At 48.2% G+C, this 144,179-nt stretch overlaps 1 protein-coding gene, 1 long non-coding RNA gene and 1 other non-coding gene across 3 annotated transcripts; 2 read left to right on the forward strand and 1 right to left on the reverse strand.

Moving 5' to 3' along the window:
* Positions 1–10,917: 10,917 nt before the first annotated feature.
* On the reverse strand, positions 10,918–66,805 carry LOC140903741 (leucine-zipper-like transcriptional regulator 1). Its single transcript, XM_073325483.1, has 7 exons — positions 66,794–66,805; positions 66,095–66,278; positions 65,195–65,364; positions 50,330–50,486; positions 16,141–16,267; positions 12,460–12,609; positions 10,918–11,658 (listed from the first exon to the last, which is right to left on the reverse strand). Exons 1-7 carry the CDS (start codon positions 66,803–66,805, stop codon positions 11,550–11,552), a joined length of 909 nt encoding a protein of 302 aa, XP_073181584.1. The 3' UTR covers positions 10,918–11,549.
* Positions 66,806–92,004: 25,199 nt separating this feature from the next.
* On the forward strand, positions 92,005–92,077 carry TRNAF-GAA (transfer RNA phenylalanine (anticodon GAA)). The gene has a single exon. It is a non-coding gene; the product is annotated as a tRNA-Phe (tRNA).
* Positions 92,078–93,299: 1,222 nt separating this feature from the next.
* Positions 93,300–96,474, forward strand: LOC140903902 (uncharacterized). Its single transcript, XR_012156381.1, has 3 exons — positions 93,300–93,623; positions 95,093–95,236; positions 95,907–96,474. It is a non-coding gene; the product is annotated as an uncharacterized lncRNA (long non-coding RNA).
* Positions 96,475–144,179: the final 47,705 nt, after the last annotated feature.

Below are 144,179 nucleotides of genomic sequence, written 5' to 3' on the forward strand. Positions count from 1 at the left end.
CAACGATGTTTCCAGAGACCACTCATGTTGGTCTAGTTGCCTTGGCCTGAATGCATGAAAGGAATTAGGTGCATAAGTCCCTATTTTAGGCATCTAAGTCCTACTTTCAGCACCACTGTGATGCACAACCCCCTGCCAAACCCTGCAAGCGCCTGAACTCACTTGGCACTCAGCTATTTGCACTAAAAGTTCCCTAGATGCCTATCTTACTGCCTGTGGGCAGGCACACTGCTGCGTTACCAGGGGTGTCCAGATGCCTAGCTCTTGCCTAAGTCCCATGAGCCTCAGAAAGAACCAGATAATTTGGCAAAGCTGATATTGCAAGGTTTGCAGAGTTTGACCGGTACTGTGAAATCTGTCTTCTGGCAGCAACATCTTGTCCACAGGTTAGTCTCAGACTGTGCCAATAAAAGTGAGGCTCTTACAAGGGCACAGTTCAACATGCCCCACTTGATTTTGAGCCCCAAAGTCTTGATTAAATGACAGGTCAGGACCAAAGAGCAGAAGAGCTCCTGCCATGATCTGGCTTTGAGAGGTCAGTTGTATAGATATGGCAAAACATATATTCCTCTTTTCCTTAGCTGGGTTGTCACCACAGCCAGGCGCTCAGTAAACACTCTTAGTGCTGTTGACAGGCTGACGGAGAATGCTGTATTGTAAAAACTTTTCTCCTATGCAAAACTTCATGCATTTCCTATGTGATTGCTTTATGTCTGTGAAAGTAGGTGTCCTTCAAATCAAGAATCATGCATCAGGGCTTGTCTATATGAGCAATGATTTGCAGCAAGCTGGGGTGAAAACGTAGTGTGCGGCATGCTAGTGTGGGGTAAGTTTCCGTAGGGCTCCTGCTGACACACCCTAAAAGTTCCCTAATGCACTTTAATCTACTCCTGTTTCAAAGTGGGGTAGATCAAAGTGTACCAGGGAACTTTCAGTGCACAGCAGCAGGGTCCACATGAATACTTAGTGAGTGGCACACTAGTGCAGGATAGATTTTCACCCCAGCTTGCTGAGAACTCAATGTTCATGTAGATAAGCCTTCAGTCTCTTTGGAATAGGGAGGGGGAATGACGAACCAGCAGGGGTTATCAAACTTTCTTTCTGAGGCCCCCACAACATGCTAAAAAAACTCCACGGTCCACCTGTGCCACAATTGTTTTTCTGCAAATAAAAGCCAGGACCAGCATTAGGGTAGCAAGCAGGGCAATTATCCAGGGTCCCCCACCATAAGGGGCCCCGCAAAGCTTAGTTGCTCAGGCTTTGGCATCTGCTCCAAGCGGTGGGGCTTGGGCCCCTGGATGGTAGGGCTTGGGGCCTCAGGCTTCAGCCCCATACAGTGGGGCTTCATCTTTCTGCCTAGGGCCCCAGCAAGTCGAATGCTGGGCCTGCTTGACTGAATCCCTGAAACCAGCTCTTGGCCCCCCAGTGGGCCCCGGACCCCTGGTTGAGAACCACTGCCATAGTGATCATCCTCATTTTGAAGGTTCTGATGTGTCTCTTCAGTCTTCAGGCCATCTATCTTCCAAAGGATCTGTGAAGAGGAACTGAGAAGGGGGGCTTGGAAGCAGGATGGTGAAGAACTGTATGGAGTAACCTTGATGCGTAGTCTTCAGTATCCAGCAGTCTGATGTGATTTCATACTTGGCTTTGTGAAGTCTCTAAAGGACGTGGAGGTGGTAAATGAAGAGAAGAGCGTGCAAGAAACTGGAATGCGGCTCCCAACTGTGGTGTCACCACACCAATGTCATCAGATATCACCAGTGTGGTGCTCTGCTCTGTTCAATGTTGATAACAGTCAGCTGCATGTGTGCGTTCCCTCTTCGTGCTGCTTCAGCTCTGAGCAGGTAGCTGACACAGCAGACCCCGAGAGAATCCCCAATGACCACAGACTCTGATAAGGTACGAAGGCACCTGGCCAGGTTTATTGTCAAACGAAGCACAGTAATAGTTTCCCAGAGACTCTACAGGACATACTACAAATATGTACCCCCTGACAATGGACCTGCTTAGTCAGTGGTGGGACTCTCCATTGCCCCCTAGGCCAGACAAAGACAACCCTTCAGGGTTCAGAGTAACAGCCGTGTTAGTCTGTATTCGCAAAAAGAAAAGGAGTACTTGTGGCACCTCAGAGACTAACCAATTTATTTGAGCATAAGCTTTCGTGAGCTACAGCTCACGATACAAATAAGTTACACATTACTCTGACATATAGAGGTGCAACCCCACTATGTGTTAGGGTGCTGCCTCTCACCTTGTACATGTTGGTTCAAACAAAACAACTCTATCCATCATATTACCCTCCTGCCCCTGTCTTTAGGATGGGTCAGTATATTCCTTGTTATCTATGTGGAATGTGCTAGTACCGGAATGTTCTGGTACTGTCCTGGCACATGTTTATATTACTAGTGCTTTGTACCTTTTAGGTACATGTATATTTGCAACATTAGCCTTCTTCTTGCCAGCTCCTGTGAGCAGAGCCTGCCTCTGGATCACAGCTTAACTTGCTTTGTGTTAGCAAAGTCTTGACCATTACTTTAGTTCAGGCCTTAGGTCTCATACCGGTCTCTGGATTATGTTTCAGGGTCTCATCTTACCAAAAATCTCTAAGGTTTTGTTGATTTTTTCAGTAAAATGGCCTTAACTTTCAAATTCTGTATTCACACTTGTGATTCTGGGGCAAGGTCTGAGGAATGAGGGGGGATTTGATAGCTGCTTTCAACTACCTGAAAGGGGGTTCCAAAGAGGATGGCTCTAGACTGTTCTCAATGGTAGCAGATGACAGAACGAGGAGTAATGGTCTCAAGTTGCAGTGGGGGAGGTTTAGATTGGATATTAGGAAAAACTTTTTCACTATGAGGGTGGTGAAACACTGGAATGCGTTACCTAGGGAGGTGGTAGAATCTCCTTCCTTAGAGGTTTTTAAGGTCAGGCTTGACAAAGCCCTGGCTGGGATGATTTAACTGGGAATTGGTCCTGCTTCGAGCAGGGTGTTGGACTAGATGACCTTCTGGGGTCCCTTCCAACCCTGATATTCTATGATTCTATGATTTAATTCCTGAATATCTCTGCGGCCGTGGCTCTGTTGCAAGGGGCAGAGGTGTCATAGGCCGCATGGGGGGAATGACAGGCCATACTTCTGCTTCAGTGGCAAGATCCTTTGCTGCCTTAGCCTGATCTTTAGGAATCAACTACAGAACAATTGCATCCCAGAGGGTGTACTGTTAGTATCTTGTCACTGCCTAGTAACTGGCAATACACTTGGATCCCAACAAATATGATTTCCTACTGAGCGAGGAAATTCTGTGCCCAGGGAGCAGATTTAGTACCCTTTATCTTTTCTAATGCAGCAGAGACCACACAGTTCAAGCACCACCAAGTAGTGTCCTTAAGGCTTTGTGAAGGAATGCCATAGCAACATCTGTGAACTCCTGATATCATGGAAGACAGAGTGCTCTGTGGAACTGAAGAGGTGTATGAAGGCTGATGGTGATGGTTCACTCAAAGGGGGCCTGAGTGAAGCAAAAGGGAGATCCTGGGCATCACTGAACAGGAATTCCAGAGATGAATCAGGAGTAAGTTCCAAAGCCAAACCGTGCACCAGTGAAGCAAAAATCTTTTATGTGGACTAGTTGACCAGTCTTGGGAAAAGTTGCTGGACTACCAGGAACATGAACTGGGGAAGTCTGCAGCTGTTACAGGGCCAGTGACAACTTAGGAGCTGAGACCTTCTCCAAAATCAACCCTGGGGAATTTCTTCTTTCCTTCTTCACTTCCCCAGAACCAGACCTATGCTTTCCTTTCCTTGTTTCTTCTGTGCAGATGGTGTATATTCCTAGGATGGTGCAGCAGGTGCCATAGAAGGATCTTCAACAGCTGAGGATGTTCTCTCAATAAACGGGTCTCGAAACTAATACCATTTGGGGAGTCAAACTTATCCGCATCACAAGTGCCAATGCAGATGAAAACGCCTGATAATGCTTCACAGGGGAGGTCAGTGCTGCCTGAGGCACAGACCTGGCACTGGAACCCTTGTTAGAGGCCCAAGTTGAGGCCGGTGAAGAGGCTGGAGCCAGGTTCCAAGGCTTCACTCATTTAATAGTAGTGCATTTTTGTGCCAAGGAGGGTCATTGTGGGCCCAGATTTTATTGCCTCGTCAGCCTGATAGCAGGGCCTGTGCTGTCTGAGTGTCACTGGTTTGAAAGACAGATAGGCCTTTAGACTCAATTGCTGATCATGGCATACTCTGGGGATGAATGTGATGGAGTGTGAGCTTCACCTGAGCACACCAGACATTAAACATACATGTCTGATTTCAGATAGACTGTCAGATATTCTTACAGCCTTTCTAGGGCTCTACTCCAGCCATCTTTGCATGGACCAACACCAGATCAATCTCCTACACTATTCTCTCTTCCTTATAATTAAAGTGAATAAAAGAAAATTCAGATGGCAAAGATGGTCTATTAAATAATTAGACAAAGTCACACACAGCGAGGATCCTACTGCTTTGCACAGGAGAGGAGAAGGAAATGAAGACACTGGGGTCTGCACTGCTTTATATAGATTCAGATATTGAGCACTGACATCACTAGGAGGGCTTATGCAGCCCCACTGGATACAGCTGTAGTAGAGGTTCCATGAACTTGAAGCCAGAGGATGTCAGACCTGCAAGTAGGGATGCACAGAAGCCTCTGAAGAAGAACACAAGTATTACTTACTCTGTAAAAATTTTAATACACTTTCCCCAGTCACATCTGTATAACAGCTTGGCCTAGAAACATCAAATGTTTTAACTCATCCCCATACTTCAAATTTTGCACATTCTTGTTTACAAATTCTGTTTCAATTCCATGGCATTCTAATGCTTTTCCACCCAAAAACTATAGTATCCCTATAATCTTAACTGCAGTTTAGCCAATTATTTTTGTCTAAGAATGTGAGTAAATCACAGACCCTTCTGGCTGGTGTTGCTGGACCCTTTGAATTTCTTGAATATTTACTGTATTTAAGACTACCAATGACTAATTAAAATGAATCAGGGACAATTACCTGGAGCACATTTTCCACTGTAACATTCATTTCCAGGTTCTGCTTGCAGTATGCTTGAAGTCTGTTGTTGTAGAAACCATAATAATAAGGGGCAGAGAAGAGGTAGCTATAAAGCTAGTCAAGGAGAACAAATCTGTGTTCCAAGTTGGTAATAATTAGGGCTCCGTGTCTGCCATGGAGGTTGTGGAAGTCATGGATTCCATGACTTCTGCAGCAGCCAGTGTGGCTGATCCCAGGGCTGCCCAAGCAGCTGGCTCAGGGGCCAGCTGCTCATATAGAACAAGAAGTAATGGACTTAATCTGCAGCAAGGGAGATTTACATTAGATATTAGGTAACACTTTCTAACTATAAGGGTAGTTCACCTCTGGAATAGGCTTCTAAGGGAGGTTGTAGAATTCCCATCATTGGCAGTTTTTAGGAACATGTTGGATGAACACCTGTCAGGGATGGTCTAGGTTTCCTTGGTCCTGCCTCAGAGCAAGGGGGCTGGACTTGATGACTTCTCCAAGTCCCTTCCAGCCCTACATTTCTATGACTCTATGGTTGTCCATGCAAGCTCCCTCCAAAGATGTATATAAAGTACTTCCCCAAGAGTTGTATAGCAAGATGGTTAGTCAGTGGACCAGTCCAACATACTGAGGCATGCATACTCTCTGGTACCCATTGTGAATGACAGCAATGGCCCAAAAATATAGTGAGCAGGGATTAAGTCCTGCATAGTTGTGCTCACGCAGGGGATCTTGGCATTGCAACACTTAACTTCTAGGCACCTTGCCACACAGTGGAATTCACGTCCCGAGTTAGGTTGTCAGGCTCCCCATGCATTGTATGGGGAGAGTTAAGCACCTATGAACCGGATTCTCAGAAGCCAGCAGCTGAGCAGGGAACTGCCTGAGCTGGCCAGGAGTGAAATGCAGAGGGCTTAGGGCCCAGATTCACAAAGGGATTTACATACCAAATTGAGAGGCTGGAAGGATGCGCCTATCTATGCTCAGGATTCTTAGCCTTGAACCCTTTCCTGGATTTAGGTACCCAAACCAGGTGAGCTCTTTCTCACAAAGAATTGAAGAGACACTCCTCTACCCCATTTTAAAATTATAGGAATGAAGGGCTCTCAAGAGGCCATCAAGTCCAGCCCCCAATAGCCCACTGCACACACCTGGGGGTGTGGGAGACCTGTTTTCATAACCCTGCTCTAACACATGTTTCCTACACTCCTGGTGCTTGCTGTAAACACCAGGCTATCAGGTGATGACTTGCTTACCCTTTTGTGTGGGTTCAGCACTCTGAGTGCATCAACCAGATCAGGCCCTGCACAAGTGAGATGGGCAGGGAACACCTACTTTGAGAATTCCACTGTGGCTTGGGTGTAAGAAAAGGTTACTTACTAACTCTGATTCTTCAAGATGTGATGCAGACGTGTGTATTCCACTTAGGCGTGTGTGTACCCAGTGCAGCAGAGGAAGAGAATTTTCCCTAGCAGTACCTGCAGAAGGGCAGTGCTCATGCCTCATAGCCATAGCACCACTCCAGGCTTTTGAAGGCAGTGACACCCCAACCCCACTCAGTTCCTTTGCAACGAACATCCAGAGACCAGACTCTGATGGAAAGGAGGTGGAGGGTGGGTAGTGGAATTCATGTCTGTATCACATCTAGAAGAACCAGTTACAATAAGTAACTGGTTTCTTCTTCTTCAATTACATGCAACCGAGTATTCCACATAGGTGATGCACAAGGAGTATCCACAGGAGGTGGGGCTCAGAGTGTAACTAAGGATTGCTGGACCGCCCTTTCAAAGTTTGCATTAGCTCTGGAAGATGCAGTAATGGTATAATGACAAGACATCATCTGACAACTAATGTATGGAGATACTGCTCCTCCGGAGCTGATTGCAGCTCAGGAAAAAACATGGGTACATATACCACCTTCGAGAACCCTGTATAAGGAGGCTCTCAGAGCCTGCAACTCAGAGACTCCCCTTCCAGATGTTATTGAAACCAGGAAAGCAGTTTTCTGACAGAAAGTAGAAAGGGTTAAGATGCCAGAGACTCAAATGGAGGTCCCATTAAGTCCACTGGGAAAGTATTAAGGTCCCACAGAGGAACTGGTTTTGAGACACTGGAGGATGGAGATGAAGAAGGCCTTTAAAGAATCTTGCTGCCATGGTACTGGAAAAGACTGATCTTCCAAGAATGGGTGGATGAAACACTGAAATCACTACCCGGTGCGACCTCAAGAGCTAAAGGCACCACCAGGCAACCGAAGACACAGCAAGTACTCTAAGATGTCCTGGATAGAGACCAGCATCAGTTGAATTCTGCGGGGCCGATGAACACACCAAAAAAATGGTTCCATTTTCTCAAACAGGTGATTTTGGTACAGGGCTTTCTATTTAATAGAACCTGCAGAATGGCTGCCAAACACCACTTTTCATTCTCGTTCAACCACAAAACAACCACACAGTGAGATGCAGGGAGCTGAGTGTGGGATGCAAGGCAACACCATGATTCTGAGTGAGTAGGTCAGGATGAAGATAAAGGGATAAAGGAGGCTGAATTGACAAGCGCAAGGTTGGAGAATCAACACTGCCTCAGCCATGCTGGTACAAGGAGGATAAGCATGTCCTGATCCGCTTTCAGTTTGAGGATGATCTGTTGTATGACTGGGATTGGGAAAAAACATACAGAAGAGCTAATGTCAGCTGAGATGGAAGGTGTCAGTCAGGGAGCCTGGACAGAATTCCCCTCGAGAGCAGAACAGATGGCATTTCCTGTTGTCCCTTGTAGCAAACAGGTTGGTTGTTGGAATGCCCCAAGCTGCAAAGATGACCTGCAGGATGCTTGTCTTCAGGGAACACTCGTGATTCAGGCAAAAATTTTTTCTGAGATGGTCTGCGAGATGATTCGGGGCCTCGGAAAAGCGATCGGCTATTAGAGTGATAGCCTCCTTGATGCAGAACTGCCATAACCTAACCACCCTGGATTGTGCTCCCCTTCTCTGTTCACATAATGTATCACAGCAGTATCACTGGTAAATATGTAAATGATGGCTCCCCGATGCGGTTCAGAAAGGCGGGACAAGTATCGCAGATGGCCCGAAGCTCCAGTATGTTGATATGCAGAGACACTTCCTGCTCTGACCACAGACCCTGAATTTTCAAAAAGAAAAACTTGTGGCACCTTAGAGACTAACCAATTTATTTGAGCATAAGCTTTCATGAGCTACAGCTCACTTCATCGGATGCATTCAGTGGAAAATACAGCTGGGAGATTTATATACATAAAGAACATGAAACAATGGGTGTTACCATACACACTTTAATGAGAGTGATCACTTAAGGTGAGCTATTACCAGCAGGAGAGTGGCAGGGGTGGGGGGGAAGGAGAAACCTTTTGTAGTGATAATCAAGGAGAATTTCATGTTCTCTATGTATATAAATCTCCCCACTGTATTTTCCACTGAATGAATCCGATGAAGTGAGCTGTAGCTCACGAAAGCTTATGCTCAAATAAATTGGTTAGTCTCTAAGGTGCCACAAGTCCTCCTTTTCTTTTTGCAAATACAGACTAACATGGCTGCTACTCTGAAACCTGAATTTTCAGTGACTCCAGATGTGCTCCCCAGCCCACCAGGGAGATGTCAGAGACAACAGACCTGGTTGGTAGGGGCTGGACAAAGGGAATGCCCTGACATATACTTTCTGGAAGCATCCACCACTACAAGGAGTCCAGGACCAGTGGAGGTAGATGGACCGATCTGTCCAAGGATTGAAGAGTCAGATGGTAAACCATCCTGAGCCACATCTGAAGGGGTAAAGGCGCAATCTTGCTAACAGAACCCTCTGCATGCAAACAGATATGTGGCCCAAGAGCCTCACGCACATCCAAACTGCGATGGAAGGCTGAGACTGCCCAAAAGTGCATTGTGGACAGTATTGCTGCTGCTGCCCATAGCAGCACCTTTGCTCTGCCGGTGTGTACAAACCCAAGGAATGTAGGGTGGCCCTAGAACCCTTGAAGTACTGAGTCTTGTCCATCTTGTCTGAAAAAAGCACCTAGCCATTGAAAGGCAGATCATCTATAGCCTGCTGCAGGTCAGGAGCAATGCCCAAATTCTGCAGCCAAGATACCCTTCTCATGGTCTCTTGGAGGCCACAACTCTGACTGAAGAGTCCGTGATGTTCAGCATCGACTGCAATGATGTCTTGGCCATCAAGCAGCCTTTGGTAATGAATGCCCCAAATTTCTCTCTGGAGGTTTCAGACATCTGGTCTGCAAACTTAGACATGAACATCTAATTTACAAATTTGTATTTGGACAACAATGCCTGCTGGTTTGCAATCTGCATTTGCAAAAAGGAGGAAATATAAATCTTCCTACCCATAAAGTCCATCCTTTTAGAGTCCTCATCCTTAGCAGTGGACTTAAATCTGCCCTGCTGGCCTTTATTGTTCACCACAGTTACGACCAGGAATTTGGATCCAGGTGAAAATAAAAGCCCTCAGATCCCTGCACCAGGACAAAACAGAGTTTCTCCATGTGCTTTGTCATACATGATACTGAATCATAGACTATCAGGGTTGGAAGGGACCGCAGGAGGTCTTCTAGTCCAACCCCCTGTTAAAAGCAGGACCAAGCCCCAATTTTTGCCCCAGTTCCCTAAGTGGCCCCCTCAAGGATTGAACTCACAACCCTGGGTTTAGCAGGCCAATGCTCAAACCACTGAGCAATCCCTCCAAGCTGGCAATCTCCAAAGAACATTTGCAGACTCTAGGAGTGCATCATTAATAAGAGGAGCCACTCTCCCAGGAGCAGACAGCTGCAGGATATCCAGCAACATAATGGTGCTCTCCTGCAGGAACTCTGCCTGAAGGCCAGGGAAGCAGCCATGCACCACCAAAGGTCCTGATAGGACTTGAAATCCTCAGGTATTGAAGGCGAGGAAGAGCCCTGCCAAATTGTTCCCGATGGGGGGAGCAGTGTGGACCCCAAAATCAGTGGTGGCACCAAAGTAGCTGACGGTTCCAAAGTGGAGGGCAGTGAGAGCTGCCATGGTAACATCAGTGGTGTGAATGCAATGGTGCCAAGGAGTTTCCCAGTGCCAAAGAGATCCCTTGCACCAAGCCCATACCAGCCCTGCTTCCACAGACTGTGGAAGGGGAACATCGGAGTGTGGTCCCAATGGACCAAAAGGTTCAGTGGCCCATCCACACAATGAGGCTATAAACGACACAGCCCTGGCAAAAGCCTGGATCAATGGAGGGGTCAGGATGGAAAAGCAAAGGAGGTCTGTTGCTGCTTGATATGCCGCCGGCGTGGAAACAACTGATGCCAGCATCACTCTCGTCAGTACTGGATTCAAGAATCAGAGTCAATGGTAGAGGGTCTCTGACCTCTCTGCTCAGTATCAGGAAGCTGTTAGAGGCACCCACACCCTCATGTATGCTGGCATTAACACAATGCTGGTCCACACTCTTTCTGGAGGAGGCAGAAGAGTTTTCATGAGACCTGCAGTGGTCTGGATTGGTCTTATGTGACCTCTTCCTCGGCGCATTCGATGGGGAACTCCTCCTCCATCCCTTTGGAGAGGCGCTGGCTCCAGAGCATGACATGGCAGCACTCTCAGAACCTGAGGGTGACTTCCAATCTGAGGAGGTCCTCGGTGCTTAAGCAGGCCACATGGCCTGGTCAAGCAGGTGCTGCTTTAGGCGAAGGTCCCTAGCCAGCTGAGTTCCTTTCAAGAACGACCTAGAAATTGCACACCGCTCCTTGACGTAGACGTCACAGTAAGCAGTGTGTGGGGATTGTTGTTGGGGGTCGCTCTCCCCATATAACAATCTTTAAACCATGGTGAGGGCATCACCGGGGAAATACTTAACTAAATGTAATTAACACTACATTTAACTAACACTAAGGGTACTAATTATATACGACTAGAACAAACACTAGAAAAAGACAGTGAGAGATTGCATGGTTAAGAATCACACAAAGCTCTGACTCCAGCCACAGGCAGTAAGAAGGAAATGAAAGGGGTCAGGGTGGTGCCGCCTCATATAGCCAGAAGCTGTGGCAAGGAGGTGTGAGCGCTGCCCCTTTACAGACATTGCTAAGCAAAGTTCTCTGGCTCCAGAGCCCTAGGCATGCACCCACCAACACGGCTGCATCTACTCAAAGAAGCAGCTTAGGCTCTGAATGTCTTGTTAGCTGTGAGGGCAGTGTCAGGATTTAGTCAGCTTTGGGCATGCCCACCAGCAGAAATGCAGGTGCCTTTAGGGATTTAGGTGCCTACATAGTTTGGTGGCAGCTGAGTGGTGATTTTGTGAAAGTTAGTGATGTATAGGAGACACTCTTTTTGTGCATCTTACCCTAGCTCTCTAAGACACACCAGTCCTTTCACACAAACAACCCAAGACAGAGCTTGCCCCCATTACAGCCAACAGCCCAGTGGTTAGCACACACACCTGGACTGCAGGAGACCTAGATTTAAACCCTTCTCTGGATTAGCGACTTGAACCCCAGTCTCCCATATCCCAGGTGAATACCTTAAGTGGCAGGCTATTGGACATTTGGGGTGGGGACTTCTCAATCTGTCCTGTTGGAGCTGTTCCACTTTGTATAATTAAATATTCATTAGATCAGGAAAAGAGAGAAATTGCATAGATCAGTGGTCTGAAAACTCACATGGGAAAGCCAGGTTCAAATCCCTGGCTAGTTATAATTAAGGCTATGATTTTGTCATGATGGTCACAGAAAGCATGAATTTGAATAAAGTCCATCAAATGCCCTCCAAAACAACTGAAATGTGCTCAAACCAAGTGGTGTTACAAACTTGTACATGGGGTCACAGCACCACTCAGGTTTGGTCCATCTGCCCTACCATCTCCATCTAAAGCAGCATGGACTCTTCAAAACTGTTCAGCATTGTGACCCCATGTGCTAGGTCGCAAGGCCTAGAGCGGACAGCTGGGCTCAGTCCCACGGGACAGGAGTTGCCATTGTGGGGCGAGTGTGGGGTAGGGTCACTCTCCGTCTCCCACTAACCTCTTTCTGTGACATATTGTTGTTTTCCAGCACCTCTGCCATGAAATATATTTAAAAATTTCATGACAAAATCATAACACTAGTTATAGTTTAACTCAACTGAACTGTTTCATAGTCCAGTAGAAGGGCCTGATTCTCCACTCCCTCACAATGAAGGCATTTGCAGCAGTGCAGAGCAGGTGTAATATGCTTCTCTTCTGGTCTGGCATATTTTTTTTCACTCACTTTGCACAGGTGTAAATGATGACACCAGGTGCATGACATGGCAGAATCAGAGCCAACATATTAAAATATCCATAGCAAAAGAAATCCAAAGTGTCTGTTTCAATTGCATCTACAGACCTTAGGCTTCAGTAGATTTAAGGATACAGGGAATCTTCAGGAGGCATGTTCACTTCACCATAGTAAATGTATCTCAGCATAGACTCAAATGCTTGTTTACTGGGAACCATTTCACCTATAGAAATATTTACTTGTCCATCTTCTGGCATGAAGGAATGGAACATGGCTTCAAAGTAACTGGAAAAGGAAAGGTGACTGATGTAACACAAGGAGATTTTACATAACCACAAGAAAGGTTCTGCAGATGGTTTCAAGCAGTACTGTTCAAAGGGGGCTACAAAGCATTGATGCTTTCACATAAATTACTTCCTAGCTACTATGCGGAGGGGAAAACTGCCTCTAAATGCCTCCTCAAATATAGTATGCAGTGTTGTTGTAATCATGTTGGTCCAGGATATTAGAGAGACAAGGTGGGTGAGGTAATATCTTTTATTGGACCAGCTTCTGCTGGTGAAAGAGACAAGCTTTTGAGCTACACAGATCTCAGGTCTCTTCCCAAAGGGGATTTGCTAGTGTTTTCCTCTATATAGTTCATGAGTGGCTTAGAGAACATACACTCAGCTAAATTGTTTGAATCTCTGCATGCGGGTGGCTGAGTGATCACAGCACCTGGAGGTGTTTACTGCTTATCACTAGCAAAGCACTATGAGAGACAGCCCAGATTGGAGAGCTAAGGGGGAACAAGGGTCCCACGGTTCCAAGTTGTACCCCAGAGATCCAGTCACACTCAAACCTTGTCTCTCAAATGTAGTATTGTCATGTTTCAGATAAATCTGTGTGTGATGCAACAAAGCAACACAATCCCAACAATGCTATAGGATGTTATATAGGAAACAATGCCATATGGATTTTCTTTATGGCAATTAATTTTCAAAAATATAAAAATTAGGATATAATACACTGTAATAATTCATTTACTTACTTTGCATATGAAGTACTGGTAAACTTCAAACATTATGGGTCTCCTGGTTTCTTAGGGGCTAGACACTAATATAAATGGTTACCTGCCTACTGTACAAGGATATTGTGATGGTTTGTTAGATACTATTTGTAAAGTACTAAAGTATGTACATGCTAAAGATTATTAGGGCTGGCTGAAAATTTTCCTTCAAAACTTTTTTTAATGGAAAATTGGATTTTAACTAAACGAAAATTTTTGCAGAAAGTATTGCCAAAAATTAAACAAAAAATCAAGTTTTTTTTCAACAAAAAGTCAAAATTTTCTGTTGACCCCCTCCATTTTCTAATTATTATTGTATACTGAATGGAAGGAACCCATTTTCACTGGCTATAGGCATTAGTAAGTTTGCCTGTGATAGTATTAGATTGTGCTCATCTACTAACCTCATTGCACCATTAATAGATAGGTTTCAGAGTAGCGGCCGTGTTAGTCTGTATTCACAAAAAGAAAAGGAGTACTTGTGGCACCTTAGATACTAACAAATTTATCTGAGCATAAACTTTCGTGAGCTACAGCTCACTTCATCGGATGAGCTAGATTCTAGTCTGGTTTCCCGCCTTTTCTACCCTTCCTCTCCATATAACATAACTTGCATCTACTGATGTGGCAAAGTGCTTTTCTTCACCCCACCAGGTGTACCTCTAACTCTGGACTATTGATCCAGCTCCCCCTTCCTTTTTTGAATATGTAAGAGTCAGTTTTTTCAGGTGCCTGAATCTGAATGACATGGTCACAATTTCTGGATAACAGCTTCTGAGTGCAGGTTCTTGTCACCGGTTACTGTAGACTCCTAATGGCATTCAGTATTATATTCTCTTCAACTTGTATACCTGATTAAAGCCCTTCACAATTTCTCCCTAGCAAATTCTTCATGTCACAACCAATTAGACTCGGCCTGAGATTTCTGCCACTGGCACTCTAGCTGTCTGTCTAGCTTCCTCTCCTGCTCCATCTGTCCCAGGTCATCTGTAAACCATGCTGATCAGTGAGGATGAAGCTGTATAGGGTCACCCTATCAAACCCTGAACTGAGAAGAGTTAGATGCCTCAAAAAGGGATTCCCAAAAGCCAGCATGCTGAGCGGGGAGTTGCCTAAGCCAGTCAATAGGAAATGCTGAGGAGAGGGGTGGTAGGTGGTGGTGGTGGTAGGTAAAGGGAGGAAGGTGCCTAACTTCGGTCTGAGGGAGGTGCCTCCCTCTAGCTGGGGGGGTCACAGCCATGAGCCTTCTGGAGTCAGTCACCTAAGCCGGGTCAGCCCTTTCTCAACAAAAACTGAGAAGCAGGAGGTGATGGTACTTTCCCCTTCACCAATAGTCCTGTGGCTAAAGAACTCATCCACAATTTGGGAGACTCAGGTTCAAATCCCCACTCCCCTTGATGAGGAGCAGTGTTTTGAACCCAGGTCTCTCACATCCCACACAAGTGCCCTAACCACTGGGTTTGAAGATTGAAAGGTGATTTGATTACCATGTCCCTTGTATTTTCTTCACAGGTACTAAAGGGCTCTTTATCAAGGAAGTCAGAATAAGAATCTGTGGCTGGAAGTTAAAGCCAAATGCAAATTAGAAATAATACACACAGTGAAGGTGATTAGCCATTGGAACAAACTATCAAGACAGGCGGTGGCTTCTCCATCTTTTTAAATCAAGATTGGACATCTTTTCTGGAAGACATACTTTAATCATCCACAAGTTACTGGGCTCAGTACAGTGTAAGAGGGCAAGATTCTATGGCCTGTGATATACAGGTCAGACTAGATGATCTAATGGTCCCTTCCGGCCTTGGAATCTACGAACCATTTATCTCGCCAACAATCCCCCTCTCCTTTTCGATTACTCCCTTTACACAGTTTAACAGGCCTGCTGATTCTCCACTGGCTTCTTACTTTGATGTACAGATACAGGACTAGATCATACCTAGCTTTAACATAGCCATACACAGAGTAGATTCCCATCTCTCTCACTCAGCCAGGTTAAGGCTGCCTAGATTGCAGCTCTATGCACTGCAGAACCCAATGCCATGCACCCAATGCTCCCCCTGCAAGTGAGTGAAGAAGGTACAGGGAAGGGCAGAACCAATATCCACCTCTCCTCACTACATGTACCAGCCAAGAGAGCTGGGTGGCCGTGCCAGGGAAGAGACGTATGATACACCCTTAAACGAGTAAGTTATTTACAACTTCAACCAAGTGGGAACCCAGAGAGACCAATCTACCCCCTAATGTATTGATGTTTTTATATGTTTGTTCAATGGATTCTTAAATCTCTACCTCATAGCTTACATACCAAAGTTTAGGCTTCATTTCTATTAGCATCTCTTGAGCTGCATTTTCATTTTTAGAACATCCTTTTTGTTCTTCATGAACACTTGTTCCTTTCAAGTTCATGACAGTAGTTTTATGCGTGATTATTTGCTTCTTTTTGAAATTGTGGTAGGATACAGACCATCTGTTATTCAACTAAGGTTTTGATTTTCTAACATTTCCCTGCTGAGATGGCAAATTCATTCATATTTTAGTCACTGTTGCTTAATGGCTCTATTATGTTGAATTTCTAGGAGAAAAATCCTATGTGTTACTCAGTGAACAGAAGCCTATTCTCTTGTGTGCTTCAAAACAACCTGATCCAAGAAGCAGTCTGTGGTACTGAGAAATCATGTCCACACATGACATTTGTTATTGCTCTAGTAAATGATGACTATTTAAAAAGTTTCTAAGTTTCAGTAAATGGTTGATCAGAGTGCACACACCTGGAGCGGGCTGCCAGAATTGCCTTATGTGCTGGTCTTGGGTGGCCATCTAACAGGAGGATGATATCACAAAACTCGATCCCAGCTCCTTCTAGATAAGCCTTCATATCCTGAATCAAAGATGTTCCTGACAGAGGCAACATGGTGAAATGATTAAAAAGAAGACATTTCCAGGTAATCAGCTGCTATAAAGTTAATACACGGTTGTGCCACATCTACATACAGGTTTTCCCATGGGATTAAGGGAGTTGTTAGTAGGCAGGCACTTCATCACATTCTCAGCACTATGGGAGGCCTCTTTTCGTATGCCATGGATAAGGCCAGGCCACGATCCCTGGAAATTTGTTCTGTATGTAAGACTGATGCCCTCGGTGAGGTTTTACATCTGCATCCTTTTCCTCACCTCTGGTACATTTGCCTCAATCCACTCCTCACCCACCCCCTGTCCATTTTGTGCCAACATTGCTAACCTCACATACATTGCACCTCCACTTCTCTCGCTGTCTCTGGAACGCCATGACATATCTACAAAGATCTCAGCCACCTGTGACCTCTTCCTATCTTGCTCCCTCCAGCTCCTGGCTCTTCAAGAAACCTGGATCCCTCTACAGCTGCCATCTCTTATAGAGGCTTCTCCTTCTCTCACCCCTTCCTTCCCCGCCCCGCCCGCCCCCCCCCCCCCCGCCTGGATCAGACTGTGGTGGGGTACGGAGCTTCTCCTGTCCCCTTGCTGCTATTTCCAATACCTCCCTCCTCCCTTCCCCCTCCTCTCTTCTTCTGAACAATGCTGCATTGACTTCTCTCTTCTCCCCCTCAATATTGCTGTCACCTACCATCCATCCAGCTCCTCCCCATCAGCCTTCCTCTCTGATCTCAACTCCTCGCTCTCTCTCTCTCTCTCTCCCTCTTCTTACAATCTCCCACACTCAGCATCAGGGACTTCAACTTCCATGGGAACAACCCATCCAACCCCTTAGCTGCACACTTTCTTTTCCTCCCCTCTTCATTCAATCTGCAGCTCACGGTCAACTCTCCCATTCACCAAAAGGAACACTCATGGAATTTGGTCTCACCAAGCATTGCTTTCTCAGATCTCTCTTGCTGAGCTCCCTCCCTTTCAGGATCACCCATTGCTCCCCAACTCCCTCATGCCCTGTCACTTGGTCTTTCCGTGACTTCTAGTCCTTCAACATCAGTGACTTCTTATCTGCTCTCAGCATTCTCATCCTTTCTTTCACTGTTGTTGATTCGCTCCCTCCCTCCACCTTTGCCTCTTTTGCCTCTCTCTCTCAGTGCAAGATCTGCCCTACCAACCTCCAGCCCTAGCTCACCCCCAGCATGAGGAAGTTACTTACCTTATAGTAACTGGAGGGTCTTCGAGATGTGTGGTCCCTATCTGTATTCCATTAGGGATACGCATGTACTCCATGCTCCCAGAGTCAGAGAATTTTGAAAGCAGTGTCCGCTGACTCGCACATGCACCCTTACTTTCCTAGGGCCTCCACCGAAGGAGATAAAAGATGGAGCACACCAACCACCTCTCCTGTTCCTTCTCTACCATGAATCTAATCAATGTCCAAAGCAGAGGGGAAGGAGAGTGGTAGTATGTATGATAGGGACCACAAATCTCAAATAACCTGTAAGGTAAATAACTTCCTCTTCTTCTTCAAGTGCTGGTCCCTATGTGTACTCCATTGTGGGTGACTGACAGCTAGTACTCAAGAAAGAAGCGAGTGCAAGGATGTAGGTGGCAGAGTTGCATGAAGGACTGTTGCCTCATAGTATGTGTCAGCAGCAGAGTCTTCTACTAAAGCATAATGACTCAGGAACATATGGTTGGAAGTCCACGTAGCTGCTTTACAAATGTTAACCAAAGACACTACCCTCAAGCAATGCTATAGACACTGCTTGTGCTCATCCTGCGTGAGGGAAGGAAAGTGAGACAATTGATAGCAGAGTAAGATACAACCTGAGATCCACCCAGAGATCCTCAGAGAAGATAGCCTGACCGTGGACACTTTCCACCGTGGCTCAAACATTGGGAGGAAAGAATTGCATCAGAAATGTTGGTTGGCAAGTGATCTACATGTGTCCCTAAAAAGGATTTTGAATGTGATTCGTTGGTTAGATCGTCAGCTTCCTGGTATGAACCAGGTACTCATGATGTGTGCAATGAGAACACTGATCCACTACTCCCTGCCACCAAGTGGCTGCTAACAGGCACCAGAACTAGAAGTTGAATTCTGAGAGAACAGAGGACTGCAATCCTGGAATCTGCTAGGTGGAATTCGGGGGTTCTGAATGTCCCTGACTGTATTTAAAATCAAGCACAGAAAGAAGAAGTTGTCCATGTAACTGGGTTGCCCCTGCTCAGGACTGTTTCCCTTGCACTACCTGCTCCTACTACCTGACTCTGATCCCCTGGTAACCTGACCCTGCCTGCCTCCTTACACTTGACTTTCGATCTCTGGCATAACTCAGAATCTAATCTCCTGGTATCTGACCCAGCCTGGCTCCCGACTCCTGGTCTGGCCGCTAGGTCAGACTGCCCACGTCAGTTTGCATGGACCACTTAAGCCACAGGAGTGGGCTTGATGCCAGTAAAATAGACCTGGCCAAACTTCTGGAAGCACTGGACACTCCCAACTGGGCTGCCTGACTTCAGGCTGACAACTAAGCCTTGGAGGCCCAGGTCATTCAGCTGACCTCGGAGAAAAAACTGTCACCTACCTTTCATAACTGTTGTTCTTTGAGATGTGTTGCTCGTGTCGATTCCATTCTCGGTGTGCGCGCACCCACATGCACAGCTGTCAGAGATTTCTGCCTCAGCGTTATCCTTAGGGCTGGCTGTGGTGCCCCCTGGAGTGGCACTCCCATGCAGTGGTATATCAGGTGCTGCCTCCCTCCTGGCACCCTCTCAGTTCCTTCTTGCTGGCAACTCCAACAGAGGGGTGGGGGTGTGGGGGGGAAATGGAATGGACATGAGCAACCCATCTAGAAGAACAGTTAGGAAAAGTAGTTAACCGGTTTTTCTTCTTTGAGTGCTTGCTCATGTCAATTCCTTTTCAGGTGACTCACAAGCAGTATCAACAGAGGTGGGCTTGGAGTTCATAGCTTAGCGGCATGCAGTATTGTCCTACCGAAACCAGCCTTATCCCAGGCCTGCTGGGTCAGCACATAATGGGACGTAAAAGTGTAGACAGACGACCATTTGGCCACTCTATAGATGCCCTGGATAGGCACATGGGCCAGAAAGTTGCCGAAGAAGTCTGCGCCCTTGTAGAGTGGGTGGTGACGATCGCCGCAGGTGGCACCTTCGCTTGGTCATAGCAAAAGCGAATGCAGACCGTGATCCAAGAAGAAATTCTTTGAGTGGATACCTGGTGACCTTTCATCCTGTCAGCCACTGTGACGAACAATTGCATCGATTTACGGAACAACTTGGTCCTATCCACACAGAAGGCCAGAGCCCTCCTAATGTCCAGGGCACTTAGCCTGAGCTCCTCTTCTGACTTATGCGGCTTTGGAAAGAAGACCAGTAAGTAAATGTTCTGGCTCCAATGAAACGGAGACTACTTTAGGAAGAAAAGCTGGGTGTAGCCTTAGCTGGACCTTGTCCTTGTAGAAGACCATGTACAGTGGCTCCGAGGTGAGCACCTGAATCTCGGATACCCAGTGGGCCGACATCACTGCAACCAGGAACGTGACCTTCCAGGAGAGGAGGAGAGAGCAAGAAGCCAAGGGCTCAAAAGGAGGACCCGTTAGCTGAGACAGCACCAGATTCAAGTCTCACAGAGGGATGGGGTCTCTGACTTGTGGGTAGAGGCACTCCAGGCCTTTAAGGAATCAGGCCATGATTTCCTGAGCAAAAACAGACCTACCCTGTAACGGTGGGTGGAAAGCCGAGATGGCCGCTAGATGGACCTTTATCAATGAGAGGGACAATTCCTGGAGAACCATAGAATATCAGGGTTTGGAAGGGACCTCAGGAGGTCATCTAGTCCAACCCCCTGATCAAAGCAGGACCAATCCCCAACTAAATCATCCCAGCCAGGGCTCTGACAAGCCTGACCTTAAAAACCTCTAAGGAAGGAGATTCTACCACCTCCCTAGGTAACGCATTTCCAGTGTTTCACCACCCTCCTAGTGAAAAAGTTTTTCCTAATATCCAACCTAAACCTCCCCCACTGCAACGTGAGACCATTACTCCTTGTCCTGTCCTCTTCTACCACTGAGAATAGTCTAGAACCATCCTCTTTGGAACCACCTCTCAGGCAGTTGAAAGCAGCTATCAGATCCCCCCTCATTCTTCTCTTCTGCATACTAAACCATCCCAGTTCCCTCAGCCTCTCCTCATAAGTCTTGTGTTGCAGACCCCTAATCATTTTTCAGAGTAACAGCCGTGTTAGTCTGTATTTGCAAAAAGAAAAGGAGTACTTGTGGCACCTTAGAGACTAACCAATGCTCAAATAAATTGATTAGTCTCTAAGGTGCCACAAGTATTCCTTTTCTTTTTGCTAATCATTTTTGTTGCCCTTCGCTGGACTCTCTCCAATTTTTCCACATCCTTCTTGTAGCGCGGGGCCCAAAACTGGACACAGTACTCCAGATGAGGCCTCACCAATGTCGAATAGAGGGGAACGATCACGTCCCTCGATCTGCTGGCTATGCCCCTACTTATGCATCCCAAAATGCCACTGGCCTTCTTGGCAACAAAGGCACACTGTTGACTCATATCCAGCTTCTCGTCCACTGTCACCCCTAGGTCCTTTTCCACAGAACTGCTGCCTAGCCATTCGGTCCCTCGTCTGTAGCGGTGCATTGGGTTCTTCCGTCTTAAGTGCAGGACCCTGCACTTATCCTTGTTGAACCTCATCAGATTTCTTTTGGCCCAATCCTCCAATTTGTCTAGGTCCCTCTGTATCCTATCCCTGCCCTCCAGCATATCTACCACTCCTCCTAGTTTAGTATCATCCGCAAATTTGCTGAGAGTGCAATCCACACCATCCTCCAGATCATTTATGAAGATATTGAACAAAACCGGCCCCAGGACCGACCCTTGGGGCACTCCACTTGATACCGGCTGCCAACTAGACATGGAGCCATTGATCACTACGCGTTGAGCCCGACAATCTAGCCAACTTTCTACCCACCTTATAGTGCATTCCTCCAGCCCATACTTCTTTAACTTGCTGACAAGAATACTGTGGGAGACCGTGTCAAAAGCTTTGCTAAAGTCAAGAAACAATACATCCACTGCTTTCCCTTCATCCACAGAACCAGTTATCTCATCATAGAAGGCGATTAGATTAGTCAGGCATGACCTTCCCTTGGTGAATCCATGCTGACTGTTCCTGATCACTTTCCTCTCGTGTAAGAGCTTCAGGATTGATTCCTTGAGGACCTGCTCCATGATTTTTCCGGGGACTGAGGTGAGACTAACTGGCCTGTAGTTCCCAGGATCCTCCTCCTTCCCTTTTTTAAAGATTGGTACTACATTAGCCTTTTTCCAGTCACCCGGGACTTCCCCCGTTCGCCATGAGTTTTCAAAGATAATGGCCAATGGCTCTGCAATCACAGCCGCTAATTCCTTTAGCACTCTCGGATGCAATGCGTCCGGCCCCATGGACTTGTGCACGTCCAGCTTTTCTAAATAGTCCCTAACCACTTCTTTCTCCACAGAGGGCTGGCCACCTACTCCCCATGCTGTGATGCCCAGCACAGCAGTCTTGATCTTGTTCGTGAAGACAGAGGCAAAAAAAGCATTGAGTACATTAGCTTTTTCCACATCCTCTGTCACTAGGTTGCCTCCCTCATTCAGTAAGGGGCCCACACTTTCCTTGGCTTTCTTCTTGTTGCCAACATACCTGAAGAAACCCTTCTTGTTACTCTTAACATCTCTTAAGCTTAAGATGCAGGAGTTAGTCCAGCATAAGCTGCACTGAAGCCCACTTGGGACGAAAAGACAATTACCTTTTCTATAACTGGTGTTCTTCAAGATGTGTTGCTCACGTCTATTCCACAATAGATGTGTGTGCTCGCCACGTGCACTGGTGTCGGAAGTTCTTCCCCTAGCAGTATCCATAGTGGAGCACCCCTAGTGACCGCTGGAGTGGCACCTTCATGGTGCAGTATAAGGGGCGCTGCGTGCTCCCCCCACCCTCAGGTCCCTCTTGCCAGATAACTCCGGCAGAGGAGAAGGAGGGCGGGATGTGGAGTAGACATGAACAACACATCTCGAAGAACACCAGTTACGAAAAAGGTAACCGTCTTTTCTTCTTCAAGTGATTGCTCATGTGTATTTCACAATAGGTGATTCCAAGCTATATCTGTTGGAGGTCAGTAAGAGTTCACAAACTCTTGGGACGGAGCACAGCCCTGCTGAACCCGGCGTCTTCCCTGGTCTGGGAGACGACTGAATAATGCAAGGTGATCGTGTAACCAGAAGGCCATGTGGCAGCCCTGCAAATGTCCTGAATGGGGACATGGGCTAAAAAGGCAGCTGACGAGGCTTACACCTGAGTCGAGTGTGCCCTCCCGATTGATGGCGGAGGGATTCCTGCCAAGTCATAACAGGTACAGATGCATGAGGTGATCCAGTTGGAACGCCGCTGAGTGGAGATCGGCTGACCCCTCATGCGTGCAGCCGAGGCGATGCACAGCTGCGAAGACTTCCTGTACGGCTTACTCCGCTCCAGATAAAAAGCCAGAGCCCGTCTCCAACATGTGGAGACGGTGCATGTCGCTGGATGCATGGGGGTTGGGGAAGAGGACCGGCCGGAAAATGTCCTGATCCATGTGGTAGGCGGAGACCACCTGCAAGAGGAAAGGGGTGTGTGGCAGAGCTGGACCTTAAATTTATGGAACACTGTCTATGGGAGCTCGGACATCAGGGCCCTGAGTTCGGAGACCCGTCTAGCCGACGTGATCGCTACCAGGAAGGCTACCTTCCACAAGGTGTGTGACCAGGAGCATGTAGCGAGCGGCTCAAACAGGGGGCCCATCAGCCAGGCCAGCACCAAGTTCAGGTCCCACTGAGGGACAGGGGACCTAGCTTATGGGAAGAGATGATCCAACCCCTTAAGGCATCGGCAGGCCATGGTATGGGAGAATACTGTGTGCCTCTGCACCGGCGGGTGGAAGGCCGATATGGCCGCCAAGTACACCTTGACAGATGAGTGTGCCAGGCCGTGGTCTCTAAGGTGAAGGAGGTAGTCCAAAATGAGCTGGATCGGGGCAGCCATGGCGGAAACGCACCGCTCAGCCACCCATTGACCACTTTGCCAAGTAGGCTCAGCACGCGGAGGGTAGCCTGCTTTCCAAAAGGACATGCTGGACCCCTTTTGAGCATGTCCTTTCCTCCTGGCCTAACCACTGAGCAGCCATGCTGTGAAGTGGAGCGCCGCTAGGTTGGGGTGGAGGAGGTGGCCCTGGTCCTGGGAGAGCAGGTCTGGACGGGACGGAAGGCATCGGGACGGAAGGCAGGAGGGCATCGGAGATAGCGCCCCATCTCAGCCCGCCCCGGAGCAGAACTGGGAACAGAAATGGTTCTGTTGAGTTGTGAACACGTCCAATTGGGGAGTTCCCCAGTCTTGGAAGTCTGTGCACCACCTCTGGGTGAAGAGACCACTCATGCTGAGAAGTCCCTGCTCAAGCGATCCACCCGCGAGTTCCGGGTGCCTGGTAGGTGGTAGGCCTGTAGGCAAATATCGTGGGCTATACAGAATTCCCACAGCTTGAGGGCTTCCAGGCAGAAGGCGGAGGAACGGGCCACGCCTTGTCTGTCGATGTAAAACATTGAGGCCGTGTTGTCCATGAGAACCCTGATTACCCTGCCTGCCAGGTGCAAGTGGAAGGCCATGCATGCCAGCTGGATTACCCTGAGCTCCTTGACATTTATATGGAGGGCCAGGTCCTGTGCAGACAACAGACTTTGGGTCTGAACGTTTCCCACATGGGCTCCCCACCCCAGATCCGAGGCGTTGGATACAGTTCCAGAGATGGGGGCCTGCCTCTGAACGGGACCTCGTGGAGCAATTTCCCTGGTGAGGACCACCATCGTAGGGAGGCGATCACCAGTTTGGGCACAGTGAGGATCGTGTCCATCCTGTCTCTGGCCTGGGAGAAAACTGAGGCCAACCAGAGCTGGAGGGGCCTCATCCTGAGTCTGGCGTGACGAATCACATATGTGCACGCCGACATGTGACCCAAGAGTTGGAGACACGCTCTGGCTGTTGTCACTGGAAACCTTGTGACTGAGGCAAGGAGCCCTTTCAGGGTCTCGAACCTATCCAGTGGGAGGGAGGCTCTGGCCGACGTGGCGTCCAGGGGTAAACTCTATGCATTGTACTGAGACTAATGTGGACCTGGTGTTGTTTACTAACAGGCCCAGAGTGGCGCACATGGACAGGAGGAGTGCCAAGTGGTTCTGTACTTGCGACCGGGAGCTGCCCTGGACCAGCTAGTCATCCAGACAGGGGAAGATCTAGACCCCACGGCACCTGAGGTAGGCTGCTGCCACAGACATACACTTTGTAAATACACTGAGGGCACTGGACAGGCCAAATGGGAGCACTGTAAATTCGTAGTGTTCCTGCCCAACCATGAAATGGAAGACGCTCCTGTGCCCCTCCAAGATATGGATGTGGAAGTATGTGTTCTGCAGATCGAGGGTAGCATACCATTCCCCGGGATCCAGGCAGGGGATGATGGAGGCCAGGGAGACCATGCAGAACTTGAGCTTCACCATGTACTGGTTCAGGCCTCACAGGTCCAGGATGGGCCTGAGCCCCGCTTTGGCCTTCGGGATAAGGAAATAGTGGGAGTAGTACTCCTTGCGTTTGAACTTCGCTGGCACCACTTCCACTGCTCCTAGTCCAAGGAGCCACCCCACCTCCTGCTCGAGTAGATCCTCGTGAGAGGAGGTCCCCCAGGACGGACGGGGGCAGAGGATGGTTGGGTGGGGTACAGATAAACTGGAGGGTGTAGCCCCAAGAGATGGTGCTGAGGACCCATCGGTCCGAAGTCAGCCGCGACCACTCCGGGAGGAAAGCACACAACCAGTTGGAGAAGGGAAGCTTTATTGGGGGTGGATCCCTGATAAGAACTGGTAGGTCGCCCCCAGGCATCCTGTCAAAACTACCGTTTCTCTGCCTGTTTGCCTTTGGAGGACCCAGGCTGGGGGGCAGACCGAGACTGCCTCTGGTGCCATTTCTTGTAGTCCCGTGACTTTTTATAAGGGGGCTCATATTTAGAGTGCGTGGCCTTGGTGGGAGCCTGCTGCTGCTTAAACTTAGATGTAGCCAGAGCTGGAACATAGAGGCCCAGAGTCTTAAGCGTAGTGCGGGAGTCCTTCAGGCCACGCAGTTTTATGTCTGTCTGTTCCACAAACAGAGCCTTGCCATCAAACAGGAGGTCCCGCAGGGAGCTCTGCACCTCACTGGACAGCTCAGACAGCAGGAACCACCACACCCTTCTCATGGACACCACGGAGGCCATGGACCACACGGCCGTGTCCGCCGCATCTGCCGCTGCCTGCAGGGTTGCCTTGGCAGCTGCTGTACCCTCCTCCACCAGAGCTGTGAACTCCTTCCTGTCATGCTCCTGGAGGGAGTCCTCGAACTTGGGCAGAGAGCCCGGAAGATTGAACTTGGCCCAGGAGAGCCTGATGGTTTGCCACCCATAACTGGAAGCTCGAGGACGAATACATTTTTCTTCCAAAGGAATCCAGCCTCCTTGAGTCTTTATTCTTCGGAGAAGGAGCTGGTTGGCCTTGCGTTCTCTCTGGTTGACCGACTCAACCACCAGGGAGTTACAGGTAGGGTGGAGGTAAAGGTACTCATGACCACTGGCGGGCACAAAATACTTGTACTCCGCTCTCTTAGAGATGGGGGCCAGTGAGGCCAGGGTTTGCCACAAGGCATTTGAAATTTTCACCACCCCTTTGTGGAGTGGCAAGGCCACCCTGCCCGGTACCAAGGTGGACATGATCTTAAAGAGAGAGTCCAAGGGCTCTTCCACCTCCTCTGTCTGGAGGTTGAGGTTTGATGCCATCCTTTTCAAGTGTTCCTGGTGGGACTTTAGAGTTCTTTTGCGGTATGGAGGGCCCTAATCGCCTCATCATGGGTGGGCGAGGAGACAGGCACGGTACTTTGCGTGTTCATCGGCATCGGGGGATCCGTTCGCTCGTCGCTCTCCAGGCACAGTGCCGAAGATGTGCATCCCAACGACTCCTTCCTCGGAGGCCGGGAGAGGGAGGCCGACGACCGTCCAGAAGCTCCGGCCAACCGAGTGAGCCCCCACTGGGGGCTGCATCGGGGACTATGGTGCACACTGGTACCACTATGCCAGCCACAGGGCCCGGTGCACTGCACCACCTTCAGTACCAGCGGAGCAGGCAGTTCGGCTTGGCTGGCCTGACCCATCGATGGAGAACTATGAAGGGAGGGCGGGATGGCCAGGATCCCCTGGGGGACTAACTTGAAGGGGAAAGGAGTCCAGGAGAGCTGGCTGTATTTCAAGGAATCCCTGTTGAGGTTACAGGGACAAACCATCCCGATGAGTCGAAAGAATAGTAAATATGGCAGGCGACCAACTTGGCTTAATGGTGAAATCCTAGCGGATCTTAAACATAAAAAAGAAGCTTACAAGAAGTGGAAGGTTGGACATATGACCAGGGAAGAGTATAAAAATATTGCTCGGGCATGTAGGAATGTTATCAGGAGGGCCAAATCGCACCTGGAGCTGCAGCTAGCCAGAGATGTCAAGAGTAACAAGAAGGGTTTCTTCAGGTATGTTGGCAACAAGAAGAAAGCCAAGGAATGTGTGGGCCCCTTACTGAATGAGGGAGGCAACCTAGTGACAGAGGATGTGGAAAAAGCTAATGTACTCAATGCTTTTTTTGCCTCTGTTTTCACTAACAAGGTCAGCTCCCAGACTGCTGCGCTGGGCATCACAAAATGGGGAAGAGATGGCCAGCCCTCTGTGGAGATAGAGGCGGTTAGGGACTATTTAGAAAAGCTGGACGTGCACAAGTCCATGGGGCCGGACGAGTTGCATCCGAGAGTGCTGAAGGAATTGGCGGCTGTGATTGCAGAGCCACTGGCCATTATCTTTGAAAACTCGTGGCGAACCGGGGAAGTCCCGGATGACTGGAAAAAGGCTAATGTAGTGCCAATCTTTAAAAAAGGGAAGAAGGAAGATCCTGGGAACTACAGGCCAGTCAGCCTCACCTCAGTCCCTGGAAAAATCATGGAGCAGGTCCTCAAAGAATCAATCCTGAAGCACTTGCATGAGAGGAAAGTGATCAGGAACAGCCAGCATGGATTCACCAAGGGAAGGTCATGCCTGACTAATCTAATCGCCTTTTATGATGAGATTACTGGTTCTGTGGATGAAGGGAAAGCAGTGGATGTATTGTTTCTTGACTTTAGCAAAGCTTTTGACACGGTCTCTCATAGTATTCTTGTCAGCAAGTTAAGGAAGTATGGGCTGGATGAATGCACTATAAGGTGGGTAGAAAGCTGGCTAAATTGTCGGGCTCAACGGGTAGTGATCAATGGCTCCATGTCTAGTTGGCAGCCGGTATCAAGTGGAGTGCCCCAGGGGTCGGTCCTGGGGCCGGTTTTATTCAATATCTTCATAAATGATCTGGAGGATGGTGTGGATTGCACTCCCAGCAAATTTGCGGATGATACTAAACTGGGAGGAGTGGTAGATACGCTGGAGGGTAGGGATAGGATACAGAAGGACCTAGACCAATTGGAAGATTGGGCCAAAAGGAATCTGATGAGGTTCAATAAGGATAAGTGCAGGGTCCTGCACTTAGGACGGAAGAACCCAATGCACAGCTACAGACTAGGGACCGAATGGGTAGGCAGCAGTTCTGCAGAAAAGGACCTAGGGGTGACAGTGGACGAGAAGCTGGATATGAGTCAGCAGTGTGCCCTTGTTGCCAAGAAGGCCAATGGCATTTTGGGATGTATAAGTAGGGGCATAGCGAGCAGATCGAGGGACGTGATCGTTCCCCTCTATTCGACATTGGTGAGGCCTCATCTGGAGTACTGTGTCCAGTTTTGGGCCCCACACTTCAAGAAGGATGTGGATAAATTGGAGAGAGTCCAGCGAAGGGCAACAAAAATGATTAGGGGACTGGAACACATGACTTATGAGGAGAGGCTGAGGGAGCTGGGATTGTTTAGCCTGCAGAAGAGAAGAATGAGGGGGGATTTGATAGCTGCTTTCAACTACCTGAAAGGGGGTTCCAAAGAGGATGGCTCTAGACTGTTCTCAATGGTAGCAGATGACAGAACGAGGAGTAATGGTCTCAAGTTGCAGTGGGGGAGGTTTAGATTGGATATTAGGAAAAACTTTTTCACTAAGAGGGTGGTGAAACACTGGAATGCGTTACCTAGGGAGGTGGTAGAATCTCCTTCCTTAGAGGTTTTTAAGGTCAGGCTTGACAAAGCCCTGGCTGGGATGATTTAACTGGGAATTGGTCCTGCTTTGAGCAGGGGGTTGGACTAGATGACCTTCTGGGGTCCCTTCCAACCCTGATATTCTATGATTCTATGATTCTATGACATACGACCTGATGCTGTCCCTGGACCGGGAGGAGTGGCAACACTGGGAGTGATGCTGACCATGAGACCGTGACCCCGACATGGAAGAACAGTACTGCCGGTAGCAGCTGCTCTGCGATTGGCTCCGGCGGGCGAACCCGCGCCGGCGATCGATGCCCAGGGCTACAGGAGAGGTGCCGAGGAGGGGTCCTGAGGAGGGGTCCTGGAGTGAGACGACGAACGAGAACAGCATCAATGTTCGTGTCATGACTGGCTACGGCAGCCCTGCTGAGATGAGGACCTGTGTCGTCGTCTGCCTCAGTCCCATTGGTATCCGCTTCTCGAGACAGAGCGGTGCCTGGAGCCTCTGTCAGATGGAACCCAACCAGACCCCTGGTGGGGGTCAAAGGCGACCTGCGTGGACTAAGCACAGGATGGTTGCTGAGCAGTGAATGGCATCAGGAACGTTCCCTCGACCAAGACTGGTATTGAGCCGGGGGAGACTGTGGGGATCCCACAGGCGTTTTGCCTTTGGAGCACGGGGCCAACATTGGCGGTGCTTCTGGTACTGGCATGGACATAACATCCTGAGTTGCTTGCAGGGCCTCTGGTGTGGAGGGCATCCAGACATCCAGGGAAGCCTGCTCCAAAGGGGCCCGGGCTACTCCGCTCGACCTGAGTCAGAGGCCGAGAGGATCAAGGACTGCCCAGCATGGGTCTAGCCTCTCCCCCAGTTTTGCTCCAGTGCTGTGGCGAACAAGGCCTCTTCTTAGCCTCCTTGGCATGTCCCATGGATGGGAAGTGGTGCAGATTGGTAGATAGTGCAGGTGGGTCATCGCATACCGACGCCCCGGTACTCGGAGCCTAATGTCTCTTTCTCTCTTGGTCCGAGGTTTAAACGACTTGCAAATCTTGCAGTGATTGCTGAGATGAGTTTCACCCAAACAGTGTAAACAGTCTGAATGCAGATCACTCACTGGTATCGGTCGCCCACAAGCATTGCACGACTTAAAACCCGGGGCCCAGGTGCACTAACTAAACTAACTCCAGGTACCAACACTGAATGAACAAGAGTTCTGGGGACGAGCTGCAGCAAAGCTGGAGCAGAGCAGTTCTGAAGCACTTTCACTGGCAGCAAGAAGGAACTGGGGGTGAGGGAAGTGTGCAGTGCCCCTTATACTGCACCATGGAGGCGCCACTCCAGAGGTTGCTAGGGATGCTCACCTACGGGTATTGCTAGGGGGAAAACTTCCGACATCGGTGCACGTGGAGAGCATGCACACCTATTGTGGAATATACATGAGCAATCACTCGAAGATGATCACCTTTGTCCGCAATCCAACAGGTGAGAACCATCTCCATTTGGCCACGTAGATCGCTCTGGTGGAGGGCTTCCTGCTTCCCAACAGAACGCGTTGAACCTCCACCGAGCACGGCTGCTCCTGCGCATTTAACCACGCAGCAGCCAAGCTGTCAGATGTAGTACCGCCAGGTTGGGGTGCAGAAGACTGCCATGGTTCTGGGACAACAGGTCCGAACTGAGCGGTAGCTGGAATGGGGTTGCTACTGAGAGGTCCAGAAGGGTGCTGAACCAGTGTTGGCATGGACACACTGATGCCATGAAGATGATCCTCGCCCTGTCTTGTCTGATCTTCATGATGACCCTGGGCAGCAACAGTACCGGAGGGAAGGTGTACATCAGATCCCGTGACCATGGGAGCAGAAAGGCATCAGACAAGGCTCCTCTGTCCATGCCTCCAATCAATCAGGAGACGTGGCACTTTCTGTTCTGTTTGGAAGTGAACAAATCCACCTGGGGAGTTCCCCACCTGCGGAAGATGGAGCTGACCACCTCCGGATGAATTTGCGGCGAGACAAGAATGTCCTGCTGAGGCGATCTGCCAATGGGTTCTTGGATCCCAGAAGGTGAGCGGCTACGAGATGGATATTGTACTGTAGACAGAAGTCGCAGAGCCAGAGGGCTTCCCAGCAAAGGACCGATGACCTGGTTCTGTTCTGCCTGTTGATATAGAAAACTGTAGCCGTTTTGTTCGTCAGGACCCTGTACAACCCTGTCTTGTATATGAGGTAGAAAGGCCTGGCAAGCCAGTCAGACCGCCCTGAGTTCCCTGACATTGATATGAAGGGAACCATCTTGAGTGGACCAACAGCCTTGAGTGTTGAGATCACCGAAGTGTGCTCCCCAGCCCAGGTCTGAGGTGTCGGAGACAAGGATCACCGATGAGGATGGGGCCGCAAAAGGAACACCTTCCAACCATGACGAGGGATTCTGCCACCAGATGAGGGACGCCAGGACGCTGTCCGGAATCCTGACTACCCGGTTCATGCTGTACCAGCTGGGGACACAGACCGACGCCAGCCATGCCTGAACAGGTCTGAGGTGGAGTTGTGCATGCCAGACCATGTAAGTACATGCTGCATGTGGCACAGCAGCCTCAGGCACGTGTGGGTGCTAGTGAGTGGGTGGGCCTGCAGGCCCACAATAAGGTCTGAAATGGCCTGGAACCAAGTCTCAGGGAGGAAAGTCCTGGCCCGAGTGGAGTCGAGGACCGATTCGATTAACTCTATGCGTTGTATTTTGTCTCATTTATTATAAACCCCAGGTCGCGACAGGTGAAACAGACCAGGTCAAGATGCCTCTGCACCTGACCCGGAGACCAGCCCTTTATCACCCAGTCATCGAGGTACAGGTATATTTGGACTCCCCGACATCTCAGGTAAGCAGCCACTGGTGCTATACATTTTGTGAATACCCTCGGGGCCGACGAAACACCAAAGGGCATCGCCAAGAACCGGAAATTGCGCCCTCCCAACATGGAGTGGAAGAAGCACCGGTGTCCTGGGAAGATGGAAATATGGAAGTACGCGTCCTTTAAATTGAGGACGGCGTACCAGTCTCTTGGATTCAGGGAGGGGATGATGGATGACAGGGAGACCCTGTGGAACTTCAACTTCTGGAGCTACTTCTTGAGTCGACACAGGTGGGTCTGAGGCCTCCTTTTGCCTTCGGAATTAGGAAGCAGTGGGAGTAGAATCCTCTGCCTTCCATGTTCCGAGGAACTTTTTCCACTGCCCCCAGGTGAAGGTTTTTGATCTCCCGAATAAGGAGTTGCTTGTGAGAAGGGTCCCTGAAGAGCGACGGGGGAGTGGGAGAAGTGGTCAGCTGTAAACGGCAGGGTATAGCCCGAAGAAACCATATTTAGCACTCAGCAGTCCAAGGTGACACAGGACCAGGCCGACCGGAAAGGGCGGAGGCCGTTGAGGAAAGGGAGGGTTTGGATCCAGTACATTGGCTGGGGCACTGTCTTCGAGCGTACCCTCAAAATGACTGCTTCTAGCCTCCCTGACTTCTGGGAGAGTCAGGTTGAGCAGCCGGATGGGAAGAGGATGGGTAGCGTCTCTTACACGCTTTGTCCTTGTTCTTTCTCCTGGAGGAGCCAGACCTGGGAGCCCCCCACAACCTAGACTGCATCTGAGGAGGAGGCAGAGGGCAGAATGGCTTCTTGGACTGCTGAGAGGTGTGCAGACCCAGGGAATGGAGGGTGGCTCAGGTGTCCTTGAGCCCATGGAGCCTAGAGTCAGTCAGCTCAGAAAAGAGCCCCAAACCCTCAAATGGCAGGTCCTGTATCGTGGTCTGCATCTCCTGAGACAGCCCAGAAGCCTGCAACTAGGAGCTGCGTCGCATGGCTACCACCAACACGACCACCCTGGCAGCCAAGCCTGTCGCATCCCAGGCTATATGGAAGATTCCCCAGGCCACCGCCGTGCCTTTGCTCACCAACGCAGCGAACTCTTGGGCACGAACCTGTGGGAGGGCCCCCGTGAACTTACTAAGGGAGTCCCACAGGTTAAAGTTATAACATCCCAGCAGGGCCTGGTGGTTAGAGACCTTAAACTGTAAGCTGGCCATCGAATAAACTTTTCTCCCAAATAAGTTGAGTCTCTTGGTCTCTATTTTTTGAGGGGTCCGCTGGAGTGGCCCTGTCTGTCCCTTTCATTCACCGCAGACATGACCGGTGATGCCGCGGAGGGACGAGTATACAGATACTCAAAATCCTTGCAAGGACACAGTATTTCTTTTCCGCTTTTTAGGATGTTAGCGGAATAGATGAGGGCATTTGAATGGATGAATGGACTATAAGGTGGATAGAAAGTTGGCTAGATTGTTGGGCTCAACGGGTAGTGATCAATGGCTCCATGTCTAGCTGGCAGCCGGTATCAAGTGGAGTGCCCCAAGGGTCAGTCCTCGGGCCGGTTTTATTCAATATCTTCATAAATGATCTGGAGGATGGCGTGGATTGCACCCTCAGCAAGTATGCAGATGACACTAAACTGAGAGGAGAGGTAGATACGCTGGAGGGTAGGGATAGGATACAGAGAGACCTAGACAAATTAGAGGATTGGGCCAAAAGAAATCTGATGAGGTTCAACAAGGACAAGTGCAGAGTCCTGCACTTAGGACGGAAGAACCCCATGCACTGCTACAGACTAGGAAGCGAATGGCTCGGCAGCAGTTCTGCAGAAAAGGACCTAAGGGTTACAGTGGACGAGAAGCTGGATATGAGTCAACAGTGTGCCCTTGTTGCCAAGAAGGCCAACGGCATTTTGGGATGTATATGTAGGGGCACTGCCAGCAGCTTTGAGGGACGTGATCGTTCCCCTCTATTCGACATTGGTGAGGCTTCATCTGGAGTACTGTGTCCAGTTTTGGGCCCCACACTACAAGAAGGATGTGGAAAAATTGGAAAGGGTCCAGCGGAGGGAAACAAAAATGATCAGGGGACTGGAACACATGACTTATGAGGAGAGGCTGAGGGAACTGGGATTGTTTAGTCTGCAGAAGAGAAGAATGAGGGGGGATTTGATAGCTGCTTTCAACTACCTGAAAGGGGGTTCCGAAGAGGATGGATCTAGACTGTTCTCAGTGGTAGCTGATGACAGGACAAGGAGTAATGGTCTCAAGTTGCAGTGGGGGAGGTTTAGGTTGGATATTAGGAAAAACTTTTTCACTAGGAGGGTGGTGAAACCCTGGAATGAGTTACCTAGGGAGGTGGTGGAATCTCCTTCCTTACATATTTTTAAGGTCAGGCTTGAGAAAGCTCTGGCTGGGATGATTTAGTTGGGGATTGGTCCTGCTTTGAGCAGGGGGTTGGACTAGATGACTTCCTGAGGTCCCTTCCAACCCTGATAGACTATGATTCTATGATTTGACAAACTGATTTGGCTATTTTGAGCACCCCTGAGTGGACGGGCAATGTAATTTTTGCTGGTGTGGTGGCCAAGATGACACTTCAGCAACCTCTTCGATTTGCAAGCCCAAATTCTCCATCACTCATTTAAGGAGGGCCTGGTTCTCCTTAAAATCGTCTAGGGGACCGCTGGTGTGGGAGGGTCCGACCACCACCTCGTCCGGGGACGACGATGATGATTGACTGGCCTGAGGGATGGTGTCACCCCTTTCTTTGTTGGGGGAGAGCTCCCTCGGCACCAGAGTATGGGGTGCCGGTTCTGCTTGTGCCGCGGTGCCATGCTCTGATTGCAGCACTGGGTGCACCTCGGCCCTTTTGTCCAACGTGGCCAGGGAAGGCTAGACCAACATCACCAGCACCCCCCATGGATTCCAGGACTGCCAGAGGGGGGGGGGGGAGGGAGGGAGAGAGAGTGTCGGTGTCACAGTCCCTGCTGTGTTGGCACCACGGCTGGTGACGTCTCAGTCTCCTGTGTCGGAGGGGAGTCACCCTGCTTCGGTGACAAGCTGAGAAGTCACGGTCTGATCCAACCACTGCCCCTCTGGTGACCACGGCAGAGCTGTTGAGGCCTGAGTCTACCTACTGACCCTGGTAGGCAAACGACAGTGTGACAGGGAGTCGTGCCATCTGCCAGAGGAGCATTACCAGGGCGAGTGTGACCGATGTCGAGACCCCGAGTGATGGGGACTGACAACAAGGAGACCTTCTGGGAGAAGGTGTTTGGCATATAGACGACCTATGACTCTTGGTACCAGCAGTACGGGGAGCGGCGCCATTAGTCCGGAGTCCCCGGCCTAGTAGGAGGGGAATCTCAACAGAGATCTTGGCCATCTGGCTGGTGAGCTAGGGTACGGTGCCAGGTCCTGCGGTTGCAGTGAGGGGGACTTGCATCTGTGATTTGGTGACCTCCGGTGTTCCGCCAGTCTAGGCTGCAATACACTGGTGACCTTCCCCTTCGGTGCACAAGCAGAGCCACACTGGTCACCTGGCATGGCACCTGCAGAATTGGTCGGCCTTGTCCTTGGCTGCCAAGACCACTTCGGGCACTGAAGGCCCCATCACAGGCTGGGAACCCTTGGTGCTCCCTGGGGTCGGGGGCAGGTCCTTGGCAGGGCTGCTGCATCCAACCTCTGTGGTACTCCCGTGACTCCCCGTAGCAGGCGCATGGCCTGACAGCAGTCCTCTGCCTGATGCTCCCTCCAGGGGACAGAGGACTCCATTTCTTCAGCACCGGCGAGACGGAGCAGTGCTGGGCCGAGTCCGGGGCTGCGCTGCACACTGAGACCAAAGTACTGGGCATAGGTGCTGCAGTGGAGGGTTCCGATGCCGGACAGAGCAACCTCCATCAAGAATGCCCTCAAGCAGAGATCCCGTTCTTTCTGAGTCCATGGGCGAAAGTTCTTACAGATGCGGCACCTGTCCTTGCGATGGCCTTCTCCCAGACACTTAAGACAGCTATCGTGCAGATCGCTGATTGGTATCGGCATGCTACATGACGCACATGGCTTAAAGCCGCGGTAGTGGGGCAAAGTCCTAACAGGGGACTCTCTTGACTAACTAACACTATTAGCTAACTAACTATGAAACTATGTACAACCACAACTAGCAAGTCAATGGATAAACTGCTACCGTTCTTGTGAAGCAAGACAAGACACTTCAACCAACCATCACGGGCGGTAAGAAGGAATTGAGAGGGTGTAGGGCCGGTGGTGCCTGATATGTTGCCGCATGGGAGAGCCACTCCAGGGGGTGCCACAGTCAGCCCTATGGATACCGCTAAGGCAGTAAACTCCGATAACTGTGCACATGGGTGCACATGCACCAAAAATGGAATTGACATGAGCAAGCATTCAGAGAAGAACTAGGTATTGCAAGAGCAAGTCACACAATTGCATGCTGAAAACACTGCACTCCAGACATGGCTCACAGTGCCCTGTTCCCTGATATGTCTGCAGGAATGGTTTGATGGTAATCACCAGGGATTCCATAGTTTTATAAACCAGTGCTGCCTCCTGTTCATGATGCATCCTGAGTCCTACACTACTGATTGTATAAAGGTAAGCCTGGTTATCAGCCTGCTGTCCGGGGAAGCCTCTCCCCTCTTGGAGTGTGACATTTTGGTATTGTCAACTTGGGACATATTCCTGAAAGTCAGTTCAGTGCTGTTTGGAGATCTGCACCAAACTCCAAAAGTGGAGGCCGCCCTAAGAAATCTCCAACAACGGCAGAGCACTACAGGCTCATATGCAGTACAATTCTGTCACCTCATGGCTGATACAGATCGGAACGAGGTGGCGCAGCTATACCAGTTATGGTGGGAAATGTGAGACGAAATTAAAGATGAATTGTCCTGAGTGGAAACTTCCGCAAGTCTGCATGCCCTCATGGATCTTACCATCCATACAGACAATTGGTTACAGGAACAAATGGAGGGAAAAATGGGGGTCTTGCAACTATTTTATCATTTTCTCTTACTTCTTTATCAATGCTTCCTACCAAGCTGATGCAGGTGGACATGGGCTGTTGACGGCTCACCCCCGTAGACAAGAAATGACACTGCCAACACCATCTCTGCTTCTATTCTGGTGAGTCAGGTCACTCCATCTCTGCCTGTCATGTACGCCTCCAAGGTATCAGGAAAAAGAGCTCCCCCACACTTTGGTCTTGACTGGAACACACCCTGAACTCTGTCCCAGGGCTCCCCACTTGCAGGTGCTGGTCCAGTAGCTCATCCCCAGGATGACCCTGCAAACTCCTGTCTCACTAGTCCTCATCAGGTCAGCCTCACCTCAGTCCCCGGAAAAATCATGGAGCATTTCCTCAAGGAATCAATTCTAAAGCACTTAGACGAGAGGAAAGTGATCAGGAACAGTCAGCATGGATTCACCAAGGGGAAGTCATGCCTGACTAATCTAATTGCCTTCTATGATGAGATAACTGGTTCTGTGGATGAAGGGAAAGCAGTGGATGTGTTATTCCTTGACTTTAGCAAAGCTTTTGACACGGTCTCCCACGGTATTCTTGTCAGCAAGTTAAAGAAGTATGGGCTGGATGGATGCACTACAAGGTGGGTAGAAAGTTGGCTAGATTGTCGGGCTCAACGGGTAGTGATCAATGGCTCCATGTCTAGTTGGCAGCCGGTATCTAGCAGACTGCCCCAAGGGTCGGTCCTGGGGCCGGTTTTGTTCAATATCTTCATTAATGATCTGGGGGATTATGTGGATTGCACCCTCAGCAAGTTTGTGGATGACACTAAACTGGGAGGAGTGGTAGATATGCTGGAGGGTAGGGATAGGATACAGAGAGACCTAGACAAATTGGAGGATTGGACCAAAAGAAATCTGATGAGGTTCAATAAGGACAAGTGCAGAGTCCTGCACTTAGGACGGAAGAATCCAATGCACCGCTACAGACTAGGGACTGAATGGCTAGGCAACAGTTCTGCAGAGAAGGACCTAGGGGTGACAGTGGACGAGAAGCTGGATATGAGTCAACAGTGTGCCCTTGTTGCCAAGAAGGCCAATAGCATTTTGGGGTGTATAAATCAGGGCATTGCCAGCAGATCGAGGGACGTGATCGTTCCCCTCTATTCGACATTGGTGAGGCCTCATCTGGAGTACTGTGTCCAGTTTTGAGCCCCACACTACAAGAAGGATGTGGAGAGAGTCCAGTGAAGGGCAATAAAAATGATTAGGGGACTGGAACACATGACTTATGAGGAGAGGCTGAGGGAACTGGGATTGTTTAGTCTATGGAAGAGAAGAATGAGGGAAGATTTGATAGCTGCTTTTAACTACCTGAAAGGTGGATCTAAAGAGGATGGATCTAGACTATTCTCAGTGATAGCAGATAACAGGACAAGGAGTAATGGTCTCAAGTTGCAGTGGGGGAGGTTTAGATTGGATATTAGGAAAAACTTTTTCACTAGGAGGGTGGTGAAACCCTGGAATGAGTTACCTAGGGAGGTGGTGGAATCCCCTTCCGTAGAAGTTTTTAAGGTCAGGCTTGAGAAAGCCCTGGCTGTGATGATTTAGTTGAGATTGGTCCTGCTCTGGGCAGGGGGTTGGACTAGATGGCCTCCAGAGGTCCCTTCCAACTCTGTTATTCTATGATTCTATGATTAAGTCAGGTGCACCGACTGCTTTGCAAACACAGGTTTGGCTCAGGTTTTCAGATTCCCCTGCAAAGCAAGATCACTCCCAACCTCATAGAGACTACTGATGGTTCCCCTTAGTCTTCAGGTCCAGTAATAGAGGAAAAAACTCCCCTGGAGGCCATGATACAGGGGCACCAAGAAATGTTACAATTTAGCATGACCCTTTCTCCACACTTTCTCCTGATCCTCGGTATCTCCTGACTGGCTCTCCACAATCCACTAACGTAGTGGCAAGCACAGGAAGTCTATCTTCCACTGGATTTTGTCAGCAGCACTGTTGGGGACTAATAGATCCTGTTGCGGCACCTAAACTCAAGAGGCTCAGGTGGGGGTGGCTATCCAGGCATAACCCTCTGTTGAAACTACATTGGAATGCCCGTTGAAATACCAAGAATAGGATGAAGTTTTTGAAAAGAGGAGTGCAGAAACCCTGCCTCTACACCAAGACTCTGACTACCCAATAGAGTGCAACCAGGAGCAAAAATACCACTGTCTGGAAGGAGCTCACCACCCAGTCCAGGTATTCACTGATCATAAACATCTGGAGCACCTACATAGGGCAAAAGCCTTAAACCAACAGCAGCTTCGATGGGCCCTATTTTTCTCCCAATTTGATTTCATCATCACATATCATCCCAGGTCCAAAAATGGCAAGGTAGATGCACTGTTCTGAAGATATGGTACTAACCTGTGAGGCCCCAGCCAGGAATATCCCCTCATTTTCAAATCCCATAACTTTCTCAGTGCAGCTCTTCACCAAGATGTACTCACACTGATATGCTCTACCTCTGCCTGAGGAATTCCACCTGACAAACAAGCTATCATCAATAAGCAAACCACGTGACTCCTGGGAAGGGATCACATATATAAGGGACCATATCTATGTTCCCCCAGGACCCAAAAAAGTTGCAGTCCTGCAACTATGTCATGACTTTCCCCCAGCAGGACACTGGGGTACTTTAAGGTTCCAAAACCACTGGGCTACAACTCACAGACGGGCTCCCTAGAGTAATAGCTCCATCCAAAAACTGATGTCTATATGCTTGTGGGGTAAAACCCATCCTGACTAGGATAGCTTCCTTGACCTCCACATACAAGCCAGCCTGTTCATCAATCAGGACCTTATATGCAACTGCTTCCCCAGTCAAAAATGGGGCCATCCTGGCCTCCCAGGATGACTCTTCCCAATCAGCTGCACTAGCCACCCATTCAAATGTGCGAGGGAAGGCTTCTAGTCATCCTGCAGCCCCAATTTTTCCAATACATGGAACAGTCTGCCCATGGAACCCATCCCTGTGCTAGATTGACTCCTGGTACCCCATTTCTCTAGCTGTTGTAAGAACCATTTGTGCAGCTGTCACTGACCTCTGGCCAGTGTTGTTGTACAGGGAAATGTACATCCTGCTCTTTTTGCTGGGTTTCCAGGGAATGGAACAGAAGATTCTGAATTTGTTTCTGCTGCTCCTGCTATTGTAGTGGGCCTGCGAGACTTCAGGTGTACACCACCTTCCATTTTGGATGTGAGACAGGGCCCCCTCACGACACAGCCTAGTGATACAGAAGCTCCGCCTTGCTGCTCAATCAACCCTCCTTAATGGGAGGGAAAGGGGATCTTCGGAATCCCACCACTGGTATCAGTTGTTATGTGGTGCACTCACTGCCAGAGCATCCCATCACGCCAGGATTCAGCACTGCAGTGACTTCATCTTGAGTATTCCCCCTTTTGTTGGCCAATCGGTTTCTGAACTGGTCTTCTGGGTCACTCAGTCCTCCAACCAGGTTGCAGTTAAAGTTCAGTCCCCTTCCAGGGTAACAAAAGTCCAATTAAAATAAAATATCCAACCAACTGAATTTCTGCCCCTCTTGGGCCTGACAGGTCTCCCACTGCCTTTCCTCCCCAAAGACTCCAGCAGCTTCACATGGGACCTGGGACCGGCAAGCTGTATCTCAGGGTGTAATGGTCCCTTGCTCTCCCGCTCGGAGGGAGGCCACTCATTCCAGTCCTGTTTGGCCAGGATTCGAGTCCGCAGGACAGCCAAGAGCCCACAATAGGGCTGGGCAATCAATAGTCATAGTCAGGCTTTAGCCTGGGTTTGGACGGCTCAAACTGTCGGCCCCGAAACAGTCTATAACTGAGCTGGGGGCCTGGGCTTGAGGAGGCTCAGGCAGCCAACAACAAACAGACTATCAGGGCTGGCTTTAGCCTGGGTGGAGCTCAGGTAGCCAGCAAACAGTTTATAAGGGAGCTGGTAAGGGAGGCTCCTTCTTCAGGGCTAGAGCTTCCCTGAACAATGTAGGGAGTCAGCCACCCCAGGGTGGGGTGACAGGGGGATGCGGGCCCACCCTACTTCACTGCTTCCCAGCTCAGGGCCCTGGCAGGGGCAGCACTGGCTGCCCCTGCGTCAGTGGGGATCCAGCCACAACACGCTGACTGAGCCACACCTGACTCTGCAGCCAGCTGCTCTGTGGCTGCCCCTGGACCACTTCCTGCTTCCCCAGGGTTCGGTACCTGTGGCCTCCAGGCCTCTTCCGGCTCCTTGGGGTACACGGCAGGCACTCCGGGCCAGTCCTTGCCAGCATCTGGGGATCGGGACCAGCCAGGCGTAGGTTCCCCTCTGGGACGTGGCAGAACAGGCAGAGTATCCTCCTCTGCAGGCTCTGCCCCAACTGTGCTGCTGAGCCTGCCTTCCAGCCACGCTCTGGTACTTCCGGTGAGGGGGGCGGGACGATCTAGGCTCTGCCCTCCAAGGGGAGTGTAATGGTCCCTCACTCTCCCACTCGGAGGGAGGCCACTCGGCCTTGCTACACGGGGCTTCCCAAAGGAGCCAAAACTGGGTTTTTATCCCAGCTTCCTTCTGATTGTGTTCTCTTATGCCCTTTTTATTGTAAGGCCTAGTATTTGCCACACTAATACACGACCCCTTCAGTCCTTCCCCTTCAGGCTGGGATGCAGTTAATTATAGCACAGGTAGGGCTAACTGAACAGGTCTCCTAGCCCTTAAAAAGGCAGACTGTGAGAATTCATTGGTCTCAAACCACAGTCTGTGGGGCTCCAAGTGGGCAGGGCTTCCACACTGCCGCCAGACAGCCTTGTTGAGCACATCATACTTCCTGGGAGACAGTCACTGTAGGAAGTGCTGCCCACAATAGAAATTATTGGCAGCCCCTCCGTCAACATCTGATTGACTCAGACCAAGTGTTTAAACAAGGCAGGAGTACCAGAAAGTTATCTGAGAAACAAAGTAGATCCCTGACATGCTGTTGAGACAGACCCTGCCTTGTTCCTGGTCCCTTGCTTGGCTCCTGGTTCCTGCTCCCTTGCCTCATTCCCAGTTTCTGCCTCCTTGCCTTGCCCTCCAGTTCCTGGCTATTGATTCTGGCTTAACCCGTGGCTATTGACTAAGGCCTGACCCTCAGCTCTGGTTCCTAGCTGCTGACTCTGGCTTACCCCTTGGTTCTGGTTCTTGACTATTGATGCCAGTTTAACCTTCAGCTTCAGCTCAGTAGGCTATTGACCCTAGCTTGACCCTAGGCTCTGGTTCCCAGTTATGGAACTTGACATGATCCTTGGCTTGACCACTCAGGACCAACTGCCTATGGCTCTAACTACTGGAACTGAATGCCCATGCCCTGGTTCCTGACAGCTTGCACAGACACCTCCGACATTCTGTGGCCAACACTCCAGCAGGAGTTGGAGGGACTAGGCATTCCATTGTCCCATAGGGGCACCGGATCTGCAGGCACAGGTCGCCCACGTACAAGCAGAGATTTCAGCTCTGTAGGCCCAGGTGCTGCAACTTTTTGCAGAAAACCCTCCACAAGCAACCCATGCATAAGGAGATACATCACACATGGTGTGAGTGATAGCGCCGCTATACAAGCCAGGACCTGTGGTTTGATGGAGACCCCTGAAAATTCCTTAACCAGTGTCATCATTGTTTCTGCTCCACCCCCAGACCTACCCCCTCGGTCAGGCCAAGGTGGGATTGGTAATTAGTTTCTGACAGGTGAGGCACTGTTTTGGGCCTCCCCCCTGCTCCAGCAGAACAGTCCAGCACTGAGCCTTGTCTATGATTTTTTATTACCCTTGGTGCATGTGATCGCTGAAGCTGCCCTGCAGAACTTCACACAGGGACAAGGGCCAGCTGCCTTGTAGGCTGCACATTTCTGATGGCTTGTGGATGACATCAAGTGGAATGAAGTAGCCCAGATCTACCAGACTCAGTGAGGACTCAGTGAAGAGGTTCAGAATGTGTGGAAGCCACCACGGGCCTGGACACCTTCACTGATCTAGCCATCCACATTGACAATGGGCTACAGAAGCAGAGAGAGGAAAAGAGGGGTTCTACCCAGTTCTTGCCCACATCTTGCACTAGCACCCTCGAGCTCATCCCCTGAACACATGCAGGTCAACGTGGACTGCCAACGCTTGACCACCAAGGAGAAGGAGCAACCTTGGCACAAACAAGCTTGCACTACTACTGCGGTGAGTCAGAACACATACTTGCTTCATGCATCATGGACCCCAGCCAGGAAGGGATCAGGAAATGACCAAGCTTGGACTTCATAGTGGGTCTTGGCTTGGGCACAACCACAAAAATACACTCAGGACTGACCCCTGCCCCCAAGTCTTGACAGGCCCACCCAGACATTTCCTGCATCTTCAGGTTCCAAGTTAGCTGTGCCTCCGTGGCAAAACTTGACAGCTGCCATTGCTGTGGGCACTCACTGTTTCCAGGGCTACTGCCAATTTCACAAATTCCAAGACAGCCCAAGCTCTGCAAATCACCATCTGGCAGGAGTCCATACCAGACATTTTGGAAACCAGCAATGGGACACTCTTGTCATTGGGGCCGGTAACCCAGAAGACAAATTGGAGGATTGGGCCAAAAGAAATCTGATGAGGTTCAATAAGGATAAGTGCAGGGTTCTGCACTTAGGATGGAAGAATCCAATGCACCGCTACAGACTAGGGACCGAATGGCTAGGCAGCAGTTCTGCAGAAAAGGACCTAGGGGTGACAGTGGATGAGAAGCTGGATATGAGTCAGCAGTGTGCCCTTGTTGCCAAGAAGGCCAATGGCATTTTGGGATGTATAAGTAGGGGCATAGCGAGCAGATCGAGGGACGTGATCGTTCCCCTCTATTCGACATTGGTGAGGCCTCATCTGGAGTACTGTGTCCAGTTTTGGGCCCCACACTACAAGAAGGATGTGGATAAATTGGAGAGAGTCCAGCGAAGGGCAACAAAAATGATTAGGGGTCTAGAACACATGACTTATGAGGAGAGGCTGAGGGAGCTGGGATTGTTTAGCCTGCAGAAGAGAAGAATGAGGGGGGATTTGATAGCTGCTTTCAACTACCTGAAAGGGGGTTCCAAAGAGGATGGCTCTAGACTGTTCTCAATGGTAGCAGATGACAGAACGAGGAGTAATGGTCTCAAGTTGCAGTGGGGAAGGTTTAGATTGGATATTAGGAAAAACTTTTTCACTAAGAGGGTGGTGAAACACTGGAATGCGTTACCTAGGGTGGTGGTAGAATCTCCTTCCTTACAGGTTTTTAAGGTCAGGCTTGACAAAGCCCTGGCTGGGATGATTTAACTGGGAATTGGTCCTGCTTCGAGCAGGGGGTTGGACTAGATGACCTTCAGGGGTCCCTTCCAACCCTGAGATTCTATGATTCTAAGACAGTGCCCCTGGAAGCAATAATTCAGGAACCCCATGTAATCCTGCAGTTCAGTGTGATCTATCCCCGGCATTTCAGCATTGAGCATGTCAGCAGGCCTGCCTCCATAGTAACAGTTGCACGTCCAGGGGTCAGTCCCAGGCAATACTGAGTGCACCTCCACGTGTGCTGGGGCTCACAGCAACTGGCCAAACCAAACCACGCCTGGGTCCGACCCCCCACATTCCTGATAAATACTAGGATTATGCAGGTATCTTCAAAAAAAGAATGTGGACATGTTGCCTCTGCACTGAGACTATGACTTCCTTGTTGTCCTACAACCTGGGGTGAAGGTTCCCTATGGCCATATTTACACGATGTCCGAACCAGAACCAGTAGCTCTTTTTGCAAATATTCAAGAAAACCTGGCCCAAGGGTTTATTTGCTTCTCAACATTTCCCGCAGGGACCCTGGCCTTCTTCGCAAAGAAGAAAGACAGGACTCTGCACCTCTTTAGAGACTATGAGGCTTTGAACCAATGGATAATTTGGAACTGGTACCCTCCGTCCTTAATCTCTGACTTGCTGGATGATGTAAGATACTCATGGATATTCACCAAACAAGACCTCTGGTGGGCATACAATCTAATACACATCTAGACCAGGGATAAATGGAAGGCTGCTTTGCGAACTTGTTACAGATACTTTGAATACCTGGTAATATTCTTTGGACTGAACATTTGGTAATGTCCCTGTGATCTTGCAACACTTCATCAATGATGTATTTAGGGACATTCTGGATCAATAAATTGTTGTCCATTTAGATTATATTTGTCTTTTTGGAGAATCCAGGGCAGCACAAACACCACATCAGGACCGGCCAGGAGAGGTAGCAGCAGCATAGTCTATATACAAAACTGGAAAAGTGAACCTTCAACCAATCCTCTGCAGAGCTTTTGGGGTACATGCGCTCTGCATGAAGCCAAATAAGATGAAAGCTGTCTACAACTAGGAGTACTTGGGAAGTGCAGTGTTTCCTACATTTCACCAATTTCTATCACCACTTCATTCCAGGGTTCTCACAGTGAACAGTTGGCTTGACATCCCTCCTCTGCAAGACTGTCAAATTTGTTTGGTTATCTGAGGCTCACGAAGCCTTCAAACAGCTCAAAATCAGCTTCACCACTGCTCCTATTTAGGTGCATCCTGATTCAGTTAGAGAGTTCTTAGTGGAAGCCGATGCATCTAATGTGACCATATAGGTCACACTCTCTCAGATGCACGGGCCCCAGCACCTGCTGCACATAACACTCATGGAAGCTAAAACACACAGAAAAAAAGTACAAAATCCTCTATAAGGAATTGCTTGCGATTAAATCCACATTTGAAGAGTGGAGTCACTGCCTAAAGGCAATGGATTGCACCCTCAGCAAGTTCACGGATGACACTAAGATGGGGGGAGAGGTAGATACACTGGAGGGTAGGGATAGGTCCAGAGGGACCTAGAAAAATTGGAGTATTGGGTCAAAAGAAATCTGATGAGGTTCAACGAGGACAAGTGCAGAGTACTGCACTTAGGATGGAAGAATCCCATGCACTGCTACAGGCTGGGGACCGACTGGCTAAGCGGCAGTTCTACAGAAATGGACCTGGGGATTACAGTGGACAAGAAGCTGGATATGAGTCAACAGTGTGCCCTTGTTGCCAAGAAGGCTAACGGCATATTGGGCTGCAATAGTAGAAGCACTGCCAGCAGATCGAGCGAAGCTCTTTTTTTTGTTAACTATGTTAACTACCAGCAGCCTCCCCAAACCCGTCAGCTACCAACTTAGTTTAAGGATCCACCACATTCCAGAACTAACGGGGCATGTCAAGGACATTAAGAAGACTGCCGGAGACAGGAGGAACTGATCTTTTATGTAGGCCAGAAGATCTGGTTATCTGCTAAGCATTGCAACATGGGCAGGCCATCTCTCAAGCTAGACCACCAATTGCTTGGACCCTATATATTTATCAGAAAATCAACTGTTGCTTTCAAACTCCACAACCTCAAATTGTACCCAGTCTTCCATATTTCCCTCTTGAAAGCACCCACTGAAAATCTCTTCCCTGACTGAACACAGCCATCACCTTACTAGTTCCAGTTCAGGGCAACGAGGTGTCTGAGGATTGGGCTCCAGATTATTGTGGTACCTCGTAGACTGGGAAGGCTATGGCCCCAAAGAGTAGTACTGGGAGCCTGCCAGTAACATTCATGCCCCTGAACTTGTAAAAGACTTTCACTAATGTCACCCACAAAAACCTGGCATGACAATCTTTTGTCACCGTCTTTTGTAGGTGACAAATCTGAGAAATTCTCACAGATTGAAGTGTCACTAGAGGAGGTTTTGGAATTAATTGAGAAACTTAACAGTAACAAGTCACCGGGACCAGATGGCATTCACGCAAGAGTACTGAAAGAACTCAAATGTGAAATTGCAGAACTATTAACTATGGTCTGTAACCTGTCCTTTAAATCAGCTACTGTACCCAATGACTGGGAGATAGCTAATGTAACGCCAATATTTAAGAAGGGCTCTAGAGGTGATCCTGGTAATTACAGACCAGTAAGTCTAACATTAGTACCGGGCATATTAGTTGAAACAATAGTAAAGAATAAAATGGTCAGGCACATAGAAGATCATATTTTATTAATCTATTAGTGTTCTTTGAAGGGGTCAAACAACATGTGGACAAGGGGGATCCAGTGGACATAGTATACTTAGATTTCCAGAAAGCCTTTGACAAGGTCCCTCACCAAAGGCTCTTCCGTAAATTAAGTTGTCATGGGATAAGAGGGAAGATCCTTTCATGGATTGAGAACTGATTAAAAGACCAGGAACAAAGGGTACGAATAAATGGTAAATTTTCAGAATGGAGAGGGGTAACTAGTGATGTCAGTCCTAGGACCAATCCTATTCAACTTATTCATAAATGATCTGGAGAAGGGGGTAAACAGTGAGATGGCAAAGTTTGCAGATGCTCAAGATAGTTAAGACCAAAGCAGATTGTGAAGAACTTCAAAAAGATCTCACAAAACTAAATGGATTAGGCAACAAAATGGCAAATGAAATTTAATGGGGATAAATGTAAAGTAATGCACATTGGAAAAAATAATCCCAACTATACATACAATATGATGGGGGCTAATTTAGCTACAACTAATCAGGAGAAAGATCTTGGAATCATCGCGGATAGTTCTCTGAAGACGTCCACGCAGTGTGCAGCGACAGTCAAAAAAGCAAACGGGATGTTAGGAATCATTAACAAAGGGATTGAGAATAAGACAGAGAATATCTTATTGCCCTTATATAAATCCACGGTATGCCCACACCTTGAATACTGTGTACAGATGTGGTCTCCTCATGTCAAAAAAGATATACTGTCATTAGAAAAACTTCAGAGAAGGGCAACTAAAATGATTAGGGGTTTGAAATGGGTCCCACATGAGGAGAGATTAAAGAGGCTAGAACTTTTCAGCTTGGAAAAGAGGAGACTAAGGATGGGGATATGATAGAGGTTTATAAAATCATGAATGGGGTGGAGAAAGTGAATAAGGAAAAGTATTTACTTGTTCCCATAATATAAGAACTAGGGGCCAACAAATGAAATTAATGGGTAGCAGGTTTAATAAAACTAAAGGAAGTTCTTCTTCACTCAGCGCACAGTCAACCTGTGGAATTCCTTGTCTGAGGAGGTTATGAAGGCTAGGACTATAACAGGGTTTAAAAGAGAACTGGATAAATTCATGGAGGTTAAATCCATAAGTGGCTATTAGCAGGATGGGTAAGGAATGGTGTCCCTAGCCTCTGTTTGTCAGAGGGTGGACATGGATGGCAGGAGAGAGATCACTAGATCATTACCTGTTAGGTTCACTCCCTCTGGGACACCTGGGATTGGCCACTGTTGGTAGACAGGATACTGAACTGGATGGACCTTTGGTCTGAACCATTATGGCCTTTGTGTTCAGTGCCCCAGGGCACACCTGAAGAGGGGCAATGTAAGGATTCATGGGACTTGAAACCACATCTGCTGGAGGCCAAGCAGGTGGCCCTTCCACACTGCCAGAAGGCATCCCAGGAGACCAGTCACTGTGGGGAGTGCCACCCACGGTACTGACGACTGGCAGCCCCACCCTATATCTCTGATTGTCCCAGACCTACTATTTAAGCCTGAAGGGAGTTCCAGGAAGTTGTATGTGCACCAATCCAGATCCCTGAACTGCTGCTGAGACAGACCCCTAATCATTCTTGCTTTCTTGCCTCATTTATGGTTCCTAGCTATTGACTCCAGCTTAACCCTTGGCTACAGCTCCTGGCTATTGACTCCAGATTGATCCTAGGCTCCAGACCCCAGCTACCAACTCACCTGCTTCAGGCTCCACCACCTAAAGCTCTAACCACTGGACTTTACTGCCCATGCCCTGATTCTGGACACAGGCTATCCTGTTACATACAGGCTCTGCCACACATGCCATTGGTATAAGGGCCTCAACAGCAGGCTTATTATGCCCCATCACTCTTTTTAATCTGGTAGCAGTAATTAGTGTGCACTGACACTCCTATCCTGAAGCCTGCAGCAGGGCATAGGTCAAACCCATGAATCTTCTTAGCCCCAAAGTGGGGTTCAACCTACCACCCTGCCTCATCAGACCTGCAGCAGGAATTACCCATCCTCCTCTCCCCTCTGGAGTCTTTAACCACAAAGTTCACGCAGTGTTCCTTAAAAAATGAAAAACAGTCTCATCAGAGGAAACTTTATAAATTGCAGACTGACTTAGCTCACCCTCCCTTTCACAATGCTAAGCCCTGGCCTTTCTCTGACCACCCCACTTCTCACAGGTGTCAAGATGACAAACATTTTCCAAGGAATAGTTCTTCTGCAGAAAAGGACCTAGGGGTGACAGTGGACGAAAGCTGGATATGAGTCAACAGTGTGCCCTTGTTGCCAAGAAGGCCAATGGCATTTTGGGATGTATATGTAGGGGCATTGCCAGCACATCGAGGGATGTGATCGTTCCCCTCTATTCGACATTGGTGAGGCCTCATCTGGAGTACTGTGTCCAGTTTTGGGCCCCACACTACAAGAAGGATGTGGAAAAATTGGAAAACGTCCAGCGGAGGGCAACAAAAATGGTTAGGGGACTGGAACACATGACTTATGAGGAGAGGCTGAGGGGAGGCTGAGGGAACTGGGATTGTTTAGTCTGCAGAAGAGAAGAATGAGGGGGGATTTGATAGCTGCTTTCAACTACCTGAAAGGGGGTTCCAAAGAGGATGGCTCTAGACTGTTCTCAGTGGTAGCAGATAACAGAACAAGGAGTAATGGTCTCAAGTTGCAGTGGGGGAGGTTTAGGTTGGATATTAGGAAAAACTTTTTCACTAGAAAGGTGGTGAAACACTGGAATGCATTACCTAGGGAGGTGATGGAATCTCCTTCCTTAGAAGTCTTTAAGGTCAGGCTTGACAAAGCCCTGGCTGGGATGATTTAGTTGGGGATTGGTCCGGCTTTGAGCAGGGGGTTGGATTAGATGACCTCCTGAGGTCCCTTCCAACCCTAATATTGTATGATTCTATGAAATAAGCTGAATGGTATGGTCCACATCATGGAGCACATTTCTCTATACAGCTCTTCAGGGATACTTCAGCTAATGGAGTGCAGGGGCAAACAACATTTTAGCAGAGGGCTCCCAGCTGTGGAACATGTCACTAGGGATCAGGAGGTGTCTATCTAGGGACCTGAATGGCTTTCCATTGTAAGTATTTAAAAATAGAAGAAACTATAGCAAACTCTCTTTTCTTCCTTCTTTCCTTCCTTCCTTCCCAGCCCTTATGAGAAATAGCTGGAGCGTGCACATACATATGAGCATGGGTGAATTTAAACCTTACCGAGGGAAGGATAATGCAAAGAGATGAATTTGCATTTCTTTCCTAATTCAGTGGGTCCTGTGGTCATTCTTACCTATTGGGGGAATTAGTTCCACAACCTAGGTCTTGCTCCTGTGACAGTTCTGTCTTCTGCATTCAGGAGCCTCCCACTATTTATTACTTGATGGTTTCACTGTTCCCATGGAACACACCTTTTGCAGGAGGCTGTGGCTGTGGAAGGGGAGGTGATCTCTTAGGTACCTAGGGCCAATCCAGTGGAGGACTTTCATTACCTTGAGCTGACCTTAAATGGGCAGCCAGGTTGTATTGCGACTAGCTGGAGCTTTCTCAGGACTCATTATCAGATATAGTCAGTAGAAACAATTGAGCCCAAAGGTCACAAATGGGAATCACTGTGATCAGCTCTGTTTCTGATAGAATGTCAGCAATCCTGAAGCTTAGCCGGTGCAAATATTAGCATGTCCTTGTATGCACTTAGGAGGCAGTATGGGTGACGCTAGACTGAGCAATCAATGGCGAGTAATCTGCTATTCCTGAGTGTAGACAATGCCCAAGTCATGTTAGAGTCTCAAGAAAACAGTGTGATTATTAGTTCAGGAAGGAAAATACATTACCAATATCCAGAGGCTGATCGGAATGTGTTCGAAGAGGAGGTTGCTGTTTTCTTCGTACTATCTCCACTATCAGGGACGAGGAAAGATGCTCAAATTCCTTCATCATTATTACCTGATTAAAATGTGACTCTTTAACCACAAAGTTCAGGCAGTGTTCCTTAAAAAGCGAAAAACAGTCTCATCTGAGGAAATTCTGTAATTTTATACAGAACAGAAGAAAAACCATTACAAAGCATCCATTCCAAAATCCCCACTGAAGATTCCCAACAGTATTAACCATGAGAAGAGAACTCAATGGTTTTTCACCAGAATCCTGAGAAATCAGTATCACGTGATAGCATAATCTTGGTTATTCTTTCTGATATTAAATACAAAAAGCTTTGTCAATGCAACATTATTTATGCATAAAATTAAGCACTCAAAATGGAATGCCCAAGTTAAGGCTGAATGCACAACCTTGCCTCTACCCACATAAGTGTATGTGTTATGACACACTGTGCTTACACAATCACGTAATCTCTCAAATGATGCTATATTTGACATCACACATTTTTATTCCAAACCTTTAGTTCAGATGTGTAGCATCTTGTAACATATTCATCCGTGTATAAAGAATGATATCTTACGGTAACCATAGTTCTTAAAAAGAAAAGGAGGACTTGTGGCACCTTACAGACTAACCAATTGCCACAAGTAGTCCTTTTCTTTTTGTGAATACAGACTAACACGGCTGCTACTCTGAAACCTGTCATAGTTCTTAAAGAGGTGTTGTCCACCTAGATTTCACTTCCGGGGCACATGCACCCTGTATGTGTGAAATTTGATTCTTTCTGGCCAACAGTATCCATTGTCTGTGCCCTGGACATTCTCATGCCTCACACCTGAGGACATACAATACGTCTACAATGCAATGATAAACTCACAGAATTGAGTCTCAGAGCCTGGATCAACTGACTCAGGCTTATGGGGTTCCAGCTGCGAGACTAGAAGTGGCAGTGCAGACATTCAGGATCAGACTAGAGCCCAGGCCTCCCCTCTTACAGAGTCTCAGAGCAAAGGCTCTAGCCCAGGCCCAAACTTCTACCCTGCAATTTTATAGCCCCGCAGCCCGAGCCCCATGAGCCTAATTCAGGGGTCTTTTATTGCAGTGTAAATGTACCCATAAAGGACAGAGTAGGCCTAATGATCCTTCAGTTCCTTTGCCAATACACAATCCCAGAAGAGCAGGAAACAGTAGATACAGAAAGGAAGTGGATTGTGTAAGCCATGTGAATAACACACCTTGAAGGTGTGTTACAAGGTAAATAACTGTTCCTTCTTCTTCAAGTGACTGTCCACACAGATTCCACTTCTGATGACTATCAAGCAGTGACCTTACTATGGGTTCTTGGAGTCCTAATTAAATAATGAATGCAAGACAGCTCTACCAAAGTGGGAGTCTGATCTTGAAGTTTCAACTAAGGACGAGTCATGGTAAAAGTGTGGACTGATCCGCACGTCACTGACGTGCAAATTTTGAAATAGGGATGTTTCATATAGAAGCTGAAGAAACCGCCTGAGCTCTGGTGGAATGAGCTCTCATGAGCATGGGTGAATGTGACCCAAGGCACACATGTATTCACATCCTAAGCATTACTGCAATAACATTTGTACAAAACATGCCTTGAAAGCTAACACCACCCTGGTCAATAATATAATTGTGAACATAGGTGCTGACTCCTTGGGTGCTCCGGGCTGGAGGACCCATGGGGAAAAATTAGTGGGTGCTCCGCATCCACCAGCAGCCAACCTCCCCAATCCTCACCTCCTTCTCCTCCCCCCACCCAAGTGCACTGCGTCCCTGCTCCTTCCCCTCCCTCCCAGCACTTCCAGCCTGCCCGTCGCCTAACAGGTGTTTGGCGGTGCTAAGGACTTTCCGGGAGGGGGAAGAATGGGGATGTGGCACGCTCTGGGGAGGAGGCCGAGAAGAGGCAGGGCAGGGGTGGGTACTTGGTGGAAGGGGGTGGAATGGGGGTGGGGCAAGGGCGGTGCAGGGGTGGGAAGAAGCAGGGCCAGGGGGTCGAGCACCCACTGGGCAGAGGGGAAGTGGTTACATATGTTTGTGAAACATATGTAACATTATATATGAAATTATAAATGTTCTCTATAATGTTATTAGAGCATGTTTAAGACCAGATGGTCTAGCCCAGGTAAAGCCAATAAACCAATTTGTCTTAGACTAACAAATTTGTTTAGCCTTAGTTTACATATTAGCACTAAACAAAGCCATCAAGCTAAATCGAGTGGGGGTTATCCTGAGACTGAACTCAGGAGACAGAACTAACATAGTTCTTGCATCCCTGAGAGAGACAGGAGACTGAATCATGGAAGTCAACGAATAGCTATGCAGGTGGTGTTGGAGAGAAGGCTTTGGATTCTTTGACCATGAGATGGTGTTCCAAGAAGGAGGAGTGCTAGGCAGAGACGGGCTCCACCTAATGAAGAGAGGGAAGAGCATCTTCGCGAGCAGGCTGGCTAACCTAGTGAGGAGGGCTTTAAACTAGGTTCACCGGGGGAAGGAGACCAAAGCCCTGAGGTAAGTGTGGAAGTGGGATACCGGGAGGAAGCACGAGCAGGAGTGTGTGAGAGGGGAGGGCTCCTGCCTCACACTGAGAAAGAGGGGTGATCAGCGGGTTATCTCAAGTGCCTATATACAAATGCACAAAGCCTGGGAAACAAGCAGGGAGAACTGGAAGTCCTGGCAAAGTCAAGGAATTATGATGTGATTGGAATAACAGAGACTTGGTGGGATAAATCCCATGACTGGAGTACTGTCATGGACGGATATAAGCTGTTCAGGAAGGACAGGCAGGGCAGAAAAGGTGGGGGAGTTGCACTGTATGTAAGAGAGCAGTATGACTGCTCAGAGCTCTGGTATGAAACTGCAGAAAAACCTGAGAGTCTCTGGATTAAGTTTAGAAGTGTGAGCACCAAGGGTGATGTCGTGGTGGGAGTCTGCTATAGACCACCGGACCAGGGGGATGAGGTGGACGAGGCTTTCTTCAGGCAACACGCAGAAGCTACTAGATCGCACGCCCTGGTTCTCATGGGAGACTTCAATCACCCTGATGTCAGCTGGGAGAGCAATACAGTGGTGCACAGACAATCCAGGAAGTTTTTGGAAAGTGTAGGGGACAATTTCCTGGCGCAAGTGCTGGAGGAACCAACTAGGGGCAGAGCTCTTCTTGACCTGCTGCTCACAAACCGGGAAGAATTAGTAGGGGAAGCAAAAGTGGATGGGTACCTGGGAGGCAGTGACCATGAGATGGTCGAGTTCAGGATCCTGACACAAGGAAGAAAGGAAAGCAGCAGAATACGGACCCTGGACTTCAGAAAAGCAGACTTCTTCTGAAGTAACCAAGTTGGGCAAAGGCAAAGTGAGCCTTGTGGGCCGCTGGCTGGCTGTTGGGGTCAAAGCTCTGGACAAAAGCTGCACAGTCACAAGACACCCAGGGTTAAAAGGCAGATATTGATCAAACCCCTGTCTGGCCTGAGTGAACCCCAAAACATCCAAGTGAAATCTACCCTAGCTACTTCCTAACAGGATCTAATATAGTTAGTTATCTATTTGGACAACCTTTGGGTGGAAGTGGCTTGAACCTTAACCCTATCTGAAAAGGCTACACACAGTCTGTGGGATCTTGTGAAGGATGTGATCCCATCCAGGTAGTATGTTAGAGCCCTACTATGTCAAAGGGTGTGCCATTTGGCTTCCCCCTGGTGTGAGAGTAGCACTTGAGGGAGAAAACTGGGCAGGGAAGCAACTGATTTAAATAAAAATCAGAAACAATATTAGGCAGGAATTTGGAGTGAGGCCTATCTTTATGGAATGTCATGTCAGGTGGACCATCTATAAGGGCTTGCATGTCCCCTAACCTATGAGTTGATGTAAGCAGTGTGGAAGTATAACATTATATAAGTATAGCGTTGTATAAGGGGACATGCTGGATACATTGTATATGAGAGGGCATGCCAAAACATGTTACAAAGTATCTGAGGGAGCACATGTAGGGACAGTTAGCTTTTGAATGGAGAAGCAATTAAGACAGAGCCAGCAAGTCTAAGAATCAGGCATCAGAATGGAAGGTGTGAAGGGCAATTAGTTAAGTTAACTGGAAGCTGTTAAAGGAGATTGTTAAGGGTGGCAGGTAATTGAAGATACGTGACTGGTCTCAGGGATCTCGAAGGGTGGTGACTAAAATCTTTTTTCTTCTTTTGTCTGTAACTTCTCTGTAACTTGTTCTCCAAAAACAGTATAAATTAAGAGACACAAGCCCCACTCTAAATGTATTAGCAGAGCAGCTTTGCTAATAAAACAGAGTGGTCTGATAAATTGTGAGTCTGAGTCAAACTTTGACAGCAGTCTTCATAGACAGTTGATCAAAAAAGCAGGTTGCTTGTGGCTAAAAAGGAGGTCCCACTAAACAGTTAACACTGTGTTGAGGTCCCAGGAAGGAGGAGCCCCTTGGTCTGGGTGGAAAAACATGAATAAAACCCTTACGGAATCTAGCAACTGTAGGGTGGGAAGATACAGTATAACCCTGAATTGAGGATGGTATGCAGCTATTACTGCTAAATGTACTCTTATGGATCTGATGGATGGCCCCAAATGTGTTAGAGCTAGCAGACAGTCCTGAGTAGCAGAAAGAGGAATTGACAAGGGAAATGTTTTGGAGCCCAAATAGAAAACCTCTTCCATTTTGTTTCATTTCTCAGTATAGTAGAGGTTTTTCTGCTATGTACCAAACTGTCCTGGACTTCATTTGAACAGCTCCTTTCAAAGGCAGTTAATCAGCCAACAACCACACTGTCAGATGTAATGATGAAAGAGGTGAAAGATCTCACTTCTGTTTTGCAAAATCATGTCAGATAGAACAAGTGGTGTGTTGATAGGTTCATCAGCTCAGAGTATCAGAGCTGTCTGGGCCACGCTGGGTCTAGCATAATAACTGAGGCTGAACCTTGTCCGAGTTCCCTCAGGATTCCTGGTATTAAATGAATTGGCAGAAGGCATACATGAGCCCCTCTGCCTATGAGGCTACAGAAAGCCTGGACTCAAAACCCCTCTGGAGCAGAACACACGGCATTTCTTGTTCTGATCTGTGGCATATATGTCTATTTCTGGACACCATATTGCAAGGGACCATTAAAGGTGAATTGGCCTGTTAACAACCCTTCAGTCATGGGGGGGAAAGGCCGGGGGGAGGCAACTTGTCAGAGAAGTTGTTAGAGGGTTGTTGGTGAGATTGTTGTAATAAGCCATAAATCTAGAGTCCTATTTAGTCCATGATTTTTAGGGTCTAGCAAAGTTATAAATTTAAGCTCCCAGTAGTCTCTTTTGAAGATGTGAAGATTTCCTGAGAAGTCAGATAGAGTGATCATTTTCTGAAAAGTGTTCACCCACGTGGTGTTTTTTTCTTTTTTTATGATTTTTCTGTTAGCTCATTCGAGAGCATAGTGCCCGTCTGGTTTCACTCACATAGTTGTTACTGGGGCATTTAGTGCACCAGATAAGGTATGCCACATGTTGCAGGACTCTCAGATCTTGAAAGGTGTATTGGGGAGGGGGTGTCAATCATCGTAGCCATGGAGATATGTCTACAGGTTTTGCATCTGTTGTTCTGGCAGGGGTCTGGTAAAGATTTGAATTGATGTGTCCTGGTCTGTGGGGAGCTTGCTTCTAATGATGATTTTGGAGAAGCTGCGGGGTTGTTTGAAGGCCAGAAGAGGGGTTCAGAAAAGATTTCTTTCAGAATGTGGACCCCATAGAGTATGGGTTGTGAATATTTAATGCTATCTTATATGGGTTCCAGTGTGGGATGGTAAGTGACAACTACTGGTGTGCAGTCAGAGGGGGTTTTATTTCTGTATTGAAGCAGGTTCTCTCGGGGTATTTGTGTGGCCTGTTCCATGATGCAATCTACTTCTCTGGTGGAATGTCCTTGTTTGGTGAAGGCAGTTTTAAGTGTGTTAAGGTTTACATCCCACTGTAGCACTTAGTGAAGAGCTTCTCCCATCAGCGTAGGTACTCCACCTCCAGAGAGGCGATAGCTATGTTGACGGGAGAAGCCCGTACTGTTTACACCCAGATTAAGCAGGTTCCTTTTCCCTGGGTAAGGTAACAGGCAGTTCCAGAACAATCAGGAACTTGCTGGAACCAATTAAGGCAGGCAGGCTAATTAGGACACCTGGAGCCATCAACCGATACATGAGGGGACTACCGCCAGACCTTTGTGTCTGGGTAAGCCAGAATGAACCCTCCACCTATGACGAGGTTGTCGCACCAGTAGAGAGGCAAAGGACGGCAAGGGAACTGACCCAACCACTTAAGGTTAAAGCATCTTAAGGCACCCTGGGTTAAACAAGCAGCACCAAGCCCCAAAGCTTGGGCAACTGGGCCCCCAGGAGGGCCTAGTGGAAAAAGAGAGAGGCTGAAGACCCATCAGAAGCAGCAAACAGTTGGAGCACTGAGGGGAAAGAGGATAGTATCATTAGACTGCCCAAACCGAGAGACTGGGCAATGCCTAGGGCCCCATACAGATGTTACACCTGAGGGAGTGGGGACACATAGCTGCACAGTGTCCCAATGCCGAGGAGCCTATGCAGTGTAACCTGGGGAACTGGGCAGACACATGCTCCCTAATTCACCTGGTGGGGGTCGCACTAACCCTGCATATATACACCAGACCAGTAAAACTAAATGTGGCAGAAACCACGGCACTAGTTGATTTGGGGAGTGCTATCACGCTTATTTCAGGGAAGCTTGTGAAGTGTTGTCATCTGCTGCAGGTAAAGCGCACTGGGGTGACATGCGTCCATGGGACAGTTAGTTATTACCCCACCATCCCAGTAAAAATTGAAATCCAGGAGAACACTACTGAGGTAGCAGCAGGTGTAGTCCCTAAACTCCCATACCCGGTGCTCATAGGGAGGGACTTTCCAGGGTTTGGAGACTTACTCCCAGTAGGGGGACTGGAGAAAGGGGGAAACCCTGAAGTTAGTGAGACATCCACAGTAGACTGTCAACCCCCAATCTTCTCTGAAATATCCCCAGATTTGTTCTCCACTCCCAGGCAGGATAGAAAGAAGAAAAGGGAAAGAAGGGCAGCAAAGGCCTTGGGAACCCGAATACTGACCCAAAGCCAGAGGGTCGCTCTCTTAGGTAGGCGGACACGAGCAGCTGAAAAGGAGGCCACCCAGGAGGGAGACGCACCCACGTCTGACCCCCACCCTAATGCCTTTGACCCAGTAGAGGCGACAGAGACTGGCCCCCTAGATCTCGGGCAGATCAGCCCCAGGAGAGAAAGTTTTGGACGGGACCAGGCTGAAGACCCAAGGTATGACAACATTAGGAAGGAGGTGACCGAAATAGATGGGGTCCCCATGGAAGGGAAAACCCAGGGACCAGGACCCTACTTCATGATGAAGAAGGATCTCTTGTACCGGGTCGCACCAGTACAGGGGCAGAAGGTACAGCAGATCCTAGTACCTCAAAAACACCAGAATGCTGTATTACATCTTGCCCATAGTCATCTTTTTGGGGGGCATTTGGGGGCAGAGAAGACCCTGGCATGGGTCGTGCGACGCTTCTTCTGGCCCGGAGTACACGAAGAAGTGCGGAGGTACTGTGCATCCTGCCCAGAGTGTCAGCTGCACAGTCCCCATCCCCACTTGAGGGCACCTTTAGTACCCCTTCCCATCATAGAGGTCCCCTTCGAGCGAATAGCCATGGACCTAGTGGGACTCCTGGAGAAGACAGCCTGGGGCCACCTATACTTCTTGTTTTGGACTATGCTACTCGCTAATCAGAAGCCATCGCCCTGCGGAGCACGGCCTCTAAAATGATAGCCAAAGAGCTGGTGGGGATCTTTGCCCGAGTGGGGCTACTAAAGGAGATATTAACAGACCAAGGAACCCCATTCATGTCGAAGCTAATGAAGGACCTCTGTACCCTGCTCCATATACGTACCCTGAGAACTTCAGTCTATCATCCACAGACCAATGGGCTGGTAGAAAGGTTTAACCGAACCCTCAAGGCTATGATACAGAAGGTGGTAAGTCGGGACAGGAAGGTTTGGGACACCCTACTACCTTACCTTATGTTCGCCATATGGGAGGTATCTCAGGCCTCAACTGGTTTTCCCCCTTTGAGTTATTATACGGGTGCCACCCCTGTGGCATACTAGATATCGCCAAAGAGATCTGGGAAGAGGAACCCAATGTGGGGAGAAATATAATTGAACATGTATTGCAGATGCGAGACCAGATAGCCAGGGTCACCCCTTTTGTACAGGAACATTTGGAAAAGGCGCAGGATGCCCAGCGAACCCATTATAATCACCAGGCAAAAGTCCGACAGTTCCAACCAGGGGAATCGGGTGATGGTGTTGGTACCCACGGCAGAAAGCAAGCTTTTGGCCCGATGGCAGGGGCCCTATGAGGTGGTTGAACCCGTTGGGGAAGTAACCTACAAGATGCGGCAGCCAGGACACTGGAAACAAGAACAGATTTATCACATCAACCTCTTGAAACCTTGGCACCAGCAAGAGGCATGTGTAGTGGCCCAAGAGGCCCCGAACCAGGGAAATAACCTACATGTGCAGGTAGATATAGGCAGATATCACCTGATCTGACACCGAACCAGAAGAAGGAGCTAACTAAGATGGTATCAGGATGTGTTTTCAACCAAACCAGGCCAGACCCTGGAAGCATATCACCACATTATCACAGACCCTGGGGCAAAGATAACTTTAAGGCCCTACCGGGTCCCAGCGGCAAAAAGGGAGGAGATCAAGGCAGAGGTGAAAAGCATGTTGGAACCCACAGTCAGTGGTCAAGCCCGATTGTGTTGGTGCCCAAACCTGATGGCACCACTAGGTTTTGTAATGACTTTCGCCATCTGAACGAGATATCCAAATTTGATGTATAACCCATACCCCACATTGATGAGTTAGTTGACCGCCTGGGCAATGCCCAATTTTTGACCACCCTTGATTTAACAAAGGGATACTGGCAGATTCCCCTTGCCAAAGAAAAGATGGCACTCTCTACAGCAGAGGGTCTGTTTCAATATACTGTTCTTCCTTTTGGACAGCATGCGGCACGTGCCACCTTCCAGCGTCTTATGGACAAGCTCCTGCGGCCCCATACCAGTTATTCAGCTGCGTACCTGAATGATGTGATTATTCACACCCCCAACTGGGAGACCCTCTTGGAAAAGGTGGAAGTGGTACTGGACACACTAAGACTGGCCGGCCTTACAGCCAACCCAGGCAGGTGTGCTATAGGGCTTGCCAATGCTAAATACCTTGGCTACATTGTAGGAAGGGGCATGGCCAAGCCCCAAATAAACAAACCGGAGGCTAACCAAAATTGGTCCTGGCCAAATTGGAAAAAGCAAGTCCAGGCATTTCTGGTTGTGGTGGGGTACTACTGGCAATTTATTCCCCATTTCGCCACCAGAGCAAGTCCCCTGACAGAGCTGATAAAAGCTTGGGGTCCAGACATGGTGAAGTGGACAGATGCCGCAGAGAAAGCATTCATGGATCTACAGACAGCCCTCTGCAGTAACCCCGTGCTTACAGCCCCACACTTCAACAAAGAGTTCATTTTACAAACAGATGCATCTGAAGTAGGACTGGGAGCTGTCCTGTCACAGATGGTCAGAGACAAAGAACACCTGATCCTCTACCTCAGCAGGAAACTCCTCCCGAGAGAGCAGAAGCATGCAGTGGTTGAGACAAAGTGCCTTGCTGTGAAATGGGCCATGGAAACACTATGTTATTACCTGCTGGGACGACGGTTTACCCTTGTGACCAACCATGCATCCCGCCAGTGGATGCAATGAAATAAAAAGAAGAACGCAAGGGTGACCAGATGGTTCCTGTCCCCAACAACCTTTTCAATTCACCAGACAACACCGGGCTGGAAGCCACATGGCAATGCAAATGGCTTGTCACGGGTACACTGCCTGACATCCCAAGTTGCCCAACCCCGCGGTGTTGAACGGGGGGGGGGAATATGTGACAGGGTCAGGCCAGATGGCTACAGGAGAGTAACAGAAGGCAGACATATTACCCCCAGATTAAGCAGGTCCCTTTTCCCAGGGTAAGCTAACAGGGGCAGTTCCAGAACCATCAGGAACTTGCTGGAACCAATTACGGCAGACAGGCTAATTAGGACACCTGGAGCCAATTAAGAAGCTGCTAGAATCCCTTAAGACAGGCAGGCTAATCAGGGCACCTGGTTTAAAAAAAAACCTCACTTCAGGTCAGTGAGGGGCACGTAAGGAGCTGAGAGTGAGAGGGAGTGCTGCTGGAGGACTGAGGAGTACAAACACTATCTAGCATCAGGAAGAAGGTCCTATGGGGAGGATAAAGAAGATGTTGGGAGGAGGCCATGGGGAAGTAGCCCAGGGAGTTGTAGCTGTTACACCGGTGTTATACAAAATACTGTAGACAGCTGTGATCCACAGGGCTCTGGGATGGAACCCAGAGTTGAGGGCGGGCTCAGGTTCACCCCATTCCCCCAACTCCCTGTTGGATACAGGAGGAGTTGACCTGGACTGTGGGTTCCACTAGAGGGTATGGTCCCTGGCCTCTCCCCCGACCCACTAGGTGGATCAGCAGAGGCTGCAGGGATTGTTCTCCTTCCTTTTCCCCACGCTCGCCAGTGATGAGGTTAGCTGAGTGAACGGCAGGTTTGAGCCACTAGCAAAAGTGGCCAAACTGAGGGCTCCTGTGAATCTCTGAGGCGAGCAAAGCCACCAATAAGCGCAGGACCCACCAAGGCAGAGAAGGAACTTTGTCACAGGCAGGTATAAATTGATAGTGTAGTCCAAGCCTCCGTATCAAGGGTCTCCACAATTCAGGACAGGAGGTCCAGGAAGGCTTTAGAATCATCTATAGCAAGGGTTCTCACACTGGTGGTCGGGACCCCTCAGGGGGTCATGAGGTTATTACATAGGGGGTCGCGAGCTGTCAGCCTCCACCCCACCCCCGCTTTGCCTCTAGCATTTATAATGCTGTTAAATATATTAAAAAGTGTTTTTAATTTATAAATGGTGGGGGGGTTGCACTCAGAAGCTTGCTATGTGAAAGGAGTCACCAGTACACAAGTTTGAGAATCACTGATCTGTAGCCAGGGTGCGTGCTAGTGTCTCTGCCTTGTCTGGTGGTGAGAAGGATTCCTTGGGGGATGTCGGGGCTCACTGTTGTCTCTCTAACATCTCCTGTTCCTGTGGGCCCACCTCTCATTCCTCTGTGGATGGGCTAGTCAGCGAAGCCATCAGGAAGCATGATCTATATTCCTTTTTCTACATTGTAGAAGACGCTAAACTGCTCCTTCACATGTCAATACAGCCAAACAAGGTGGCATATTTATGGGTGTTGACCATGTTGGGGCTGGTTGGCCCATGGCACTCCAGAGCCGGTTGAGGTGGTGCTCTAAATGTGGGCTCCCCAATATCCTCCTTGAAGTCATTCTCCAATGGCACGGAAGAGAGATTTCTGTTCAATGTCAGCAAGAAGGGATACACTGGCAAGAGTGAGGAGGAATATATCTCCTCACTGAAGGAGGGTACTGAGGGACTGAATGGGGCCAACTGATGTACTTCCTTGGCTTCATCACTGGCATTGGTACTGGGATCGTGGCAGGTATCTTGTTTTGCCCAACCGTTTAAGGGTTTTTTCCTTGGAGAAGCATCCCATGTCTTCCATATGGGAGTTCCCTTCGGTCTTGGAGCTAGGTTTATGCTCAGACAGGCTACATCAGTGGGCGTCCAGTTTATAAGTGGATGCAATGCCAGGTTTACTCGCTGAGTTGGAGCAGCCAGTAAGGAAGACAAAGTTCTCAGCACCCGATTTACCAATGCCAAGTCTGTCAATGCCAAGATGCATAGTGCCAAGCTCTTAAGAGGCGGTTGACATCATTAGTGTCAACTCTGCCAGTGTCCTCTTTGCCTTCTTTCCACTGCCTGATCCTGGAGTTTGAAGAGTATTCAAGGGATCACTGGTCGACGCTAATTTAACCAGCCTCACTCTGGTCATAATCGTCACATCTGGGGCCAAAGTGATCTGTATGGACTGCTCAAGTACATGTAGCTTGAACCATGCATTCCTAGACTTGGAGGTCCTGGTGGAGAAGTTCTTGCACACAAAGGAATTATTCAAGATGTGACACTCTCCTAAGCAAGAGAGGCATTGGCTTGTCTGTCCATGATAGGGACAGGATTCCCTTGTTCATTGCAGGATGGGCAGGGTTTGAACTCTGTCACAAGACATGGGAGCTGGCAAGAAGCATTTTACCCTGTTGCACATGGGGTGGGGAGATGTCACCAATCAATATCCTTTAGAGAACAAATTTGATTGTAAGAATTCTTCACTAAGCATCTTGAAAGATCTGGCTTAAAGTGTCTGAAGCGAGTTGCAGGTCAGAGGTTTGCCAAATTCCTTTTCACTCCTAAGGCAGTAGGGGGAACTGAGGGGGGTTGTGGCTGCTCTGCCCTTTACACCACTGTGTGGGAGCTATTCAAAATATCTGATCTTCTGCACATGAGGCTTGTGCACACCTACCGTGGGACTACACTGACACATACTTGAAGAGCTAACAGAGAAAAAGAAATGAGCTTAAGAAACCAGACAAACTTTAGTAGAGATAAATTCCTGTGACAAATGTGTGAATTTTCTGTAATATTTCTGTGAACTATATGCATCTCCTCACTGCACAGGAGGCAGAAGGGTTAACATGCTTCTCCTGGAACAGAGCAGGAGGCATGAGAGGCTTGGGTCATGTGGCTGTCTGGGGTGGTAAGAATGTGCCATCAAGAGCTGGCTGGAATTAGCATAAAGCAATGAAGGGTCCAGAAAAAAAATGGGAACCTCAATGACCAAACATGAATCCTTGACAGTAGGATAGAGCTCAGAGGCAGCAGAGCAGGATGAAGCCCCGGCTCCACCAACATGGACTCTATCATAAGTCTGTCACTCTCATACTAACCCAAAGACTTTCTGTGCTCCAGGCGACTAATAAAGGTTACCTTGCTGGAGAAAGGCTGCCTGGTGTTGCTGCAGTTACTTAAGAGCACTGCACTCTGGAAGGGGAAATCTCTTGCAGGAGTCTGCCTCAGCTGGACTCCCTGAAGGGAGCCACAGGGAAAGAGAGGTGGAGTCATGGACACCATGGTCCTGCCCCTGGAAAACCCTGGGGATCCAAGGGGTCCAGCACAGTAAAGGGGACTCCCAGTAGACTGGTTAAAGGCTAAGACACAGATCAGACTCTGGGAATCCATGACAACCACCTAAGAACTGTAAAGGGATTTCAGGTAAAGAGATGTTTTTAGGGCAGTAGCTGTTCCAGCTGCTGCATTAGGGCATGTCTACACTACAAAATTAAATCGATGTATAGCCACCATAGTAATTAAAATGGTGGTTCATGTCCACCTTCTGTCGGCGGAGCGCATTCTCACCAGGAGTGCTTCCACTGACTTAACTGTGTGGGGCACTGGAGGGCACTGACACCTGGAGCTCCCCACATCCCCCACCCCAGGGCTGACAGCCAACAGACGATGTACGTAACTCAGTGTCCACACCGGCACTGCATCACCCTAACTACATCAACCTACACCTCTCGCAGAGGTGAAGTTATTAGGTCGCTGTAGTGGGTGACTTACATTGGTGGGAGCTACATTTTAGTGTAGACACTTACAGAGCTAGGTCAACGTATGCAGCCCTAGGTCAACCAAACTCTGTAATGTTAAAGACATAGGAAGCAGGAGGAAGGGAGTCTAGTTTAATGCTGATGCTGACCCCCAGGTGGAATTTTAAGTTGCTACCAATTTCAAAGTCAACGTCAAAGCCTTAAAACCCACAAAACAACAATAATATGTTTTGTCCATGAGTCAATGTCTACAGTGACTATACTGAGCTTTAATTCTTTAATTTTTATCAAAAAGAAAAGGAGGACTTGTGGCACCTTAGAGACTAACCAATTTATTAGAGCATGAGCTTTCGTGAGCTACAGCTCACTTCCTCAGATGCATATCGTGGAAACTGCAGCAGGCTTTATATATACACAGAGAATATGAAACAATACCTATTCCCACCCCACTGTCCTGCTGGTAATAGCTTATCTAAAGTGATTTCCAGCACAAATCCAGGTTTTCTCACCCTCCACCCCCCACACAAATTCACTCTCCTGCTGGTGATAGCCCATCCAAAGTGACAACTCTTTACACAATGTGCAAAATCCAACATTATGCAAGGTAGCCTGTTTCCTCTTGTTTTTTCCTACCCCCCCCCCCCAGATGTTCTGGTTTAACTTGGATTTTAACTTGAAGAGTGGTCAGTTTGGATGAGCTATTACCAGCAGGAGAGTGAGTTTGTGTGTGTATGGGGGTGGGGGGGATGTGAGAACCTGGATTTATGCAGGAAATAGCCCAGCTTGATTGTCATGCACATTGTGTAAAGAGTTGTCACTTTGGATGGGCTATCACCAGCAGGAGAGTGAATTTGTGTGGGGGGTGGAGGGTGAGAAAACCTGGATTTGTGCTGGAAATCACTTTAGATAAGCTATTACCAGCAGGACAGTGGGGTGGGAATAGGTATTGTTTCATATTCTCTGTGTATATATAAAGCCTGCTGCAGTTTCCACGATATGCATCTGAGGAAGTGAGCTGTAGCTCACGAAAGCTCATGCTCTAATAAATTGGTTAGTCTCTAAGGTGCCACAAGTCCTCCTTTTCTTTTTGCGAATACAGACTAACACGGCTGTTACTCTGAAACCTGTTAATTTTTATCAGTAACCTTGTTAGTGAAATTCAGTGTTTACCTTTAGTTGATCCAGTTGAAGCTTGTTAGCATTTTCACACACAATGAGCACATTCTGTAGATCTACAGATGCTTCAATATACTGGAGGCAGAGCTGTTCCAGTCGCGAGAGCTTGAAATTCAGGGCTAGTTTGTACACGTCCATGATAAGTAGTACATCCTGCACATGACCTGTACATCACAAAGGGAAACAGTGTCATTCCACAGCTCTAGAGAGCTTTCTAATATAAGGTTCTTCAAAGATGTCCAGTGGGGTCAGAAATTTTCCCAATTTCTGATGCCATCTTGAGTAATTCGGATAGCAGAACCAAGGGAGATTAGCATTATGATCATCTAGTCTGATCTCCTGTTTAACACAGGTCACAGAGCTTCCCCAGAATAGCTCCTAAAGGAGATTTTTAGAAAAACATCCAATCTTGACTTTAAAATGGTCAGTGATTAATGGTTAATTACTCTCACTGTTAAAAATGTATGCCTTATTCCTGTCTGAATTTGTCTAGCTTCAACTTCCAGCCATTGCACTGTGTTATACCTTTCTCTGGTAGACTGAAGAGCCCATTATTAAATATTTTTCCCTATGTAAGTCTTATAGACTAATCAAGGCACTTCTTAACCTTCTCTTTGTTAAGATAAGCAGAATGAGCTCCTTGAGTCTATGACTACAAATCATGTTTTCAAATCTTTTAATAATTCTTGTGGCTCTTCTCTGAACCCTCTGATTTTTGAGCATCCTTCTTGAGCTGTGGACAACAGAACTGGACTCAGAATTCCAGCAGCGGTTGCATCAGTGATAAGTATAAAGATTTGCTCACAAATTGCTAATATTCAATTTTCATTTTCTTTTTAAAAGACCCTATGGGCCAGGTTTGGCTTGCACACAGTCCTCCTCCTGCTGTCCTACCTTTGCGTGGGTATTTTATTTTATCCGTGTACAGGAACTGCATGAGCACCTCAAAGGGCTGAGCTTCAGCTTCTTGGATTGTCACTTCCAGCAGAGGTTGCAGGCAGCACAGCTTGACATTGCCACAAATCCCCTCGTTCTGGGACAGTGCTTGTCCCTCTTCTTCAATCTCTTGCTTTGATTTCTAATGGGATAGAAAAACAGTAAACAAAGAAGCAAAGGTCTGGGTGTGTCCAAGGGCTGGTTTGCCAGGAACAAACTGTTTATGGGTGTGCATTTGTGAGATTGTGATGTATGTAGCTACATGGCTTTGCACTGTACTTCCTGGCGATGTGCTGTGGAGTTGGGTCCCTTCATGCCCTGAACTGGCTTTGTGACATTTATCTTTGAATTTCCCTGCATTTCAAAATAAAGAGAGCCTCAACCACAGAGCTCAGTAATGAAGTGTCCCATCTTCCCCCTGAAGAGGTCCATCAGATGCTGGAAAATCTCCTCTGCGCTCTGTGCACAACTGCATGTACACTCGGCAAAGTGGCTGCAAGGCCCCCAGTAAACTTCTCTGGTGCAGCAGGCCCCCATGACAGACACCGCAACAGCAACACAGGTTTGGATCCTCTGGCACAGGAGGCATCTCGGGCAGATCAGAGGCAGGGGAAGGCCTGGTTGAGACAGTCCTGCACCCTGATGCTTCCCAGGTACCACAATGTCCATGAGGGCTAAGGCAGCAAGGGGTGCAAGTTAGTGCAGCCCTGGGATTGCTTTATCCTGTTTTCTTGGACGATCTGTCCCTTATCAATCTCAGCATAGCAGAGGTACAAAGCCTACCCTCTCAACCCGGTGCTGACCTGGGAACCCAAAGGACCCCAAATCCAGATATTCTCAGACTGATCATTTCACTTCCCTGCAAAAGCACTGGTCACACCAGAAGTGAGCTCCTGGCTGAAGCTCCTGGAATCTCCTTCACTGGAGGTATCCAAAAGGGCGCTGGATAGTCATCTGTCTTGGATGGTTTAGACAGAACAAATCCTGCATCTTGGCAAGGGGTTGGCCTAGATGACCCTTGTGTTCCTTTCTAACCCTATTGTTTTATGATCTATGAAGCTCCCTGTGACAGGGCATACCTACCTTGCACCAGCCCTGTCATAAATATAAAGAAAAGGGTAGCATAAGATCCCTCCTTGGTAGCTGTACTGAATCGCTTTATCTGTAAGGGGTTAAGTAGCTCAAATCACCTAGTTGGAACTGGACCAGAATGACGAATGAGGAAAGAAGATACTTTCAAATGGGGGGGGGTTGAAGAGAATTTGTTTGTGGCTCTCTTTGTTTGTTCCCTCTCTGGATGGAGGGAGAGATCAAGCAGGTTCAACATCTCCTGAAAACATACCTGGAATGATCCATCTAAAATTACAGAATTTGTAAGTAAGACAAGAAAATGCATTAGGTTATCTTTTGTTTTGGCTTGTGAATTTTCCTATGCTACAAAGGTAGTTTTATTCCTGTTTTTGTAACTATAAAGCTGAGGCCAGAGGGGAGTCCTCTGTGTTTTAAATCCTTTTTATTACCCGGTAAAGTTACCTTCCATCCTGATTTTGCAGGTGTGATTCTTTTACTTCTTTCTTTATTATAAAGTTCTTCTTTTAAGAACCTAATTGATTTTAGTGTTCTAAAGATAAAGGGTCTGGTCTGTGCTTACATTGCAAAGGTAATTAGTTGGTATATTATTCTCAAGCCTCCCCAGGAAAGGGGGTGAAGGGGCTTGGGGGGATAGGGATTCCAAGTGACCCCTGAATTTTTGTGTAAATCACTTGGTGGTGGCAGCAATACCGTCCAAGGACAAGGAAAGGAATTTGTGCCTTGGGGAAGTTTTTAACCCAAGCTGGTAGAATATAACTTAGGGGGTCTCTCATGTGGGTCCCCATATCTGTACCCCAGAGTTCAGAGTGTGTGTGGGAGAACCCTGACAAGCCCCGAGAGGGTTAACTCTGCTTTGCAGGCTGAGGAAGCAACATCCCTCCCACACTGATGGGCATGCCCAGCCTGGAGGCAGCATAGAATCATAGAATATCAGGGTTGGAAGGGATCTCAGGAGGTCAACTAGTCCAACCCCTTGCTTAAAGCAGGACCAATCCCCAACTAAAGCATGTAAAAGAAAGCAGCCCAGCTCAGTCTGGGCAGGCTGCTGTAGGGGAAGGACGCAGGCTGCGAGCTCTCTCCAGGAAGTTGCTACAGGCCCCAGTGGCGGGACCACAGCTTGCAGAGTTCCAGACAGACTCCAGGCTGCCCAACAAGCCCCAAGAAGGGACCGCACCACTGGGAGCCGGCCATTTGAGGACCGCAGAGACCCAGAGATACCGGGGAGCTTCGACAAGGGGGAAACTAGGTTTGCTGGGAGATGGAGACCGAAGCTCTGAGGTAAGTGGGATACCAAGAGGAAACACAAGGAGGAGGGTACAAGACGGGAAGCCTCCTGATTCATACTGAGAAAGCAGGGCAATCACCTAGTTTTCTTAGGTGCCTGTACACGAACGCAAGAAGCCTGGGAAACAAGCAGGAAGAATTGGAAGTCCTGGCACAGTCAAGGAACTATGATGTGATTGGAATTATAGAGACTTCATGGGATAACTCACATGACTGGAGCACTGTCATGGATGGGTATAAACTGTTCAGGAAGGACAGATGGGGGAGAAAAGGTGGAGGAGTTGCACTGTATGTAAGAGAACAGTATATGATTGCTCAGAGCTCCAGTATGAAACTGCAGAAAAGCCTGTTGAGAGTCTTTCGGTCAAGTTTAGAGGCGCTATACTTACCTACATGCCTCCAGCTTTCATCCAGACCACGCCACACAATCCATTGTCTACAGCCAAGCTCTACGATACAACCGCATTTGCTCCAACCCCTCAGACAGAGACAAACACCTACAAGATCTCTATCAAGTGTTTTTACAACTACAGTACCCACCTGCTGAAGTGAAGAAACAGATTGACAGAGCCAGAAGAGTACCCAGAAGTTACCTACTACAGGAAAGGCCCAACAAAGAAAATAACAGAATGCCACCAGCCATCACCTTCAGCCCCTAACTAAATCCTCTCCAACGCATCATCAAGGATCTACAACCTATCCTGAAGGAAGACCCATCATTCTCACAGATCTTGGGAGACAGGCCAGTCCTTGCCTACAGACAGCCCCTAACCTGAAGCAAATACTCACCAGCAACCACACACCACACAACAAAAACACTAGCCCAGAAACCTATCCTTGCTACAAAGCCCATTGCCAACTGTGTCCACATATCTATTCAGGGGACACCATCACAGGGCCTAATCACATCAGCCACACTATCAGAGGCTCATTCACCTGCACATCTACCAATGTGATATATGCCATCATGTGCCAGCAATGTCCCTCTGCCACGTACACTGGCCAAACTGGACAGTCTCTACGTAAAAGAATAAATGGACACAAATCAGACATCAGGAATTATAACATTCAAAAACCAGTTGGAGAACACTTCAATCGCTCTGGTCACTCTATTACAGACCTAAAAGTGGCAACACTTCAACAAAAAAAACCTTCAAAAACAGACTCCAACGAGAGACTGCTGAATTGGAATTAATTTGCAAACTGGATACAATTAACTTAGGCTTGAATAAAGACTGGGAATGGATGTGTCATTAAACAAAGTAAAACTATCTCCCCATGTTTATTTGCCTCCCCCCAAAGTTCCTCACACGTTCTTGTCAACTGCTGGAAATGGCCCACCTTGATTATCACTACAAAAGGTTTTCAGGTGGTGTCGGAGAGAAGGCTTTGGTTTCTTTGATCATGGGATGGTGTTCCATGAAGGAGGAGTGCTGGGCAGAGACGGGCTCCATCTTACGAAGAGAGGGAAGAGCATCTTTGCCAGCAGGCTGGCTAACCTAGTGAGGAGGGCTTTAAACTAGGTTCACCGGGGGAAGGAGACCAAAGCCCTGAGGTAAGTGGGAAAGCGGGATACCGGGAGGAAGCACAGGCAGGAATGTCTGTGAGGGGAGGGCTCCTGCCTCATACTGGCAATGAGAGGCGATCAACAGGTTATCTCAAGTGCTTATATACAAATGCACAAAGCCTTGGAAACAAGCAGGGAGAACTGGAGGTCCTGGTGATGTCAAGGAACTATGACGTGATCGGAATAACAGAGACTTGGTGGGATAACTCATATGACTGGAGTACTGTCATGGATGGTTATAAACTGTTCAGGAAGGACAGGCAGGGCAGAAAAGGTGGGGGAGTAGCACTGTATGTAAGGGAGCAGTATGACTGCTCAGAGCTCCGGTACGAAACTGCAGAAAAACCTGAGTGTCTCTGGATTAAGTTTAGAAGTGTGTGCAACAAGAGTGATGTAGTGGTGGGAGTCTGCTATAGACCACTGGACCAGGGGGATGAGGTGGATGAGGCTTTCTTCTGGCAGCTCACGGAAGCTACTAGATCGCATGCCCTGATTCTCATGGGTGACTTTAATTTTCCTGATATCTGCTGGGAGAGCAATACAGCGGTGCATAGACAATCCAGGAAGTTTTTGGAAAGCGTAGGGGACAATTTCCTGCAGCAAGTGCTAGAGGAGCCAACTAGGGGGGGTGCTTTTCTTGACCCGCTGCTCACAAACCGGGTAGAATTAGTGGGGGAAGCAAAAGTGGATGGGAATCTGGGAGGCAGTGACCATGAGTTGGTTGAGTTCAGGATCCTGACACAGGGAAGAAAGGTAAGCAGCAGGATACGGACCCTGGACTTCAGGAAAGCAGACTTCGACTCCCTCAGGGAACGGATGGCCAGGATCCCCTGGGGGACTAACTTGAAGGGGAAAGGAGTCCAGGAGAGCTGGCTGTATTTCAAGGAATTCCTGTTGAGGTTACAGGGACAAACCATCCCGATGAGTCAAAAGAATAGTAAATATGGCAGGCGACCAGCTTGGCTTAATGGTGAAATCCTAGCGGATCTTAAACATAAAAAAGAAGCTTACAAGAAGTGGAAGGTTGGACATATGACCAGAGAAGAGTATATAAATATTGCTCGGGCATGTAGGAATGTTATCAGGAGGGCCAAATCGCACCTGGAGCTGCAGCTAGCCAGAGATGTCAAGAGTAACAAGAAGGGTTTCTTCAGGTATGTTGGCAACAAGAAGAAAGCCAAGGAATGTGTGGGCCCCTTACTGAATGAGGGAGGCAACCTAGTGACAGAGGATGTGGAAAAAGCTAATGTACTCAATGCTTTTTTTGCCTCTGTTTTCACTAACAAGGTCAGCTCCCAGACTGCTGCGCTGGGCATCACAAAATGCGGAAGAGATGGCCAGCCCTCTGTGGAGATAGAGACGGTTAGGGACTATTTAGAAAAGCTGGACGTGCACAAGTCCATGGGGCCGGACGAGTTGCATCCGAGAGTGCTGAAGGAATTGGCGGCTGTGATTGCAGAGCCACTGGCCATTATCTTTGAAAACTCGTGGCGAACCAGGGAAGTCCCGGATGACTGGAAAAAGGCTAATGTAGTGCCAATCTTTAAAAAAGGGAAGAAGGAAGATCCTGGGAACTACAGGCCAGTCAGCCTCACCTCAGTCCCTGGAAAAATCATGGAGCAGGTCCTCAAAGAATCAATCCTGAAGCACTTGCATGAGAGGAAAGTGATCAGGAACAGCCAGCATGGATTCACCAAGGGAAGGTCATGCCTGACTAATCTAATCGCCTTTTATGATGAGATTACTGGTTCTGTGGATGAAGGGAAAGCAGTGGATGTATTGTTTCTTGACTTTAGCAAAGCTTTTGACACGGTCTCCCATAGTATTCTTGTCAGCAAGTTAAGGAAGTATGGGCTGGATGAATGCACTACAAGGTGGGTAGAAAGCTGGCTAGATTGTCGGGCTCAACGGGTAGTGATCAATGGCTCCATGTCTAGTTGGCAGCTGGTATCAAGTGGAGTGCCCCAAGGGTCGGTCCTGGGGCCGGTTTTATTCAATATCTTCATAAATGATCTGGAGGATGGTGTGGATTGCACTCTCAGCAAATTTGCGGATGATACTAAACTGGGAGGAGTGGTAGATACGCTGGAGGGTAGGGATAGGATACAGAAGGACCTAGACCAATTGGAAGATTGGGCCAAAAGGAATCTGATGAGGTTCAATAAGGATAAGTGCAGGGTCCTGCACTTAGGACGGAAGAACCCAATGCACAGCTACAGACTAGGGACCGAATGGCTAGGCAGCAGTTCTGCGGAAAAGGACCTAGGGGTGACAGTGGACGAGAAGCTGGATATGAGTCAGCAGTGTGCCCTTGTTGCCAAGAAGGCCAATGGCATTTTGGGATGTATAAGTAGGGGCATAGCGAGCAGATCGAGGGACGTGATTGTTCCCCTCTATTCGACATTGGTGAGGCCTCATCTGGAGTACTGTGTCCAGTTTTGGGCCCCACACTTCAAGAAGGATGTGGATAAATTGGAGAGAGTCCAGCGAAGGGCAACAAAAATGATTAGGGGACTGGAACACATGACTTATGAGGAGAGGCTGAGGGAGCTGGGATTGTTTAGCCTGCAGAAGAGAAGAATGAGGGGGGATTTGATAGCTGCTTTCAACTACCTGAAAGGGGGTTCCAAAGAGGATGGCTCTAGACTGTTCTCAATGGTAGCAGATGACAGAACGAGGAGTAATGGTCTCAAGTTGCAGTGGGGGAGGTTTAGATTGGATATTAGGAAAAACTTTTTCACTAAGAGGGTGGTGAAACACTGGAATGCGTTACCTAGGGAGGTGGTAGAATCTCCTTCCTTAGAGGTTTTTAAGGTCAGGCTTGACAAAGCCCTGGCTGGGATGGATTAACTGGGAATTGGTCCTGCTTCGAGCAGGGGGTTGGACTAGATGACCTTCTGGGGTCCCTTCCAACCCTGATATTCTATGATTCTATGATTATCACTACAAAAGGTTTTTTTTTGTCTCCTGATGGTAATAGCTCACCTTACCTGATCACTCTTGTTACAGTGTATATGGTAACACCCATTGTTTCATTGTTACAAGGCTTTCTTGGAACAACTAACAGAAGTTTCCAGATCACAGGTCCTGGTTCTCATGGGGGACTTCAATCACCTGGACATCTGCTGGGAGAGCAATGGAGCAGTGCACAGACAATCCAGGAAGTTTTTGGAGAGACTTGGGGGAAAACTTCCTGGTGCAAGTGCTGGAGGAACCAACTAGGGGCCATGCTCCTCTTGACCTGGTGCTCACAAACAGGGAAGAATTGGTAGGGGAAGTAGAAGTGGATGGCAACCTGGGCAGCAGTGATCATGAGGTGGTCAAGTTCAGGATCCTGACGAAAGGAAGAAAGGAGAGTAGCAGAATACGGACCCTGGACTTCAGAAAAGCAGACTTTGACTCCCTCAAGGAACTGATGGGAAGGATACCCTGGGGTGCTAATATGAAGGGGATAGGAATCCAGGAGAGCTGGCTGTATTTTAAAGAAGCCTTATTGAGGGCACAGAAACAAACCATCCTGATGTGCAGAAAGAATAGCAAACATGGCAGGTGACCAGCTTGGGTTAACAGAGAAATCTTTGGTGAGCTTAAACACAAAAAGGAATCTTAGAAGAAGTGGAAACTTAGACAGATGACTAGGGAGGAGTATAAAAATATTGCTCGAACCTACAGGGGTGCAATCAGGAAGGCCAAAGCACAATTGGAGTTGCACCTAGCAAGGGATGTGAGGGGTAACAAGAATGGTTTCTACAGGTATCATAGTAGCAGCCGTGTTAGTCTGTATTTGCAAAAAGAAAAAGAGTACTTGTGGCACCTTAGAGACTAATCAATTTATTTGAGCATAAGCTTTCGTGAGCTACATAAAAGCATCCAATGAAGTGAGCTGTAGCTCACGAAAGCTTATGCTCAAATAAATTGGTTAGTCTCTAAGGTGCCACAAGTACTCCTTTTCTTTCTACAGGTATGTTAGCAACAAGAAGGTGGCCAGGGAAAGTGTGCGATCCTTACTGAATGGGGAAGGCAACCTAATGACAGACGATGTGGAAAAAGATAATGTACTCAATGCTTTTTTTTGCCTCGGTCTTCACAGACAAGGTCAGCTCCCAGACTGCTGCACTGGGCAATACAGTATGGGGAGGAGGCGAGCAGCCCTCAGTGGTGAAAGAACAGGTTAAGGACTATTTAGAAAAGCTGGACATGCATAAGTCTATGGGGCCAGATGCAATGCACCCCAAGGTGCTGAGGGAGTTGGCTGATGTGATTGCAGAGCCATTGGCTGTTATCTTTGAAAACTCGTGGCAATCAGGGAGGTCTTGGATGATTGGAAAAAGGCAAATATAGTGCCCATATTTTAAAAAGGGAAGAAAGAGAACCCGAGGAACTACAGCCTCACTTCAGTCCCTGGCAAAATCTTGGAGCAGATACTCAAGGAATCCATTCTGAAGCACTTGGAGGAGAGGAAGGTGATCAGGAACAGTCAACATGGATTCACCAAGGGAAAGTCATGCCTGACCAACTTGATTGCCTTCTGTGAGGAGATAACTGACTCTATGGATATAGGGAAAGTGGTGGACATGATATACGACTTTAGCAAAGCTTTTCATACAGTCTCCCACAGTATTCTTGCCAGCAAGTTAAAAAAGTATGGATTGAATGAATGGACTATTAGGCTGATAGAAAGCTGGCTACATTGTCGGGCTCAACTGGTAGTGATCAACGGCTCCATGTCTAGTTGGCAGCTGGTATCAAACGGAGTACCCCAGGGATCAGTCCTGGGGCTGGTTGTGTTCAACATCTTCATTAATGATCTAGATGATGGGATGGATTGCATCCTAAGCAAGTTAGTGGATGACACTAAGTTGGGGGAGAGGTAGATACACTGGAGGGTAGGGTCCAGGGTGACCTAGACAAATTGGAGGATTGGGCCAAAAGAAATCTAATAAGGTTCAACAAGGACAAGTGCAGAGTCCTGTACTTAGGAAGGAAGAATCCCGTGCACTGCTCCAGGCTGGGGACCGACTGGCTAAGTGGCAGTTCTGCAGGAAAGGACCTGGGGATTACAGTGGACGAGAAGCTGGATATGAGTCAACAGTGTGCCCTTGTTGCCAAGAAGGCTAACGGCAATATGGGTTGCATTAGTAGGAGCACTGCCAGCAGACTGAGGGACGTGATTATTCCCCTCTATTCAGCACTGGTGAGGCCACATCTGGAGCACTGTGTCCAGTTTTGGGCCTCCCATTACAGAAAGGATGTGCAGAAATTGGGGAGAGTCCAGCAGAGGGCAACAAAAATTATTAGGGGGCTGGGGAACATGATTTATGAGGAGAGGCTGAGGAAACTTGGGTTATTTAGTCTGCAGAAGAGAAGAGTGAGGGGGGATTTGATAGTAGCCTTCTACTACCTGAAGGGAGGTTCCAAACAGGATGGAGCTCGGCTGTTCAGTGGTAGCAGATGATAGAACAAGGAGTAATGGTCTCAAGTTGCAGTACGGGAGGTGCAGGTTGGATATTAGGAAAAACTATTTCACTAGGAGGGTGGTGAAGCACTGAAATGGGTTACCTAGGGAGGTGGTAGAATCTCCATTTTGGAGGTTTTTAAGACCCAGCTTGACAAAGCCCTGGCTGGGATGATTTAGTTGGGGTTGGTCCTGCTTTGAACAGGGGGTTGGACTAGATGACATCCTGAGTTCTGTTCCAACCCTAATCTTCTATGATTCTATGAAAGGGTAAGAAGCAGCCCAGGGGACTTAAAACTTTTTGCTGGTGAGTGAACTGGGGAACCAGTCTGTGTTTCGGGAGGATCACTGCTTACTTGCTGGTGAGCACCCCTACCATTGCCAAGGCACTGGGCTGGGACTCGGAGGAGCAGCGAGGGCCTGAGTCTCCTTACCCAGGGCACCCCCTGTTCCCTGAGTGGTGTCCCACTCCCCCAGTGGGCCAACACGCCAGGCACTCTCACAGAGGTGGGCTATTTTACTGACTCTAGCCCTTAGGCAACACTGCCCCGAGCAGAAGGACCATTTGCTGACCCGGACCATTGGGCCACATTGTCCTGAGTGAAAGGGCCGTTTGCTGACCCTGGCAGTTGGGCCACACTGCCCTGAGTGAAAGGGCCATCTAGTGACTCTGGCCATTGGGCCACGCTGCCCTGAGCGGAAGGGCCGCTTTACTGACCTTGGCCATTAGGTCACGCTGCCCTGACTGGAAGGGCCGCTTTATTGGCTCTAGCCATTAGGCCATGTTGCCCTGTGTGGGAGTGCAACATTACTGACTCTGGCCACTAGGCTGTATTACCCTGTTTCGTAGTAAGGATCATTAGCACTGGACCTAACTGGCTCTAGCAGTTAGCCTCTTTCCTTGATTGTGTACACACGTGGCCAGACACCCTGTGACAGGGTGTACCTACCCCGCAACGCTCCCCCTCGTCAAAGAGCAAGATCTTGGAGAGGAGGTGGAGACTCTGGCTGAGCTCACAGGTCTGCTCCAATACATCTACAGGAACAGCTCTGTTTTTAGATCAGACATTCTCTACTTTGAAGCACATATATAGAGGGACCTGTAGGCATTGGCAGAGCAAAATTGTGAACTAAGCCTGCTCAGCCCTCAGTTGAAGACCCAACGGTGGCACCATCAGCAGTAACCACTGTACATGCTGAGGCCAGAGGGGGCCTGTGAGCCAAGTCTGGAAGCTGAAGCAAGACAAATTCAGAGTAGGAAAATATGATTTTTTTTTAACAAGGAGAGTAATTAACCATCAATTGGAGTCTCTGAATTAAGTCTGGTGTCTCTTTCCACAAGATCCACTCTAGCCCAACCAGAAATAAATGAAAGTAAGTGCTGAATTTTCTTAAGTCCAAGGCAGGGCATCCTCTTCCTTTCTTTTGGAATAAAAAAGTATTTCAAGCAGAACCACTTCCCTTGATATGGAGCAAGAACTTCTATTGCTCCAAGGGACAAACAAGAGAACTGCCTAGTTTAACAGCTCCTTGTGAGGTGATTTCTGAAGAGGGATGGGGAATAAGGGGTTGGGAGTAGACCAGTATATAAATAGACAGAATATTGCATTGTAACCGTGTCCAGTACCCATTGGTCTGAAGTGATGGAAGTCCCTTACTCGATTTCCAAAACAAAGGGATGGTGGCTCTAGACCCCTGGGAATGAGTTCACCTCTCTTGACTATCCCATAAAGTATTCTGACCCAGGAGCAGGCTGCTATGTATGAGCAGCTGAAGTAGCTGGCCTCTTCTTACGGAACTGCTGCCTCTTTCTTAGAGGCTCAGAGGATCTCTGGTGGAGAAAGGGTTGTGGTGGTATTGGTCTCTGTGATGAATAACCTGGTGGTATAACACACTTCATTTCAGAGGCTGCTGTAAAGCCTGCAAGGGAACAAGGTGTGCCACATCGGGCCTCATCGGTTTTAGTAATGAATAAGCAATAAAAAAGGCAAGTCCTCTACATTGGACTGAGCTTCCTGTAGGAAGCTAGATCCCTGAAACCATAGAACTATCCTCACAACCACCATCATGGCCATGGGACTTGAAGCAGCATCTGCTGCATCAGGCGAAGCTAGTAAATTGGTTCTGGCCATGAACTATCCCACAGTCACAAGAGGCTGTTTATTTACAAACTTCAAAAGCTTATGTAATTTAAGAAGTCATATCTGGCCAACACGGCCTGATAATTTCCTACTCAAAACAGAAAACTAGCAGAAGAATAAGACTTTCAGTCCAATAAATCTAAGTGCTTTGGTTCATGCTCTTTTGGTATGATTTTAAATGGTTGTTTGGACTTCTTTTTTGTGGCTCTCACCAACAGGAATCCCACGTGGGGTTGGGGAGGAAATAACAGAATTCATCCCCCCTGGAAGGACATGGTACTTTTTGTCCACTTTCTAGGACATAGGGACTGCTGTGATAGGAGTTTGCCATCAAATTCTTGCAGAATCCATAATAGCCTCATTCATTGGAAGGGCAAACCTACCAGAAGCAGAAAATTGGAGAATATCAGTAAGTCTCTGGGCGGGCTCCTTAACCTCTTCTACAGGGATTTGTAAAGAGTCTGACACCATTTTAATAAGTCCTGAAATGCTTTCAAATCATGTAGTTGTGGTGTACTAGGAGGAACCACACAGTCTCATCTAGAGGTGATGAAATTATGGTATGTCCCAACAAGTCTGCAGAGTGGGATCAAGTGTCCTTGCCTGAATCCTCAGGCTGAAGAGAAGGCTGTATAGGAGCTGCACAGGAGCAGCCTGAGTGGTTGAGACAGTAGAAGATGGTTCTTGTGAGGGTATCATCTTTTAGGAGAAGGTTCCTGTCTCTATGGACCACAAAGAACCCAGTATCACCATACATGCATGCTAGGATAAGAACTTGGTGGTCCATGCCGGGCCCAGAGTCTATCATGAGATGAGTCTCTAGATTCCCTGCACGACTCATCATAACCAGGATATTCCCTTGAGGAATACATGTGAGAGTGTCCCACACAATCATTAGAAGCTGTGGAGGAAGACAAGGAAAATGAACCTTGTCATTTAAAGGTGAAGAAGTACATAAAAACGGCCACACTGTGTCAGATACAATGGTCCATCTAGCCCAGTATCCTGTCTTCCAACAGCGGCCAGTGCCAGGTGCTTCAGAGGGAATGAACAGAACAGGCAATCACCAAGTGATCCACTCCCTGTCGCCTACTCCCAGCTTCTGGCAGTCAGAGGCTAGGGACACTCAGAGCATGGGGTTGCATCCCTGACCATCCTGGCTAATAGCCATTGATGGGCCTAGCCTCCATGAACTTATCTAATTCTTTTCTGAATCCAGTTATAATTTTGGCCTTCACAACATCCCCCGGCAACAAGGTTCCACAGGTCACTGTGCATTGTGTGAAAAAATACTTCCTTTTCTTTGTTTTAAACCTGCTGCCTATAAATTTCATTGGGTGATTCTCACATAACGCACATCCTTATTCACTGTCTCCGCACCATTTCCGATTGTATAGACCTTTATCCTATCCCCCTTAAACACCTCTTTTCCAAGCTGAAAAGTCCCTGTCTTTTTTTTCTCCTCATACAGAAGCTGTTCCATGTCCTAATCCACCCCCCCTTTGTACCTTTTCCATTTCTAAACAATCTTTTTTGAGATTGGGCAACCAGAACTGCATGCAGTATTCAAGGTGTGGGCTTCCTTACTATGGATTAATATAGTGGCATTAAGATATTTACTGTCTTATTCTCTATCCCTTTCCTAATGATTCCTAACGTTCTGTTTGCTTTTTTGACTGCTGCTGCACATGGAACAGATGGTTTCAGAAAACTATCCACAATGACTCCAAGATCTCTTTCTTGAATGATAACTAATTTATATCACATCATCTTGTATGCATAGTTGGCATTATGTTTTCCAATATGTATTTTTTATCAACATTGAATTTCATCTGCCATTTTGTTGCCCAGTCACCCAGTTCTGAGAGAGCCCTCTACAACTCCTCACAGTCTGCTTTGGACTTAACCATCTTGAGTAATTTTGTATCATCTGAAAATTTTGCCACCTCATTGCTTACCCCTTTTTCCAGATCATTTATTAATCTGTTGAACAGCACTGGTCCAAGTACAGATCACTGGGGGACACCATTATTTACCTCTCTCCATTCTGAAAACTGTCCATTTACTCCTTCTCTTTGTTTCCTGTCTTTAACCCATTACAGATCCATGAAAAGACCTTCCCTCTTATTCTTTGACTGCTGACTTTGGTTAAGAGCCTTTGATGAGGAACCTTGTCAAAGGCTTTCTGGAAGTCCAAGTACACTATGACCACTTGTCCATATCATAGAATATCAGGGTTGGAAGGGACCCCAGAAGGTCATCTAGTCCAACCCCCTGCTCGAAGCAGGACCAATTCCCAGTTAAATCATCCCAGCCAGGGCTTTGTCAAGCCTGACCTTAAAAACCTCTAAGGAAGGAGATTCTACCACCGCCCTAGGTAACGCATTCCAGTGTTTCACCACCCTCTTAGTGAAAAAGTTTTTCCTAATATCCAATCTAAACCTCCCCCACTGCAACTTGAGACCATTACTCCTCGTTCTGTCATCTGCTACCATTGAGAACAGTCTAGAGCCATCCTCTTTGGAACCCCCTTTCAGGTAGTTGAAAGCAGCTATCAAATCCCCCCTCATTCTTCTCTTCTGCAGGCTAAACAATCCCAGCTCCCTCAGCCTCTCCTCATAACTCATGTGTTCCAGACCCCTAATCATTTTTGTTGCCCTTCGCTGGACTCTCTCCAATTTATCCACATCCTTCTTGTAGTGTGGGGCCCAAAACTGGACACAGTACTCCAGATGAGGCCTCACCAATGTCGAATAGAGGGGAACGATCACGTCCCTCGATCTGCTCGCTATGCCCCTACTTATACATCCCAAAATGCCATTGGCCTTCTTGGCAACAAGGGCACACTGCTGACTCATATCCAGCTTCTCGTCCACTGTCACCCCTAGGTCCTTTTCTGCAGAACTGCTGCCTAGCCATTCGGTCCCTAGTCTGTAGCTGTGCATTGGGTTCTTCCGTCCTAAGTGCAGGACCCTGCACTTATCCTTATTGAAGCTCATCAGATTTCTTTTGGCCCAATCCTCCAATTTGTCTAGGTCCTTCTGTATCCTATCCCTCCCCTCCAGCGTATCTACCACTCCTCCCAGTTTAGTATCATCCGCAAATTTGCTGAGAGTGCAATCCACACCATCCTCCAGATCATTTATGAAGATATTGAATAAAACCGGCCCCAGGACCGACCCTTGGGGCACTCCACTTGATACCGGCTGCCAACTAGACATGGAGCCATTGATCACTACCCGTTGAGCCCGACAATCTAGCCAGCTTTCTACCCACCTTATAGTGCATTCATCCAGCCCATACTTCCTTAACTTGCTGACAAGAATACTGTGGGAGACCGTGTCAAAAGCTTTGCTAAAGTCAAGAAATAATACATCCACTGCTTTCCCTTCATCCACAGAACCAGTAATCTCATCATAAAAGGCGATTAGATTAGTCAGGCATGACCTTCCCTTGGTGAATCCATGCTGGCTGTTCCTGATCACTTTCCTCTCATGCAAGTGCTTCAGGATTGATCCTTTGAGGACCTGCTCCATGATTTTTCCAGGGACTGAGGTGAGGCTGACTGGCCTGTAGTTCCCAGGATCCTCCTTCTTCCCTTTTTTAAAGATTGGCACTACATTAGCCTTTTTCCAGTCATCCGGGACTTCCCCCGTTCGCCACGAGTTTTCAAAGATAATGGCCAATGGCTCTGCAATCACAGCCGCCAATTCCTTCAGCACTCTCGGATGCAACTCGTCCGGCCCCATGGACTTGTGCACGTCCAGCTTTTCTAAATAGTCCCTAACCCCCTCTATCTCCACAGAGGGCTGGCCATCTCTTCCCCATTTTGTGATGCCCAGCGCAGCAGTCTGGGAGCTGACCTTGTTAGTGAAAACAGAGGCAAAAAAAGCATTGAGTACATTAGCTTTTTCCACATCCTCTGTCACTAGGTTGCCTCCCTCATTCAGTAAGGGGCCCACACATTCCTTGGCTTTCTTCTTGTTGCCAACATACCTGAAGAAACCCTTCTTGTTACTCTTGACATCTCTGGCTAGCTGCAGCTCCAGGTGCGATTTGGCCCTCCTGATATCATTCCTACATGCCCGAGCAATATTTTTATACTCTTCCCTGGTCATATGTCCAACCTTCCACTTCTTGTAAGCTTCTTTTTTATGTTTAAGATCCGCTAGGATTTCACCATTAAGCCAAACTGGTCGCCTGCCATATTTACTATTCTTTTGACTCATCGGGATGGTTTGTCCCTGTAACCTCAACAGGAATTCCTTGAAATACAGCCAGCTCTCCTGGACTCCTTTCCCCTTCAAGTTAGTCCCCCAGGGGATCCTGGCCATCCGTTCCCTGAGGGAGTCGAAGTCTGCTTTCCTGAAGTCCAGGGTCCGTATCCTGCTGCTTACCTTTCTTCCCTGTGTCAGGATCCTGAACTCAACCAACTCATAGATTCATAGATATTTAGGTCAGAAGGGACCATTATGATCATCTAGTCTGACCTCCTGCACAACGCAGGCCACAGAATTTCACCCACCACTCCTAAAAAGGACCTCACACCTATATCTGTGCTATTGAAGTCCTCAAATTGTAGTTTGAAGACCTCAAGGAGCAGAGAATCCTCCAGCAAGTGACCCGTGCCCCATGCTACAGAGGAAGGCGAAAAACCTCCAGGGCCTTCCAATCTGCCCTGGAGGAAAATTCCTTCCCGACCCCAAATATGGCGATCAGCTAAACCCTGAGCATATGGGCAAGATTCATCAGCCAGATACTACAGAAAATTCTTTCCCGGGTAACTTGGATCTTACCCCATCTAAAAACCCATCACAGGCCATTGGGCCTATTTACCATGAATATTTAATTACCAAAACCATGTTATCCCATCATACCATCTCCTCCATAAACTTATTGAGTTTAATCTTAAAGCAAGATAGATCTTTTGCCCCCACTACTTCCCTCGGAAGGCTATTCCAAAACTTCACTCCTCTGATGGTTAGAAACCTTCGTCTAATTTCTAATCTAAATTTCCTAGAGGCCAGTTTATATCCATTTGTTCTTGTGTCCACATTGGTACTGAGTTTAAATAATTCCTCTCCCTCTCTGGTATTTATCCCTCTAATATATTTATAGAGAGCAATCATATCTCCCCTCAACCTTCTTTTAGTTAGGCTAAACAAGCCAAGCTCCCTGAGTCTCCTTTCATAAGACAAGTTTTCCATTCCTCGGATCATCCTAGTAGCCCTTCTCTGTACCTGTTCCAGTTTGAATTCATCCTCCTTAAACATGGGAGACCAGAACTGCACACAGTATTCCAGGTGAGGTCTCACCAGTGCCTTATATAACAGTACTAAAACCTCCTTATCCCTACTGGAAATACCTCTCCTGATGCATCCCAAGACGACATTAGCTTTTTCACAGCCATATCACATTGGCAGCTCATAGTCATCCTATGATCAACCAATACTCCAAGGTCCTTTTCCTCCTCCGTTACTTCTAGTTGATGCGTCCCTAGCTTATAACTAAAATTCTTGTTATTAATCCCTAAATGCATGACCTTACACTTCTCACTTTTAAATTTCATCCTATTCCTATTACTCCAGTTTACAAGGTCATCCAGATCCTCCTGTAGGGTATCCCTGTCCTTCTCTAAATTAGCAATACCTCCCAGCTTTGTATCATCTGCAAACTTTATTAGCACACTCCCACGTTTTGTGCCCAGGTCAGTAATAAAAAGATTAAATAAGATTGGTCCCAAAACTGATCCTTGAGGAACTCCACTGGTAACCTCCCTCCAACTTGACAGTTCACCTTTCAGTAGGACCCGTTGTAGTCTCCCCTTTAACCAATTCCCTATCCACCTTTCAATTTTCCTATTGATGCCCATCTTATCCAATTTAACTAATAATTCCCCATGTGGCACAGTATCAAACGCCTTACTAAAATCTAAGTAAATTAGATCCACTGCGTTTCCTTTATCTAAAAAATCTGTTACTCTCTCAAAGAAGGAGATCAGGTTGGTTTGGCACGATCTACCTTTTGTAAAACCATGTTGTATTTTGTCCCATTTACCATTGACTTCAATGTCCTTAACTACCTTCTCCTTCAAAATTTTTTCCAAGACCTTGCATACTACAGATGTCAAACTAACAGGCCTATAATTACTTGGATCACTTTTTTTCCCTTTCTTAAAAATAGGAACTATGTTAGCAATTCTCCAATCATACGGTACAACCCCTGAGTTTACAGATTCATTAAAAATTCTTGCTAATGGGCTTGCAATTTCTTGTGCCAATTCTTTTAATATTCTTGGATGAAGATTATCTGGGCCCCCCGATTTAGTCCCATTAAGCTGTTTGAGTTTCGCTTCTACCTCAGATATGGTGATGTCTACCTCCATATCCTCATTCCCATTTATCATGCTACCATTATCCCTAAGATCCTCTTTAGTCTTATTAAAGACTGAGGCAAAGTATTTGTTTAGATATTGGGCCATGCCTAGATTAACCTTGACCTCCACTCCATCCTCAGTTTTTAGCGGTCCCACTTCTTCTTTCTTTGTTTTCTTCCTATTTATATGACTATAGAACCTTTTACTATTGGTTTTAATTCCCTTTGCAAGGTCCAACTCTACTTGACTTTTAGCCTGTCTCACTTTATCCCTACATATTCTGACCTCAATAAGGTAGCTTTCCTTACTGATCCCTCCCTTCTTCCACTCCCTATATGCTTTCTGCTTTTTCTTAATTACCTCTCTAAAATGCTTGCTCATCCAGCTTGGTCTACAACTCCTGCCTATGATTTTTTTCCCCTTTCTTGGGATGCAGGCTTCCGATAGCTTCTGCAGCTTTAATTTAAAATAATCCCAGGCTTCCTCTACCTTTAAACCCATAAATTCTTCAGTCCAATCCACTTCCCTAACTAATTTCCTTAATTTTTGAAAGTCAGCCCTTTTGAAATCAAAAACCCTAGTTGCAGATTTATTTTTGTTAATCCTTCCATTCAATTTGAACTGAATTAGCTCATGATCACTTGAGCCAAGATTATCCCTTACAACCATTTCCTCTATGAGGTCCTCATTACTCACCAAGACCAAATCTAAAATGGCATCCCCTCTAGTTGGTTCAGCAACTACTTGTTGAAGGAATCCATCAGCTATCGCATCTAGGAAAATCTGAGCCCTATTATTATTACTAGCACTCGTCCTCCAGTCTATATCTGGGAAGTTAAAGTCTCCCATGATCACACAGTTTCCATTAGTATTTACTTTATTAAAAACATTAAAAAGGGCTCTATCCATATCCAAATTAGATCCCGGCAGTCTATAGCACACCCCAAGCACTATCCCAGGGGAGGCTCTAATAGTTTTCTTCCCCAATTTAATTGTTGCCCAGACAGACTCAGTCATATCCATTTCATCGCTTCTTATTTCTTTACATTCTATCTCATCATTGATATACAGTGCTACTCCACCACCTTTACCTTTATTTCGGTCTTTCCTAAACAGCACATACCCTTCAATACCTGTAGCCCAGTCATGACTACTATTCCACCAGGTCTCTGTTATACCTATAATATCTGGTTTCACTTCCTGCAGCAGTAACTCTAGTTCCTCCATTTTGTTACCTAGGCTCCTTGCATTAGTGTACAAACATCTTAATTTTTGCTGTTTGGCCTCACTCACATTCTGTACCCTATTAGGCATGGTTATTTTACTACCAGTATAACCTATTAGACTTGTATCTACACTGCCCTTCCTCCTACCTACAGCTGTATCCACTCTTACTTCATTTTCTTTCCACTCTATGCTAAATTCTGGCGTGGAGATTACCTGGACATCTCCCAACCATCTCCCCCAAATTCCTAGTTTAAAGCTCTCTTAATCAGTTGTGCCAGCCTCCATCCTAGAAGTCTATTTCCTTCCCTACTCAGATGAAGTCCATCCCGAGAGAACTGTCCTCTATCCATGAATGCCTCCCAATGGCCATACATCCCAAAGCCCTCCTTATAGCACCACTGCCTAAGCCATCTATTGATAGTCATAATCTTGTCACACCTTTGTTGCCCTTCTCTAGGAACAGGCAGAATCCCACTAAAGATCACCTGAGCCTCAATTTCCTTAAGCATCCTCCCCAGCCTAGCATAGTCTCCCTTAATACTTTCCAGCGAGAATCTAGCCGTATCATTTGTTCCCACATGAAGGATAATTAGGGGATTCTTTCCCGCTCCCTTTAGAATCCTTTTCAACCTCAGGTCTACATCCCGTATCTTAGCACCTGGAAGACAGCACACCCTCCTATTTTCTGGATCAGCTCTGGTTACAGGCCTATCTATTCTTCTCAGTAAAGAGTCCCCAATCACATAGACCTGCCTTTTCCTAGTGACGGTGCTATTCTCCAGTCTATCCCCTGTTCCCTCTGGCTGCAAGTTCTTCCCATTCCCATTCTCCCTTGTAATCCTTTTTAACCCATCCTGTATCCTCCTGGGGCTCATATTTGGTGTAATCTCCATTAACTCTTCCCCTTTTCCTATAGGACTAACCGCTCTTCTCTTCTTCCTTGCCCTGTCACCTTCAGTGACTACCTGCTGAGCCCCTTCTTCATTTTCCAACTCTGCAAACCTATTCTGAAGCTCTATTTCTCCTTCACTAGCCCGTCTTTTCCTCTGCCTAGTTCTTTCAGTCACATGCTTCCACTGACCACTTTCCTCACCCAGTCTCCCCTCAGAATTCCCTAGTCCTGCTTCCATCTGCAAGTCTGAACTTTTCCCTTCAGATACCTCATGTCTTTGCTCCATAATCTGCTCAAACCCCTTCCTAAACTCTACCAGACTTTCCACCTGCATCTCCAAACCTCTGATCTTTTCCTCCATCAGCTCTATCAGACAGCATTTCATGCAGACAAAACTCTTACCAGGTGCCCCCTCCAGGATCATGTACATACCACAGCTTCCACATCCAGTCATCTTCATTGTGTCATCTGCTACATGGGTCACTCCCACTGCCACCTCTGAATCTGTCATAGCCTTCCCACCTAAATCCTGTTAATCTGGGAAACACAAACCACACCAAACCACCACCCACAGCAAAACCAAACCCCACAGAAGCACCACAAGACAAACTCCCCTTTCAAACTCCCACTCAAACTCCCCTGTTTACAGCTCGGTTTGCTAGCTCCTGTGCCGCTGCCTGACTGGCTGCTACCTTTATAGGACCCCTAGTCAGGGAAGCCCCGCCCCCTAATCAGGGCTCAGCTTCTCTCCCAGCACAAAGCCCCTACAAGCCTCTACACATACAGATACCACCAATACAAAACCAAACACACACACAAATACCTTCTCCTCCAACAGAACTCCCACTCAAACTCCCCTGTTTACAGCTCTGTTTGCTAGCTCCTGTGCCGCTGCAGCTGTCTGTGCCGCTGCCTGACTGGCTGCTCCCTTTTCGGACCCCTAGTCAGTGAAGCCCCGCCCCCTAATCAGGGCTCAGCTTCTCTCCCAGCACAAAGCCCCTCCAAGCCTCTACACATACAGATACTACCAATACAAAACTGAACACACACAAATACCTTCTTCTCCAACAGAACTCCCACTCAAACTCCCCTGTTTACAGCTCTCTTTGCTAGCTCCTGTGCCGCTACCTATATAGGACCCCTAGTCAGTGAAGCCCCGCCCCCTAATCAGGGCTCAGCTTCTCTCCCACCACAAAGCCCCTACACATACAGATACCACCAATACAAAACCAAACACACACACAAATACCTTCTCCTCCAACAGAACTCCCACTCAAACTCCCCTGTTTACAGCTCTCTTTGCTCGCTCCTGTTGCTGGCACCCAGTGCCGAGAGGCTGAACAACAGCTGGAGTTGGTTTGTTACCCGGTGTGCTACACCCAATAATTACAACGGGGTGGAGAAGCAGAAAAGTTTATTTTAAGCTTTAAAAAGGTACAGGAAGATTTGAAAAATCTTGTGGTCTTCCATCCCCGTGAGTTACCTAGTGGCCATGCCCCAGTGTTCCCAACAACTCCCCCCTTTGAGAACACTCAACAGCCTTGGCTTTGAGTTTTTTTACTTGGGCTACTTCTTTTTTTATAATATAACTTTGCTTAAGCACTTTGTGATAGCCCTGAAGAGAATGACTTATTAACTTTTGCAAAAGGGCCCTGACACATGATACCGCACAGCATAATACCAGTAATACAAGCAATACAGGAAAGAGAAATTTCAATAGCAGGCTAAATAAACCACCAAGCCAAGACGACAAACCCCAGCCCGCTATTTGTGTTTTTTAAACAGTAGCTTTAGCCCGAGATTGTCACTAGATGAGGAGTCAGCAGGTTGGACGGTCCACGGTTCTGCTGACGAGGGGGCAGGTACTGCCTTCAGACGAGAGTGATGGATCCAGTTCTTGTGTTTTTTTATTTTTGCCGCTGTATGGGAAATCAGCAGGATGGTATAGGGTTCTTTTTACTTTTTTTGGAGAGGCTCGTTTTTTTAGGTGCGAACAAGCACAGAGTCACCGGGCTGTAAGGAGTGGACGGGAGAGTCCAAGGGCAGAAGCTGGGAATCCTTGGTATACCTGTGAAGAGACAAGAGAACAGCAGACAGGGAACACATATACTGTGACAAAAAAACATTACCCAACTTTCATTCCCCTGACAGAACCGGGGTGCCATTCATGGGCCATGCCCTTTCCAACATAATTTCAAAGGGACTGAGCCCTAATCTACCCTTTGGGAGAACGCGGATACGGAGTAGGACGAGGGGCAAAGCATCAGGCCATCGCAGTGAGGCTTCTTGGCACACTTTTGAGAGATGCCGTTTAAGGATCTGATTGGTACGCTCCACTACCCCACTGGCTTGCGGTCTCCAGGGCGTATGGAGTTTCCAGGGGATCTGTAAGGCATGTGAGATGCTTTGGATGATTTTTGACGTGAAGTGTGTCCCGTTGTCAGATTCCATTCACAGCGGGAGTCCAAAGCGAGGAATGAGCTCCTTAACAAACTTGGGGGGCCACTGTCCTGGCAGTGCAGTTACGGCATGGGAAGGCTTTTGGCCATCCGCTGAACTGATCCACTGTGACAAGGAGATATTTGAACACTTGGGTCCGGGGAAACTTAGTAAAGTCTATTTGCCACATTTGTTCGGGGCCCGGAGTGGGTTCTAGGGCAGCTGGTGGCACAGGATGTCCCGGTCGGGGGTTATTCTTTTGGCAGACTAAGCAGTCCGCTTGTACCTGGGCAGCCAGGGGTCGGAGTCCGGAAGTGATAAAGTATTTTCCCATTAGCTGGATAAGTGCTTCCCTGCCAGCATGAGTGGTTTGATGTAGGTTCTGCAGCACCGGCTGGATTAGGCCCTTTGGTAGGAGGACCTTCCCTTCTGGGGAATGGAGCCATCCCTCCTTTTCCCGGAGACCGAGTTTGTCAGTTAGCTGTCTTTTTTTCCCAGAGTACTGAGGGGTTGGAAGCTCCCCTCCTGATGGGATAAGGGCATGCATATGGGCGTTCTCAGTCTGAGGGGATGGCAGGGTGGCAGCATGCTTAGCCTCTCTATCTGCCCGGGCGTTACCTCTGGCCACATCTTGATTCTCCCTTTGATGGGCTTTACAGTGTACCACCGCCACTTCCGAGGGGAGTTGTACAGCTTCTAGGAGCCGGAGGATTTGGGGCCCGTACTTGACTGGGAGCCTTGGACTGTCAGCATTCCCCTTTGCTGCCATAGGCCAGCATGAGCATGCAGCACACCAAAAGCATACTTTCAATCAGTAAAAATGTTGACCCGCTTTCCTTTTGACAGTTTAAGTGCACGGGTCAGGGCTATTAGTTCGGCAAGCTGGGCAGAGGTCCCAGCAGGCAAACCTTCAGCTTCCACAGTGTCATGGAGGGTCACAACAGCATAACCCGCCCTTTTTTGCCCATCTATTACAGTACTGCTACCATCAGTGTACCACTCATAATTTGCATTTGGGAGAGGTACATCCTTTAAATCCGGACGGCTGGAGTACTGGACATTTATGATTTTTAAACAGTCATGTTTCTGTTCCTCTGTTTCTGGCAAGAGAGTGGCTGGGTTAAGGGAGGGGCAAGGCTGTAGGGTGACTTCAGAGTTCTCTAACAGCTTAGCCTGGTACCGAGCAATCCGAGCCTGGGTGAGCCAAAGCCCTCCCTTTGCATTCAATAAGCCTTGGACCATATGGGGAGTATAGATTTGCATAACCCCTTCCAATGTTAGCTTCTCGGTTTTTTTAAGCAATAGGGCAGTAGCTGCGACCGCCCGTAAACATGCCGGCCAACCCTTTGCAACCTGATCCAATTGCTTAGAAAAATAAGCCACAGGACGCTTCCATGCTCCTAACAGCTGTGTAAGCACTCTGTGCTTACACTGTGGAGGGGCTCAGCCAGCCCTACCGAGGCTGCCAACGCGGGACCCCGACTCCCCGCACCCTCTGAAGGCGGCATGTCCTGGGCCCGCAGCGTCACGCCAGACACGCGGACTCCGCGGTGCTCGGGGCAGACCCGGGTCCATGACACGCTGGGGCCGGGGGGCGGGTGCGAACCCTGGGGCACTCGGGCACTGGGTGTCCCAGGCCGGCCCCGCCCCAGCCCCGGGAGCGGGCAGGGAGGCAGCACAGCCAGAGGCACCGCGAGTCACCCCCTGGCGGGGCCGGGCTGCAGCGGCAGGGTCTGGGTGCAGCGCCCGGATATGACTGCCTTGGCTGGGGTTTGGGGGACCCCGGGCTCCTCCCGCCTCATTCCCCCGGCCTGCAGCGCCCCTAGAGCCCCACCAGGAGCACTGACCGGAAGTGAGGGGCGGACCCGGGCGCGCAAGGGACCGGCGGCAGGGAGCGGAAGTACGTTGCCCCGGTGCCCGCTCCTTTCGAGTCCCACGGGGAACTTCCAGTTCGGCAGCGACCTCTTCCGGGAATCGCTCTAACGGACCCCCAGCGGGTGAAGCGCACCCCGCCATTTCCCTGGCTGGGGATCGAGTGGAGCAGGGACCGGGCAGGGCCGGGGAGTGCGTGGGCAGGAGGGGCAGGGTTGGGGGTCCCCGCTGCACTGCACCGGCTGGAGCCCGCCCCCCGCAGCGCGCTGGGGCGGGGCGAGGAGACAACATCTCCCCGGGGGGGGCCTCCCCAGCTTCACGGCAGCTTCTGCTTCCGGCGTCGCCCTGCCGGCCCCTCGCTCGAAAGATGGGAAGGCGGGGCAGGGCCTGGCAGCGACTGGCGCGAGATGGAGGCAGGGGAGAAACCACATCTCCCATGATGCACTGGGGCCTGCAGCAGGTGGGGGAGACCCTACATCTCCCATGATGCCCTGGGGCCTGCAGCAGGTGGGGGAGACCCTACATCTCCCATGATGCACTGGCTCACTCCCTCTCCCCGCCCAGCTCAGGGGCAGCCTCACCCAGTTACTGAGCTTGTGGCCCCGGCAGGCCCCTGCCCTGCGCCTCCCCCCAGTCTCCATAGGGTTTGCAGGTGGGGTGCCTTTGGGGGTTGGGGTTAGGGGAAGATGGGAGGGGCTGGGGGCAACTCAGGTTGTGAGGGTGGCCACTCACGTGTTCCCAGAATGCCAGGGAGACAGGGCGGGGGAGGTAATGACTGTTATAGGAGCAACTTCTCTTGGGGAGAGAGACAAGCTTTTGAGCCAGGCAGGGTTCTTCTTCAGGGCTGGGAGAGGGTCTCAGAGCTGCCAAGCCAGAGGGGGTACTTGGGACCTTATCAGACTGGCTCAGTGAAGATGGGGTGTTGACAGACCAATACAGACGCTCTCCAGAGAATGGAGCAGCTTCCGCCCATGCAGCTAGGCAATGAGCATTTCCCACAGCCTGGAGCCAAGGGGGAGGCGGCAGCTGCTGTTCTAGCTCCTCAGGGACAGCCCTGTCACCCAACAGACACTTCTCACTCAGCCACAGCTAAGGGTGTTGGGTTCCTCTGGTGGGAGTGTGGAGCAGCCATTTGTTTTCCTGTTCGCACTCCTCTGCGGTATGAAAATCGGGGAGGGGAGGCAGAAGCCCCACTTCCCTCCCTAAATGATGTCCATTAGGGGAAGCCAGGACAACAGGGTGGGGTGGCAAGTGGTGGCCAGACTCTTGCCCCAGGGTCGAGTGTAGCTCAGGGTCCAGCTCAACTTTCTCCCTGTACCACTGGCCCCTCGTCCCCTTCCACCACTAGGTCAACCCGGGAACTAAGGCAGGAATAGAGTGAGGAAGCAAGCCAAGCTGAGCAAGGCAGGCAAAAGCGAGTCTTGCCATCATGGGCCTCTCACAACGATGTCCTTTTTGTGTGCCACAGCTGACAAAAACATCCCGGACAGAGAAGCAGCAGGCCAAAAGAGAGCCATGGAGCTCCCGAAGTAGCTCAGTTGGGAGAGCATTAGACTGAAGATCTAAAAGTCCCTGGTTCAATCCCAGGCTTTGGCAGGCCCTTTCCTCCTCCTTTGTGCAGGGGTGGCTTGTTTTCTGGGAGGGCATTGGCACCTTTACCTGAGGTGGGTCCCTGATTTTGAGCTTCCCAGCAGGACAACAGAGCAACAACTGGCCCACCTGACCTTTAACAGTAAGAGAAGGGAGCTGTCTTTCCCTGGCAACTTATTGGTGGACCCAATATGGCAGGAAGAGAGTGAAGTAGGGCAGCCGTCAGGAAGGGTGTGGGGCAGTGACAGGCAGGGATTGGGGTCGAAAGCTCCTCTGCACAGGTTGGGATGGGAAGGCGGGGTTAGAATTTCCCTCCAAAGCTATTTTAGGGTCTGATCCTACAAGCCTCCCACGTACCCAGTGCAGGATGGCTCCAGACTCCTCACCCAGTCCAGTGTTGGTGTATACAGCAGAGAATTGGAAGCAGCAAATCGGGGGGGTCGTATAAAGAGACTAGAAATACAACAATTTACTTCTGAAAGAGAAGAAAAGACGACATTACCAAGCTGCATAATGGGGCGACCTGACCCTCAGAGACTGCGAAGGGAAATCTCAGGGGCTCTGCTCACCTGGCCCCAGGCCTGTGTCCTCAGGACAGGTCTGTGGGAGAAGGGAAATCGCCAGAGAGAGGAGTGGGACCCAGTGTGGATTTTTGGGCTGTGGCAGGGAATTTAGGTCCTGAGACTGGAGCCATAAAGAGGGAGTGAGTGAAGGCTCCCCTCTGCTTTCAGGCTGAAGGAATCCTGGGTTGGTCAGTCTGTCCAGGGGGGGTCACATTGCTCACAGGCAAAGAGCGGAGGAGAACTGCCCCCAGAATGACACATGCAGATCCTGGAGAAAAAGAAAGAGAAAAGAGACCAGCAGCAGGTGAAGGTGGCTGAGTGGGGGATTCCCTTGCGTGTGTGATGGAGCACTTGGGAAGCTGTGTCCATTCAAACACACTGAGCTTTAATATGGAGGAAGGCCGGACTTCTGTGACTTGGTAAAGGATTTAGGTGTCATAATGGACATACAACTCAGCATGAAATCCCCGTGCGATGCTGTGGCCATCCTTGGATGCATAGACAAGGAGAATAGTGACTAGAAATAGGGCACCAGAGATATCTCTGTATACCACCATGGTCAGACCAACACCGGAATCTTGCATACAGTCGTGTTGGCCGCATTTTAAAAGGAAGAATGAAAAATTGGACAGGGGACAGAGAACCCCCCCCCAAAAAAAAAAGGAGCTGAAAAGTTGCCTTTCAGTGCGATACAAGAGCTGAATCTGTTCAGTTTCTCACAAAGACCAAGAGGTCACTTGATGACAGTGCGCAAATCCCCTCACAAAGAGAAACCTGGGTACGAAAGGGCTCTTTAACTGAGCAGCGAAAGGCAGAACAAGAACCAATGGCTGGAAGTTCATGCCAGAGAAACTGACATTAGAAATTTGGGACACATTTGAGATTGGGTGATTAAACATTGGAACAAGGTACCCAGGGCAATGATGGATTCTCCACTCCACGTGGAGGTGACAGGAGGGGGCAGGAGGTGCTGAAGCAAGTGCTCTCAGGTGATATAGAAAACAATTTCTCTCCGGTGCTTGGCCGGTGGGCCTTGCTTACATGCTCAGGGTCTCACTGATATCCATTTTGGGGGGTTAGGAAGGAATTTCCCCCAGGTCAGATTGGCAGGGATATTGGAGTTTTTGCCGTCCCCTGTGGCATGGGGCACAAGTGACTTGCCTGGATCAGCTGGGTGTCATGTGTCTGGGGGTCACACTGGATTATTTTGTTGTCTTGACTGGCCTGAAAATCTAGACCTGGATGTTCTGGCTCTAATGTTGCAATGTCTGACCTATGGTCACTCCAGCTCCCAAGTGCCTCTTCCGAGTCGAATCCCCAGCCAGTCTTCAGAGGACGGCAGCTGCTGCGCAAGGCAATCGGAGCTGGTGGGAGTGACTCTGGGGCAGTCACTAGCCACAGAAAACAGACCCTCTCCCAACACCCCGACTGCTGCCCCTCAGGTCTCTGGCCGTACAGGAGATGGGCCAGGCCCCCGTGGGAGGAATGAGGGGGATAGAAACCCCCAGGATGCAGAGTTGTGTGTTTCAGCCATGTTGGTGCATGGGTCTCACTCAGACCCATGCACTGTACCCACACGCAGAGCCAGTTCGGACTGTTGAACCCCAGACCCATGAGGGACGTGTTCAGCTCAGCATCAGTTGGGCTTTAACCCATGAGAAATAACCCTGGAGTTATAGTGGGGTCTCAGGGCCAGAGGACCCCAGACCCCTGAGCTGTCAGCGGAGAGCCAGGTGACCCGTCAGCACGAGGCCTTGTGCGTCAGCAGGAGGCCTTGTGCGTGGGGGGAAGACACATGGCTCAGGGAAAGGGGAAGATCACACACACAGCCGGAGCCCTCACCCGGTCCTGCACCCCTGCCCCAGCCCGGTGCCCGATCCTGCACCCTGAACCCCTCATTTCTGGCTTCACCCCAGAGCCTGCACCCCCCATTAGAGCCCTCACCCCTCCTGCATCCCACCCCCCTGCCCCAGCCCAGTGATAGTGAGTGTGGGTGGGGGAGAGCAAGCCACCAAGGGAGGGAGAATGGAGTGAACTGGGGGCAGGGCCTCTGAGAAGGGGCAGGGCAGGACCTGAGAGAAGGGGCGGGGCTAAGGGGTTCGGTATTGTGCAGAAAGTTAGTAACCTGACATCAGGCCTGGCATAGGTGCTGCCTTTTGGTTTTGCCAGTAGGTCCCCCATCCCAGCTCTGCCCTCTCCCCCAAGGCCCCAGCCCCACCTCCACCCCACCCTGCTCTGCCCCCTTCCCTGAGGGCATCCCACTCAATCCTTCCTGCCCCCTCCTGCCTTAAGGGCAGGGTGTGTGTGTGTTTGGAGGGGCTCAGCTCCCCCCAACTGGCAATTTTCAGCATATTCATGCACTTTTCATATTCAACCATTTGGGAGCCCTGTGGATGCGATGGGGTGTCTGGAATGGGGCGTGTGTGATCCCACGGTGCCCCTTCCCCTCTGCCTGCAGAGCTGAGGACAGATGGGTCTGAGGAGCAGAGCAGGAGCTCTGGGAAGGAGAAGAGCAATATGAAGATGGTGTCTAAGACGAGGCCAGGTGACTTCTGTGGAGGGAGACATGCTGGACAATGCCAAGGATTGGGGAGACAACCAGGTGTGAGCCCAGGGCGCAGAGAGCTGGGGAGGATGTCTGTGTCTGAAACACTTCCCTGTCCTCTCTCACAGATGGAGTCCAAGAAGGATAGGAAGGAGAGAATGAGCACCCCAGTACTCAAGAATAATAAGGTGCATCCTAGCTGGGCCCAGGGCTCTGCGGGGTTAAGACCAGTGGAAGGGACAAGAGTCTCCTGTGCAGAGTGACGATTTTGGGTGCAGGTGCACTGGGATGCTTCTAATTGTAGCTCCGAGAACATCATGGGAAGGGGGTTCAGAGTAGATCCCTGGGGTGTGGGAGATGCGAAAAAAAGAGCCCCGCCATCACGGTAGAGCGTGACCGTAACTTTTGTTTTTCCTTCTTGCATTGTGTTTGGCACCAAGGGAAAAGAAGTGTGTGTGTGTGTGTGTTTCTTGATGCCAGGCAAGACCTGTCCAGCTCACCCTCTCTCTCTTTTTACTGCCTCCTACCACAGGCCCTGGGCCGGAGAAGTGCACATTGATCCCCACAGGCTTGGTCTCGAGGCCTGCACCATCTGGCGGGAGGGAAAAGAATCATACCAGGTCCTGGAGGCTGGGTAGCTGGATTACCCAGCTGATAGTCTATGATTCTATGATTTTATGAATTACTAGTGCTAATCACAATTGTCACATTTACAAATTCTATTCAGATCCCACGATGTGAAGTGTCAAAAGGAGGAAACACATGGACGGCTACACATGCAACCTGTGGTAATAAAGCTAATGAAGACTATGAGAATCTCCCCATAGAAAGATGTACCACTAATACTCCAACAGGAATTTGGCAGTGTCGGTATATGGTTTATGGATTAGATGGGGGAATCCCAACCAGGTGGAGAATATCAAATTTATCAGGAAATATCGCATGGTACTCCCTGGGTGCTGCCATGATTAATGATAGTGGAAAACACAGTTACCCAGCTATGTGGTTTGTTACAGAGGGTCCAAAGAATATAACCCTCTGGTCTCCTGGAGCAAATGAACCCTCTTGGGAAAATAGGGCCCCACATTTAGGGTGTGATGTTACCATATGTAACCACAATGGTACTTCCATGGAAGATAATCCCTGAAGGTGTGATTGTTATGTACATATTACATTAGGCGTAAAATCCCCTTTGGGACGCTGGGTGTATGATGAGTTAACCATTTTACAGAATGTAACCCTACAGGTGATATGGATGCCAAGTTGGAAGAATCCAAATTTAAAGTGGCCACAGCCTGGAGCCAAGAATATTCCCTGACGAGCAAATGTATGGGAGCCATTGTGGGAGCAGGTGCAGCCAGCACTTTTTAACATGTCCTTTCACTCTATTACATGGGTGGTACGCCCCAAGGAATGGTGGGTGGACCAAATCCATCCTAATTGTAGTATGTACATAAAAGGATTGAAACAACAATTCAATGCATGGGTGAGGGGACACACCTGGAATCGTCGTCGGAAAAGGGGGTTGTGGGCAGCGGGGAACACTATGCTGGGTACATGGAATCTGGGGGACGAGTGGGTAACCAAACAATTAGTAAGCCAAAATGTGAAATTTCAACAACAAATTAATGAATTAATGGCACAGCAACTATCAGCAGTTGCCACAAGGTGGAGGACAGCAGTAGAGGTAAACTTGCAGTTAACTCATTGGGCAGGGGACCTGTTGACATGGGTAGAGGATGGCTTCAGAAGACTAACATGGGGAGAAGTGTGCGTAGGTATTCAAAATGCTCAGTTAATAATGTTAATGGATATTATGAGAGATGCTTGGTCAGAACAATGGCCTTCAGTATTAAATCGGGAGGCTAGCCCATATCTATCCACAATTGCAAAAACATACCCATCTACCTGGAAAATAACATCCCCGACCTATGGGGACAGTTCTTGTGTAATTGTTACTATGATACCATGGGAAGGAAATGCAAATAAGGTGGTTCCCTTGAACCCTATGGGAGTTAGTAGGGAAGGGGGAGCACGTTGGGAGCCACTAGGGAATAGGTGGGGGGGCTGGAATGGTGTAAATTGGACTGTCATCACATTAAGCAGTTGTATATCCAGAGGAGGAATATGGATGTGCCCCTCTTCTATGACTATGGAGGAGCAGGATCAATGGCCTATTGCAAAGGGGGGGCATTTAGGGGTAATGTATATGGGGTACGGTGTATTCTGTTGGGAATGTATGCAATCCTGCAATATAACACTAGGAGGCAAAATCCTTCCAGTGTATGACCAAATTATAAACTTCTATACACTGCCACCTGGACTATGGTGCACCAATGGATCAGTGGACTTCATCGTTGTAAACAATCGAACCGGCACCTACTACCCCATGCCGTACCAAGTAGTTGAATTGGTTTGGACAATACCAAATTTCACTGTGGATATTCAATGGACACACAATATGGACAAAAGTACACAAAGATTACAAGAGCAACTTGCTGCAAGCGCCAACAGTTGGACACACTTACAATACACACTACAGGATGGCGCTGACAAAATTTTAACCTTATCAAAGGAGGAGAAGCAGTGTTTTTGGTGGTGGCCAGGATGTTGGACCATACTGCAGTGGTCAGGACTCTCGGTGTTGCTGTGGATTATCATAGTAGCTAGTGTATTGTTAACTATATGTGTGTTACATTGCATATGGAAACGATCAAGGGGGGCACAACCCCCTAGAGAACAGCCACTAATTATAACCTATAAGTAATGTAGTAAGCCCCCCCCCCACCTATGTGTACTAGACAACCCGGACCCAACCTTCTCGGGCCCACTATACTGGGAAGTCTGGAACACTAATTGGAATAGGTGTAGTATGCCCGTACAAGAGAAGGTGCAGGGCATGGTACTACACAAGGGGCAGTGGGACAGATGGAGCATCGACACCTGCCACCTTGATGCCTGGCCCTATCAGGAAATGTGTCGCCATATGTCCTATGCTTTTCCAGGGATACCTGGGCAAGAGGATCCCAAAAGAAAAAGAAAAAAAGGGGTGGAGTGTTAGGATATAGATATTCAGGCCTGCCTGTAAAGGCCTGTACTTTAAGAATTTAGGTGTATTCTTATCACTTGGCTAGTTAGAGGTATAAAAGAAAGAATCAAAATCACTGTCTGCCAATGTAAGGTCCTTCTCTTACTGTGACAGTCTGGGGCCCTGTTCTTAGGCTAAGGCCTTTGGCTAAGCGACAGAGGCAGCCATAAGCTGGGAAGCGACCGGTCACATCCTCACATTCCAAAGTAGTCACATGGAAAGAAGGTGCTATTGGGCTGTTAGGAATACAATCCTGTCCTGATAGTGCCTATCAGCTCCAGAGAAAGGGAAGTGCCTAGAAAATGTAAAAGAAAACTTAGTTTGATAGCATCCTGTCTGGCAAGAACTCACTTATCAATACTGGGATGTGAAATCCTCACTTCTGTATTGTCTTGCCATTATAGTTCCCACTTTGCTATTGTTTGTCTGTATAATCTCTGTCTGGTTCTGTGATTGTTCCTGTCTGCTGTATAAATAATTTTGCTGGGTGTAAACTAATTAAGGTGGTGGGATATAATTGGTTACATAATCATGTTACAATATGTTAGGATTGGTTAGTTAAATTTTAGTAGAATGATTGGTTAAGGTATAGCTAAGAATATTACTATATAAATTAGGGGCAAACAGGAAGTAAGTTGGGATTCGGAAATAAGGAAAAGGAACTTGTGTTTAAGCTTGCTGGAAGTTCACCCCAATAAACATCGAATTGTTTGCACCTTCGGACTTCGGATATTGTTGCTCTCTGTTCATGTGAGAAGGACCAGGGAAGTGAGAGAGTGAAGGAATAAGCTCTCTAACAAGTTGGTTGAGTTCAGGATCCTGACACAGGGAAGAAAGGTAAGCAGCAGGATACGGACCCTGGACTTCAGGAAAACAGACTTTGACTCCCTCAGGGAACGGATGGGTAGGATCCCCTGGGGGAACTAACATGAAGGGGAAAGAAGTCCAGGACAGCTGGCTGTATTTCAAGGAATTCCTGTTGAGGTTACAGGGATAAACCATCCCGATGAGTCGAAAGAATAGTAAATATGGCAGGCGACCAGCTTGGCTTAACGGTGAAATCCTAGCGGATCTTAAACATAAAAAAGAAGCTTACAAGAAGTGGAAGGTTGGACATATGACCAGGGAAGAGTATAAAAATATTGCTCAGGCATGTAGGAATGAAACCAGGAGGGCCAAATCGCACGTGGAGCTGCAGCTAGCAAGAGATGTCAAGAGTAACAAGAAGGGTTTCTTCAGGTATGTTGGCAACAAGAAGAAAGCCAAGGAAAGTGTGGGCCCCTTACTGAATGAGGGAGGCAACCTAGTGACAGAGGATGTGGAAAAAGCTAATGTACTCAATGCTTTTTTTGCCTCTGTCTTCACTAACAAGGTCATTTCCCAGACCGCTGCGCTGGGCATCACAACATGGGGAGTAGATGGCCAGCCCTCTGTGGAGAAAGAGGTGGTTAGGGACTATTTAGAAAAGCTGGACGTGCACAAGTCCATGGGGCCGGACGAGTTGCATCCGAGAGTGCTAAAGGAATTGGCGGCTGTGATTGCAGAGCCATTGGCCATTATCTTTGAAAACTCGTGACGAACGGTGGAAGTCCCAGATGACTGGAAAAAGGCTAATGTAGTGCCAATCAAAAGGGAAGAAGGAGGATCCTGGGAACTACAGGCCAGTCAGCCTCACCTCAGTCCCCAGAAAAATCATGGAGCAGGTCCTCAAGGGAATCAATCCTGAAGCACTTAGAGGAGAGGAAAGTGATCAGGAACAGTCAGCATGGATTCACAAAGGGAAGGTCATGCCTGACTAATCTAATCGCCTTCTATGACGAGATTACTGGTTCTGTGGATGAAGGGAAAGCAGTGGATGTATTATTTCTTGACTTTAGCAAAGCTTTTGACACGGTCTCCCACAGTATTCTTGTCAGCAAGTTAAAGAAGTATGGGCTGGATGACTGCACTATAAGGTGGGTAGAAAGTTGGCTAGATTGTTGGGCTCAACGGGTAGTGATCAATGGCTCCATGTCTAGTTGGCAGCCGATATCCAGTGGAGTGCCTCAAGGGTCGGTCCTGGGCTGGTTTTGTTCAAAGTAAATGATAAATAAATGGTCTGGAGGATGGTGTGGATTGCACTCTCAGCAAATTTGCGGATGATACTAAACTAGGAGGAGTGGTAGATACGCTGGAGGGCAGGGATAGGATACAGAGGGACCTAGACAAATTGGAGGATTGGGCCAAAAGAAATCTGATGAGGATCAATAAGGATAATGCAGAATCCTGCACTTAGGACGGAAGAACCCAATGCATTTCATTTGCCTAAAGACTTGTTGGTTTCAGAGATACCTGAGTCGCCCCGGTTCAGCACCGACACATTCTTGGTACTGATCACATCTCAGTGCCCAGACATACATGCAGTACCAATGGAGTCTCCCACAGCATCCATGACAGCTCCACCTCTTCCCAGTGTCAAGGCGGAGGAGGAGGATGACAGATTCTCCTCAGTCTCCTTGGAAGGCTCTCTGTCCCACTACCAGGGAGCGAATCACCCAGAAACCTCTGCAGAACCAGCTTACCACCATGAGAGACATGACCCACACAGTTGGTATGGACACGCTTGGGTGCACCCATCAATGCCCTTTGCACCACCCCAGTGGCCATATTGGTCTATACCCCAATTCTTGAGGGCCCCTAGCGTTGCTCATCACGATAGGAGAAGACAATCTCCTACTGCTTCTCTGTCTAGGTCTCCCGATCCACAGGAGGAGAACAGGCAGTGAGATGAGACAAAGGGATTACTCCAGTGACTAACATCTCTTCATCATCTCCTGTTGAAGCTGTTATGCCTCCCCCACCAACTTTGGCAAATGACTTCAAACCATTTCAAGACTTCATCAAGAGAGAAGTGGATTTTCTACATATTCCACTGGAAGAAGTCAAGGTGTTGCAACACAAGCTGTTCGACATGCTACACTCTTCATCATCAGCCTGTATTGCACTCACTATTAACGAGGTATCGCTGGACCCAGCAAAGACTATGTGGCACAGTACATCCCACATGCAAGAGAGCGGATAAAAGTATTATGTTCCCTCTAAAGACTCGGATTTTTTATTTTCCCACCCATTCCCAAAATCCCTTGTAATCGATGCTGTAAATGAACGTGGCAGACAGCACCATGCTAAATCAACATCCTATGACAGAACTTAAAACAACTTGAAAATCATATTCTTAGGTGACCCTCCAATTTAAGGTTGCTAATTACCAAGCTCTTATGGCAAAATACAACCATATCAATTATTCTACATTAAACACCTTCATTGACCATCTCCCATTAGTTTCACATGATCACTACTGAGGGTCAGCTTCTTGCAAGGACATTGTTGCAGGCACCTCTCTAAACACCTGACACAGCTGCCTGCTTCATCTCAACAGCAGTGGGCATGCGGAGCTTCCTGGCTTCACCTTTCTGGCTTTCCAAGGAAAGTCCAGTCTACTGTGGAGGACCTTCCATTTGAACGATCCAAATTATCTGAAGAGAAAATGGATGAATCCCTCCACATACTAAAAGACTCTAGAGCCACTTTGCATTCACTGAGAATTTATGCACCTGCACAAAAAAGAAGATATAATAAATCACAGATGACACAGAGATCCTGGCCTGATCAATTTTCTCCTCCCCAAAGGCATTATGAACCCCAACAGAAAACACAATGAATATGAAAGTGAAGATCAACTCCCCCACAGTCATCAACATCACAGCCATCTACATCTATGCACAATTTTTGATATGTTGTTTGGGGACCCGAGGTACCATCCCCATTTTAATTTGCTGCAAAAACACAAATATCACCACTACTTTGGCAACTGCCTTACTCTTTTTCATCAGAATTGGGACCAAGTGGGTTTTGGAGATCATCTCCACAGGATTTTCGATCCATTTTACCTCCCTCACTCCTGCCTACCGCTCCCCCCGACCCTCCTCAGGAACCCTTCTCATGAGCAGCTTTTACATAAGGAAACAAGCTATCTTCTGAACCTAGGTGCTGTAGAACCAGTTCCTACTCAACACAGCGGAAAGGGCTTCAACTCCAAGTACTTCCAGATACTGAAAAAGAATGGTGATTGGACACACATTGTGGATCTAAGATCACTCAACAGATTTGTAAAGATACAACGCTTCAAGAAGGTGACTTTGGCAGCAATAATCCCATCTCTGGACCATGGGGACTGGTTCTCGACCCTTGACCTACAAGATGCTTACTTCCATATCGCGAGCCACAGAAGGTTTCTAGTATTCACTCTGAGACAAGACAACTTTCATTGTCTGCACCCAGAGTGTTCTCAAAGGTCCTTTCTATTGTTGTGGTGCTCCTTCGCAAACAAAGAGTGATAATATTCCTGTATCTAGATGATTGCCTGCTCAAGGCATGCTCCTTTGATGATGCTTTGACGCCCCCACAAAAGACTGTGGACCTATTCCTCCAACTGGCTCTAAAAGTAGACATCCAAAAGACCATATTAACTCCAATATAACATCTGGAATTTATAGGGGCCTACCTAGATGGAGCAGAGGCCAAAGCCTTCCTTCTCTTATGCAGGTTCAACACCTGAGACAACTTAATCTCAACAGGACAGGCCAACCCTCAAACCTTGGTCAGAAATAGTCTTCAGCTACCGGGACACATGGTGGCAGGCACCTTTGTAATAAATCACGTGAGACTCCACATGTACTGGTTTCAGTGGTGGTTCAGCACATACCAAGCACACACAGTATAAACAAACTTCTATTGATGCCCTCAACAGTCAAAAACTCCCTCAACTGGTAGAAAGACTCTCACAATGTCTGCTCAGGAGTTCCCTTCACTCAACCACCCCCAACGTTAATAATGACAACAGATGCATACCTACTGGGATGGGGAGCCCTCCTGGACACAAACATTAGTCAAGGCAAATGGTTCCCCTTCGAATCCACATTGCATATCTACTTACTGGAACCCAGAGCAGTCAGGAAAGCTTGTTCACATTTTCTCCCACTGATCGGGGGAAGCATCTAAACATTATGATACAGAACACTGCATGTATGTTTTACATAAATCACTAGGGAAGAGCAGGCTCACCTTCCCTTTGTACCAAGGCAGTGACACTCTGGACCTGGTGCATTCACCACCCCATAGAACGGCTTCCGTATGAGGAGAGATTAATCAGGCTGGGACTTTTCAGCTTGGAAAAGAGGTGACTAAGGAGGGATATGATAGAGGTCTTTGGGGCAGCTGCCTGTTAGGATAAAGATATTCAGGTCTGTCTGTAAAGGCCTATACTCTAAGAATTTAGGTGTATTCTTATCACTTGGCTAGTTATAGAGGTATAAAAGAAAGAATCAAAATCACTGTCTGCCGGTGTAAGGGCCTTCTCTTACTGTGACAGTCTGAGGCCCTGTTCTTAGGCTAAGGCCTTTGGCTAAGCAACAGGCAGCCATAAACTGGGAAGTGAATGGTCACATCCTCACATTCCAAACTAGTCACATTGAAATAAGGTGCTATTGGGCTGTTAGGAATACAATCCTGTCCTGATAGTTCCTATCACCTCCAGAGAAAGGGAAGTGCCTAGAAAATGTAAACGGAAACTTAGTTTGATAGCATCCTGTCTAGCAAGAACTCACTTATCAATAGCTGGGATGTGAAATCCTCATTTCTGTATTGTCTTCTCATTATAGTTCCCACTTTGCTATTGTCTGTCTGTATAATCTCTGTCTGGTTCTGTGATTGTTCCTGTCTGCTGTATAATTAATTTTGCTGGGTGTAAACTATTTAAGGTGGTGGGATATAATGGTTACATAATCATGTTACAATATGTTAGGATTGGTTAGTTAAATTTCAGGAAAATGATTGGTTAAGGTATAGCTAAGCAGAACTCAAGTTTTACTATATAATCTGTAGTCAATGAGGAAGTGAGTGGGTGTGGGTGGAGAGGGTGGATGGGGGAGGGAGATGGGAACAGGGAATGGGGGTAAGGAAATTGGACTCATGTTTGGCTAAGGGCAGGAATGGGAACAGGGACACAGGTGTAAGGCTCTGTGGTGTCAGAGCTGGGAAGGAGGATACTAAGGAAGGAAACTGGAATCATGCTTGCTGGAAGTTCACCCCAATAAACATTGAATTGTTTGCACCTTTGGACTTTGGGTATTGTTGCTCTCTGTTCATGTGAGAAGGACCAGGGAAGTAAGTGGGTGAAGGAATAAGCCCCCTAACACTGCCATTGGCCACTATCGGAGGACAGGATAGTGGGCTTGATGGACCTTTGGTCTGACCCAGTCTGGCCGTTCTTATGTTCTTATTTGTGGCAAGGTTTACTCATGCCCTGAGACATCATCTTGTTGTCGTCTTATGATGGAAAGGGGTGATGGCAGCGAGATGCACTTCCAGGGAGCATAGCAATAACCCTGACATTTTCAGTTCTAGGATGCAATCTACCACAAGTGGTAGTGGAGAGGATATAGGGGTAACATGTTTCCAGTCACACCAGAGCTGGAATCTCTTCCACTATTGAATAGACATGGTCTTTACTTACTCAGAGCAGGTAATTTCTAAGCGTTGGAAGCATTGAGTTGGAGAACCTGTCGATTGGGGTGATGGACCTTGCCAGTACCCTGAGAGGGGAGATGAGGAACAGGCTGCTGAGTGATTGGCATGCAAATCACCAGTTGAGTACGACATGGGAATCACGTTCGTCATGGCCACAAGGGGTCTGTAAGTGTAACCCTGGCCCTTTCTTTTCTTTCATCAGGCAAGACCTTTGATATTAGAGGAATTGGAGGCAAGGCATAGAGGAGACCTGTGTTCCAATGTAGGAAAAGATCATCTCCGAGAGAGTGATGACCCAGGACAGCTCCGGAGCAGAACTGGGAGCACTTCTTGTCTCTGGCTGTGGGGAATAAGTCTATCTTTGGAACTCCCCAAAGTAGAAATATGCTGTGGAGAATGGAAAGGTCTATTTCTCATTTGTAATCCTGGGAAAAGTTCCTGCTGAGAGTGTCTGCAGGAGTGTTCTATGTGCCCAAGAGGTGAGCTGCTGAGATGTTGGTGTGAACATAAGAGCATAAGAACAGCCATACTGGGTCAGACCAAAGGTCCATCTAGCCCAGTATCCTGCCTTCTGACAGTGGCCAATGGCAGGTGCCCCAAAGGGAATGAACAGACAGGTTATCCTCAAGTGATCCATGCCTATCACCCAATCCCAGCTTCTGGCAAACAGAGGCTTGGGACACCATTCCTGCCCATCCTGGCTAATAGCTATTGATGGACCTAGCCACCATGAATCTATCTAGCTCCCTTTTGAACCCCGTTATAGTCTTGGCCTTCACAACACCCTCTGGTAAGGAGTGCCAGAGGTTGACAGTGCATTGCATGAAAAAATACTTTCTTGTGTTTGTTTTAAACCCGCTACCTATTCATTTCATTTGGTGGCCCCTTGTTCTTCTATTATGAGAAGGAGTAAATAACACTTCTTTATTTACTTTCTCTATACCACTCATGATTTCATAGCCCTCTATCATATCCCCCCTTAGTCGCCTCTTTTCCAAGCTGAAAAGTCCCAGTCTTATTAATCTCTCCTCATACGGAAGTCGTTCTATACCCCTAATCATTTTTGTTGCCCTTTTCTGAACCTTTTCCAATTCCAATGTGTCTTTTTTGAGGTGGGGCGACCACGTCTGCACACAGTATTCAAGGTGCGGGTGAACCATGGATTTATATATAGGCGATATGATATTTTCTGTCATATTATCGATCCCTTTCTTGATGATTCCCAACATTCTGTTTGCTTTTTTGACTGCCGCTGCACACTGAGTGGATGATTTCAGAAAACTATCCACAATGACTCCAAGATCTCTTTCTTGAGTGGCAACAGCTAATTTAGACCCCATCATTGTATATGTATAGTTAGGATTATGTTTTCCAATGTGCATTACTTTTCATTTATCAACATTAAATTTAATCTGCCATTTTGTTGCCCAGTCATCCAGTTTTGTGAGATCCTTTTGTAGCTCTTTGCAGTCTTCACAATCAGATGTTCTACACTGTCATGAGACCTCAACCATGTCCTTCGGTTTCTTACAAGACTTCCCTTCGAACCCATGGCTTCCTGCTCTCTTCTATACCTCTCTATGGAAACTACAATCCTAGTGGCCATTATGTCTGCACGGAGAGTGGGAGAGATAGGGGCTCTATTGGTATACCCCCTGTTTACAGTTGTTTTAGAAGACAAGGTTACAATATGACTGTACCCCACATTCCTACTGAAAATATCTTCACACTTCCACATAAACCGGTTTATCCATCTTCCCACTTTCTTTCCAAAACCACACCAGGATAAAAGAGAGGTGACACTACACACTCTCAATGTCAGGAGAGTCCTTTTATTTGGTGAGGATTAAGCCTTTTAGGAAATCTCGCAGACTACTTCTCTCCATTGCAGACAGATCTAAGGGAGCCTCAATCACTAAACAAAGACTCTCGAGATGGATATCAGACTGCATTACCCATTGCTCTCACAATTATGGCATTCCACCTTCCTGTACGGTTCAAACTCACTCCAGGAGATCTCTCTCCACTTACACAGCCTTACATAAGAATGTTCTGATCACAGACATGTGCAGAGCAGAAACGTGGACATCTGCTCACACATTTGCTGAACAACATGCAGTCACCCACATCTCAGCAGAGGCCCCTTAGAAGTGTGTGAGGGGCCCACAGGCACCTGAACTGTGGCTGCACCCCACATGCCATGCCCCGCCTGAGGCCCTGCCCCTTTCTCCCTGTGCTCACGCCACCCATTGCCCCCAAGGCCCTGACCTCACACTACCTCTTCTCCCCAAGCCCCTGACCTTGCACCAACCCTTCCCCCAAAACCCCAACATCACTCTCGCTTCCCCCGAAAACCCCGCCTGCTGCTCACTCCTCTCCCCCCACCGTTACTTGCCTTTACAGCTGGCAAAAAGTGGGGGGAGGGCCTGACCCCTTGATCCCCCCAATTCCGGCACCCCTGCATCCTCTGCTATATTTTATTCCAGTGTCTGATGCTCAGAACTAGACTCGACTCTGAAACCCCACCCCTCAGTTAAGGGTACTGCTGCAGAGTCGCCGAGACACCGCTGAAAGAAGGAGAAAGGGTTACTCACCTGGTGCCGTAACTGTGGCTTCCTGAGATGTGTCCCTGTGGGTGCTCCACTACTTGCCCTCCTTCCCCTCTGCTTTGGAGCTCTGACCTATGAGCTCTGTGGTAGAGAAGGAACTGGGGGCACTTTGTCTGAACAGCGCTATATTGACCTAATGCAGAGCACGAGATGGGGAGAGCGTATGTGGGGGCCAAACAGAAACTGCTACCTAAAATCTCCGATGTGAGCCGCAGGGCTGTGAATACACAGAGCATGGAGTAACACACACCTCGAAGAACTGCAGTTACTGTGCAAGGCGAGGAACCCTTTCTTATCCCATTTTACACTCAGGGAACTGAGGCCCAGAGAGCTCAGGGCCCCAATTCAGCTAGATACAGGCTTAACTTTACGTATGTGAATAATCCCATTACTATAAGTCAGTCTCTCACTGTCAGGCATTTTTTTCCAGCCCTCAAATAATTTTTGTGGCTCTTTTCTGCATCCTTTCTAGTTTTTCAACGTCTTTTTTCAAATGAGGTCAGCCAGTTGTTCCGACAGCCCCACAGCCAGCTGCACTGACTGCCAGCCACTGTTGGAGTGGCCCAGGGCAGCTGGCCCCGGGGACCACCGGACCAGCAGCCAGTGGGGCTGGCCCCAGAGAGCGCCTGAGCAGTGGTCCCTCGGGCGGCTGAAGCAGCTGCTGCTCAGTGTCCCCTGGCAGCTGGTGCCACTGGCCCTGCTCCCCCTCCAGCAGCAGCCCCGCTAAGATTTACTTAGGGGACTTATGGTATAAATCATGAACTGGTCACAGGTGGTGAATTTTTTTGTTTATTGCCCATGACCTGTCCACAACTTTCTCTAAAAATACCCGTAACTAAACTGTTACCTTAAGCCTGGTACAGCAGTGACTGAGTGAGGGTCTAAGGTCTGTGATGTACAGGAGGAACCCTTCTGGCCCTGAACTCTGTGAATCTATGATTTTCTGTAAAATGGCAGCTCTTTGCTAGTATGAGAGGGGACCATTGCCCCCCGGAATCTCACCTCTTTCACTCTTCTTTCTTTAGAAAACCTGCAATCTGAAGTGGAGAAAGAGAGAGGTAAGTTCCTAGGACAAGTTCCCTGAAATAATAGTAGGAATAACCCAGTTAATGCAACAAGATGAAACCTCACCTCTTTCTTCCTTTTCTCTTCCAGAGTTTCTGCACGCTGAGCTGGAGAACGAGAGAGGTAAATGTCTGGGCTCTCTGGAGGCTTGAACAATTTTCTCGCACTGTACATAGTCAGACGCACTTTGGCTTTTGTCTCTGCACTCTCTGTTAGGAGAGGCTCTGGGAATCAAACAGACGGGGCGCTCTGACTAATCATAGAGTGGGGTAACTGCTCCATAGATAAGGTTGCTGCTCAGTTTCCATAATAAGCCTGATTTTAGCCCCTTCCTTTAAAATCTGCACACAGGGGAATGTCCATATCCAAAACTGGTGGGTCTGCCTGGGCCCATGTACCTTTTTGCTACTGAATTTAAAGGAATGGAGGGGTGGGGGGATTCTGATGCCCTGGAAACAGGGGCTCAGCGCAGTCCCAAAGTCTCCTAGCACTCTCTGACACTTTGAGGCACAAACTCAGTGAGAAGGAGCCAGCTCATGTTGCTGGGCCCATGAGCTGAGATCCAGTGTTCAGGGCCAAGGGTTAGCTCATTAAACCCTCACTTCCATGTTATCAGGGCCTAGCCCCTCACCAAGCTGCCTGGCACATGGGGAGTGTGGACACTACACCACACGTGAGCCCAGCTAGGGCAGGGCCATAGGAGCCCAGCGAGGGTCAGATGCCAAGAAGGGGAGTGTAATCGACAGTGCCCAAAGCCACTAAGAGCTCTATGAGGATGGAGCTCAGGCCAGGAGACCTCGGCGGAAAGAGGGCAGCAGAGAGTACAGTGGAGAGGGCAAAGTGGTCCTTTAAAGGCACATTCCCTAACCCAGGAGCTGTTGTAGAACTGACTGCATACCCATGTCTCTCTGTTTGCAGAGAAATCCCTGGCTGAACTTGGTAAGTGCCATGTGTCCCCTTTCCCCCACCCCATATGACATTGTGTCCTATGCTGGCAGTCCGTGCTCCGGGGAGTGCTCACCTCTTGGTGTGTTTGATTTCAGGCTGGAGTAAAGTCAGCAAAAATGCAGGTAAGTGAAGCTGGTATTTTAATGTCAGGCCCCCTGCACCACTCTGCTGCCCAGCAAATGCGCACATGCCAGAAGTCACAGGGAAAGAGCAGTATGGTCAACGAAAATGCCAGATTCGTCCCCAGTTTACTTGCATAAAACAAATGCTCACACTTAAGTATGGAGTCCCGAGCTCTCCAGTGTAACTGCAATAACTCAGAGTGCTCCTAAGGCCGGGAACTTACCTGCTGTCAATTCAGGGGGGTAGGTGCTCGCAGCAGTTGGTAATTATGGTTCAGAGTTGGGTTTTTACTGGACACATATGGTGAATTCTCATGTGTTGCATTGTTATTAACTTCATGAACTAGAAGGGTTCTAGAAAACTGTAAATTACCTTAACTGGCTGCGGGTAATTGCCTTAATGCTTTTTGGACTCTGGTGAAATCTCTGTTTTTACGGAGTTGTCAATCAGTAGCCCTTTGGCCAATTCAGTTCAAATATGGTAGAAAAATTCTACATCAGACCTGGACCAAATCTACCAAATTTGAGTCTGATATGACTTGGTGGGTATTAGAATAGAGGGCTCCCAACTCAGGTGTAGATTGGAAACTCAGTTGCTGTCTTAGCTGTGGAGACGTGGTAGCGGCCCCACAGCACTGATTTTGTGGTAGGTGAATACTGAGTTCTTTTGATGGTTGAAATGATCTCCGTGTGTGTAACACCTGAACTCGTTCCTTACTGGGGCCTCTGTAGAGGTTACAGACAGGCCCAATGGGAGCTAGAGGCATCTCCATCTCTTCCAGGGGAACTATTTGCCCCTATTGCCTGGGAGGAGAGCTGCAGTGAAACGCAGAGAAGCAGATCCCTGGGAGTTAGAGGCGGGAAATCAGAGAGTCTCCTAGCCAAGACAGAGCTGGTGGGAGGATGGGAAACAGCCTCGATGGGCATAGGCACCAACTTCTGCTGGTGCCCGTGGGTGCTCAACCCCTCCTCTACCCCCAGCCCTGCCCTGACTCCACCCCTGCCCCGCCCCCATTCCAACCCCTTCCCCAAAGTCCCCACCCCAACTCCGTCCCCTCCCTGCCCCTATTGGACTCCTTCCCCAAATCCCCTCCCAGGCTCCGCCTCTTCCCCTGAGTGCGCCACGTTCCCGCTCCTCCCCCCTCCCTCCCAGAGCTTGTTATGCTGCTAAACAGCTGTTTTGTGGCTTCAAGCTCTGGGAGCTAGGAGAAGCAGGGACACAGCATGCTCAGGGGAGGAGGCAGAGGTTAGGTGAGGTGAGGTGGAGGCGCAGAGCTTGGCTGCCGGTGGGTGCTGAGCACCCACTAATTTTTCCCCGTGCGTGCTCCAGTCCTGCAGCACCCACGGAGTCAGCACCTATGCTGATGCTCTACCCCATCTCTGCAGCGATGGTGAGTCTGGATCCGGACACGGCTCATCCCAGCCTCAAGGTCTCTGAGAATCGGCGATCTGTGGAATAGAGGGGCTTGCAGCAGGACGTGCCTGACAACCCTGAGAGATTTGACAGTGAAACCTGCGTGCTGGGTTTGGAAGGGTTTGCCTCGGGGAAACACTACTGGGAGGTAGAAGTCGGAGGTGGTAGGGCCTGGGCTGTGGGGGTGGCCAAAGAATCTGTCAGGAGGAAGGGCTGGATCAGCTTTTCTCCTGAGGAGAGGATCTGGGCCGTGGATCAGTGTGGGAGCCATTACTGGGCTTGCACCTCCCCAGAGACCCTCCTGTCCCCGACTGGGAGCCCTGGGAAGATCGGAGTGTATCTGGACTATGAGCGGGGCCTGGTGTCATTTTATCATCCTGGTATGGAGGCCCCAATCTACACTTTCACCACCTCTTTCACTGGGCAGCTCCACCCTTTCTTCTGGGTCTACTCCCCAATCACGCTGTTTCCCTGAGATATGGCACTGTGGGGATAGCACCTCTCACTGGTCAAAGACGTTTTTTGTTCTGTTGTTTTCCGAAATGGACTAATTTTTCATTTTTAAATATTTTCCATTATTTTTTTATTCCTCTCAAAACTTGGAATTTTCCAGAATGAATATTTTCAGTTTTGAAAATCCTACCGTTTGACTAAGCTGAGGGCTCAAAATTGGCAAAGCAGAAGAAATCCTGATATTATGGTGATGAGTGTGGTGGAAGAAGCTACATAGAATAGAACAGAACCCAATAAACAATACATCATAGGACCCCTCCATCCAAATAAAAGGTTTAAGTTGAAAATTTTGTAATAATGCAAGAAAAAAAAAAACCCTCAAGAAAATCCAAATGTATGTATGAGCAGTATGACTGCTCAGAGCTCCGGTACGAAACTGTAGAAAAACCTGAGTGTCTCTGGATTAAGTTTAGAAGTGTGTGCAACAAGAGTGATGTAGTGGTGGGAGTCTGCTATAGACCACCGGACCAGGGGGATGAGGTAGATGAGGCTTTCTTCCAGCAACTCACGGAAGCTACTAGATCGCATGCCCTGATTCTCATGGGTGACTTTAATTTTCCTGATATCTGCTGGGAGAGCAATACAGCGGTGCATAGACAATCCAGGAAGTTTTTGGAAAGCGTAGGGGACAATTTCCTGGCGCAAGTGCTAGAGGAGCCAACTAGGGGGGGCGCTTTTCTTGACCTGCTGCTCACAAACCGGGTAGAATTAGTGGGGGAAGCAAAAGTGGATGGGAATCTGGGAGGCAGTGACCATGAGTTGGTTGAGTTCAGGATCCTGACAGAGGGAAGAAAGGTAAGCAGCAGGATACGGACCCTGGACTTCAGGAAAGCAGACTTCGACTCCCTCAGGGAATGGATGGCCAGGATCCCCTGGGGGACTAACATGAACGGGAAAGGAGTCCAGGAGAGGTGGCTGTATTTCAAGGAATCCCTGTTGAGGTTACAGGGACAAACCATCCCGATGAGTCGAAAGAATAGTAAATATGGCAGGCGACCAGCTTGGCTTAATAGTGAAATCCTAGCAGATCTTAAACATAAAAAAGAAGCTTACAAGTAGTGTAAGGTTGGACATATGACCAGGGAAGAGTATAAAAATATTGCTCGGGCATGTAGGAATGAAATCAGGAGGGCCAAATCTCACCTGGAGCTGCAGCTAGCGAGAGATGTCAAGAGTAACAAGAAGAGTTTCTTCAGGTATGTTGGCAACAAGAAGAAAGCCAAGGAAAGTGTGGGCCCCTTACTGAATGAGGGAGGCAACCTAGTGACAGAGGATGTAGAAAAAGCTAATGTACTCAATGCTTTTTTTGCCTCTGTCTTCACTAACAAGGTCAGCTCCCAGACTGCTGCGCTGGGCATCACAACATGGGGAAGAGATGGCCAGCCCTCTGTGGAGATAGAGGTGGTTAGGGACTATTTAGAAAAGCTGGATGTGCACAAGTCCATGGGGCTGAACGAGTTGCATCCGAGAGTGCTGAAGGAATTGGCGGCTGTGATTGCAGAGCCATTGGCCATTATCTTTGAAAACTCGTGGCGAACCGGGGAAGTCCCGGATGACTGGAAAAAGGCTAATGTAGTGCCAATCTTTAACAAAGGGAAGAAGGAGGATCCTGGGAACTACAGGCCAGTCAGCCTCACCTCAGTCCCTGGAAAAATCATGGAGCAGGTCCTCAAAGAATCAATCCTGAAGCACTTGCATGAGAGGAAGGTGATCAGGAACAGCCAGCATGGATTCACCAAGGGACGGTCATGCCTGACTAATCTAATCGCCTTTTATGATGAGATTACTGGTTCTGTGGATGAAGGGAAAGCAGTGGATGTATTGTTTCTTGACTTTAGCAAAGCTTTTGACACGGTCTCCCACAGTATTCTTGTCAGCAAGTTAAGGAAGTATGGGCTGGATGAATGCACTATAAGGTGGGTAGAAAGCTGGCTAGATTGTCGGGCTCAACGGGTAGTGATCAATGGCTCCATGTCTAGTTGGCAGCCGGTATCAAGTGGAGTGCCCCAAGGGTTGGTCCTGGGGCCGGTTTTGTTCAATATCTTCATAAATGATCTGGAGGATGGTGTGGATTGCACTCTCAGCAAATTTGCGGATGATACTAAACTGGGAGGAGTGATAGATACGCTGGAGGGGAGGGATAGGATACAGAAGACCTAGACAAATTGGAGGATTGGGCCAAAAGAAATCTGATGAGGTTCAATAAGGATAAGTGCGGGGTCCTGCACTTAGGACGGAAGAACCCAATGCACCGCTACAGACTAGGGACCGAATGGCTAGGCAGCAGTTCTGCGGAAAAGGACCTAGGGGTGACAGTGGACGAGAAGCTGGATATGAGTCAGCAGTGTGCCCTTGTTGCCAAGGAGGCCAATGGCATTTTGGGATGTATAAGTAGGGGCATAGCGAGCAGATCGAGGGACGTGATCGTTCCCCTTTATTCAACATTGGTAAGGCCTCATCTGGAGTACTGTGTCCAGTTTTGGGCCCCACACTACAAGAAGGATGTGGATAAATTGGAGAGAGTCCAGTGAAGGGCAACAAAAATGATTAGGGGTCTAGAACACATGACTTATGAGGAGAGGCTGAGGGAGCTGGGATTGTTTAGCCTGCAGAAGAGAAGAATGAGGGGGGATTTGATAGCTGCTTTCAACTACCTGAAAGAGGGTTCCAAAGAGGATGGCTCTACACTGTTCTCAATGGTAGCAGATGACAGAACGAGGAGTAATGGTCTCAAGTTGCAGTGGGGGAGGTTTAGATTGGATATTAGGAAAAACTTTTTCACTAAGAGGGTGGTGAAACACTGGAATGCGTTACCTAGGGAGGTGGTAGAATCTCCTTCCTTAGAGGTTTTTAAGGTCAGGCTTGACAAAGCCCTGGCTGGGATGATTTAACTGGGAATTGGTCCTGCTTCGAGCAGGGGGTTGGGTCCCTTCCAACCCTGATATTCTATGATTCTATGATTCTATGATTCTATGAATGTTTTCAACAAAAACATCTCTTTTTGTAAACCAGCCAAATTTCCTCAAGATATTTTTTGAACGAAAACTTTTGTTCAGTTCTAATTAACACCTGTAATTGCACATAATCAATTAATGTTTCCTGATTCGTAGTACTGTAATTTATCAACTGACCATCATTGATGAGAGGAAGGGGTAAGAACATCTCTTAAACCCTGTCCCAAAACATCACATTATCTGAACTGGATAAAACGCTCCAAGAAAGCACATTCCTAACCAATAACCATGTTCTGTGACATTACTGGTGAAAGAAATGGAGTCAGAGGAATGGAGGGAGCTCCGGTTCTCTGGATGAGTGTTGATCATGGGGTTCACAGCATCCAGGAAGGCTTAAGCTAAACCCAAAATGACAGGTATGTCCTACACCAGTTACATGTAGAGTTTTAGGCCAGAAGGGACCATGAGATCATCCAGTCAGACCTCCTCTATATCACAGGCCACGAACACACCCAGCACGCTCACATCAAGCCCAACATCGAAGATTAAACCAAACTATTGCAGCCCACAGGTGACTAGACTCTTACATGCCAAAGCCATGGAGCCCCACCCAGCCTGAGCGAAACAAAGCATGGGGGCAAAAACTAGATCAGTCTCATAATACTTCCCCTGCGTCATAATACTGCCCTTGAAGGGGCACTAGCCTTCGCCACCCCCACCCACCTCGGTTCCAGTGTCTCTGGTGTCTAAACAGGATTTCCTTAAATCAAAACAGCCGGCTTCTCCCACCTCCTGCTGCAGGATTAAAGGAAAGCAGTGCTTTCTTATGTTAGCCACAGGATCTGATCATCTCCTCTATTAATTGGATGATTTAAGGAGCTGATGACCCAAACCAACATCATTGTTAACCCACCGACTTATGGAGTCAGTCTTGGTTGTGACCTGGATATGATCATTGTTTTCAGAGGTTCACAGATTCCAACGCCAGAAGGGACTTTTGTGATCAGCTTGTCTGGACTCCTGTGTAACACAGGCCAGGGATCTGCCCCACAATAATTCCTGCTCGAACTAGAGCAGATATATTTTTTTAAATCATCCACTCTTGATTTAAAAATGGTCAGTGATGGAAAATCCACCACAACCCTGGGTAAATGGTGCCAGTAGTTAATTACCCTCACTATTAAACATGTTTGAGAGGGATAGCCATGTTAGTCTGTTTCAGCAAAAACAATGAGGAATCCTGTGGCGCCTTGAAGACTAATAAATTTATTTGGGCATAAGCTTTCATGGGCTGGAACCCACTTCATCAGATGCATGAAGTGGAAACTTCAAGTGGGCAGATATAGATACACATGCAAACACAGGTACAAGGCCTGTCATGTACACCGGGAGATGGTAGGTTCCAGGGCTGCTACCAGCAGGTCAGGCTCCATTGAGATTATTGAGATGCAGGCTCAACTCCCTCAGGCCGTCTTCCCCATTATTTCCACCTGTGCCCAGCATGCTTTCAAGAAGGTCCCGGATTCAGGCAAGCCTACCAAAAGCTTTGTCAGTATCCGTCAGGGTGCCTCAGAGTCCTTTTTGGATTTTACCAACAGATTGCATGAGGCTATCCTCCGACAGGTGGATAACACTGAGGCAGCTCATGAGCTCCTGTTAAAATTGGCAGTTGAAAATGCAAACGAGGATTGCCGCTGTGCTCTCCAGGCAGCGCAAGCCTCTGGTATTTTAGAGCTCTCAGACATGCTGCGGGCATGCCAGAACGTCGGCACACAAGCCCACAAAGCTGGAGTTCTGGCTGCCGCCCTGAGAAAAACCGGGAAGAAGGGGAAGCGTTGTTACCGCTGTGGTAAGGAGGGTCATTTTCAGCGGAAGTGCCGCTCATCTAAGGCACCAGCCCGACCCTCAAAGAAGTGCCCCAAGTGTGGGAAAGGTTATCACTGGGCTAATCAGTGTCGTAGCGGGTCGAGAAACCGCACGATGGGTCCCCCCCGAACCCAGGGCCAAACGGGGGTGTTTCCCACTCAGACAAACGCTCCTCTGCCTTAAAATCCGTAGACTCTATGAGGGCGGCGACTGCTGGAAGTGCAGGGCTTGATTTGATCATGCAGGAGGACACTGACTTTCGGCTGCCAGGGGAGGTCTGTGCCATACCTACACAGGTGACGGGACCTCTCCCTGCCGGCTTTGTGGGTCTTGTTCTCCCTCGCTCACATGCTGGGAAACAGGGCTTTTTTGTCATTCCAGGGGTCATTGATGCTGATTACACTGGCATTATTAAGGTTCAGGTGTGGACTCATCTTCCACAGTCGCTCCTGCGTGGATGGTCAATTGCACAATTGATTTTAGTCCCCTATCAGGTGCCAGCTGCCGAGGATCGAACTCGGGGCGGAGGCAGCTTTGGATCGACGTTGTCTCACTCGCCGTCTCACAGGGCGTCTTCTCCACTTGTTGCTCTGACAATGTCAGTCCGCCCCTCAAAACCTCAGTTAACACTTCTCTTAAATGATGTTCCTTTTACAGGGCTGGTGGACACTGGAGCTGACGTTACGGTGATTCGTGATCTGGAGTGGCCGGTTAGTTGGCCTACGGTTCCTTCTAAAGAATTGTGGGGGATCGGGGGTAGTAAACCCGGGCGCCAAAGTTTGTCTTGGGTCACAGTCTCTAAACCGGGAGGCCGTACCCTTGCTACTATCCGCCCTTTTGTACTCCCTGTCCACCTCAATATTTGGGGCCGTGATTTACTTACAAAGTTAGACACCACCCTCGATCTTAACATCTGATGGCCCAAAACCCTCCCTCACCCACCGTGCCCTCCGCATTACCCTTGGTATGGCAATCCTTAGAGCCCGTATGGATTGACCAGTGGCCCCTCCCTCTAGAAAAGCTAAAAGCACTTCATTCGCTTGTGCAGCAGCATTTCCAAGCACAGCGATTGGAGAGCTCCACTAGTCCCTGGAACACCCCGGTGTTCGTTATTAAGAAAAAATCGGGTGCTTGGCGGCTGTTACATGATTTAAGGGAAATAAATAAATGCATCCAACCTATGGGCCCCTTGCAGTTTGGCTTACCAAATCCAAATTTAATTCCTCAAACCAATCAACTTTGTGTGTTAGATTTAAAAGATTGTTTTTTCACCATCCCCCTTTGCCCACAAGATCATGAAAAATTTGCATTTACGGTGCCACAATATAATAATCAGCAACCCTCTCAAAGGTATCAGTGGAAGGTCTTGCCCCAGGGAATGCAAAATAGTCCAACCTTGTGTCAGCTTTTTGTGGATCGGGCACTTGCCCCTTTCTGTGCCCGGTACCCTACGCTAAAAGTCTACCATTACATGGATGACATTTTGCTTAGTGGTCCCCGGGTCATGGCACAACAGCTTGAATCTTTGTCTCAGATTCTCGGCCAAAATGGCCTGTTAGTGGCAGCAGAAAAAATCCAACACTCTTATCCCTACCACTACCTCGGATATAAGGTTTTACAAACCTATGCTGCTCCGGTTCGTCCGGAATTAATTCTATCTCAACCCCTAACCCTTGTTAAATTACAACAGATTTTGGGTCATTTAAATTGGATTCGGCCCTACTTTCGTCTCCCCACTTCAATGCTGCAGCCGTTGTTTGAGCTCCTGCGTGGAGCCCGGGCACCGGGTGCAGTTATTGCCATCACTGAGGAGCATATTGCCTGCATTCAACAAATCAATGCAGCATTGAGTCAGGAGTTTGTGGACAGACTCCCAGAGGTCCGTCCCTTACGGTTCGTTCTTCTTGCCACCCCTCATACGCCAACTGCGGCTCTGTTTGTACCCCATACAGACACAGCTGTTTCTATTATAGAGTGGCTATACCTTTCATCCACCCCTCCTCGAAATATTTATCCGTATTTAGATGCCCTATCTGATCTTGTTCGTAAAGCCCGCCACCGTGCAGTGCAACTCACTGGCACTGATTTAGTTGCCATTGTGCTCCCCTTGTCCCGTACTGAATTTGACTCTTTGTGCCACACCTCCTTGGCCTGGCAGGTTGCTCTTTGTGATTATGTGGGAGAGATTTCTTACAATCCTCCAAAAGATCCTCGATTGGTCATTACCCAAAAGGTGCTCCTAATTGTTCATCGTCTTAGCCGCTCTCAACCCATTGTTTCCGCTGTCACTCTTTTTACTGATGGCTCTCCCCACCGAGGTGTAGTCACTTATCAGTTGGGTGACCCCCCTCGTTGGCATTCTCGTTTTACACTGCCTCAGCATTCTGCACAGCGTTCAGAATTGGCTGCTGTTATTTTGGCCTTTCAACATTTGCTGATTGTCCCTTTAATTTAATTGTGGATAGCCATTATGTTTATCAGGTAATTGATCATTTACCCCTTACCCTCATTACCCCTCAGGTTGATGCGGACCTCCTTCGCCTGTTTTTGTCTTTGCAGCATCTTATTGCCACTCGTCATTTCCCTTACTTTGTTGCTCATATTCGCAGTCATACCCCTCTGCCTGGGCCACTCACTGAAGGCAATGCACGCACCGATCACGCGTTGCGTGGTCAGGTAAATTCCCTTTTTTCTGACCCCATTGAAAGCCATGCCTTTTTTCATCAGTCTGCCTCTGTTTTGGCCTGGCAGTTTCACATTTCTGCTGATCATGCACGTTCCATTGTTCGTTCCTGCCCCCACTGTGCTGCTGCTGCTCCTACCTTTTCTTATGCCGTTAACCCCAGAGGTACCGCAGCAAATCAGCTGTGGCAAATGGATGTTACTCATGTGCCACAATTCCGCCCCTATTCGTTTTTACATGTTTCCGTTGATACTTATTCGGGCTTCCTTTGGGCAACCCCACAACGTGGGGAAGCCACTAACAAAGTTATTCACCATTTGCTGGCCTGCTTTTCTGTTATGGGTCGCCCCTGCTGAATTAAAACAGATAATGCCCCAGCCTACTGCTCTGCAGCCCTCTCCACCTTTTGTGCCCACTGGGACGTCCGTCTTAAACACGGAATCCCTTATAATTCCACGGGCCAAGTCATTGTTGAACGTGCCAATCACACACTCAAAACCTTGCTTGATAAACAATTAAAACAAGGGGAGCTGCGTCTCCGAACCTTAGGAGACATTCAACAACAAATGCATATCCTCTTGTTTACTTTAAATAATTTAACATTGAATGCAGATCAGCAGACCCCTGCGGATTGGCATTTTCACAAATCTGAGGTACTGGAAAGACCGCGTGTCTTTTACTGTCAGCTGCCTGATCCACAGTGGCTGGGCCCAGTACCTCTAATCACTTGGGGTCGGGGATATGCTGCTGTGTCTCTCCCTGCAGGACCGTTGTGGGTTCCAGCTCGGTGTGTGTGACCGGCACTTAAACAACATGGCATGGCACCAGGGGCTGTCGAATCCCATACCAGAGTTTCAGCTGACTTTGGAGGAGACCGCGTTGCCCCCTGAGTCGACAACGACGGGACGGAAACGGAGGAGACGTAGTGTCCCAAACCGGCCCGTGACATGGGGAGCAGTAAAAGCATTGGTCGCCGTGGCTCAACAAAGACTGGCAGCAGATCAACAGCCAGAGACTCCTAAGACTTTGTTTGTGGCGATTCTCGCCCAAATCACTGCTAATTCTGTGATGATTGTGTGCCTTTTGTGCCTGCTATTTCCTGTAGGGGTTGGCTCGGAAGCGCTTCCTCTGGTATGAGCCCGAATGACATATAACATATGGGAAAGATTGGCTTCAATAGCAAATGTTACCCACTTTTGTCTATCTAATTCTGTAGCAGCCGGAGATTTGTTAGGCACATGCCTTATTCCAGTATGTCATCACCCTGAGGAGATGGAAAATAAGACACTGTTTTCTCCTTATGAGAATCTTTCTTCCCAGTACTCTAGCATGGCTAATTGGGGCCCGGCCAACTATACTCTGCCTCGCACGGCTATATCCCTCCACACACTGTACCCGGCCGGGGCTGACAATGTCACCTGTGCGCGTGTAGTTAACTGCACTAGTACAAACGTGCCTTTGGGCTGTCGAAAAATTTCTCAACCCCTTTTAAATTGTTCCCATGCTGTTAATGTTTCATACAATTATGGCCATATCATCCTACCATCAGGATGGTTTTTTACTTGCGGTTCACGCACCTTTAATTATATCCCTGCAAATTTAAGTGATGGCACCCTTTGCTGTCTTAGGAGAATGACACTTATATTGCCTTTTGCTGGTCAAAAACGTAGTAGAAGAAGTGTACACCTTTCAGATGATTGTATTGCAGATGTTGAGCTTTTTAGTCGTGCTGAGTATACTGCCTTAGCGGCCTCTATTGTTGGGGTCCCCACGCTTGCCATGTATTCAGCCAGAACTTTAAATAACCTGGCATGCTTTGCAGCAAAGGCAATTAATACAACATCCCAGGCTATTGCCTTACTTAACACAGAACAACACGAATTACGGGATGCAATCTTGGATAACAGAGCAGCCATTGATTTTCTGCTCCTGAAACACCATCTAGGCTGCTCCACGTTTCAGCACATGTGTTGCTTTAATTTAACTGATAATAGTCGCTCCATAGAAACTAGACTGGCTGAATTGGCCAATCTTACAACACACATACGCCAAGATCTGGGGTTTGAGGGTTTTTGGAATTGGCTTACAGGTTGGCTGCCCTCTCTAGAATGGCTGCGACAGCTTTTCGGTTATGCTGTGTTTGTAATTATTGGGCTTATTTTTTGCTGCTGCTGTGTACAATGTATTCCTTCCTTGTTAAGATTTTGTGAAATTTCGCCCTGGAAAGCGCCCCAAGTTATGTCCTTGTCTGTCTGGGAGTTAAACAGCATGACAAAACAAATTGACGGCTACCATGAGATGGCCGAATATCATTAAATAAAAAACGGGGGGATGAAGGGTTCATGTTTAGCTATTCCACCTGGAAGCAGGCAGGGCACACCCTGACTGTTTTGAAGAAGCAATGCACACATTGCTCTATCCAAGGACAAGGGCTAGATATGAACCATGAGAACTTGATTGTTGGGACAGTGACTGTGGGAAGCTTTCGTAGCCTGGGCTCAAGGCCTGAGAACCAGCATTCTAGTAGATAAAAGACGGTAAATAAGTATATTAATCAACGTCATACTTTCCTTTGTGTAACTTTTTGCGGTAGCAGTGTGTAATGCTCAGGGGGGAGAAATATAATAAAAGGAGAAGGAGGAAGGCGGGGGGCAGAACAGCCCATCTCAGCTGACCAGCCTGCTTCCTTGCACAAAAGCTGTGTTCTGTCTCATCATTGAATTGCCACATCCCATTACACCTTGAGCATCCCAACCAAAATCTCCTTTTCTAACGGCACCCCACAGAGTCACTCTACTCAAGAGACTCTGGCCCCTCCCCACCTTCATCCCCCCAAGCCCCGTCCCCAGCGAGGACACCCACGGCCGGTGAGGACGACAGCGAGTGCGGACGAGGAACTGGAAGCACTGACCTGGCAGCCAGGTCTGCAGAGGGCAGAGAGCGGAGGCCTTGTTCCGCACCCTTGGAAAGAGGCCCAAGCGGCTCAGGCCCCCTCCTGCCGTGTTCCCCTCCGGCGAGAGCTCCGGCACCATTCCTCGCCAGAGCCGCTGCGAAAGCCGAGCCGCAGCCCTCGCTCCACAGCGCTCGACATGTTGTGGGTCGTCTTGTGTTGCGTGTGACATGTTGTGGGTTATTTTGTGTTGAGTGAGTGTGTGTTTGTGAGATGTTGTGGGTCGTGTGTGTGATGTTTTGTGTGTGATGCTTTCCGTGTCGCGGTGTGTGTGTGTCTTTGTCGTGTGTTATTTTTGTGTGTAGTGTTCCGTGCCCTTCTGTGTCATCGTATCGAAAAGCATTTTGGTGAATCATTCGAGGAGAGCTTTAGCACTTGTACTTGTCGATAATTTAAGTCTCCTTAGGAGTAATTTTCTTGAACCAATCGCTACGAACTCTCCAGGAGAGACGCTGGATTGCTGGAGTCTTTACCACTAGGGACTTGTAAAGAATGATTTTCTACCTTGAGTCCTTTGCACGAACCGATCTGTTCCAACGCACCAAGGGAGAATGCCTTTGCTTTTCTGCTGGAGGATTCCGTGGGAAATTTATCAGAGGACGGCTGAGGAATGAATTGTCTCATTCCTAGTCAGTTTCACGGACCGATTTTAGTCCAAATCTCCAGGAGCTAATTATGAATATAGTACGGAGGATGATTCCATGTGTAATTAATTGCTAACATTCATCAGAAAGAACTGCCTCCTTTTTAGTCATTTCTACCAAATCGTCAACTGATATCTACCTAATCACAAGGAGCCAATCTGAAAGGCTTTTGGAGCATGAGTCCATTTGTCATTGATTATTAGCATTGATCAGTTATAACTTTCTCTTTTTTAGCAATTTTCACGATAAATCTCTGCCAAATGCCGAAGAGAGAATAGACTTGCTTTTTGGTGGATGGTTCCATGAGAAAGACATCAGGATACCAGATTACGAAAGACGGTCTCATTTTCAGTAATTTTCGCAACCTGCTCTGTACCGTCTGACGAGAAGTGAATCCTCGGGGCTTTCAGGAAGATTCCCTCTCAAATTTATCTGTCGCACAGGTCAAAGGTGAATTTCTCTAGTTTAGTATATTTCGAGAAACGATTTCTTCCAAATCACCAGCAGGGAATCGAAAAGCGTTTTGGTGAATCATTCGAGGAGAAATGGATCACTAGTACTTGTCAATAATGTATGTCTCATTATGAGTAATTTTCTTGAACAGATCTCTACCAAATGATCAGGTGAGATTACGTATGGCTTTTCGAGGAAGAGTGCGTGAGACATCAACGGCTACATCTGATTAGTAATGAATGTCTCATTTTTAGCACTTTACACTACCCATCTGTATGTGTGACGTGTTCTGTGTGTGTGTGCGTCGGTGTCGTGCTGTGTGTGTTCTCTTGGGTGGCCACAACACAGGGAAATGCACAAAGCATTCCCCTCCTGGAGGAAGAGTGACACGACGTGGCCACTCAGGAGTAACACACAAACAATCCCCCGCTTCCCCCACCCCGGAGCAACAGTGATGTGTGTGGCCAATTCAGGCCATGCACAAAGCATTTCCCTCCTGGACCAACAGTGACACTGGGTGGCCACTTGGAGTAATGCAGAAAGCATTTCCCTCACGGAGCAATGGTGAAACTGCGTGGCCAATTCAGGTAGTGCTCAAATCATTTCCCTCCCGGAGCAATAGTGACACCGGGCAGCCCCTTGGAGTAAGACACAAATCATTTCCTCACGGAGCACCAGTTGCACAAACTGAGTTTAAGAATAATAATAATAATTAATAATAAAACTAAACAAAAAATAGATAGGTAGATTTTCAGTGATTAGAAGGGATAGCAAACAGAAGAAGGCAGATTGCTAAGCAACTACAAATACGCACGCATACTGAGCCTAAGATCTACAACAGACTGGATTCAAGAAGTAATTGCCCATCCTACATGTCTTTCGGCAACTTGAAGAGTTTCTGTAGCTTAGACTTCCCGTTGTTTCTCTTCACAGACCACACTCCTCTTTTAGGCTGGACTTCCCCCTTCTCATTTCCTTCGTCTCTTCAAGTACTTTCAGCAGCCTTTCTACTGCCCTGCATGATTTTCGTCCACTCCGACTTTTCCATGGCTCCCGAGACCTCCCTTGTGGGAATGCACACCTACCCGCGTCCTGGGAAGGGACACGGCACGAGGACAGAAGAGCAGAGAAGAGAACGAGAGAGTTGGCCAACACAGGAGAGAAAACAGAGAAACATGAGAGCAAGGCGAGCAACTCACCACCTGGAGTCATCCTCTTGGATCCAAGCTTCAGTTGTGGAGAAGACACCGTTCCTGACCAGAGAAACGAGCAGCCTCTGAAAATCGGACCTTTTCTCCCTCGTAACCACAGCTGATCAGGAACCTTTGCTTACAAACCGAACCAGAATGGACGGGGCTTCCCGACCCGGACTCAGGTGGGGCATGAGCAGAGTCCTCACCAAACCAGACACTTTTCTCTTCGAGACTGGCGAGAGCTCGGCTCCCAGATGGAGTTCTCTTGCCTGGCATCACCAACGGTCACAGGCTTGCTGCTCTCACTCACATTCCGTTGCATGAGGGCAGTAGACTCTGAGGCTGGACTTCTTTTTCCTTGCTACTAAACCCAGCCCAAGGGGAAAAAAACAAGTAAGTTACCATCTCAGTCGGCAACGTCACGGTGGCTCCTCTGTTTGCCTCTTCCACACGGCGGGGAGCCGCCCTCCACTCTCCTCCCATTCCACCTTGAGCATCCCAACCAAAATCTCCTTTTCTAACGGCACCCCACAGAGTCACTCTGCTCAAGAGACTCTGGCCCCTCTCCACCTTCATCCCCCCGAGCCCCGTCCCCAGCGAGGACGCCCACAGCCGCTGAGGAGGACGACAGCGAGTGCGGACGAGGAACTCGAAGCACTGACCTGGCAGCCAGGTCTGCAGAGGGCAGAGAGCGGAGGCCTTGTTCCGCACCCTTGGAAAGAGGCCCAAGCGGATCAGGCCCCCTCCTGCCGTGTTCCCCTCCGGCGAGAGCTCCGGCACCATTCCTCGCCAGAGCCGCTGCGAAAGCCGAGCCGCAGCCCTCGCTCCACAGCGCTCGACATGTTGTGGGTCGTTTTGTGTTGCGTGTGACAAGTTGTGGGTCGTCTTGTGTTGCGTGAATGTGTGTTTGTGAGATGTTGTAGGTCGTGTGTGTGATGTTTTGTGTGTGATGCTTTCCGTGTCGCGGGGTGTGTGTGTCTTTGTCGTGTGTTATTTTTGGGTGTCGTGTTCTGTGCCCTTCTGTGTCATCGTATCGAAAAGCATTTTGGTGAATCATTCGAGGAGAGCTTTAGCACTAGTACTTGTCGATAATTTAAGTCTCCTTAGGAGTAATTTTTTTGAACCAATCGCTACGAACTCTCCAGGAGAGACGCTGGATTGCTGGAGTCTTTACCACTAGGGACTTGTAAAGAATGATTTTCTACCTTGAGTCCTTTGCACGAACCGATCTGTTCCAACGCACCAAGGGAGAATGCCTTTGCTTTTCTGCTGGATGATTCCGTGGGAAATTTATCGGAAGACGGCTGAGGAATGAATTGTCTCATTCCTAGTCATTTTCACGAACCGATTTTAGTCCAAATCTCCAGGAGCTAATTATGAATATAGTACGGAGGATGATTCCATGTGTAATTAATTGCTAACATTCATCAGAAAGAACTGCCTCCTTTTTAGTCATTTCTACCAAATCGTCAACTGATATCTACTTAATCACAAGGAGCCAATCTGAAAGGTTTTTGGAGCATGAGTCCATTTGTCAGTGATTATTAGCATTGAAAAGTTATAACTTTCTCTTTTTTAGCAATTTTCACAGTAAATCTCTGCCAAATGCCGAAGAGAGAATAGACTTGCTTTTTGGTGGATGGTTCCATGAGAAAGACATCAGGATACCTGATTACGAAAGACGGTCTCATTTTCAGTAATTTTCGCAACCTGCTCTGTACCGTCTGACGAGAAGTGAATCCTCGGGGCTTTCAGGAAGATTCCCTCTCAAATGTATCTGTCGCACAGGTCAAAGATGAATTTCTCTAGTTTAGTATATTTCGAGAAACGATTTCTTCCAAATCACCAGCAGGGAATCGAAAAGCGTTTTGGTGAATCATTCGAGGAGAAATGGATCCCAAGTACTTGTCAATCATGTATGTCTCATTATGAGTAATTTTCTTGAACAGATCTCTACCAAATGATCAGGCGAGATTACGTATGGCTTTTCGAGGAAGAGTGCATGAGACATCAACGGCTACATCTGATTAGTAATGAATGTCTCATTTTTAGCACTTTACACTACCCATCTGTATGTGTGACGTGTTCTGTGTGTGTGTGCGTCGGTGTCGTGCTGTGTGTGTTGCCTTGTGTGGCCACAACACAGGGTAATAAACAAAGCATTCCCCTCCTGGAGGAAGAGTTACACGACGTGGCCACTCAGGAGTAACACACAAACAATCCCCCGCCTCCTCCCCCACCCCCCCACTCCGGAGCAACAGTGATGTGTGTGGCCAATTCAGGCCATGCACAAAGCATTTCCCTCCCGGAGCAACAGTGACACCGGGCAGCCCCTTGGAGTAAGACACAAATCATTTCCTCACGGAGCACCAGTTGCACAAACTGAGTTTAAGAATAATAATAATAATTAATTATAAAACTAAACAAAAAATAGATAGGTAGATTTTCAGTGATTAGAAGGGATAGCAAACAGAAGAAGGCAGATTGCTAAGCAACTACAAATACGCACGCATACTGAGCCTAAGATCTACAAGAGACTGGATTCAAGAAGTAATTGCCCATCCTACATGTCTTTCGGCAACTTGAAGAGTTTCTGTAGCTTAGACTTCCCGTTGTTTCTCTTCACAGACTCCACTCCTGTTTTACGCTGGACTTCCCCCTTCTCATTTCCTTTGTCTCTTCAGGTACTTTCAGCAGCCTTTCTACTGCCCTGCATGATTTTCGTCCGCTCCGACTTTTCCATGGCTCCCGAGACCTCCCTTGTGGGAATGCACACCTACCCGCGTCCTGGGAAGGGACACGGCACGAGGAGAGAAGAGGAGAGAAGAGAACGAGAGAGTTGGCGAACACAGGAGAGAAAACAGAGAAACATGAGAGCAAGGCGAGCAACTCACCACCTGGAGTCATCCTCTTGGATCCAAGCTTCAGTTGTGGAGAAGACACCGTTCCTGACCAGAGAAACGAGCAGCCTCTGAAAATGGGACCTTTTCTCCCTCGTAGCCACAGCTGATCAGGAACCTTTGCTTACAAACCGAACCCTAATGGACGTGGCTTCCCGACCCGGACTCAGGTGGGGCGTGAGCAGAGTCCTCACCAAACCAGACACTTCTCTCTCCGAGACTGGCGAGAGCTCGGCTCCCAGATGGAGTTCTCTTGCCTGGCATCCCCAACGGTCACAGGCTCGCTGCTCTCACTCACATTCCGTCGCATGAGGGCAGTAGACTCTGAGGCTTGACTTCTTTTTCCTTGTTACTAAACCCAGCCCAAGGGGAAAAAAACAAGTAAGTTACCATCTCAGTCGGCAACGTCTCGGAGGCTCCTCTGTTTGCCTCTTCCACACGGCGGGGATCCGCCCTCCACTCTCCTCCCTTTACACCTGGAGCATCCCAACCAAAATCTCTTTTTCTTACGGAACCCCACAGAGTCACTCTGCTCAAGAGACTCTGGCCCCTCTCCACCTACATCCCCCCGAGAGCCGTCCCCAGCGAGGACGCCCACGGCCGCTGAGGAGGACGACAGCGACTGCGGACGAGGAACTGGAAGCACTGACCTGGCAGACAGGTCTGCAGAGGGCAGAGAGCGGAGGCCTGGTTCCGCCCCCTTGGAAAGAGGCCCAAGCGGCTCAGGCCCCCTCCTGCCGTGTTCCCCTCCGGCGAGAGCTCCGGCACCATTCCTCGCCAGAGCCGATGCGAAAGCTGAGCCGGAGCCCTGGCTCCACAGCGCTCGACATGTTGTGGGTCGTCTTGTGTTGCGTGTGACATGTTGTGGGTTATTTTGTGTTGAGTGAGTGTGTGTTTGTGAGATGTTGTGGGTCGTGTGTGTAATGTTTTGCGTGTGATGCTTTCCATGTCGCGGTGTGTGTGTGTCTTTGTCGTGTGTTATTTTTGTGTGTCGTGTTCTGTGCCCTTCTGTGTCATCGTATCGAAAAGCATTTTGGTGAATCATTCGAGGAGAGCTTTAGCACTAGTACTTGTCGATAATTTAAGTCTCCTTAGGAGTAATTTTCTTGAACCAATCACTACGAACTCTCCAGGAGAGACGCTGGATTGCTGGAGTCTTTACCACTAGGTACTTGTAAAGAATGATTTTCTACCTTAAGTCCTTTGCACGAACCGATCTGTTCCAACGCACCAAGGGAGAATGCCTTTGCTTTTCTGCTGGAGGATTCCGTGGGAAATTTATCAGAGGACGGCTGAGGAATGAATTGTCTCATTCCTAGTCATTTTCACGAACCGATTTTAGTCCAAATCTCCAGGAGCTAATTATGAATATAGTCCGGAGGATGATTCCATGTGTAATTAATTGCTAACATTGATCAGGAAGAACTGCCTCCTTTTTAGTCATTTCTACCAAATCGTCAACTGATATCTACCTAATCACAAGGAGCCAATGTGAAAGGCTTTTGGAGGAGGAGTCCATTTGTCATTCATTGATTATTAGCATTGAAAAGTTATAACTTTCTCTTTTTTAGCAATTTTCACGATAAATCTCTGCCAAATGCCGAAGAGGGAATAGACTTGCTTTTGGTGAATGGTTCCATGAGAAAGACATCAGGATACCTGATTACGAAACACGTTCTCATTTTCAGTAATTTTCGCAACCTGCTCTGTACCGTCTGATGAGAAGTGAATCCTCGGGGCTTTCAGGAAGATTCCCTCTCAAATGTATCTGTCGCACAGGTCAAAGATGAATTTCTCTAGTTTAGTATATTTCGAGAAACGATTTCTTCTAAATCACCAGCAGGGAATCGAAAAGCGTTTTGGTGAATCATTCGAGGAGAAATGGATCCCTAGTACTTGTCAATCATGTATGTCTCATTATGAGTAATTTTCTTGAACAGATCTCTACCAAATGATCAGGCGAGATTACGTATGGCTTTTCGAGGAAGAGTGCGTGAGACATCAACGGCTACATCTGATTAGTAATGAATGTCTCATTTTTAGCAATTTACACTACCCATCTGTATGTGTGACGTGTTCTGTGTGTGTGCGCGCGTCGGTGTCGTGCTGTGTGTGTTGTCTTGGGTGGCCACAACACAGGGTAATGCACAAAGCATTCCCCTCCTGGAGGAAGAGTGACACGACGTGGCCACTCAGGAGTAACACACAAACAATCCCAAGCCTCCCCCCGCCACCCCGGAGCAAGAGTGATGTGTGTGGCCAATTCAGGCCATGCACAAAGCATTTCCCTCCCGGAGCAACAGTGACACCGGGCAGCCCCTTGGAGTAAGACACAAATCATTTCCTCACGGAGCACCAGTTGCACAAACTGAGTTTAAGAATAATAATAATAATTAATAATAAAACTAAACAAAAAATAGATAGGTAGATTTTCAGTGATTAGAAGGGATAGCAAACAGAAGAAGGCAGATTGCTATGCAACTACAAATCCGCAGGCATCATGAGCCTTCAGGAGACTGCATTCAAGAAGTAATTTCCCATCGTACATATCTTTCGGCAACTTGAAGAGTTTCTGTAGCTTAGACTTCCCGTTGTTTCTCTTCACAGACTCCACTCCTGTGTTTAGGCTGGACTTCCCCCTTCTCATTTTCTTTGTCTCTTCAGGTACTTTCAGCAGCCTTTCTACTGCCCTGCATGATTTTCGTCCGCTCCGACTTTTCCATGGCTCCCGAGACCTCACTTGTGGGAATGCACACCTACCCGCGTCCTAGGAAGGGACACGGCACGAGGAGAGAAGAGGAGAGAAGAGAACGAGAGAGTTGGCGAACACAGGAGAGAAAACAGAGAAACATGAGAGCAAGGCGAGCAACTCACCACCTGGAGTCATCCTCTTGGATCCAAGCTTCAGTTGTGGAGAAGACACCGTTCCTGACCAGAGAAACGAGCAGCCTCTGAAAATGGGACCTTTTCTCCCTCGTAACCACAGCTGATCAGGAACCTTTGCTTACAAACCGAACCAGAATGGACGGGGCTTCCCGACCCGGACTCAGGTGGGGCGTGAGCAGAGTCCTCACCAAACCAGACACTTCTCTCACCGAGACTGGCGAGAGCTCGGCTCCCAGATGGAGTTCTCTTGCCTGGCATCCCCAACGGTCACAGGCTCGCTGCTCTGACTCACATTCCGTCGCATGAGGGCAGTAGACCCTGAGGCTTGACTTCTTTTTCCTTGTTACTAAACCCAGCCCAAGGGGAAAAAAAACAAGTAAGTTACCATCTCAGTCGGCAACGTCTTGGAGGCTCCTCAGTTTGCCTCTTCCACGCGGCGGGGTGCCGCCCTCCACTCTCCTCCCATTCCACCTTGAGCATCCCAACCAAAATCTCCTTTTCTAACAGCACCCCACAGAGTCACTCTGCTCAAGAGACTCTGGCCCCTCTCCACCTTCATCCCCCCGAGCCCCGTCCCCAGCGAGGACGCCCACGGCCGCTGAGGAGGACGACAGCGAGTGCGGACGAGGAACTGGAAGCACTGACCTGGCAGACAGGTCTGCAGAGGGCAGAGAGCGGAGGCCTTGTTCCACCCCCTTGGAAAGAGGCCCAAGCGGATCAGGCCCCCTCCTGCCGTGTTCCCCTCTGGCGAGAGCTCCGGCACCATTCCTCGCCAGAGCCGCTGCGAAAGCCGAGCCGCAGCCCTCGCTCCACAGCGCTCGACATGTTGTGGGTCGTCTTGTGTTGCGTGTGACAAGTTATGGGTCATTTTGTGTTGAGTGAGTGTGTGTTTGTGAGATGTTGTGGGTCGTGTGTGTGATGTTTTGTGTGTGATGCTTTCCGTGTCGCGGGGTGTGTGTGTCTTTGTCGTGTGTTATTTTTGTGTGTCGTGTTCTGTGCCCTTCTGTGTCATCGTATCGAAAAGCATTTTGGTGAATCATTCGAGGAGAGCTTAAGCACTAGTACTTGTCGATAATTTAAGTCTCCTTAGGGGTAACTTTCTTGAACCAATCGCTACGAACTCTCCAGGAGAGACGCTGGATTGCTGGAGTCTTTACCACTAGGGACTTGTAAAGAATGATTTCTACTAATCATTGTAAAGAATGATTTTCTACTTTGAGTCCTTTGCACGAACCGATCTGTTCCAACGCACCAAGGGAGAATGCCTTTGCTTTTCTGCTGGAGGATTCCGTGGGAAATTTATCAGAGGACGGCTGGGGAATGAATTGTCTCATTCCTAGTCATTTTCACGAACCGATTTTAGTCCAAATTTCCAGGAGCTAATTATGGATATAGTACGGAGGATGATTCCATGTGTAATTAATTGCTAACATTGATCAGAAAGAACTGCCTCCTTTTTAGTCATTTCTACCAAATCGTCAACTGATATCTACCTAATCACAAGGAGCCAATGTGAAAGGTTTTTGGAGCATGAGTCCATTTGTCAGTGATTATTAGCATTGAAAAGTTATAACTTTCTCTTTTTTAGCAATTTTCACGGTAAATCTCTGCCAAATGCCGAAGAGAGAATAGACTTGCTTTTTGGTGGATGGTTCCATGAGAAAGACATCAGGATACCTGATTACGAAAGACGGTCTCATTTTCAGTAATTTTCGCAACCTGCTCTGTACCGTCTGACGAGAAGTGAATCCTCGGGGCTTTCAGGAAGATTCCCTCTCAAATGTATCTGTCGCACAGGTCAAAGATGAATTTCTCTAGTTTAGTATATTTCGAGAAACGATTTCTTCCAAATCACCAGCAGGGAATCGAAAAGCGTTTTGGTGAATCATTCGAGGAGAAATGGATCCCAAGTACTTGTCAATCATGTATGTCTCATTATGAGTAATTTTCTTGAACAGATCTCTACCAAATGATCAGGCGAGATTACGTATGGCTTTTCGAGGAAGAGTGCATGAGACATCAACGGCTACATCTGATTAGTAATGAATGTCTCATTTTTAGCACTTTACACTACCCATCTGTATGTGTGACGTGTTCTGTGTGTGTGTGCGTCGGTGTCCTGCTGTGTGTGTTGTCTTGGGTGGCCACAACACAGGGTAATGCACAAAGCATTCCCCTCCTGGAGGAAGAGTGACACGACGTGGCCACTCAGGAGTAACACACAAACAATCCCCCGCCTCCTCCCCCATCCCCCCACTCCGGAGCAACAGTGATGTGTGTGGCCAATTCAGGCCATGCACAAAGCATTTCCCTCGTGGAGGAAGAGTGACACGACGTGGCCACTTCGTGTAATGCAGAAAGCATTTCCCTCACGGAGCAAAGGTGACACTGCGTGGCCAATTCAGGTAGTGCTCAAATCATTTCCCTCCCGGAGCAACAGTGACACCGGGCAGCCCCTTGGAGTAAGACACAAATCATTTCCTCACGGAGCACCAGTTGCACAAACTGAGTTTAAGAATAATAATAATAATTAATTATAAAACTAAACAAAAAATAGATAGGTAGATTTTCAGTGATTAGAAGGGATAGCAAACAGAAGAAGGCAGATTGCTATGCAACTACAAATCCGCACGCATACTGAGCCTTCAAGAGACTGGATTCAAGAAGTAATTTCCCATCCTACATGTCTTTCGGCAACTTGAAGAGTTTCTGTAGCTTAGACTTCCCGTTGTTTCTCTTCACAGACTCCACTCCTGTGTTTAGGCTGGACTTCCCCCTTCTCATTTTCTTTGTCTTTTCAGGTACTTTCTGCAGCCTTTCTACTGCCCTGCATGATTTTCGTCCACTCCGACTTTTCCATGGCTCCCGAGACCTCCCTTGTGGGAATGCACACCTACCCGCGTCCTGGGAAGGGACACGGCACGAGGAGAGAAGAGGAGAGAAGAGAACGAGAGAGTTGGCGAACACAGGAGAGAAAACAGAGAAACATGAGAGCAAGGCGAGCAACTCACCACCTGGAGTCATCCTCTTGGATCCAAGCTTCAGTTGTGGAGAAGACACCGTTCCTGACCAGAGAAACGAGCAGCCTCTGAAAATGGGACCTTTTCTCCCTCGTAACCACAGCTGATCAGGAACCTTTGCTTACAAACCGAACCAGAATGGACGGGGCTTCCCGACCCGGACTCAGGTGGGGCGTGAGCAGAGTCCTCACCAAACCAGACACTTCTCTCTCCGAGACTGGTGAGAGCTCGGCTCCCAGATGGAGTTCTCTTGCCTGGCATCCCCAACGGTCACAGGCTCGCTGCTCTGACTCACATTCCGTCGCATGAGGGCAGTAGACTCTGAGGCTGGACTTCTTTTTCCTTGCTACTAAACCCAGCCCAAGGGGAAAAAAAACAAGTAAGTTACCATCTCAGTCGGCAACGTGTCAGAGGCTCCTCTGTTTGCCTCTCCCACAGGGCGGGGATCCGCCCTCCACTCTCCTCCCATTCCACCTTGAGCATCCCAACCAAAATCTCCTTTTCTTACGGAACCCCACAGAGTCACTCTGCTCAAGAGACTCTGGCCCCTCTCCACCTACATCCCCCCGAGCGCCGTCCCCATCGAGGACGCTCACGGCCGCTGAGGAGGACGACAGCGACTGCGGACAAGGAACTGGAAGCACTGACCTGGCAGCCAGGTCTGCAGAGGGCAGAGAGCGGAGGCCTGGTTCCGCCCCCTTGGAAAGAGGCCCAAGCGGCTCAGGCCCCCTCCTGCCGTGTTCCCCTCCGGCGGGAGCTCCGGCACCATTCCTCGCCAGAGCCGCTGCGAAAGCCGAGCCGCAGCCCTCGCTCCACAGCGCCCGACATGTTGTGGGTCGTCTTGTGTTGCGTGTGACATGTTGTGGGTTATTTTGTGTTGAGTGAGTGTGTGTTTGTGAGATGTTGTGGGTCGTGTGTGTAATGTTTTGTGTGTGATGCTTTCCGTGTCGCGGTGTGTGTGTGTCTTTGTCGTGTGTGATTTTTGTGTGTCGTATTCTGTGCCCTTCTGTGTCATCATATCGAAAAGCATTTTGGTGAATCATTCGAGGAGAGCTTAAGCACTAGTACTTGTCGATAATTTAAGTCTCCTTAGGGGTAATTTTCTTGAACCAATCCCTACGAACTCTCCAGGAGAGACGCTGGATTGCTGGAGTCTTTACCACTAGGGACTTGTAAAGAATGATTTTCTACTTTGAGTCCTTTGCACGAACCGATCTGTTCCAACGCACCAAGGGAGAATGCCTTTGCTTTTCTGCTGGAAGATTCCGTGGGAAATTTATAAGAGGACGGCTGAGGAATGAATTGTCTCATTCCTAGTCATTTTCACGAACCGATTTTAGTCCAAATTTCCAGGAGCTAATTATGAATATAGTCCGGAGGATGATTCCATGTGTAATTAATTGCTAACATTGATCAGAAAGAACTGCCTCCTTTTTAGTCATTTCTACCAAATCGTCAACTGATATCTACCTAATCACAAGGAGCCAATGTGAAAGGCTTTTGGAGGAGGAGTCCATTTGTCATTCATTGATTCATAATGTATGTCTCATTATGAGTAATTTTCTTGAACAGATCTCTACCAAATGATCAGGCGAGATTACGTATAGCTTTTCGAGGAAGAGTGCATGAGACATCAACGGCTACATCTGATTAGTAATGAATGTCTCATTTTTAGCACTTTACACTACCCATCTGTATGTGTGACGTGTTCTGAGTGTGTGCGTGCGTCGGTGTCGTGCTGTGTGTGTTGTCTTGGGTGGCCACAACACAGGGAAATACACAAAGCATTCCCCTCCTGGAGGAAGAGTGTTACGACGTGGCCACTCAGGAGTAACACACAAACAATCCGAAGCCTCCCACCCCCCACCCCCACCCCGGAGCAAGAGTGATGTGTGTGGCCAATTCAGGCCATGCACAAAGCATTTCCCTCATGGAGGAAGAGTGACATGACGTGGCCACTTGGTGTAATGCAGAAAGCATTTCCCTCACGGAGCAAAGGTGACACTGCGTGGCCAATTCAGGTAGTGCTCAAGTCATTTCCCTCCCGGAGCAACAGTGACACCGGGCAGCCCCTTGGAGTAAGACACAAATCATTTCCTCACGGAGCACCAGTTGCACAAACTGAGTTTAAGAATAATAATAATAATTAATAATAAAACTAAACAAAAAATAGATAGGTAGATTTTCAGTGATTAGAAGGGATAGCAAACAGAAGAAGGCAGATTGCTATGCAACTACAAATCCGCACGCATACTGAGCCTTCAAGAGACTGGATTCAAGAAGTAATTTCCCATCCTACATGTCTTTCGGCAACTTGAAGAGTTTCTGTAGCTTAGGCTTCCCGTTGTTTCTCTTCACAGACTCCACTCCTGTGTTTAGGCTGGACTTCCCCCTTCTCATTTTCTTTGTCTCTTCAGGTACTTTCAGCAGCCTTTCTACTGCCCTGCATGATTTTCGTCCGCTCCGACTTTTCCATGGCTCCCGAGACCTCCCTTGTGGGAATGCACACCTACCCGCGTCCTGGGAAGGGACACGGCACGAGGAGAGAAGAGGAGAGAAGAGAACGAGAGAGTTGGCGAACACAGGAGAGAAAACAGAGAAACATGAGAGCAAGGCGAGCAACTCACCACCTGGAGTCATCCTCTTGGATCCAAGCTTCAGTTGTGGAGAAGACACCGTTCCTGACCAGAGAAACGAGCAGCCTCTGAAAATGGGACCTTTTCTCCCTCGTAACCACAGCTGATCAGGAACCTTTGCTTACAAACCGAACCAGAATGGACGGGGCTTCCCGACCCGGACTCAGGTGGGGCGTGAGCAGAGTCCTCACCAAACCAGACACTTCTCTCACCGAGACTGGCGAGAGCTCGGCTCCCAGATGGAGTTCTCTTGCCTGGCATCCCCAACGGTCACAGGCTCGCTGCTCTGACTCACATTCCGTCGCATGAGGGCAGTAGACCCTAAGGCTTGACTTCTTTTTCCTTGCTACTAAACCCAGCCCAAGGGGAAAAAAAACAAGTAAGTTACCATCTCAGTCGGCAACGTCTCGGAGGCTCTTCTGTTTGCCTCTTCCACGCAGTGGGGAGCCGCCCTCCACTCTCCTCCCATTCCACCTTGAGCATCCCAACCAAAATCTCCTTTTCTAACGGCACCCCACAGAGTCACTCTGCTCAAGAGACTCTGGCCCCACTCCACCTTCATCCCCCCGAGCCCCGTCCCCAGCGAGGACGCCCACGGCCGCTGAGGAGGACGACAGCGAGTGCGGGCGAGGAACTGGAAGCACTGACCTGGCAGCCAGGTCTGCAGAGGGCAGAGAGCGGAGGCCTTGTTCCGCCCCCTTGGAAAGGATTTAGGTGGGAAGGCTATGACAGATTCAGAGGTGGCAGTGGGAGTGACCCATGTAGCAGATGACACAATGAAGATGACTGGATGTGGAAGCTGTGGTATGTACATGATCCTGGAGGGGGCACCTGGTAAGAGTTTTGTCTGCATGAAATGCCGTCTGATAGAGCTGATGGAGGAAAAGATCAGAGGTTTGGAGATGCAGGTGGAAAGTCTGGTAGAGTTTAGGAAGGGGTTTGAGCAGATTATGGAGCAAAGACATGAGGTATCTGAAGGGAAAAGCTCAGACTTGCAGATGGAAGCAGGACTAGGGAATTCTGAGGGGAGACTGGGTGAGGAAAGTGGTCAGTGGAAGCATGTGACTAAAAGAACTAGGCAGAGGAAAAGACGGGCTAGTGAAGGAGAAATAGAGCTTCAGAATAGGTTTGCAGAGTTGGAAAATGAAGAAGGGGCTCAGCAGGTAGTCACTGAAGGTGACAGGGCAAGGAAGAAGAGAAGAGCGGTTAGTCCTATAGGAAAAGGGGAAGAGTTAATGGAGATTACACCAAATATGAGCCCCAGGAGGATACAGGATGGGTTAAAAAGGATTACAAGGGAGAATGGGAATGGAAAGAACTTGCAGCCAGAGGGAACAGGGGATAGACTGGAGAATAGCACCGTCACTAGGAAAAGGCAGGTCTATGTGATTGGGGACTCTTTACTGAGAAGAATAGATAGGCCTGTAACCAGAGCTGATCCAGAAAATAGGAGGGTGTGCTGTCTTCCAGGTGCTAAGATACGGGATGTAGACCTGAGGTTGAAAAGGATTCTAAAGGGAGCGGGAAAGAATCCCCTAATTATCCTTCATGTGGGAACAAATGATACGGCTAGATTCTCGCTGGAAAGTATTAAGGGAGACTATGCTAGGCTGGGGAGGACGCTTAAGGAAATTGAGGCTCAGGTGATCTTTAGTGGGATTCTGCCTGTTCCTAGAGAAGGGCAACAAAGGTGTGACAAGATTATGACTATCAATAGATGGCTTAGGCAGTGGTGCTATAAGGAGGGCTTTGGGATGTATGGCCATTGGGAGGCATTCATGGATAGAGGACAGTTCTCTCGGGATGGACTTCATCTGAGTAGGGAAGGAAATAGACTTCTAGGATGGAGGCTGGCACAACTGATTAAGAGAGCTTTAAACTAGGAATTTGGGGGAGATGGTTGGGAGATGTCCAGGTAATCTCCACGCCAGAATTTAGCATAGAGTGGAAAGAAAATGAAGTAAGAGTGGATACAGCTGTAGGTAGGAGGAAGGGCAGTGTAGATACAAGTCTAATAGGTTATACTGGTAGTAAAATAACCATGCCTAATAGGGTACAGAATGTGAGTGAGGCCAAACAGCAAAAATTAAGATGTTTGTACACTAATGCAAGGAGCCTAGGTAACAAAATGGAGGAACTAGAGTTACTGCTGCAGGAAGTGAAACCAGATATTATAGGTATAACAGAGACCTGGTGGAATAGTAGTCATGACTGGGCTACAGGTATTGAAGGGTATGTGCTGTTTAGGAAAGACCGAAATAAAGGTAAAGGTGGTGGAGTAGCACTGTATATCAATGGTGAGATAGAATGTAAAGAAATAAGAAGCGATGAAATGGATATGACTGAGTCTGTCTGGGCAACAATTAAATTGGGGAAGAAAACTATTAGAGCCTCCCCTGGGATAGTGCTTGGGGTGTGCTATAGACCGCCGGGATCTAATTTGGATATGGATAGAGCCCTTTTTAATGTTTTTAATAAAGTAAATACTAATGGAAACTGTGTGATCATGGGAGACTTTAACTTCCCAGATATAGACTGGAGGACGAGTGCTAGTAATAATAACAGGACTCAGATTTTCCTAGATGCGATAGCTGATGGATTCCTTCAGCAAGTAGTTGCTGAACCGACTAGAGGGGATGCCATTTTAGATTTGGTCTTGGTGAGTAATGAGGACCTCATAGAGGAAATGGTTGTAGGGGATAATCTTGGCTCAAGTGATCATGAGCTAATTCAGTTCAAACTGAATGGAAGGATTAACAAAAATAAATCTGCAACTAGGGTTTTTGATTTCAAAAGGGCTGACTTTCAAAAATTAAGGAAATTAGTTAGGGAAGTGGATTGGACTGAAGAATTTATGGGTTTAAAGGTAGAGGAGGCCTGGGATTATTTTAAATTAAAGCTGCAGAAGCTATCGGAAGCCTGCATCCCAAGAAAGGGGAAAAAAATCATAGGCAGGAGTTGTAGACCAAGCTGGATGAGCAAGCATCTTAGAGAGGTAATTAAGAAAAAGCAGAAAGCATATAGGGAGTGGAAGAAGGGAGGGATCAGTAAGGAAAGCTACCTTATTGAGGTCAGAATATGTAGGGATAAAGTGAGACAGGCTAAAAGTCAAGTAGAGTTGGACCTTGCAAAGGGAATTAAAACCAATAGTAAAAGGTTCTATAGTCATATAAATAGGAAGAAAACAAAGAAAGAAGAAGTGGGACCGCTAAAAACTGAGGATGGAGTGGAGGTCAAGGATAATCTAGGCATGGCCCAATATCTAAACAAATACTTTGCCTCAGTCTTTAATAAGACTAAAGAGGATCTTAGGGATAATGGTAGCATGATAAATGGGAATGAGGATATGGAGGTAGACATCACCATATCTGAGGTAGAAGCGAAACTCAAACAGCTTAATGGGACTAAATCAGGGGGCCCAGATAATCTTCATCCAAGAATATTAAAAGAATTGGCACAAGAAGTTGCAAGCCCATTAGCAAGAATTTTTAATGAATCTGTAAACTCAGGGGTTGTACCGTATGATTGGAGAATTGCTAACATAGTTCCTATTTTTAAGAAAGGGAAAAAAAGTGATCCAAGTAATTATAGGCCTGTTAGTTTGACATCTGTAGTATGCAAGGTCTTGGAAAAAATTTTGAAGGAGAAGGTAGTTAAGGACATTGAAGTCAATGGTAAATGGGACAAAATACAACATGGTTTTACAAAAGGTAGATCGTGCCAAACCAACCTGATCTCCTTCTTTGAGAGAGTAACAGATTTTTTAGATAAAGGAAACGCAGTGGATCTAATTTACTTAGATTTTAGTAAGGCGTTTGATACTGTGCCACATGGGGAATTATTAGTTAAGTTGGATAAGATGGGCATCAATAGGAAAATTGAAAGGTGGATAGGGAATTGGTTAAAGGGGAGACTACAACGGGTCCTACTGAAAGGCGAACTGTCAAGTTGGAGGGAGGTTACCAGTGGAGTTCCTCAAGGATCAGTTTTGGGACCAATCTTATTTAATCTTTTTATTACTGACCTGGGCACAAAAAGTGGGAGTGTGCTAATAAAGTTTGCAGATGATACAAAGCTGGGAGGTATTGCTAATTTAGAGAAGGACAGGGATACCCTACAGGAGGATCTGGATGACCTTGTAAACTGGAGTAATAGGAATAGGATGAAATTTAAAAGTGAGAAGTGTAAGGTCATGCATTTAGGGATTAATAACAAGAATTTTAGTTATAAGCTAGGGACGCATCAACTAGAAGTAACGGAGGAGGAAAAGGACCTTGGAGTATTGGTTGATCATAGGATGACTATGAGCTGCCAATGTGATATGGCTGTGAAAAAAGCTAATGTCGTCTTGGGATGCATCAGGAGAGGTATTTCCAGTAGGGATAAGGAGGTTTTAGTACCGTTATATAAGGCACTGGTGAGACCTCACCTGGAATACTGTGTGCAGTTCTGGTCTCCCATGTTTAAGAAGGATGAATTCAAACTGGAACAGGTACAGAGAAGGGCTACTAGGATGATCCGAGGAATGGAAAACTTGTCTTATGAAAGGAGACTCAGGGAGCTTGGCTTGTTTAGCCTAACTAAAAGAAGGTTGAGGGGAGATATGATTGCTCTCTATAAATATATCAGAAGGATAAATACCAGAGAGGGAGAGGAATTATTTAAACTCAGTACCAATGTGGACACAAGAACAAATGGATATAAACTGGCCACTAGGAAATTTAGATTAGAAATTAGACGAAGGTTTCTAACCATCAGAGGAGTGAAGTTTTGGAATAGCCTTCCGAGGGAAGTAGTGGGGGCAAAAGATCTATCTTGCTTTAAGATTAAACTCGATAAGTTTATGGAGGAGATGGTATGATGGGATAACATGGTTTTGGTAATTAAATATTCATGGTAAATAGGCCCAATGGCCTGTGATGGGTTTTTAGATGGGGTAAGATCCAAGTTACCCGGGAAAGAATTTTCTGTAGTATCTGGCTGATGAATCTTGCCCATATGCTCAGGGTTTAGCTGATCGCCATATTTGGGGTCGGGAAGGAATTTTCCTCCAGGACAGATTGGAAGGTCCTGGAGGTATTTCGCCTTCCTCTGTAGCATGGGGCACGGGTCACTTGCTGGAGGATTCTCTGCTCCTTGAGGTCTTCAAACTACAATTTGAGGACTTCAATAGCACAGATGTAGGTGTGAGGTCTTTTTTAGGAGTGGTGGGTGAAATTCTGTGGCCTGCATTGTGCAGGAGGTCAGACGAGATGATCAAAATGGTCCCTTCTGGCCTAAATATCTATGAATCTATGAATCTATGAAAGAGGCCCAAGCGGCTCAGGCCCCCTCCTGCCGTGTTCCCCTCCGGCGAGAGCTCCGGCACCATTCCTCGCCAGAGCCGCTGCGAAAGCCGAGCCGCAGCCCTCGCTCCACAGCGCTCGACATGTTGTGGGTCGTCTTGTGTTGCGTGTGACAAGTTGTGGGTCATTTTGTGTTGAGTGAGTGTGTGTTTGTGAGATGTTGTGGGTCGTGTGTGTGATGTTTTGTGTGTGATGCTTTCCGTGTCGCGGGGTGTGTGTGTCTTTGTCGTGTGTGATTTTTGTGTGTCGTGTTCTGTGCCCTTCTGTGTCATCGTATCGAAAAGCATTTTGGTGAATCATTCGAGCAGAGCTTTAGCACTAGTACTTGTCGATAATTTAAGTCTCCTTAGGAGTAATTTTCTTGAACCAATCGCTACGAACTCTCCAGGAGAGACGCTGGATTGCTGGAGTCTTTACCACTAGGGACTTGTAAAGAATGATTTTCTACCTTGAGTCCTATGCACGAACCGATCTGTTCCAACGCACCAAGGGAGAATGCCTTTGCTTTTCTGCTGGATGATTCCGTGGGAAATTTATCGGAAGACGGCTGAGGAATGAATTGTCTCATTCCTAGTCATTTTCACGGACCGATTTTAGTCCAAATCTCCAGGAGCTAATTATGAATATAGTACGGAGGATGATTCCATGTGCAATTAATTGCTAACATTGATCAGAAAGAACTGCCTCCTTTTTAGTCATTTCTACCAAATCGTCAACTGATATCTACCTAATCACAAGGAGCCAATGTGAAAGGCTTTTGGAGCATGAGTCCATTTGTCAGTGATTATTAGCATTGAAAAGTTATAACTTTCTCTTTTTTAGCAATTTTCACAGTAAATCTCTGCCAAATGCCGAAGAGGGAATAGACTTGTTTTTTGGTGGATGGTTCCATGAGAAAGACATCAGGATACCTGATTACGAAAGACGTTCTCTTTTTCAGTAATTTTCGCAACCTGCTCTGTACCGTCTGACGAGAAGTGAATCCTCGGGGCTTTCAGGAAGATTCCCTCTCAAATGTATCTGTCGCACAGGTCAAAGATGAATTTCTCTAGTTTAGTATATTTCGAGAAACGATTTCTTCCAAATCACCAGCAGGGAATCGAAAAGCGTTTTGGTGAATCATTCGAGGAGAAATGGATCCCAAGTACTTGTCAATCATGTATGTCTCATTATGAGTAATTTTCTTGAACAGATCTCTACCAAATGATCAGGCGAGATTACGTATGGCTTTTCGAGGAAGAGTGCATGAGACATCAACGGCTACATCTGATTAGTAATGAATGTCTCATTTTTAGCACTTTACACTACCCATCTGTATGTGTGACGTGTTCTGTGTGTGTGTGCGTCGGTGTCGTGCTGTGTGTGTTGCCTTGGGTGGCCACAACACAGGGTAATGCACAAAGCATTCCCCTCCTGGAGGAAGAGTGACACGACGTGGCCACTCAGGAGTAACACACAAACAATCCCCTGCCTCCTCCCCCATCCCTCCACTCCGGAGCAACAGTGATGTGTGTGGCCAATTCAGGCCATGCACAAAGCATTTCCCTCCCGGAGCAACAGTGACACCGGGCAGACCCTTGGAGTAAGACACAAATCATTTCCTCACGGAGCACCAGTTGCACAAACTGAGTTTAAGAATAATAATAATAATAATTAATAATAAAACTAAACAAAAAATAGATAGGTAGATTTTCAGTGATTAGAAGGGATAGCAAACAGAAGAAGGCAGATTGCTAAGCAACTACAAATCCGCACGCATACTGAGCCTAAGATCTACAAGAGACTGGATTCAAGAAGTAATTGCCCATCCTACATGTCTTTCGGCAACTTGAAGAGTTTCTGTAGCTTAGACTTCCCGTTGTTTCTCTTTACAGACTACACTCCTGTTTTACGCTGGACTTCCCCCTTCTCATTTCCTTCGTCTCTTCAGGTACTTTCTGCAGCCTTTCTACTGCCCTGCATGATTTTCGTCCGCTCCGACTTTTCCATGGCTCCCGAGACCTCCCTTGTGGGAATGCACACTTACCCGCGTCCTGGGAAGGGACACGGCACGAGGAGAGAAGAGAAGGAGAGAGTTGGCGAACACAGGAGAGAAAACAGAGAAACATGAGAGCAAGGCGAGCAACTCACCACCTGGAGTCATCCTCTTGGATCCAAGCTTCAGTTGTGGAGAAGACACCGTTCCTGACCAGAGAAACGAGCACCCTCTGAAAATGGGACCTTTTCTCCCTCGTAACCACAGCTGATCAGGAACCTTTGCTTACAAACCGAACCAGAATGGACGGGGCTTCCCGACCCGGACTCAGGTGGGGCGTGAGCAGAGTCCTCACCAAACCAGACACTTTTCTCTCCGAGACTGGCGAGAGCTCGGCTCCCAGATGGAGTTCTCTTGCCTGGCATCACCAACGGTCACAGGCTTGCTGCTCTCACTCACATTCCGTTGCATGAGGGCAGTAGACTCTGAGGCTGGACTTCTTTTTCCTTGCTACTAAACCCAGCCCAAGGGGAAAAAAACAAGTAAGTTACCATCTCAGTCGGCAACGTCACGGTGGCTCCTCTGTTTGCCTCTTCCACACGGCGGGGAGCCGCCCTCCACTCTCCTCCCATTCCACCTTGAGCATCCCAACCAAAATCTCCTTTTCTAACGGCACCCCACAGAGTCACTCTGCTCAAGAGACTCTGGCCCCTCTCCACCTTCATCCCCCCGAGCCCCGTCCCCAGCGAGGACGCCCACAGCCGCTGAGGAGGACGACAGCGAGTGCGGACGAGGAACTCGAAGCACTGACCTGGCAGCCAGGTCTGCAGAGGGCAGAGAGCGGAGGCCTTGTTCCGCACCCTTGGAAAGAGGCCCAAGCGGATCAGGCCCCCTCCTGCCGTGTTCCCCTCCGGCGAGAGCTCCGGCACCATTCCTCGCCAGAGCCGCTGCGAAAGCCGAGCCGCAGCCCTCGCTCCACAGCGCTCGACATGTTGTGGGTCGTTTTGTGTTGCGTGTGACAAGTTGTGGGTCGTCTTGTGTTGCGTGAATGTGTGTTTGTGAGATGTTGTAGGTCGTGTGTGTGATGTTTTGTGTGTGATGCTTTCCGTGTCGCGGGGTGTGTGTGTCTTTGTCGTGTGTTATTTTTGGGTGTCGTGTTCTGTGCCCTT

This window comes from Lepidochelys kempii, chromosome 27 (assembly GCF_965140265.1).
Source record: "Lepidochelys kempii isolate rLepKem1 chromosome 27, rLepKem1.hap2, whole genome shotgun sequence".
NCBI lineage: Eukaryota > Metazoa > Chordata > Testudines > Cheloniidae > Lepidochelys > Lepidochelys kempii.

Excerpts from the sequence above, each read along its gene's own strand:
- LOC140903741 (XM_073325483.1), bottom strand. Across the intron at positions 65,365-66,094 it reads AATAAAATACCCACGCAAAG|GTCATGTGCAGGATGTACTA; the intron begins GTAGGACAGCAG and ends TGTGATGTACAG. Across the intron at positions 50,487-65,194 it reads TTCAACTGGATCAACTAAAG|GAACACTGCCTGAACTTTGT; the intron begins GTAAACACTGAA and ends TCGCTTTTTAAG.